The sequence below is a fragment of the Diceros bicornis genome, unplaced genomic scaffold, assembly GCF_020826845.1.
Source record: "Diceros bicornis minor isolate mBicDic1 unplaced genomic scaffold, mDicBic1.mat.cur scaffold_67_ctg1, whole genome shotgun sequence".
In the NCBI taxonomy this organism is placed as follows: domain Eukaryota; kingdom Metazoa; phylum Chordata; class Mammalia; order Perissodactyla; family Rhinocerotidae; genus Diceros; species Diceros bicornis.
The window spans coordinates 2,098,312-2,222,978 of NW_026691553.1; the positions used below are offsets into that span (position 1 = coordinate 2,098,312).

A 124,667-nucleotide genomic window follows, 5' to 3' on the forward strand; every position below is an offset into this window, starting at 1 on the left:
TATGTTCCAATTTCCTAGGACATGCGGATGGAGGAGTGTGGGAATCGAGTGTCTTACTGTCGCACACGTGTGTTTATTCTACATCATTTCCGGCACTTGGAGTAACTGACTTGTGTCCATCTCGAGTGTGAAGTGGGGTCTCCTGGGGTTCCACGTTGGTTTGTACTGATTCCCATTGGGGTTGAGCATTTCTCGTGAGGCATTTCATCTCCCGTCAGCGAGATTTCAGTCATGTCCTCCCCTCTAAGTCATTTGTGTGTTACTGATTTCTTATGTTTTCTTTCCATGGTCTGGACAGTCATCCTTTTTCATTTCTAGGTATTGCAAATATCTTCTCCCAGATCGTGGTTTAGTATATCTTTCTCTGTATTCTACACGTTGATGGACTCTTCTTACTTTTTATTTTTTGTGAGGAAGACCGGCTCTGAGCTAACATCTGTTGCAAATCCTCCTCCTTTTTTTTTTCCCCCAAAGCCCCAGTAGATAGTTGTGCATCATAGCTGCACAGCCTTCTAGTTTCTGTATGTGGGACGTGGCCTCAGCATGGCTGGAGAAGCGGTGTGTCGGTGCTCGCCTGGGATCTGAACCCGGGCCGCCAGCAGCGGAGCACGCGCACTTAACCACTAAGCCACGGGGCCGGCCCCTTCTTACTTTAATAGACTTGAATTTCTGAGTCTCTTCCTCTGTAGCTTACTCATATTTTTCCTATATAAGAAAACTCTCCCAACTCTCAAGTCATAAATGTGTCTGCTGGTAACTTCTCCTCAGTGTCCTACTTTCATCTCTCACAGTTAAATCTACAGTGTGTTAGTTATTGTACGTGAGGTTGATAAGGAAACAGATTCCTTATTCCCTTGTAGATAACCAGTTGTCACTGCCCCACATGTCAAAGTGTCTCCATCTCTCCCGCCGCCTGGCACCACCTGCTCTGGGGCAGATCCACTTGCCAACATCGGGGTCAGGGGAGGGCCTGGTTCAGGTGGTCCTGTGGTTTAAAAAGCTTTGATGTCTGTTAGGGAAAATCTCACCACCTTGTTCTATAGAAAATGTCAGATATTCTTAGAAATTTGTCTTCCATTTCAGGTTTTAGAAGTAGTTTTTCTTTTTTGTGTGTGTGAGGAAGATCAGCCCTGAGCTAACATCCACGCTAATCCTCCTCTTTTTGCTGAGGAAGACCGGCTCTGAGCTAACATCTATTGCCAATCCTCCTCCTTTTTTTTCCCCCCAAAGCCCCAGTAGATAGTTGCATGTCATAGTTGCACATCCTTCTAGTTGCTGTATGTGGGACGCGGCCTCAGCATGGCCGGAGAAGCGGTGCGTTGGTGTGCGCCCGGGATCCAAACCCAGGCCGCCAGTAGCGGAGCGCGCGCACTTAACCACTAAGCCATGGGGCCGGCTCTAGAAGTAGTTTTTCTTAAGTTCAAGCAAAAGAGAAATAAACCAACCCCAAACATACCTGGTTGTAGATTTAATGGAATTTTCTTACAACTCTTGACCTGTTTGGGAGAGTGGACATCATGGTCTCCTTTGTGAGGACATGCACCATCTCTACGTTTATTTCATTCTGCTATGGTGTCATTTAATGGCATTTTCAAATATTTCCAGTAAGTCATTTTATATCCTTCATTAGACATATTTTAGGACTTAAAGAAAATACTTCAATAGCAATAGCAATTAATTTTAAAGGGCTATTTTAAAAATTTATTTTTCAACTGATTGTTTCTAGTGATTTGAGAATACCTTGAGATTTATTTTTATGAGTTTGCATTCTGGAATCTTGCTAAAAATCTGATTCTGTGATTATCTTCATAGTCTTTTTGGCTGTGACATACAAAATCTCTTGAGCTATGAATAAACGCAAATGTTTTCTTTCTTTCTTTTTTTTTTTTTTTTGAGGAAGATCAGCCCTGAACTAACATCCATGCCAAACTTCCTCTTTTTGCTGAGGAAGACTGGCTCTGAGCTAACATCTATTACCAGTCCTCCTCCTTTTTTTTTCCCTTTTTCTCCCCAAAGCCCCAGTAGATAGTCGTATGTCATAGTTGCACATCCTTCTAGTTGCTGTATGTGGGACGCGGCCTCAGCATGGCCAGAGAAGCGGTGCGTCGGTGCGCGCCCGGGGTCCGAACCTAGGCCACCAGCAGCAGAATGCATGCACTTAACTGCTAAGCCATGGGGCCGGCCCCAAATGTTTTTTTCTGTTACAGTATTTTTTCCTGGTAAAACTACACCATTAGTTTCCTCTATTAATGATTTTAAAAACTCAAGGATGTACTACAGTTCAGCATTGGAGAGATTTATGTGTTTGTTATTATAAAGAGCTCAGGGTGAGAGGTGCATTTGGGTACTTGAAAAGACTCTGAAAAGAAGCAAGACTTGAAATTTGGTTGTTTGTTGATCCATTTAGAAGACCTCAGTGATCAAACAACTAAAAACTCAGAATAGAAGATAAATAGGAATTTCTTAGATTCATTGTCTCCAACAAAACAAAAATGACATTTGAAGGCATCCTTTCCTCCCATCCTGGTGTATGCAGCAGAGAGACGTGTTTTAGATAGGAACCAGCATTTCTCCTCAAATGCATCGGGCAGGTTTGTTTTTATATTCTCCTCTTCTACATGCCATTGAGAGCACTTATGACCACGCACATCGTGTCCCCACCGAGAGACAAGTGTAGACAGATATCTATTTACTAAGGAGGAACTTTCACCTTTGAGAAATAAAAAGTAACTCAAAGAGGATTATGTGTAAAGTTTTACTATCGGTACTTAAATTTTTCTGAAGCAATTTCTGTTTCAGGAATAAAGAGAAAGACGAGATGGAGACTTGACTTACTATGAGAAATCCATTAATATGGATCATGTGGTGGAATAATTGTTCACTCAATGTTTACTCAATTGGGATGAGAGTTTGTTTTGAGGAAGATCAGCCCTGAGCTAATCTGTTGCAGATCCTCTTTTTGCTGAGGAAGACTGGCCCTGGGCTAACATCCGTGCCCATCTTCCTCCACTTCATATGGGACGCCGCCACAGCATGGCTTGATAAGCAGTGCGTAGGACTGCGCCTGGGATCCGAACCTGCGAACCTCGGGCCGCTGAAGCGGAGCACACGAACTTAACCGCTATGCCACCAGCAGGCCCCTGGGATGAGAATTTGAAAAGGACTTCACACACCTTTAAAAATATCACGTCCACCAGAATGAGATCTTATAAATTAATACTGATTATTATTTCTCATATTTGCCTATTTTCAAAGCTGAGCGGGCTTCATAAAGTGCACTAAGGGTGACATGATCCCCTTTTATGAAGGCAGGTTTGTGAAAATAATTTAATGCAACCACATCTCTCCATGAACTGTCAGCTTACATTTTTTACCTAAGAAACATACCAAGAATTGTGTTTTATAGAAAGCCCCCTCCCTTCCAGAAAAGAGTCATGAAAGATATTAGACCCACTTTTTCTTTTTTTGAGGAAGATTGGCCCTGTGCTAACATCTGTTGCCAATCTTCCTCTTTTTTTCTTGTTCCTCCCCAAAGCCCCAGCACATAGTTGTATATCATAGTTGTAGAGTTGTAGCTCTTCTATTTGGGATGCCGCCTCAGCGTGGCTTGATGAGTGGTGAGTAGGTCCACGCCCAGGATCCGAACTGGTGCACCCTGGGCCGCCAAAGCAGAACACGAGAACTTAACCGCTACACCACCAGGCCGGCCCCTGGGCCCACTTTACTCTTTCAAGTACGCTCTTTCCTCAACTCTGGGTCTGAGCACAGTTCATCACCTTTAGAGCCAGTTGTCTTGAAGGCTTGTGAGATAATAGAAAATACGTATTGGTGTCTGCCCCCAGCTCCTGACAGGGCTCCTGGCACCCTTGGAATTTCCCGGGCGATAGGAGTGTCTTTTGCTCTAATGAGGTGACTCTGGGTGGGCTCCTGAATGGGGTCTGGTCACTGGAAAGACCAAGCAAGGATTAGAAGCTTAGAGTTTTCAGCCCTGCCCTCATTCTCCTGAGAGGGGAGAAGGAATGAAAATGAAGCTAATGATGGATCTTGCCGATGTGATGAGAGACTCCATAAAAATCCCAATAGTACAGGGTTCATAGAGAGCTTCCAGGTTGGTGAACAGATGGAGGTGTGGGGCGGGTGGTGAACCGGAGAGGGCATGGAAGCTCCGCCCCTTCCCGCATGCCTGGCTCTACTCATCTCTTCTACCTGGATGTTCATCTGTTTGCTTTATCACTTCCTTTAATAAACTGCTGAACACAAGTAATGTTTCCCTGAGTTCTGTGAGCCGCGCTAGCAAATTAATCAAACCCAGGGAGGGGTCGTTGGAACCTCTAATCTGTAGGTGGTTGGCCAGAAGCACAGGTGACGACTGCAGTGTGTGTGTGTTTGGAGGATGGGAGGCGGTTAGGGGCAGTCTTGTGGACCTGAGCCTTACCTGTGGGATCTGACGCTATTTCTGGGTACATGGTGTCAGAATTGAGTTAACATGTAGAACACCCAGCTGGTGTCACAGAGAATTGCTTGGTGTGGGGAAAACCTCCACACACTGGTGACCAGAAGTCTCAGAAGTGAAGAGTTCTCTGTGAAGGTACAGGAGACACACACAGGGAAGAAACTCACGGGGGAAGAGCTGGGTTGTTCCCAACACATGAGAAACTGTAGGTTTCCTTTACGAGTCTTCACCACATCAGCCCAGCCCATCCTCCAGGAGGATCTCCTTGCTGATCTATCTGCCAGCTTATGATTCTGTGCTTTTGAAAGTTATTTTTGGTTTTTTCTTGCTTGATGGGGTCATGTTAGGAGTTTCAACTGAGATGATGTTGCTCATGGAAGTCACAGGATTAGTGGGACAATTCTTCGGAAACTGTCCGTGGCAGATTCAGACAATACCTGGGTTGTGGCGGCTCCAAGATGAACCGCTGTGCTTCCTGGAACCTGGCTGACATGCTCTGTGTTACAGCTGCACGTGGAGGGTGTGTCTGGGGCTGTGTCTCTGTCCAGGAAATCTATTAACCAGGCTTTGGGATCACCATTTTGACCCCATATTGAAAGGAAACTGGACTGAATTCCCAGAAACTTCCCTCTCCTTTAGAAATAGAATGTAATGCTTCTAGTCCATCTCCTGGTCCTTGTTGGCACTTGTCACAGCCTTGACAGTTGATGGCCCCAGCAGATGGGGTGCCTGGGAGAGTGGGGAGAAGCAGACTAAATGTTATCCTGAAATGTCCTTTTCTTCCTGTCACTGTGTATAGAAATGAAATTGACTTTCAAATATTATACTTTTCATCACACTCTTCCTAAGCCAGTTATAAGTTTTAATAATATGTCTTTAGGGTTTGGGGATTTCTAAATACTAAATCTTTTCATCTACTAATCATGAAGTTTAGTTTTTTCCCTTTGTAAATCTTTTACCAACATCTTCTTGCCCGTGGCGGCACTGGCTTGGCCTTCACGTGATAGAATTGTACATATGCGCGTCCTCACCTCCTTGTTCCTGATCTCAGAAGGACAGTGTCCACATTTCGTGTTAAAGAGGAAGTTGGCTGTAGTTTTCTGTAGACACCATTTTTTTCTGATTATGCATGTTCCCTTCTAGTCTGTCAGTGTGTTGTCGTTAATGAACACTGACAGGAGACATGCGTGTCTTCAGGTGTGGACAGGAAGCCTATGGTTCCAGTGTCTTTTTTTCCATAAAGGCACAAATTATACCCATTGAAGAATCAATATTTCATCCATCTTGCCTTTTTGGAATAAAATGAAATTGATTTGATTCATTATGCTGTTTATGCGTTATGTGTTAGATTTGCTTTTAAAAAGCCCTTTACCTTCGTGTATATGAGTGTCATTGTGTGTGAATATTGTTTGAATTGTCCCATTCTGGTCTTGGTAATAATATTCTGTAATTTCTTTCTACAATTTGAAATCACCGATTTTTGACTATTTGGTATCTGATCTGTGAACTGTATAAGATTTCCATTTAGAGTGTGTGGATATTTGAATCTACAGATTTCGTTTCTTTAACGAGCACAGACATTCTCCGATGTTCTGGTCACTGCATCGTATCAGGTATGTTTCCTGACGTCAGTACATTTATCCCATTATATCTAATCTAAAATATTTTTTCCCACAAGTGGTTTGTAATAGCTCCTCAGTCTGCTTAATCTCTGAAAATCTGTAATTTTGTTCCTTTTCCACGCTTTGTTTGCCAGACTTCTATTGTTTTTGAATAAAATTGCCATTAGCTAAAGAAGGATGTATTTTTTTTTTGTTTTCTTTTTTTTGTTGTTGTTTGTGAGGAAGATCAGCCCTGTGCTAACATCTGCCAATCCTCGTTTTTTTTTGCTGAGGAAGACTGGCCCAGGGCTAACATCCGTGCCCATCTTCCTCCACTTTATATGGGACGCCACCACAGCATGGCTTGCCAAGCAGTGCGTCGGTGCGCGCCCGGGATCCAAACCGGCGAACCCCGGGCTGCTGCAGCGTGAGCACTTAACCGTTTGCACTACCGGGCCGGCCCCCAAGAAGGATGTATTTTTAACTTGTCTGGATCTATGTTTAAGACGCTTTGAAATAATATTTACATACCATAAAGTTTACTTGTTTAAAGTATAAAATTCAGTGGTTTTTAGTATATTTACAGAATTGTGCAACCATCCCGATGTTCTAATTTTAGGATATTTTTATCATCCCAGAAAGAAAACTGGTATCTGCTGACAGTCACTCCACTCTCTAGTCCACCCCCTCCCTGGGTTCTAGACAATTTATTAATCTACTTCTATGTCTGTAGATTGGCGTATTCTGTACAATTCATATACTTGAGATCCTGCTTCGTGTGGTCTTTTCTGAAGCTGGTTCCTGTTCTCAAAGTTCATTGATTTTGTGCCGTGGACCAGGATTTCATTCCTCTTATTGTCCAATCATACTCTGTTGTATGAATATTCCACATTTGGCTTATCCAGATCACTTGATGGACTTTTGTTTCCATGTTTCGTCTTTTATGAATTATGCTGCTGTTTTGATGTTTATTTCTGCTTTTCTTGGGTAGATGGATACCTAGGAGTGGAATTGCTGTTATATGGTAGCTCTGTGTTGATCATTGAGGACCCGCCAGACTGTCTTCCAAAGTGGCTGCACCATTTACATTCCCATCAGCAACGTGTGAGGGTTCCAGCTTCCTCACGTCCCGCCAGCACTTGTTTGTCCATCTTATAGCCATCCTCGAGGGTGTGAAGAGGGTCTGCTTGTAGTTTCGGTTTGCATTTCCCTGGTGGCTGATGTCTAGCATCTTTTCATGTGCTTATTGCCCAGTTGCATTTCTTTGGAGACATGTCTATTCACATTCCTTGCCCATTATTTAATTATTTTGTCTTTATAACATTGTCTGTCATTTTTTACTGCTGTCATCTGAGTTTTTTAAATATAGTGAGAATACGAGTCTCCTATCAGGTGTGGTTAGCAAACCCCGTTTGCTATCCCAGGTGAGGTACCTGACCTTCTCTGTAGCCGATGTAGTTGGGATTTTTTTTTTTTTAGATTTTAAGAACATATTTTTTATTTAAACAGTCTGATTTTTTTCATAATTGTTTGCACTTTACTTCATGGGTATGCTATCATTCCAGATTCTTCTAAAGATATTAATTAGGTGTGTTTTTCTCTCTGTTAAAGTCAAGTTTGGCTCCATTACCATGACATTCTTCAGCGACTCTTCTTTGTGGGGCCATATTCCTCAAATTTCTGGCACTTGGTTCTTTATTAGGCCCTGCAGTTTGAGAACTTCTTCAGGAACCAGGCTCTCCTCTTACCCATCAGGTGTGCCTGGCCCCAGGACCTGGCCCACGTCTGTGCCCACAGTGTCCCCCTCATCCTTGGAGGGGGTCGTGTTTGCCTTTGTCAGATGTGAGGGCATTAGACCAGGGTCTTCAATGTTTTCCCTCCAAGGAGAGATTGTTCAGCTCAGGCAGCACTGGAAATCTCAGTGTTCACAACATCCTGATGTTCTGCTTCCAGTTCTTGGAGCTGACAAGGACATAACTTTAGATCGAGCCAAGTGTCCATTTCCATGATATCTGAATGGTGATTCCCTTTTTCAATCTTTACCTCAGAATCTGCTCTATCTGAGGAAAAATAATTCTTATAATCATGCGTGTATAAGTCTATCAATTGTTGTGCTTGCACTTTGCTTCACATTTCCAAGCATTTACCATCACTGCATATACTGCATTTGATTTGCTTCTTTATTGTCATTTCCCACGAGAGTGTGAGCTCAGGAGTCCTAGGAATTGAGTCCAGGTCCCTGACTCTCATCCTCCCACACACACTGCTGAAGTTGGGACCTGGCTGAAATAGAGTATGTGGGCTGTTTCAGGACTCAGTGGTCTTTGAGGACGTGGCTGTGAACTTCACCCCGGAGGAGTGGGCTTTGCTGGATGCTGCTCAGAGGAAGCTCTACAGAGATGTGATGCTGGAGACCTGCAGGAACCTGGCCTCAGTGGGTGAGGACGGCTTCATGCCTTCACTCAGTCTTTTAGGGAACAAATATTTCTTACAGTTGACCTTTCTTATGATGACCAAAAATGGGAATATGTGGGAAAAAAGAGAGTCACTGTCGAAGCTTTTTGGAACCACTTAGAGTCAAATAGCTTTTCCATGAAAACAAGTTTCATTTATTAAATGGACTTTTTATTAGTCTTGATGAAAAGTCTGAGGGTCTCTAATTTTATAAGCGTGAGCATAGGCTCTTGTGTCACTTTGGGACAGTGAGAGCAGCTTTATGGTTTCCACCCTGTGACAGTTAGACTGTGGTTAACACACAGTTGACATGGTAACTTTGCTACGATTAACCCCACACTTATCCATCATCACTGGTCTTGAAGACAAAGTATGGGCCCATCTCATGGAATGTTTGTTCCCCTCCATCCTCCCTCATGGTGAGCTCTTCTCCTCGAGTAGTCACCAGCCGCACACACCATCCACGCCCCATGGCAGCTGGGGCTGTGGAGAAAGGCTTCCTCTAGGGCCTCTGTGCCTGAGAACACCAGGAGAGCAACCACCCTCAGAAGGAACAGGTTCTGGATGAGGAACTGATGTTTGGACATGTGCACTTAGAGATGTAACACAGTCACTGAGAGAGTGACGTGTGTCATTTACCTACTTCCCTGTTAAATTTTCATCCATCCTCTTGCCCTGGGGAAGACTGTCTCTATCTCCCCTTGTAAGGGGAGCATTTGAGGATGTGCCTTTGCCCAGTTCCTTCCTACTTTGCTTTTCTGATAGTATTTATTTCAACATCACTCTCCATGTCTTTTGAAGTATTTCTTAATGAAAAGGCTGCAATTTTGACTCATTTTCCCTGCTTTTACCAAGGTCCCAAATAGCTGAGGTCCTGAGAGTTTTTCTTTGTTTCCGTGTCCATTCTTCCTTATAAAATGTGTTTACATTTTGGAGCAGTGTGTGAAAAGAAATCCACATACGGTCTATTTTCTTTTTTTATGGCACCATTTCTTTCCCAAGAAATTAAATTATGCCACTGATTGTTGCAGATTGTTGCACTGAAGTTAAAAGAAGTGGATCATTTTCTCAGTGGGACTTTTTGGAGAATGAAATATCCAGTGAAGAGAAAATAGTAACATTCACAGGAAATGATTCCTGGTCTGTTTTTGGAGAAAGCTGGACATTTCATAACATTGGAGATCAGCACCAAACCCAGGAGAGATGTGTGAGGTGAGTGGCATTCCCACAGGAGGTATGGGATCTCAGCAGAGTGTTACCCTCACTTGAAATTTTTAAAAAAAGTAGAAATCTAGCTACACAATTGTGTCCTCAAAGAGTTTTCACAAAACAAGATTTTCATAAATGGGGTGTAGATATTGAGCATCTGAAACACAAGTCAATAATGATTCCTGATCAACAATGATCAGGAAACCTTGTATGTAATAAATTCTGAAAGCTATGGCTATATTTGTGCCCTCAGCCAGAGCACTTATCTTTTCCACTTTGTAACAATGCAGACAGTGCCGAAAACATACCTATTCATTGTAAATGGCCAGTACCTAGTCAGAATAATCATTGAGGACTGTCAATAAATCATTTATAAGGAAATCACTTATAATCATTAGTCCCTAACGGTGTGCTTCCTATTTTGAACAGAAGTCGTTTCGTGGAGGGTCTCTGTGAAAGGAATGAAGGTGATCACTGTGGAGAAATTCTGGACCAGATTACAAACCTTCCTGTGCATGACTGTTATCTGACTGGAGTTAAACCCAGTGAATGCACGAAGTGTGGAAAATCCTTCACGGATTGTTCTTTCCTTAGGAATCAGCAAAGATCTCACACTGGAGACAAACATTATCCATGTGAGGAATGTGGGCAGCCCTGCAGTTGTGTCTCGTGCCTGAGTACTCACATGGAAACATACTTTGTAGAGAAACCATATATATGTCAGGATACTGGGAGAGCATCTAAGAGAAATGTGAGGAGTCTGGGTCGTAAAAAGTCTTTTGAGTGTAAGAAATGTAGACAAGCTTTCACTTGCCCCTCATCCTTTCAGGAACATGTGAGACTTCACTCTAGACAGAAAATCCATGTATGTAAGGTATGTGGGAAATCCTTTATGTATGAGTCCTACCTTACACGGCACATGAGAACACACACTGGAGAGAAACCCTATGAATGTCAGGAGTGTGGGAAAGCCTTCAGTTATCCTGCATCCCTGCAAGGACACATGAGGATGCACACTGGAGAGAAACCTTACGTGTGTAAGGAATGTGGGAAAGCCTTCGGTTGTGCCAAATACTTTACTGTACACGTGAAAACACACATTGGAGTGAAACCCTATGAATGTACAGAGTGTGGGAAAGCCTACAGTTGTTCCTCATCCCTCCGAGAACATATGAGAATGCACAGTGAAGAGAAACCCTATGAATGTAAGGAGTGTGGGAAAGCCTTCAGGCATCCTCGATACTTTCAAAGACACGTGAGAATGCACAGCGGAGTGAAACGTTATGAGTGTAAGGAATGTGGGAAAGCCTACAGTTGTTCCTCATCCCTTCGAGAACATGCGAGAACACACACTGGGGAGAGACCCTTTGAGTGTCAGCACTGTGGGAAAGCCTTCACTCGTCACTCCTCCCTTCGGGGACATGTGAGAACGCACACTGGAGAGAGAGCATATGAATGTTCACACTGTGGGAAAGCCTTCCGTTGGCCCTCATCCTTACAGAAACATGTGAGAACACACAATGAAGAGAAACCCTATACGTGTCAGCAATGTGGAAAAGCCTTTTGGTATCCCGCCAACCTGCGAGCACACATGAGAACACACACTCGGGGGAAGCCCTATGAATGTCAGTTCTGTGGCAAGACCTTCAGGCATCCCGCAAATCTGCGAGTACATGTGACAACACACACTGGGGGAAAACCATGAATGTAAAGATTATGGGAGAGCTTTCATTCTCCCTTAAAACCTTGTAAATGCAAGCAAACACACTCGTATGAACGGAAATATTGGGAAACCTTCAGGTATATCACCTCACTCATTCTGTACTTGAAAACTCAGGGCAGGACAGAAATCTTTTAATTGTTATATATATGGTTTTCCCTTTGTAAGTGTGTCATCCTGTGTAGGGATCCCCATTGTATTAATTTCTAGTTCACGTTGCTGATATGAACACTGAATAATATCCTATGACCCCCTCATCTGTACTACATATATTTTGTTGTCTCAGATTTTAAATATGTGTACATTTACGTAAAACTTGTCTCATTTCCATTACAATGTCTTTGGGACCCAAGGGTGCTAAGTGGTTGTTTTTTTTTTTCATGTGCAACTTGATACAATTTTAGACAAAAGTATATGATCATGATATGAGACCTGTATTGCTGAAATGTATTTTCTGGTCCACTCCTGCACATACCAGAATTTTCTGGCTCCATATCTCCCTTCTTTTTCAGTCTTTATTATTGAAATGTGTATCTTCCACATTGTTTATTGCTAGTAGATACCACATCTGTGTTCCTCACAGAAGTTAGCAATTGTGGAAAGATCTTGAAAGAGGACAGTCCTTTCTGATTATGTTCATAATTTGACCTCTGCTCATTGTCCTTGATCTTGGAAATGGACATGATGCATTGAGTTCAGGAGAGCTGTGGCCTGAAGATGAGAGCTGATGTCCAGATGCTTCTACTGAATTGTGTTGTCAGCTTGGGTGAGAGGGGAAACCATGTATCCCGGAGTCCTTCTGTTTGTGGTTCTGAGGTAAAGTTCAGGAGCAGAGGAAGGTGCATGAGGTTTGGAAAGGAGAAGTGAGGAAGCCATGACTCTCAGATCTTCTGTCCTGTCAGGAGACAGGTGCATGGGAACCTGGTGGGCCTGCATCACAGCGCACTCTTCTGACTTCTGGCTCTGCCTGTCTGGAACAGCCCCCATCCAAAGTCCATGTTTGACGTGAGTTCCCTCTCAGGCAGCAGATTCCACAGACTCTCCCACGAGCTACCCCATTGTGGACCCTCTTTGGTTTTCAGGTTGACACAGTTCGGTGCATTTTCCTGCAGCTCTTTGGTGTCCCTCAGACCACTTCAGGCTGTCATGGTGATCTTCTCATCCTGGGCCTGCTTCATCTCCAAGTCTCCTAATGACTGGTCTCTAAATGATAAGACCAGTATGTTTAATTAGTTTCTAAATTTATATGTGATTACCCAGTGTTCAGTTCTTTCTTTATGTTATTCAAAATAATGTACGCTTTTTTTGTCAAATACAGTTCTCTAGATTGTTTCTTAGAAAGCACACATTACCTATTTTTTCAAATCTGTTGTATACTTACAAGTGTTATGTTTGATGTTTCATTAACTGATAGGATATGTTAAAATATTCCATTCTAGAGAATTAACTTATTCTTGTAATTGTGTCAGTTTTTCTGTATATGTTTTGGGGTAATAGTACCAACAACATATACCTTTTCACATTTTTCTTTCTGGTGTGTTTTTATTTAATTCTTATGCTGCTACCATGATTCTCATTAAAGTGCCTTATTCATTCCTAACAGTGAAAACCTAAATATTGCTTGTGTCACTGGTCTCCAGCCAGACCAGGGAGTCCTGGTCCTTCAGATCGACAGTGTGGGAGGCAGAACTGGACGTATATCTTCCCTAGTTGTCTGTGGACAAGTAGGACCAACAGTATTCCTGGTGAGGGGAGCACTTAGTCGTGGTGGGAATGAGTTAGGAGAACTCCAGTTTATAGACATAACTGCCTTGAGTAAACTACCAATTTCTGGAAATTCTGCTTCTGTTTGTTTTCCAAATAGCTCTTAGTGGTTTGATGGAAAATCAATACTGGAATGGAAATATCTTGTCCCTGTCTCCTTGTTAGCAGTAATTGTGCTGAGGAACTACAGGACTTTCTCCCTATGATGGGTGACCCATTGATGATGATCTTGCCCAGGGATGTTCTTTGTGTTATTTCCACTGGATGACACTCGTGATCCTGTTACTCTGCCCCCGTTGACAAAGGTCAGAGTCTCCCTCTGTGTCTGATGGCCTCCAGGGGTGCTTTTCTGGCCCTGGGCGTGGTGGACGTCTTGTTGTAGTTTGGGTGGACCTGGCTGGGGCTTCATGTCTCAAAGGATGTGTAAGGTGACTGGTCCCCCAGGGACTTGAGAGAGAAAATGGTCAGTAAAGATGTCTGTACAGCCTTTCCAGAGAGGATGCCTGTGCCTCAGTGATTGCAACCATTGTCAGAATGGACTTTCCTGTCTAGTGTCGTCTACTCAGTCAATATGACCAGTGTTTATGGGGACCCCAACATACTGATGAGGCTTGGTACAGCTGCACTGACCTGTACCCACATGCAAGGTGTGGACCACAACCACACTGCGGTTTCCCCACCAGTGGAAAGAGCCCATACTTGACATTTTCCATGGGTCTCTCGCTTTTCCTTATCAGAACCATGAGATTCCTGATTTGAAACATTTTCTACCAATAGTTATCCTTCTAGATACCCAGAGGGTGTTTTCCTTGTGAAGTTATGGTTCTGTTGTTTCAGTGCTCACAGAATGCTCACAGTGGGGATGCCCACTGAATGCTGTTTGGACGCTGTGACTCTGCACCTGTTCTGTGTGCTTCTAGGGGATGGCCAGTCATGTGGGGCCACAGAGGGGGTACAGGGAGGCTCAGGGGACACATTATACTCAAGTCCTAGAGAGACAGTCACTGCAGCCCAAGAAGGGGTGACACTAGGGGAACACCAAGGGAGCAGGCGTGACCAAGTAGGTGGGGAGCAGAGAGCATGGGGATCTGTGGGCGAGTGCCTGCAGGGCCTACATTAGTGTGGAGAGTAACTTTTGAGCCTAGAGTGCGTGCCTATGAAGGATGCTCAACATTTAGCACCAATGAGTATGGACTCTGAAAAGATAGGCTTGATTTGAATTATGGTCCTGGGTTGGTTCCTTCCTGTCTGTGGCATCTGGCAAATCAACTACATACATAGCATCAGTTAATTCATCCAAGGAGATAATAAAGTATCTACCTTATAGAGTTTGCTGAGGAGGAACTAGATTTTATATGCTTAGTCACTTTATGAAAAACATTTAAAACAGTGCCCTACACAGAGTAAGAAATATGTCGGTGTTCACAAAGTAAATAATGGCAAAGGCAGTCTCAGACACTGGGAAGCTGACCTAACACTGCTGTGAGTGGGTTGTGGCTTCCTCATGTCAGGAAAAACAATTTCACCATCTCTGTCATCAGACGAGGCAAATCCGTGACTGTGATGGTTCAAGACAAAAGAAAGAGCACATTATAGTCACGTGCAGAAAAAGGCGACAAATGGAACAGAAGCCAAAGCACGCAAATGAGCAAACCTTCCCCACTTCTTGTTTTAGCTGCACTCTGTTCGTTCTGCTTTCTACATAAGAACTCTTAAGATCTCCAACCATAAAATTGTGTTTACCTCCTGACAGCATTGAAACCAGAGTAAAGGAAGACTTACTGCAACACTCAAGTCAAGTCAAGTCTGAATGTTTGATATATTCTGTGTCCAATATGTCCTAATGTCCTGTGTGTTATCATATGTCCCTCTTACTGACACACCTACAGTTCTACAGAGCTGTGAGCATCCCCCCTGAGAGAACTGAGTGCTCTCAGTCAGTACACCCCACTTTCTTTGACTACTCGTGTGATCCTGGTGACATTTTCCAAGAGAGCATTGACAAAAATCATTATTTTACTCTTCTTAATGAATGATAAGTTATTTTAGCGCCAAAAGTTTTAAGTATATAGGAATAAATACTTACCTGAAAGAAAAAAATCTGTAAACTTATATCGTCCTGGTACTATTGACAAAGAATACTTAAGAAAATTGACTAAGAATTCTCTTAAGTTGAGAAAATTGCAAGTCTGATGTGACAACCTATAAATGCAAAGGGATATTTTTTTATTGATGTTTTAATAGTTTTTAACATTGTGAAATTTTGGGCTGTACATTTTTTTTGTCCATCACCATATATATGTCTCCCCTCACCCCTTGTGCCCACCCCCCACCCCCATTGCCCCTGGTAACCACAATACAGTTTTCTCTGTCCATGTGTTTGTTTATATTCCACATATGGGTGAGATCATACAGTGTTTGTTTTTCTGTCTTACTTCACTTAACATAATACTCTCCAGGCCCATCCATGTTGTTGCAAATGGGACGATTTTGTCTTTTATTATGGCTGAGTAGTATTCCATTGTGTATATATACCACATTTTCTTGATCCAATCGTCAGTCGGGGGACACTTAGGTTGCTTCCACTTCTTGGCTATAGTGAATAATGCTGCAATGAACATAGGGGTGCATAAGCCTCTTTGGATTGTTGATTTCAGGTTCGTTGGATAGATTCCCAGTAGTGGGATGGCTGCGTCATAGGGCATCTCTATTTTTAAGTCTTTGAGGAATCTCCATACCGTTTTCCATAGAGGCTGCACCAGTTTGCATTCCCACCAGCTGTGTATGAGGGTTCCTGTTTCTCCACATCCTCTCCAACATTTGTTGTTTTTTGTCTTGGTGATTATAGCCATTCTAATGGGCGTGACGTGATACCTTAGTGCTGTTTTGATTTGCATTTCCCTAATGATTAGTGATGTTGAACATCTTTTCATGTGCCTATTTGCCATCTGTATATCTTCTTTGGAGAAGTGTCTGTTCATTTCCTCTGCCCATTTTTTGATCAGGTTGTTTTTTTGTTGTTGAGATGTGTGAGTTCTTTATATATTATGGAGGTCAACCCCTTGTCAGATGTATGTTTTGCAAATATTCTCTCCCAGCTGGTGGGTTGTCTGTTCATCTTGATTCTGGTTTCATTTGTCTTGTAGAAGCTCTTTAATCTGATCAAGTCCCACTTGTTTATTTTTTCTTTAGTTTCCCTAGTCTGGGTAGGCATGTCATCCGAAAAGATTCCTTTATGACCCTTGTCAAATAGTGTGTTGCCTATATTTTCTTGTATGAGTTTTATAGTTTCAGTCTCACCTTGAGGTCTTTGATCCATTTTGAGTTAATTTTTGTGAATGGTGATAGCAGATGGTCCACTTTCATTCTTTTGCCTGTGGCTGTCCAGTTTTCCCAACACCATTTATTGAAGAGACTTTCCTTTCTCCATTGTATGGTCTTAGCTCCACAAAGGGATATTTTAACATAACCCCTCAGCCAATGAAAAGTAGAAAGTAACATTTGTTAATATACAACTGAGTTGAAAACACCGTTAATAGGACTTTTCCCGGGGAAACAGGTATAGAATCTTATGTTTGAGTAAACAAACGTTTTAGTCACACATAAATAATTGAACACGTGAAGGCTTACATTCCTCCCCTTTGACAAGAAACTCCCACAATCTGCCCGAGGTATGAGGGAGGTGCTTTCTTCTCCCGTGGAAGGACATAACAGTGCAGCCACTCAACAGTGCACAAAGTCCCCCGTATTTGGCCGCACTGTTGTATCCACTGTGGAATCAGGATCCCTGATCTTCTCAAATTATTAAGAGAATGGGTGTTAACTATAGAAATGAGATCTCATACAAATATGGTAAGATCCAGAGGAGACAGGAGTCACAGCATCAGAGAAGATCAGCCACCAGGACAGCCTCCATCAGGGGCCTGGAGGACACACTGGGGCTTGCTGCACACCCAGACCTGTGGGCTTCTGACCATAGAGTCTGATCCATGATGATCATGGAGCTCATGTGCGGAAGCCAGGACCTCTAAGAAAATGGACGGGAAAAGCTGATGTTTTGTTTGGGCACATACTTGATTGACTGGACCAGTGATCAGAAAAATAAGCTGCAAGCTGTTGCCCAACAAGCCCCTGTGCACTGGTCCATCTGTGTGGTGGCTCCAAACCCTGAGAGTAATGGCTGCTCCACTTGGACTTTCCCAGTGTCATGTGAGCTAAGCTATTGGTGAATTCTAACCTGGAATCATAAAGACAGGGATTCTGGGAAATATACCTTCCAGTCTAACCAACAATGAAATATCAGCATTCTTCAGAACCTCATCTACCCGTGGATGTCACTGACCTTTCAACTAACATGGGAAAATGTAGTACAGTGAGGGGACGAGAGGAATATGGATGTGAAGATTTCATATATATGTGGTTCCAGGGAATAGTAAACCAGAACAGTAAGATAAGTATTTCATATAACACTGGAAAGTAATACCTAAATTAATTATAAAATATATACAAGTACATATAGACACAATACTGGGTTCAATAGTCTCCCCCAAATTTCATGTCTACCTGGAACCTCAGAATATGACCTTATTGGGAATAATTTCCTTGTAGATGTAATTGTTATGGAACACAAACACAGGTTTGTTACCTGATGCAGAGGAAAGCCAATAACTGAAACATCAGGCTTATAGTAAGGAAACAGGTTTATTATTGAAAGGCAGCCAGACGAGGAGATGGGAGTTAAAACTCAAATCCACCTCCTCCAAGGGAAAAAGGGGATTTTATTTGGGGTTTTAGGAAAGGGAGGGGGAGTATGTGCTGGGGTTTTAAGTAGGGGAGGGAGAGCATGTGGCCTTGCTGACTGGCTTCTTCAGCCTGTGTCTGGTCTTGAAGATTGAATCTCTTTTCCTTGACCATCTGGACCTTTCTGGTTAGTTTTCATCCTTGGCCACATTTGGACTTGTGAGGCTGAATCTCCTTTCTTCTTGATGTCTGGACCTTGTCTTCCTGGGAAAACCAGCTCACTCATGTACTAAGGAGGGACAGAAAGGACGGGTTAGTTTTAAACAATAGTTGATTATGCTGAGTATGCACAGCTGCAGTTAGCAGAGCTTATCTCAAATTTTTTCTCCTGTAACTCATTTGTTCTCGGTTTCATAATCAAGATGAGGTCATGGTGAATTAGATTAGGTTCTAATCCAATGACGGCTATCCTTATATAAAGAGGGAAATTTGGACACAGAGGCCTGCAGAGAAGAGTGACATGTCCTCACTGTGTGAAGACAGAAGCAGAGATTGGCACAATCTGTCTACAATCAAGGAATGCAAAAGATTGTTGGCAACCACCAGAAGCTGTGAGAGTGGCTGGAACAGATGCCCCTTCAGAACCTCCAGGAGGAACCAACCCTGCTGACATCTTGATTTCAGAATGCCAGCCTCCTGAACCATCAGGGAATAACTTTCTGTGGCTTCAGCCACCCAGTTTGTGGTACATGTTATGACAGCTGGAGCAGACCAGTACAGGTCCTGAGGAGGGTGTGGGCCTTGGATATCAGGAGGGCAGGCAGAGGCCAGTGTGCCTGCAGCAGAGAGGGGAGCAGCAACAGCAGGAGGGGGGGGGCAGGTGGGCACATCGTGTCATGATGGCTGCTCTGCCATGGTAGACTGACCTGGCTGTGAGTGACTCAGAGCCTAAAAGTGACCTGATGAGGCAGCTTCACAAGATCCCTCTGTGCCTTGAAAACAGACACTAGGATGATGCTGTCCGTCAAGGTGGGGGTCAGATTGGGTTGGTAGCAGTGGCTATGATGTGACAGGTTGGAGTGTGGATATAATTTTAGGTTCGAGCCATGAGAATTTCTAGATGGCTTGAGGTGGGGTGAGAGGAAGAGTCAAGGTTTGGTCCATTATTTTGTACAGAAAAAACTGCAATGATGGAGTTGCCATCAACTGAGAAGGGGGTCGTCACACATGGAAAAGGACTTTGTTGGAGTGTGAGGAGTTCCATTTGGAGAAAGTTGAGATGGAGATGGGACGAGGACAAGCTAAAGCAGAAGGCAAACGTGTAGGAATCTTATTAGATTTTACTACAATTAAAAAAAAATTTTAAACAATGTTATTAGAAATAATGGTTTTAATAGCAAAAACGTGTAACAGCCAAAACAGCCAGCTTCTAGCAGTTGAAAGAATACACTTAAATGGTGTAGTCCTGCAGGGTAACAATAGAGGAAAAAAGGGAGTGAAGTGCAAAGCTATGGAAGACTAAACACTTTTGAACAAAAGATATTTGACATAAAATGGTACATACCATTTGATTCTATTTAAATGCACAATAAAACATGACATTGTGTACACAGGTGATGAAACTATAAAGAAACAAAGGGAAATTATCTTTTTAAAAGTTTGGCATGTCGGTGGCAGTAAGAAGGCAGAGTGGGGCCTCTGACTGGCCCTGAACCCAGGTGGGCTGTGGGTTGTTCTGGCAGCCTCTCTGTCTTGTCCTGGTTATGATAGCATAGATGTTTCTTCTGTAATATTTCTGTCAAATGTACATTTTATGCATCTTTCTGCAGGTATGTTTTACAATAAAATGTTATGATATCAACTAATGTAACTCACCACAATACCACATTGAAAAATTATCTCAAATTATCTCAATAGACAGAGAAAAAGCATTTTATACACTTCAACATTCGTCCAAGAAAAATATTTAGTAATTTAAGAATAAACGAGAACTTTCACAACCTTTTGAAGGGCATCTTAAAAAAAAAATGTTTATGAAAGAATGCATGTAGAAGTGTCAAATTTCACTTGTTCAAGAAAATTACACACAGAACAAGAATGTGCAGGGCCCCAGTCACCTTCAGCACAGACTAGGTATCCCAGTCAGTGTCATGAGGAACAGGGATACATATGATAAAGCAGGAGAAAAGTCACCTGTCTTGTGTCATAGCTGGAACAATTGTATATATAAGACTTCGAAAGCACAGAACGGGAACCATAGAGAAAAGACGATTAACTGGTTGTCTGGCTAAAAACTGAATATAAAAGTAAACATCACTGAGACGTGACATCAGCGTCATGTCAGAGTGAGCTCTTCCCTTACACTCTGTCCCCTAAGATACAACTAAAAGGACACTCAGAAGCCAACAGAGCACTTTCACACAACACAAGAGACGTCTGAAAAGACCCATGCAGTCATATGTCTGAAGATAGAGGTGCTGGAACCCACTGAGGCAGTGGAAAGAGGTAAGGGGATCTCCTCTCCCTCCCCAGCAGGGACCTAGGGTGTGGGACTGCACACAGCTCTGACAAGAGAGGGGGGAGGGGCAGCCCTCTGCAGGAATGCTTTCCCTCTCTGAGTTGCCTCCCAGCTGGTGGGAAGGCTCCACACAGAGGAGGCTAAGCAATCGTGGGGGTGTCTTCACCAAGCCAGCACCCCAGGAGGGCAGATAGGGTGGAGGGGGAGCACCCCCAGAATCATGGATGTGAAAGCACCCCTTCCCCCTGCCTGGTGCACCAGCTCGGCCGGGTGGCTAGAGCAAGGGACCCCCACCAGAGCGCTGGTGCATATGTGTGTAAAGCAGCAGTGGTGAGTGGGCAAACAGATGTGCCCTGTCAGCATAGCTTCCAAGGACAGGCACAGATGCCAGGGATTGTGGTGGGTTCAGAATACACAGCTCCTGTCTCCCTCCAGTGGCAGCAGGGGGAATGTGTGACCAGATACTACCACTATGTGAAGGCATAAATCCACCCCATCAAATAGTATGAAGAAGTATATTAATAATCCAGAAAGAAAATGACAAGCACCCAGAAATCAATCCTGAGGGCACAAAAATTTACACTCTAAATGACAGAAAATTCAACATAGTTATCATAAAAAACCTCAACGAATTACAAGAAAACTCACAGCTCAGTGAAACTAAGAATAAAATTAATGAACAGAGGGAATTCTTCACAAAAGAGATCAAAACTATAAAGAAAAACCAATCGGAAATGTTGGTGATGAAAAATACAATGAATGAGATAAAGAAAAATCTGGACTCCTTAAATAACAGAGCTGATATTATGGAAGACGGAATTAGCAATTTAGAGAACAGAAATATAGAAATGCTTTAGATGGAGGAGGAGAGTGAACTAAGACAAAAAAGAAATGAAAAAATTCTCCAAGAAATATCTTACTCAATGAGGAAATACATTAAGTATTCCAGAGGGAGAAGAGAGCAGAGAGCTTGTTCAAAGAAATAATAGCTGAGAACTTCCCAAGCTGAGAAGTGGGAAGGAGGTGGAATTACAAGTAAAAGAAGCTAACAGAACTCCTAATTACATCAATGTAAAAAGATCTCCAAGGCATATATTAGTAAAACAGGCAAAAGTCACTGACAAGGAAAAATATTAAGGGCAGCAGGACTGAAGAAAATAACCTACAGGGCCGGCCCCGTGGCTTAGCAATTAAGTGCGCGTGCTCTGCTACTGGCAGCCCAGGTTCGGATCCCGGGCGCGCACCAACGCACCACTTCTCCGGCCATGCTGAGGCCGCATCCCACATACAACAACTAGAAGGATGTGCAGCTATGACATACAACTATCTACTGGGGCTTTGGGGGAAAAATAAATAAATAAAATTATTAAAAAAAAATAAATAAATAACCTACAAAGGAAACCCTATCAGGCTTTCATCAGATTTCTCAGCAGAAGCCTTACAGGCTACGAGAATGGAATGATATATTAAAAATACTGAAAGACAAAAACTTTCAGCCAAGAATACTCTATCCAGAAAAAATATTCTTCAGATATGATGGAAAAATAAAAACTTTCCCAGATAAACAAAAGCTGAGGGAGTTCATTGCCACTTGACCCTTCCTACAAGAAATGATCAAAAAGGTCCTCAGATCTGAAAAAAAAAAAAAGAGTCTTTACAAACCCTTGAGCAAAGAGATAAACAAGCAGACAAAATCAGAAAATTGCAGCTATCAGAACAGATTAGCAAACAATTAGGGAGGGAAAACATCAAAAATAACTATAATCTCTTCATTTTAACCACAAACTCACATCACAAAATGGGATAAGTTGTTACAACAATAACTTAGGGAAGAGGAAAGGGAAACGAGGTGCTTCGACTAAGGAAATAAGAGGGTATCGAAAATGGACTATGTCACCTACGAGATTTTTTTATACAAACCTCATGGTAACCACTAAACAAAAAATCAAAACAGAGACACAAATGATAAAGAGAAAACTGAGAAAACCACCAAACTGAATTGGCAGTCTGAAATACATGGGACAAGAAACAAGGGAAATAGAGAACAATTGGGAAACAAGCGATAAAATGGCAGCATTAAGCCCTCATATATCAATAATCACTCTAAATGTAAATAGATTGAATTCTCCAATCAAAAGATGCAGAGTGGGGGCCAGCCCCATGGCCGACTTGTTAAACTTCTGTATGCTGTGCTTTGGCAGCCTCGGCTTGCACATTCATCAGCCATGCTGTGGAGGCATCCCACATACAAAATGGAGGAAGACTGGTACAGATGTTAGCTCAGGGCTAATCTTCCTCAAGCAAAAAAAAAAGAGGAAGATTGCCAACGGATGTTAGCTCAGGGCAAATCATCCTCCCCCACCACCCAAAAAAGATACAGAGTGGCTGGAGAGTTTAAAAAACAAGACCTAACAATATGCTGCCTACAGAAAACACAGCTCAGCTCTAAAGACAAACACAGGTTCAGAGTGAGGGTTGAAGACAATACTCCAAGCTAATGGCAAACAAAAGAAAGGTGTTGCCACACTAATATCAGACAAAGTGGACTTCAAGATTAAAAAAACAATGAGAGACAAAGAGGGGCAGTATATAATGATAAAAGGGACACTCCACCAAGAGGAGATAACATTTATATATGGACCCAACACAGGAGCACCAAAATACATTAAAGCAACTATTAACAGACCTAAAAGAAGACAGTAATAGTAACACAATAATAGTAGGGGTCCTTAACACCCAACTTACATCAACAGATAGATCATCCAGGCAGAAAGTTAAAAAGGAAATAGTGGAAATAAATGAAAAACTAAATAAGATGGACTTACTAGATATATATAGAACACTCCATCCAAAATTAGTACAGTACATTTTCTTCTCAAGTGCACATGGAACATTCCTCAAAGATAAACCATATGTTGGGAAACAAGGCAAGCCTCAATAAATTTAAGAAGATTGAAATCATATGAAGCAGATTTTCTGACCATAATGCTATGAAACTAGAAATCAACTACAAGAAAAAAGCTGAGAAAGTGACAAACATATGGAGACTAAACTACATGCTACTGAACAACCAATGGATCATTGAAGAAATTAAAGAAAAAATCAAAAAATATCTGGAGACAAATGAAAATGAAAATACACCATACCAACTCATATGGGATTCAGCAAAAGCAGTCCTGAGAGGGAAATTCATAGCAATACAGGCCAACCTTAACAAACAAGAAAAATCCCAAATAAGCAATCTTAAACTACACCTAACAGAACTAGAAAAATAGCAAAGACCAAAGTCAGCAGGAGGGAAATATAAAAATTAGAGCAGAAATAAATGAAATTGAAACCAAAAAAAAAAAAAAAAAAACCAGTAGAAAGGATCAATGAAACTAATCGTTGGTTGTTTGAGAAGATAAACAAAACCGACAAACCCTCACCTAGACTAAGAAAAAAAGAAAGAAGGCGCAAATAAGTAAAATTAGAAATTAAAGAGAAGAAATCACAATGGATAATACAGAAATACAAAGGATTATGAGATTACTATGAAAAACTATATGCCAACAAATGGGACAACCTAGAAGAAATGGGTAAATTCTTAGACTGATATAACCTCCCAAAACTGAATCAAGAAATAGAGAATCTGAATAGACCAATCACAAGTAAAGAGATTGAAACAGTAATCAAAAACTTCCCAGGGTCCAGCCCCGTGGCTTAGTGGTTAAGTGCGCGCACTCCGCTACTGGCGGCCCGGGTTCAGATCCAGGCACGCACCGACTCACCGTTTGTCCAGCCATGCTGAGGCAGCATCCCACATACAGCAACTAGCAGGATGTGCAACTATGACATACAACTATCTACTGGGGCTTTGGGGAGAAAAAGGGGGAAAAAAAGGAAGAGGATTGGCAATAGACGTTAGCTCAGGGCCAGGCTTTCTCAGCAAAAAGAGGAAGATTGGCATGGATGTTAGCTCAGGGCTGATCTTCCTCACAAAAAAAAAAAAAAAACTTCCCAAAAAACAAAAGTCCAGCATCAGATGGCTTCTCTGGAGAATTCTACCAAACATTCAGGGAAGATTTAATACCTATCCTTCTCAAACTATTCCAAAAAACTCAAGAAGACAAAACGCTTCCTAACTCATTTTATGAAGCCAACATCACCCTGATCGCAAAACCAGACAAGAACAATACAAGAAGGAAAATTACATGCGAATATCACTGATGAACATAGATGTAAAAATTCTCAACAAAATATTGGCAAACCAAATACAGAAATACATTCAAAGGCTCATATACCATGATCAAGTGGGATTTATGCCAGGGACGCAGGGATGGTTCAACATCCACAAATCAATGTGATACACCACATTAACAAAATGAATAAAAATCAGATGATCATCTCAATAGATGCAGAGAAAGCATTTGAAAAGATCTAACATCCTTTTATGATAAAAACTCTTAATAAAATGGGAATAGAAAGAAAGTATCTCTACATAATAAAGGCTATATATGACAAACCAACAGCCAATGTCATACTCAACAGGGAAAAAGTGAAAGCCATCCTTCCGAAAACTGAACAAGACAAAGGTGCCCACTCTCACCACTCTTATTCAACACAGTATTGGAGGTTTTGGCTAGAGCAATTAGGCAAGAAAAAGAAAATAAAAAGTATCCAAATTGGAAAAGAAGAAGTGAGACTCGGTGTTTGCATATGACATGATTCTATAAATAGAAAATCCTAAAGAATCCATCAAAAAACTGTTAGAAATAATCAACAACTACAGTAAAGTTGCAGACTGCAAAATCATCTTTCAAAAGTCAGTTGCATTCCTATACTCTAATAAACTATCAGAAAAAGAACTCAAGAATACAATCCCATTTACAATCACAACAGAATAAAATATCTAGGAATAAATTTAACCAAGAAAGTGAAAGACCTATACACTGAAAACTATAAGACATTATTGAAAGAAATCAAAGATGACAGAAAGAAATGGACAGATAATCCATGCATATGGATTGGAAGAATAAACATAGTTAAAATGTCCATATTACCTAAAGCAACCTACAGATTTAATGCAATCCCAATGACATTCTTCATGGCAATAAAAGAAAGATTCTAAATTTTACAGGGAACAAAACACTATGAATAGCAAAAACAATCCTGAGAAAAAAGAAGAAAGCCGGAGGCATCACAATCACTGACTTCAAAATATACTACAAAGCTATAGTAATCAAAACAGCATGGTTCTGGTACAAAAACAGATGCACAGATCAATGGAACAGAATTGAGAGCCCACAAATAAAACCACACATCTATGGACAGCTAATCTTCAACAAAGGAGCCAAGAACATACAATGGAGAAAGGAAAGTCACTTCAAGAAATGATGATGGAAAAACTGGACAGCCACATGCAAAAAAATGAAAGTAGACCATTATCTTACGCCATACACAAAACTTAACCCAAAATAGATTAAAGACTTGAAGATAGGACATGAAACCATGAAACTCCTAGAAGAAAATATAAGCAGTATACTCTGACATCGGTCTAAGAAGCATCTTTTTTAATATCATGTCTACTAAGGCATGGGAAACAAAAGAAAAAATAAACAAATGGGACTACATCAGACTAAAGAGCTTCTGCAAGGCAAAGGAAACCAGGAACAAAAGGAAAAGACAACCCACCAACTGGGAGAAAATATTTGTAAACCATATATCTGACAAGTGGTTAATCTCCAAAATATATAAAGAAATCATACAACACAACTAAAAACAAACAACCCAATCAAAAAATGGGCAGAGGATATGTATAGATATTTTTCCAAAGAAGATACACAAATGGCCAACAGGCACATGAAAAGATGTTCAACATCACTAATCATTAGGGAAATGGGAATCAAAATCAAAGAATACACTACCCCACATTATGTTAAGAGAAATAAGCCAGAGAAAGACAAAGGTGGCATCATTTACACATGGACAAAGAGAACAGATTAGTGGTTACCAGAGGGGGAGGGGGTTGGCGGTGGGTAAATGAGGTAAAGGGGCACATGTATATGGTGATGGATAAAAATTAGACTATTGGTGGTGAGCATGATGCAGTCTGGGTAATTACATATAAAAATGGAAAGCAATAAACCATACTACATTTATCATTTAGATGGCAGTCTGCTGTAACAGAAAACTTGCTCAAACTGCCAAACATATTTACACTGTTGATTTCAGTCATGGAAGTATCCAGAAACTAGAAATGCAGCGTCACTGAGGGCTCTCAACAACGCAACCAGGAAGTAAGTTTCCTCCATTTGTGGTTTGGTGTTAAACCTGTCACGTTGGGGGCAGGAAACAGGTCCACTATTAGAGAAAGATGCTCCCTAAAGAGTTCACGTGATTAGGAGAAGCCTTAGAGATGAAGGGGGCCCAGGATGAGACCACCGAGAGTGACAGCATGAAGTGGCCTGACAGACACCAAAGAGCTGTGGGAAAATGCATGGGACTGTGTGAACCTGAAAACCAGAGGGCCCAGGATGGGGGAGCCTGTGGGAAAGTCTGTGGAATCTGCTGCCTGAGAGGGAACTCACCTCAAACATGGGGTGTGGTTGGGGATGCTCCAGATGGGCAGAGCCTGAAGTCAGAAAAGTGCTGTGACAGGCCCACCAGGTTCCCATGTATCTCTGTCTCCTGACAGGGCAGAAGATCTGACAGTCACGGCTTCCTCACTTCTGCTTTCCAAACCTCATGCATCTTCCTCTGCTCATGACCTTTACCTTAGAACCACAAACAGAAGGACTCTGGGATACATGGTTTCCTCCCTTACCCAAGCTGGCAACACAATTCAGTAGAAGCATCTGGACACCAGCTCTCACCTTCAGGCCACAGCTCTCTCTTCTCAACTCAAGGCATCGTGTCCATTTCCAACCAAGATCAAGGACAATGAGCAGAGTCCAATTATGAACATAATCAGGTGGGCCTCTCCTCTCCCAAGATCTTTCCACAATCACTAATTTCTGTGAGGAACACAGATGTGGTATCCACTAACAACAACAAAATGTGGAAAATACATCTTTCAATGAGAAAGACTGAAAGGGAGGGTAGACACTGTGTTAAAACATTCCAGTATCTGCAGCAGTGGACCTTAAAAGCAAACGCAACAATACAGGTCTCATATCATGATCACATACTAGGAACATAAAGGAAAGAGAGAATCAAAAAACAGTTCATCTAACATTATATCAAGTTACACATAAAAACAGAAAAAACAAGCACTTATCACCCCTGGAGCCAAAAGACATTGTAACGGAAACGAGACAAATTTAATATAACTGTGCAATTACTTAAAATCCAAGATAAGGGGCCGGCCCCGTGGCTTGGCGGTTGAGTGCGCGCGCTCTGCTGCTGGCGGCCCGGGTTCAGATCCCGGGCGCGCACCAATGCACCGCTTCTCTGGCCATGCTGAGACCGCGTCCCACGTACAGCAACTAGAAGGCTGCGCAACTATGACATACAACTATCTACTGGGGCTTTGGGGGGGAAAAAAAATCCAAGCTAAGAGGGGCTGGCCCCAGGGCTTAGCGGTTAAGTAGCTACTCGCGGCCCGGGTCCGGATCCCAGGCGCACACTGATGCACTGCTTGTTCGGCCATACTGAGGTGGCGTCCCACATACAGCAACTAAGAAAGATGTGCAAGTATGACATACAACTATCTACTGGGGCTTTGGGGAGCAAAAGGGAAAAAGAGGAGGAGGATTGGCAATAGATGGTAGCTCAGGGCCAGTCTTCCTCAGCAAAAAAAAAAGGAGGATTGGCATGGATGTTAGCTCAGGGCTGATCTTCCTCACAAAAAAAAAAAAATCCAAGATAACAAAACATATATAACACAGATGAAGAGAACATAGACAGTTATTTATTATCTTAAGTGTTTATATCAACAACATGAACTAGAAATCAATACAATAGGGATCCGTATTAAGGATGAGGCATTTACAAAGGGAAAACCATATTTACAACAACTAAAAGATTTCTGTCCTGAGTTTTCATATACAAAATAAATGAAGTGGTACACCTGAAGGTTTTCCCACTATCTTTCCATTTATAACATTTCTCTCTAGTGTATTTGCTCACGTCTACTACAACAACTTTTTGAGGGAGAGTAAAGGCTTTCCCCCAGAATTTGTAATCAGCGTTTCTCTCCAGTGTGTGTTCTCATGTGTCCTCGCAGGTTTCTGGGACACCTGTGAGCTCTCCCACGTGACTGATGTTCATATGGTCTCCCCAGTGTGTGTTCTCACATGTACTTGAAGGTTTGAGGGAAACCTGAAGGCTTTCCCACACTGCTTACATTCATAGGGCTTCTCCCCACTGTGTATCCTCACATGTCCTCGAAGGGAGGAGTGACAGGTGAAGGTTTTCCCACACTGCTGACATTCATAGGGTCTCTCCCCAGTGTGCGTTCTCGCATGTTCTCGTAGGGATAAGGAATAATTGAAAGCCTTCCCACACTCCTTACATTCATAGGGTCTCTCCCCACTGTGTGTTCTCACATGATCTCGAAGGGCTGTGTGACGACTGAAGGCTTTCCCACATTGCTTACACGCATATGGTCTTTCCCCACTGTGGGTTCTCTCATGGACTTGAAGGAAGAAGTGATGACTAAAAGCTTTCCCACAGTGCTGGCACTCATAGGGTCTCTCCCCACTGTGCAGTCTCATGTGTACTTGCAGGGAGGCAGAAGAGCTGAAGGCTTTCCCACACTCCCCACATTCAAAGGGTTTCACTCCACTGTGTGTTCTCACATGCCTTTGAAAATGGTGAGGCCTCATGAAAGCTTTCCCACATTGCTGACACTCATAGAGTCTCTCCCCACCATGCGTTCTCACATGTCGTTGAAGGGAGGAGTGACAACCAAAGGCTTTCCCACAGTGCTGACATGCATAAGGTTTCTCTTTATTATGAGTTCTCACATGTTGTGTAAGATACGAGTAATACATAAAGGCTTTATCACATACATTACACGTGTGGGTTTTCTGTCCATGGTGACCTCTCACACGACCCTGAAGGGATGAGAAGCAAGCGAAAGCTCTTCCACGTTTCTTACACTCAAGAGATTTTTTACTACCCAGACTCTTCATGTTTCTCTTAGTTGCTCTCCCAGTATCCTGAGGTATTTTATAGGGTTTCTCTACAACGTCTGCTTCCACGTGAGGGCTCAGGCATGAGACACAACTGCATTGCTGCCAACATGCCTCACATGGATAAGGTTTGTGTCCAGTGTGAAATCTTTGCCAATTTTTACAGAGAGAACCATCCGTGAAGGCTTTTCCACACTTCATGCATTCATCAGGTTTAAATCCAGTTGGACACTTCTCATGCACAGGAAGATTTGTAGTCTGGTCCAGGGTTTCTACACAGTGATCACCTTCATTACTTTCACAGAGACTCTCCACCAAATGACTTCTGTTCAAAATAGGAAGCACACTATTAGGGACTGAGAATCATAAGTGACTTCTTTATTAAAGATTTTTTGATGGTCAGCAATGATTATTCTGACTACATATTTGCTATTTTCAAACAGTGGGTGTGTTTTCTTCACTTTCTTCCTTGATACAAAGTGGAACAAGCTTATTGCTCTGAGGGATCGAACAAAGCCATAACTTTCAGTGTTTATTAGATATGGGGTTTCCTGATCATTGTTTCCAGCTGAATTCTGTTTCAGATGCTTGATACATACATCACACTTACGAAAATCCCGTCCCATGAAAATTCTCTAAAGACACAATTGTTTAGCTAGATTTCTACTTTTTCTTTAATTTGAAGTCAGTCTAACACGCTGCTGAGACCCCTTCCTCCTGTGGGAATGCTACTCACCTCACTCGCCTCTCCTGGGTTTTGTGCTGACTTCCAATGTTATGAAACGTCCAGTTTTCTCCCAAAACAGACCAGGAATCATTTCTTGTGAATGTTACTCTTTTCTCTTCACTGGATATTTCATTCTCCAAAATATCACACTCAGGAACTGATCCACTGGTTTTACATTGAGTGCAACAATCTGCAACAACTGGTAGAATAATTTAATTTCTTCAGAAAGAAATGGTGGGATAAAGGGGAAAAAATAGGCCATATGTGATTTCTTTTCATAGACTGATCCAAAAATGTAAACAAATTTTATGAGAAAGAATGGACATGTGAGCAACGAAAAACTCTGAGGACCTTGGCTATCTGGGACGTTGGCAAGAGTAGAGGAAATGAGACAAAATAGCAGCCTGTTCACTAAGAAATACTTCAAAAGAGATGGAGAGTGATGTTGAGATAAATATCATCAGAAAAGCAAAGTATAAGGGAACTGGCCGAAGGCACATCCACAAATGCGCCCTTTATGAGAGGAGATACAGAATGTCTTCCCCAGGGGGCGAAGATGGATGAAAAGTCAACAGGGAAGCAGGTAAATGACACACATCACCCTCTCGAACAGGGACCATGTCATGTCTCTAATGGGCACATCCAAATATCATTCCCTCATACATAACCTATTCCTCCCAAGAGTGGTTGCTCTCCTGGTGTTCACAGGCACAGAGGCCCTAGAGGGAGACTTTCTCCACGGCCCCAGCTGCCATGGGAGATGGATGGTGTGTGCAGCTGCTGACTGCTCGAGGAGAAGAGCTCACCATGAGGCAGGATGGAGGGGAATAAACATTCCATGAGACAGGACCATACTTTGTCTTCAAGACCAGTGATGATGGATGTGTGGGATTAATTGTAGCAAAATTACCACATCAACTATGTGTTAACTACAGTGTAACTGTCACAGGGGTGAAAACCATAAAGCTCCCCCAAAGTGACAGTGGAGACTATATTCATGCTTATAAAATAAGGACACCTCAGACTTTTCATCAAGAGCAATAAAAAGTCCATTTAAAACATGAAATTTTGTTTTCATGGAGAAGCTATTTGACTCTAGATGGTTCCATGAAGAGACTGTGTCTCTCTTTTCTTCCACATAGTCCCATTCCTTGGCCATCATAAGAAAGGACAAGTGTAACAAATATTTGTTCTGTAAAAGACTAAGGGGGCCGGACCCGTGGCGTAGCGGTTAAGTGCGCACGCTCCGCTGCTGGCAGCCCGGGTTCAGATCCTGGGTGCGCACAGACGCACCGCTTGTCAGGCCATGCTGTGGCGGCGTCCCACATAAAGTAGAGGAAGATGGGCACAGATGCTACCCCAGGGCCAGTCTTCCTCAGCAAAAAGAAGAGGATTGGCATGGGTGTTAGCTCAGGGCTCATCTTCCTCACAAAAAAAAAAAAAAAAAGACTGAGTGAAGGCATGAAGCCGTCCTCACCCACTGAGGCCAGGGTCCTGCAGGTCTCCAGCATCACATCTCTGTAGAGCTTCCTCTGAGCACCATCCAGCAAAGCCCACTCCTCCGGGGTGAAGTTCACAGCCACATCTTCAAAGACCACCGAATCCTGAAACAGCCCACATACTCTATTTCAGCCAGGCCCCGTCTTCAGCAGTGTGTGTGGGAGAATGAGAGTCAGGGACCTGGACTCAATTCCTAGGACTCCTGAGCTCACACTCTCGTGGGAAATGACAATAAAGAAGCAAATCAAATGCAGTATGTTCAGTGATGGTAAAATGCTTGGAAAGCTGAAGCAAGTGTGACCACAACAACTGATATAGACTTATACGTGCATGATTACAAGAATTATTTTTCCTGAGCTACAGCAAATTCTGAGGTAAGGTAAAGACTGAAAAATGAAATCACCTTTCAGAGAACATAGCAACTGACAGTTGGATTGGTCAAAAGTTACATCCTTGCCATCTCCGAGAACTGGAACCAGAACATCAGGATGTTGTGAACACTGAGATTTCCAGTGCTGCCTGAGCTCAACAATCTCTGCTTGGTGGCAACAGTGTTGAGGGAGCTGGACTCATCTATACATTCCAGCAGAGGCAGAGGCATGACCCCCTCCCAGGATGAGGTGGACACTGTGGGCATAGATATGGGCTAGAGCCTGGGGCCAGGCACACCTGATGAGTAAGAAGAGAGCCTGGTACCTGAGGAATCTGTCAAGCTGCAGGGCCTCTCAAATAAAGAACCGAGTGCTTGGAATTCGAGGAAAATGACCCAAAGAAGAGTCAGTGAAGGATCTGAAGGCAATAGAGCCAAAGGTGCCTTTAATAGAGGAAAAAAGAAATCACATTAATATCTTTAGAACAATATGTAACACCACACACATGGAATAACAAGCAAACAATCATGAAATAAAAATCAGAGACTGTTTTAAAACAAATATTTTCAAAATCTAAAGAAAAATATCCCAACCTACATCAGCTACAAAGAAGGTCAGGCTACCTCACCTGGGGTAGCAACTGGGGTTTGCTAACCACATATTTCATAGGAGACTCTTATTCTCACTATATTTAAGAAACTCAGGGGGCCGGCCCCATGGCTTAGCAGTTAAGTGCGCGCGCTCCGCTGCTGGTGGCCCGGGTTCGGATCCCGGGCGCGCACCGACACACCACTTCTCCGGCCATGCTGAGGCCGTGTCCCACATACAGCAACTAGAAAGATGTGCAGCTACGACATACAACTATCTACGGGGGCTTTGGGGGAAAAATAAATAAATAAATAAAATCTTTAAAAAAAAAAAAGAAATCAGATGATAACAGTAACCAAAAACACACATATGAAGACAAATAATACAATTTAATTACGGGCAAAGAATATGAATAGACGTTTCTCCAAAGAAATACAAGCGGCCAATAAGCACATGAAAAGATGCTAGACATCAGCCACCAGGGAAATGCAAACCGAAACTACAAGCAGACCCTCTTCACACCCTCGAGGACGGCTATAAGATGGACAAACAAGTGCTGGCGGGACGTGAGGAAGCTGGAACCCTCACACGTTGCTGATGGGAAGGTAAATGGTGCAGCCACTTTGGAAGACAGTCTGGCGGGTCCTCAATGATGAACACAGAGCTACCATATAACAGCAATTCCACTCCTAGGTATCCATCTACCCAAGAGAAGCGGAAACATCAACACAAAAAGGAATACATAGACATTCACAGCAGCGGGATTCATAATAGATGAAGCCTGTAAACAACTCAAAAGAACATCAAGTGATCTGGATAAGCCAAATGTGGAATATTCATACAACAGAGTATGATTGGCAATAAGAGGAATGAAGTCCTGGTCCACAGCACAAAATCAGTGAATCTTGAGAACACAGACAGGCTTCAGAAGAGACCACACAGAGTAAGATATCATGTATATGAAATGTACAGAACAAGCCAATCTACACAGATAGAAAGAAGATTAATAAACTGCCCGGAACCCAGGGAGGGGGTGGCCTGGAAGGAGGACTGACTGCCAGTAGATACAAGTTTTCTTTTGGGGTGATAAAAATGTTCGAAAATTAGATTATGGGGATGCAGAATTCTGTAAATATACTAAATACCATTAAGCTTTACACCTTAAATAAACTTTATGGTATATAAATTATCTCAATTACTGCTGTTCAAAAATACATTCAGACAAGCTAAACATATACCCTTCTTCAACTAATGGCAATTTTATTCAAAAACAATAGAATTGGGGCACATAAAAGTGTGGAAAAGGAACAAAATTACAGATGTTTCAGAGATTAAGCGGACTGAAGAGACATTAAAAACCACTTGTCAGAGAAGATATTTTAGATTACACGTAATGGGATAAATGTACAGACATCAGTAAACATACCTGAGATGAAGCAGTGAACAGAACATCAGAGAACGTCTGTGCTCAATAAAGAAACCTAATCAGCAGATTCAAATATCCCCACACTCTAAATGTAAATCTCAACTGGCTCATAGACCAGATACCACATATTCAAAAATCAGTGACTCCAAATTGTAGAAAGAAATTGCAGAGTATTACCAAGACCAGAATGGGACAATTCTAACAATACACACACACAATGACATTCATATGTATAAAGATAAAAGCCTTTTTAAAAGAAAATCTAACACATAAATGTATAAACAGCATAATGAGTCAAAACCAAGTTCATTTTATTCCACACAGACAAGATGGATGAAATATTGATTCTTCAGTGAGGATAATTTGTCCCATTAGGGAAACAAGACACACAAACCATAGGCTTCCCCTCCACACCTGCTGAAGACACACCTGTCTCCTGTCAGTGTTCATTAATGACAACACACTGACAGACTAGAAGGGAACACACATAGTCAGAAAAAAATGGTGTCTGAAGAAAACTACAGCCAACTTCCCATTTAACATGAAATATGAACACTGTCCCTCTGAGATCAGGAACAAGGAGGTGAGGACGCACATATGTACAATTCTACGCACGTGAAGGCCGAGCCAGTGCAGCCACAGAAAACAAAGAATTGGTAAAGCATTTACAAAGGGAAAAAAGAAAATTTCATTATTAGCAGATAAGATTTAGTATTTAGAAATTCAAAAATCCTAAAGAGAGATTATGAAAACTTATAACTGGCTTAGCAAGTGTGTGGTGAAAAGTATAATATTTGAAAATCAATTTCATTTCTATACACAGTGACAGGAAAAAAAGGACATTCCAGGATACCATTTAGTCTGCTTCTCCCCAGGCTCCCAGGCACCCCACCTGCTGGGGCCAACAATCGTCAAGGCTGTGACAAGTACCAGCAAGGACCAGGAGATGGACTAGAAGCGTTACATTCTATTTCTAAAGGAGAAGGAAGTTTCTGGGAATTCAGTCCAGTTTCCTTTCAATATGGGGTGAAAATGGTGATCCCAAAGCCTGGTTAGTAGATTTCCTGGACAGAAACACAGCCCCAGACCCCACCTCCACGTGCAGCTGTAACACAGAGCATGTCAGCCAGGTTCCAGGAAGCACAGTGGTTCATCTTGGAGCCGCCACGACCTAGGTACTGTCTGAATCTGCCACGTCCCACTAATCCTGCGACTTCCATGAGCAATATCATCTGAGTTGAAACTCCTGACATGGCCCCATCAAGTAAGAGAAAAACAGCAAAGAATAACTTTCAGAAGCACAGATTCGTAAGCTGGCAGATAAAACAGATCAGCAAGGAGAGGATGGTGGGGCTGACGTGGTGAAGACTCGTAAAGGAAACCTACAGTTTCTCATCTTCTGTGTTGGGAACAACCCAGCTCTTCCCTCCTGTGAGTTTCTTCCCTGTGCGTGTCTCCTGTACCTTCACGGAGAACACTTCACTTCTGACACTTCTGGTCACCAGTGTGTGAAGGTTTTCCCCACACCAAGCAATTCTCTGTGACACCAGCTGGGTGTCCTCCATGTTAACTCAATTCTGACACAATCTACCCAGAGCTAGTGTCAGATCCCACAGGTAAGGGCTCAGTCCCACAAGACTGCTCCCAATGCCCCCAAACGCACACACACTTTGGGTGCCAACTGCATGCCCAGGCTGTCACCTGTGCTTCTGACCAACGGGCTACAGGTCAGACATTCCAATGATCCCCTCCTTGGGTTTGATTAATTTGCCAGAGTGGCTCACAGAACCCAGGGAAACATCGCTTATGTTCAGCAGTTTTGTTTTGTTTTGCTGAGGAAGATTAGCCCTGAGCTAACATCTGTGCCAATCCTCTTCTATTTTGTATGTGGGTTGCTGCCACAGCATGGCTGATGAGTGGTGCAGGTCCGCAGCTGGGATCTGAACCCTCAAACCTGGGCCACTGAAGCAGAGCGTGCTGAACTTAACCACTACACCACAGGCTGGCCCCTCAGCAGTTTATTAAAGGAAGTGATAAAGCAAACAAATGAACATCCAGATAGAAGAGATGAGTAGGGCCAGGTGTGTGGGAAGGGGTGGCGCTTCTTGCCCTCTCTGGGCACACCACCATCCCCATACCTCCACTTGTTCACCAACCTGGAAGCTCTCCACACCCCATACTATTGGGATTTTTATGGAGGCTTCATCACGTAGGCAAGATGGATCATTAACTCCATTTTCAGCCCTTCTTCCTTCTTAGGAGAATGCAGGGGGCAGGGCTGTAAACTCCAAGCTTCTGATCATCCCTTGGTCTTCGCGGTGACCAGACCTCATCCAGGAGCCCAACCAGAGTCACCTCATTAGAACAAAAGCCACTCCTATCACCCGGGAAATTCCAAGGGTGCCAGGAGCCCTGTCTCAGGAGCTGGGGGCAAACACCAGCACATACTTTCTATTATCTCACAAGCCTTCAACACAACCGGCTCTAAATGTGATGAACTGCGCTCTGACCTGGACACAAGGAAAGAGTGTCATTTAAAAAGTAAAGTGGGTGTAAAATCTTTCATGACTCCTTCCTGGTAGGGAGGGGACTTTCTATAAATCACAATTCTTGGTATGTTTCTTAGGTAAAAAATGTTGTAAGCTGACAGTTCATGGAGAGATGTGGTTGTAGCAAACTATGTTCACACACGTGCCCTCATAAAAGGGATCACGTCACCCTTAGTGCACTTTATGAAGCCCGCCGAGCTTTGAAAACACGCAAATACGAGGCATAATAATCAGTATTAATTTATAACATCTCACTCTGGTGGATGTGATATTTTTTTAAAAGCGTATGAAGTCCTTTTCAAACTTTCATACCAATGGAGCAAAATACTGAGTGAACGATTATTCCACCCATGATCCACATTAATGGACTTCTCATCTTAAATCAAGTCTCCATCTGGTCTTTCTCTTAATTGCTGAAGCAGACATTGCCTCAAGGAAGCTTAAATACTGGTACTGGAACTTTATGCATAAATCTCTTTGTACTTTTTTTTTTTCCCCAAAAGTAAACTGCTCCTCTATTGTAAATACCTGTTTATATTTTCTCTTGGTGAGGTCAAGATGTGCTTGGTCATAAGCACTTTCAAGGGCATGTGGGAGAGGAGAATATGAAAACAAATCTGCCTAATGACTTGAGAAGTGCTGGTTCCTATTTAACACACGTCTCTGCTGCATACACCAGGATGGGAGTAAAAGATGTCTTAACATGATTTTTATATTTTTGGAGACAATGCCTTTAATAAATTCCCATTAATCTTCTATTGCGTGTTTTCAGTTGTTTGATAACTGAGGCCTTCTAAATGGAGCAACATAAAACTACATTTCAAGTCTTATTTCATGTCAAGTATTCAAATGCATTTCTCACTCGGAGCTTTTTGTAATAATAGACATGGAAATCTAACGCAGAACTGTAGTACATGCGTGATTTTTTAAAATCATTAATACAAGAAACTAATGGTATAATTTTATCAGGAAAAGAATATTCTAACAAAAGAAAACATTTGCCTTTATTCATAGCTCAAGTGATTTTGTATGTCACATCCAAAAAGATTTCTATGAAGATAATCACACAGATTTTTAGTAAGATTCCAGAACACAAACTCACAAAAATAAATCTCAGCATATTCTGAATCACTCGAAACAAGCTTTGAAAAGTACATTTTTAAAATAGATTTTTTAAACATAGACTTTTAAAACGAACTGCTATTAGAACTAATTTTCTTTGTCCTAAAATATGTCTAATGAAGGATACAAAATGACTCAATGGAAAAACTCCAAAACGTCATTAAATGGGAACACAGTGGAATGAAATAAATGGAGAGATGGCGCATGTCCTCAGAAAGGAGACCGTGATATCCGCTCTCCCAACAGGTCAAGAGTTTTTAGAAAATTCCATTAAATCTACAACCAAGTTTGCTTTTGTTTTGTTTGAAGTTAAGAAACACTACTTCTAAAAACTGAAATGGAAGATAAATTTCTAAGAATAGCTGACATTTTCTATAGAACAAGGTGGTAACAAGGTGGTGGGATTTTCACCACCTTGTCAAAGCTTTTTTTTTTTTTTTGGTGAGAAAGATTAGCCCTGAAGTAACATTTGTTGCCAATTCTCCTCTTTTTGCTGAGGAAGATTGGCCCTGGGCTAAGATCCGTGCCCATCTTCCTCCACTTTATATGGGACGCCGCCACAGCATGGCTTGATAAGTGATGCGAAGGTCCACGCCCAGGATGTGGACCTGTGAGCCCTGGGCCGCTGAAGCGGAGTGCACGAACTTAACCGCCATGCCACTGGACTGGCCCAAGATCAAAGCTTTTTAAACCACAGTGATCAGGACAGGACCACTTGAACCAGGCCCCTTGTGATGTTGGTAAGTGGATCTGCCCCAGAGCAGGCAGTGCTGGGCAGCGGTAGAGACGGTGACACTTTGACACACGGGGCAGTGACGACTGGTTATCTACAGGGGACTAAGGGATCGTTTTCCTTATTAATCTCATGTACAATAACCAACTCACTATAGACTTAACTGTGAGAGACGAAAGTAGGACACTGAGAAGAAGCTACAGGCAACCACATTTATCACTTGAGAGTCGGGAGAGTTTTCTTATATAAGAAAAAAAGAGAAAGCTACAAAAGATGAGATTCAGAAATTCAAGTCTGTTAAAGTAAGAAGAGTCCATCAACGTGTAGAATACAGAGAGAGAAATAATACACCACTATCTGGGAGAAGATATTTGCAATACCTAGAAATGAAAAAGGATGACTGTCCAGACCATGGAAAGAAAACATAAGAAATCGGTAACACAAATGAATTAGAGGGGAGGACATGACTGAAATCTCTCTCACGAGAGACGAAATGTCACATGAGAAATGCCCCACAATTATTCTCCAACATGTAAAAAATTTATGACCCATTTAAGTTGGAGATAGAAACAAGAATGACCACAACAGCATTGACAATAAAAGGAAAAAATAAACTTGAGACAACCCAGAGCCCCCAAGGACTGGAATGGTGAGGTAACTGGGTGACCCGAGCTCAGACACCAGCACGTGTGACACAGACTGGGGCTGAGGAACCACAGAGAACCTTCCGTGTGACATCAACGCTGTCTTCCTGGTAACCTTCACTCACTGCACATTCCACAGAGGAGGATCACACAGAGCACCGCTGGGTGACGCAGAACAGACGTGAAGCTGCAGAGAGCAACACAGTGAACCAGGAGCGGGTCACCCCAGGGCAGCAGCTGGGAGACGCCACCAACCAACCAAGAAGATACAAACCTTACACCTTCACACAGTGGGGCAGCAGTCTGAGTGCTCGAGCGCCCTGGGGCCACCCGGCAGCAGGTCCGTCAGGAGACGGGAAGATGAGCCCAGAGTGAGCCCGCTCAGACCAGCACCCGCGCCACAGCCCACACGGCCACCCGAACGCACAAGGTGGAACCTGACCCTGAGCTGGGGGCCCGGCCCCCTGCTGAGAGGGAGCCAGGGTGGCCCCTCCCAGGGAAGGACTGAGGGGACCCTGAGACCCCAGGACTGAACTCCGCAGCTGCACACACCCTGCTCCCCCTCCTCAGTGTGGAAATGCCCCCCTCCAGGCCTCAATTCTCACCCCAAAAATTTCTCTCACCAGACTGTAAGTTCTGACCCATGATGAAAATAGTAAGAATAATAATAAGTTTTCACACTTTGAAGCATACAGGAAAGTAAATCTGCTTTAAATCTTATTCGGCCTAAAACTTGTTTTTCCCAGAGCAGCCTGACTTATGGTCCACTGAGCAGGCATTGCACATCTGCTTCAAACAATTCCCAAAGCAAAGAATGCACTCTTTACTGATACGGATCCATGTCTCCCTCTCTCTGACACCAATACTAGTATTTCTTTGAAGATAAGCTTTTCTTCCCAGAGAACCTAGGTCCAGTCAATCTGCTGTACATGTGCTAAACTATGGCAAAACATCTCCTTCTGACTTCGAGAAAAAAACTATTCCTCTCACGCTTGATGTGTGTTCTTTGTTCTGAAACAGCACATAACCTGCTGTAAACCATGCTTCCTGAGTGCTTTCTTCCCTGGTGGAGAGAACTCTGGCAGGGTGTTCTCAGCATTAACTCATCAATAAATATCAGTCTCTCTCTCTCATCTGTAGGTTGTTATTGATTATTTGACTCAACATCCAAATAAACTCTCACTTCCATAAACCCTTCCAGCAGCAGATGAACCCAAGGAGCTTCCCCAAGTCTGACCTTCACAGACTCACTCAGTTGGCACACACCACACTTCACTCCACCCACTCTATGGAGGATGCAAAACCGACCCTCAGGACACAGCCCCAGGGCAGCCCCACCCCGCCCCCAGCACCTCTGCAGGGGGGTCTCCCTGCCCCTGCTCTGTGGCTGCTCTCAGCACCAACAGCTCCTTCTGCGGTGGTTCTGGGGGTGGAGTCACCTGCAGGGGTGACACCCAGCAAGAGCCCTGCCCCTTCCTTCACCTCCCACGCAGGATTAGCTTTAGGGGTAGCTTGTCCCCAGCCCAGGAGATGCACCTGCTCCAAGACCCCTGGATCATTTAAATAATACACAGACCCATCCCAGTGTGTGGATGAGAACCCACAGAATCCCTCCTTCCCACTGTGTCAAGGATACAGCAGGGGAGGGGAATTCTAGGGCACTTTTATGGTTTAAATAACTGGTCACTGCTTATCCCTTCAGAAAACAGATACCAGTTCACTGCTGTCCTCATGAGAACAAATTGTAAATCAAGGAACCAGCATTGAACACGTCTCAGTTTCACAGGTCACATTTCACAGAATTTACACCAATCTCTGACGACCACCTATTCACAGGACATGGGACAGGATCACACAACGTCATAAACTCTGCAGCCTGCACGGCAGAGTCACTACGAGTTTTATGAACCTCCTTAACCCATGACGCCCCCCACCCGCATGAAGGAGTGGGACCCCGTGCACTTTCCCCGCAATTCTCCTGGGAGAGAGGACGTTCTCTGTACTGAGACACTCTCCGCAGCCGCATGTCTGGAATGCCCCGGAATAACACGAGTCAGCAGAACAGGGCAGAGACCTGAGACACCGACACCCCCACTACAGGGAAGAGACGAGGCAAAAAGAATCCAGTGACTTCACACCTGCTGAACCTGAGGCTGGACTAAGAGAAAGCTATTCGTGCTGGGCGGGACACAGAGGGGGCAGCTCACAGGTGTCAGGTGACAATGCGGAATCCTCCCTGAGCCCTGGGCTCCTGGAAACATCCAGGGAAGGTGGAAGGAACTCCCTCCCCAACCCGTTTGTGTTCTGGAAACCGGCAGGCTGCAAGAAACTCCCTTTCCCCATAGGACTTAGGTAAGACTCACACAGAGGCGCCCCTCTTCATCCAGGACAAGGCCAGACACAGACCCCCCCTTAAATTCTCATTCTGTGCCTCAGCAATGATTAGCCGAACTGCTCGTCCCCACTGACAAGCAGAACAAAAAGTTTGTTTGCTTCAGCCTCTCTCCCCCCGCAGACCCCTGAGCTGCGGCCGCCCTCAGCCTCGTCAGCACACAGCCCCTCCCAGGACAGGCTGGGCTCAGGGACCTGCCAGCCCAACATCACGCCTGCTTCTCCTGTTTTGTTTACTCTTCTCTATACAAGAGAAACTCTTTGCCCAACTCGGGAGACGCCTGCAGATCTTAGGGTCAGAGCGGCACCCCCTCCACCCCGACTGCAGAGCCCCCGCCCCCGGGGCACAGTCCCTTCTCCCCGCCCCCTGCAGGAATTCTGCTCTATGAAAGTCTCTCTCACTGAGTTCAGATTTTTTATTTGCCACAGCCTTGACCAAGTGTTCACAATCGCCCATTTCTCACCCAGATGTGTCTCAGCCCTCTCTCCTCCCCTGGGTCCCCAGCTCCCCCCACAATGGAACAAGCACTGAGATGCACACGAGCCCTGTGGACCTGAGCCCACGATGCGCTGACCACAGGGCCCCATCCTGTCAAACAGCCTTCCTGCTCCCCTCTGTCCCCAGTGGAGAAAAGCCTCTTTCTTTTAGGGTTGGACCTGGGGGCCCTCCCTGTCCCCGTCCCCCAGTCTCCGGAGCAGAGTCTCCTCCCCCAGTCCAGATGGGCCTCACCTGTCAGGTCCAGGGCAGGGCCCCGGCGCGGCCGCCCCACCGCCCCAGCCCTGACTGCCCGGCTGGGGTCGTCCCTCCTCCTTGGACCCCCGCCCGGCCAACTACTCAGGTGGGACCCATGACCCCCTACGCGGGGCCGGGACAGGACGCCAGGACCTGAGACCGGGAACCAGGCAAGGAAAGGGTTACTGAGGATCTGATTAATAACTAACATGGCCTGTCAAATGTCTGCCAGAAAGAGAAACTAAATCTTCTGTTCTTCAGAAGCTTATGTCCCCGTTCAGCAGATGTTGCCATCTTGGAGAGAAAGTTGCACACTTGCAGCAAAACTTCTGCAAAGGGCTCCAGCCCCTATGGCCCAATAGTTACCTTGACCTTGTTATGTAGGGGCCTTCTTACCCACTGCACATGCGCCCTGAGGGAGGGCAGTTGTTACACAGTTGTAACAAATCCACCTGTTACCCCCTGCACTCTTGTGTATAAAGTCTCCACTGGCACCGAGCAGGGGGGACACTGCTTTGGGGAAGTACCCCAGCTGGTCTCCATGCTTGTGGAGCAATAAACCTTTTCTTCACCTACCTGGGCCTTGGTCATGCTTTTCGGCTCTGCACCCACTGAGAGATGAACCCACTGAGTTTGGTTACAAATTTGGCAACCCAGATGTCATCTCCTCTGAAGCCTGGTATCCTTGTCACTCAGCCTCCAACAGGGGAAGCAATGGGCAGCCGCAGCTCACTCAGGCTAAGTCCCCTAGGCCGCTGGTGAGCGGATGAAGGGCGAAGCGTGAAGGGAGAGGTTCCTCTGGGCACCAGACTCGCCGGCCCTGCACTGCCCCTGCCTCAAACAGACTCAGAGCTGCACGGGACCGTTTTGTTCAGGAATTCTCCTGGAGCAGGGAGTGGTACCAGACCCGCGAGGCTGCTAAGAGTCTCTCTGAATTGGGTGAAGAACGGTGTTGGGTATAACCAGATTTCTGGTTCCCAGGTTTGGTTTCTGTTCCGGTTGAACCAGCTAAGCTCTGGGAGATTCCGAGACATCTCCCTCCTGCCTCAACAGACGCCTGATCAAGAAAAACCTCCGTGACCTCGGAAGAGCCCTCCACAGGTAGCTCTGAGCTCTGGGACGGGAGGCTCCGCTGTACATCCCTGACCCGTGTGTGTGTGTGTGTGTGTGTGTGATGGTGCTAGAGAGCTCTCATAGTGGTAGGAGAGTATTGTAATTCCATCTAGGTGAGAATTGTAGGATTTGTGTGCTTATTTAACCATTACTAACTACCCCTTAGGAACTAGAAACAGACCTGTGAGGCTGGCACGGGCAAGGCAGCGTCCACACGGAAGGAGAGCCCATGGGGCGCCTCCTCTGTCATCGGCAATTGTTTGTACTCCCACGACCAAGAAGAGAATGACGTTCTTTGGTAATACACCTTGGCCCCAATATAACTGGGGAAACCAGGAAAGGCGGCCAGAAAATGGGTTGCTGAAATATAATATCATCTTACAATTGGCCTGTGTATGTAGGAGGGAAGGGAAACGGGCAGAAGTTCACTACGTACAATGCTTTATGGCTTTATACCAAAAGGAGGGATTCTGCAATAATACAAATTGACCCAATTTAAGACCAAACCTGGGCTGTCCCTGTGGCTTGGCGGTAAAGTGTGCGCGCTCCGCTGCTGGCGGCCCGGGTTCGGAACTGGGAGCGCACCGACACACCGCTTCTCCGGCCATGCTGAGGCCACGTCCCACATACAGCAACTAAAAGGATGTGCAGCTATGACATACAACTATCTACTGGGGCTTTGGGGGAAAAATTTAAAAAATAATAATAATAATAATAAGACCAAACCTGGAGGCCGGCCCCGTGGCTTAGCGGCTAAGTGCGTGCCCTCTGCTGCTGGCAGCCCGGGTTCGGATCCCGGGCGCACACCAACGTACCATTTGTCCAGCCATGCTGAGGCCGCATCCCACATACAGCAACTAGAAGGATGTGCAACTATGACATACAACTATCTACTGGGGCTTTGGGGAGAAAAAGGGAAAAAAAAACAAAAAACACCATGGGCTGGCCCCGTGGCTTGGCGGTTAAGTGCGCGCGCTCTGCTGCTGGTGGCCCAGGTCTGGATCCCAGGCGCGCACCGACGCACCGCTTCTCTGGCCACGCTGAGGCCGCGTCCCACATACAGCAACTAGAAGGCTGTGCAACTATGACATACAACTATCTACTGGGGCTTTGGGGGAAAAAAATAAATAAATTAAAGAAAAAAAAACACCAAACCTTCTGCCCCAAAAGGGAATACTTTCCCGGTGCTAGAAAGCTCTCCAGATGATGAGGACCTGTTCTGTCCCACTAGGAGATGGGCCAGGGAAGCCATGCCACCTGCTCCCCTCACCCCGGATCCAATGGGACCCATATGGCAGCCCCCTCTTACCCTCCTAAGTCAGAGGTCTGTCCCTAAGAGGCCACACCCATTCACTGCTGATCCTAAACCTCTCCCCCACCCTTGCCCCACAGCAGTACCAGACACAGTACGTGCCACAATCCAGGGAAAAGTGGAACTTTTCCCTTATGCCAGGTCCCTGGTGGGGAGGGGAACCTCATAAACGTGCATGTGCCTTTCACCACCTCCGACCTTTCCAGCTGGAAGGCACATTCTCAGGGTCTGTGGCGGACCCTGGAGAGTTCCTTAATTTAATGAGGGTCTATTGTCCACTCATAACCCCACTGGGGCTGATGTACAGACTCTCCTGTCGGCCCTCCTGACCAGAGAAGAGGCAGCAGTTCTAGCCCGAAAAGAGGCAGATCAACAGCATGCCAGTCAGCCCGATCACCACATCTGGGGGCCGGCTGAGCAGCTGGTGCCCGCCACAGATCTGGACTGAGACCCCAAAAGAGCGGGGGACAAAGCAGCCTTACAGCACGACAGAAATATGCTCTCGTAGGGGATGCAGGCAGCAGGAAAACCTCGTGTAAACTGGAATAAACTAAGGGGAATTCAGCAAAGGCCAGATGAGAATCCATCAGCCTTTATGCAAAGACTGAGAGAATGCCTTCAAAACTATACCCCCTGGAGCCCTGATGGTGAAGGCAGCCAAATAGCGCTGGGAACCTATTTCACAGCTCAGAGCACCTCCCATCTGGAGGAAACTCCAGAAACTGGCCACTGGTCCTGAGACCAGCCCCTCCCAGTTGTTGGAGATCGCCTTCAAGGTTTTCAACAACCGAGATGTGGCAGGAGAGGAAAAGGCAGAGAAGAAGATGGAAAAGCAAGCCTCCCTGTTAGCAGTGGTGCTGTACTCTGTCCCGGTGACCCGGGAGGAAGGAAGAAGTCACCACAGGTGACTGCCCCCAGTTCCCAACATGGGACCAAAAGGGTGCCCCGAGGGCCCGGGGCCTAGTCAATTTGCCTACTGCAGGCAGGAGGGACACCGGAAGAGGGAACGCCCGCACCGCCCCCAGAGGAAGAAGGGGCCAGAGAAGTCCAACTCCTTCCAGCTAACCCTGACAGGAGAGGACGATACCGCATCCCGAGGCTGGCCGCCGTGCCTGTGGACGGTGGCAGCCACCTGCCTGTTAATAGGCAGAAAAACTCACCATGGGACAGTCTCTATGTGGACCCCACATCAGGTTTTGAGTGTTTGGGAAATGAGAGGACCCCACGGGCTCACGAGCGGCAGAATGTTGCAGTATCAGGTGACACTGCTGGACACCCCTCAGCTCCTTTTAAAGCCTTGCCAGGTCCTGAATCCGGCCGCCTTGCTTCCTGTATCACAGGAGCCTCTGGTGCGTGACCGCTCTGAGCTGCTGGGTCAGGTGTATTCAAGCAGGAGAGTGCTCCAGGGTGACCCTGGGCAGATGTAGAGAAGGCGTGGTTTGCGGATGGACGCAGCGCCGTGGTCGATGGTTAGCGCCGAGCAGGCTACGCCGTGGTCTCCCTCCACACCACCACGCCACGGCAGAAGCAAGGGCGCTCTCCCCGGGAACATCAGCACCAAAGACAGAACTCACCACCCTGACAAGAACGTCAGAATTAGGAACAGGGAAAATGGGGACTATCTGTACTGATTCCACATATGCCTGCTCTGTTACCCATGCTCACGGGGCCATTTGGAAGGAAAGAGGCCTATTGTCAGCTGAAAGTCAGGAAATTAAATATGGAAGGGAAATTCTCAGGCTGCTTTCAATGACCCAAAGGACGCTGAGGTTGTGCACGGCAAAGGACATCAGAAGGGGGACTCAGAAATGACCAAGGGAAATCATTTGCCTGATGTAACTGCCGAACGAGCAGCCTCCCAAAGAGGGCCTCATTCCCTGTTACTCTAATTCACCGCCAAGCACACCCCAGAAGAAACAGAGACAGCTAAGAGGGCTGGCTTCCAGAGGTCTCCTGCCTCAGGGGGCTGGATGATGGACAGCAAAGGAAAGGTCTGGTTGCCTAGAAACACAGGCTGGGGGATAATTAAGTTCGCTCACAGCTCCACTCACCATGGAAAGGAAACCTTGCACAACTGGCTCCTGGGCACAGTGAGAACCCCGGGTTTAGAGGAGATAATAGACAGGCTAACGGAGCAGTGTGTACACTGCCAAGAAAACAGTGCACACAGCAGGCCACCAATACTCTCTCCCTCTGGAGAGAGCTGTGCTGTCCAGGGGACTCCGCCGGGGAGGACGGGCAGGTGGACCTCACGGTTACGCCAACTGCCCCAGGAGGATTCAGGGGTCTCTGGGGTTTTGTGGACGCCTCTACTGGGTGGGTGGAAGCCTCTCCTTGTACACAGAAAAGGCAGCGGAAGTGATGAAGGAGATCCTCCCGAGGTCTGGACCGCCTATGTCAGTCCAAAGTGACAACGGCCCTGCCTTCATGTCAAAGATAGGTGCCAGGGGTTCTCAAACACTGGGAACACGATGGAAGCTGCATGCGGCCTGGAGACCTCAGTCTTCGGGGAAAACTGAAAGAACCAACCGCACCCTGAAGGTCACTCTGGCCAAACTCTGCCAAGAGGCAGAGGACAACCGGCTGACGCTCTCGCCATTGCCCTGACCCGCATCCGGGCTGCTCCTAGAGGAGAGCTTAAGCCGAGCCCTGCTGAGATGTTGTACAGAAGGGCCTTTCCGGGGGAGAGTGGGTCAATAAGGCACCCTGATGAAGAGGTCGGATCAGCTGTAAAGCACATCGTTAACGTGGGGCAGGTAACGTCTCCCCGTCATCAACATGTCAGTCTGAGTCCGCCTTCTCCTCCAGGAATAAAGCTTCGTCCCTGTGAGCCAGGGGGACGGGTAGACAGGAAATCCCGGACGTCTGGGTCCCCCGGACCAGCCTAAGCCCGTTTGGACAGGACCTTACTTGGTCTTACTAACCGCTCCCTCTTCTCTTCGACTGCAAGGCTGACCCCCAGGACCCAGCACGCTCGGGTTACAGAGGCTCAAGAGCTGGGAACTGTCACTGTTCCCACCCACTCCTACTCCTGCGAACCAGTACCAGACTTGACGCTCCTGCCCAGGGAGGGAGCCCAGGACCCAGGGATGAGTAACGCCTGAGTCTCCAGCTCATACCGTAGCATGCATCCTTGTCCACCTTTACCCACAAAGGGCTCTAACACAGACCCCCTTAATTCCCCGGGAGACTGGTGCAATAGTAAACCTTTCTAGAATCACAGTCAAAGGTAATGGATTATCCCAATGTGGATATACCATAGGCACCCTGAAACCAAAAGTGGTTGCCTGTCGCATACCTCATACCCTCGGAACCCAACATGAGCCTCTGTGAAGGGCCCCCAAAGGCTTTTAGTGGGCCCCCTTCTACTGCGGTAGAGTTGGGCTTCTCAGGTATAAGCCTGAAATGTGTGAGTCTCACTCCAGTAACAAATCTCCCTAGCCAGGAAGGGGCAACGCATCTGAACTGCTTTTCTATCAGTGACGCCTGTCACCACTGCTCTGCAGCAAAGCGCAACATTAACCCATCCCCCACATGCCCATCACTTTCAGTATTTCCCAATCCTCCAGCCCCAATGACACTCACTGCTGCCCTAAAACTGAAAGACATATAAAAAGCCTGAAGGAGAAGTTTCTAAACCAATGCAAGTTCTGGACAGGAACACAAAAGCAAAAGCCCCTCGGATACTGGGGGCTTACTTATCTGTCTCCTCGGGCAGCTGGAAGGGTACCCACAGGCCCCATAAAACACAACTTCACTCATGGGGGACCGTTATCTCCCAGCTGCACAGACAGTGCTCCCAGCCGGGGCATTCCATACTCAACTGGTTTAACAGCACCACACCCCGATGGGTCCGTGCACCCCCAGGTTACGTCTGCCTCCGCAGCTCCCTGTCACCCCCCTTCTGCTGTCTTCCTTTTCCCACTGCTTGCAATAGCCCACCTGTGCTCAGATAATGTACAAGACACGGAACAATGTACAATGGGAATGACAGGTCCCACAGGTATAACAACATACAACCACACCCAACATCATCCCAGGGAGAAGAGGGCTATTGCATAGATCCTGGCAGGAAATGGATTAACAGTAGGACTGGCCACACCCTAGGGAGAATGCATATACCATTAAGTGACTCTAAAGAACCTAACGAAATCTCTTGAAATATTGGCCAGTAATGCAGGAAAAGCACTCCGTAACATAAGAGAACCCTTCAAACTGTAACCAAACTCAACCAGCTTGTGTCTTGGTGAGTGCAGAGCTGAAAAGCACAACCAAGACTGAAGTGGGTGAAGAAAAAGGTTTACTGCTTGCACTAGCAATGGAGAACAGCGGGGATAGGTCCCAAAGCAGTGTTGTCATCAACCCCCTGCCCAGCCTAGTGCTGGTGGAGACTTTACACACAAGAGTGAGAGGAGAGGCTGGCCCAGTGGCATAGTGGTTAAGTTCACACATTCCGCTTTGGTGGCCCGGGGGTCACTGGTTCGGTACCTGGGCGTGGACCTACTCACTGCTCATCAAGTCATGCTGAGGGGGTGTCCCCCACAGAAGAACTAGAAGGACCTACAACTAGGATATACAACTATGTACCAGGGCTTTGCGGAGAAAAAACAAAAAGAGCAAGATTGGCAACAGATGTTAGCTCAGAGCATATCTTCCTCAAAAAAAGGAATGCAGAGGATATGTTACCACTGTGAAACAACTGGGCCTCATCAGGGCACACAAGCAGGCTATTACATAAGGAGTTCACGGTACCGTTACCTAAGAAAGTCAGCGTAACAGACCATTACATAACAGAGTCAATGCAACATCTGCAAAAACGGGGACATCAACCTCTGAAAAACAGCACATTTCATTTTCTCCTTGTCTGGAAAACATGTGACAGACTGTGTTAGTTATTGATCAGATTCTCAGTAACCCTTTCCTTGCCCGGTTCCTGCTCCCAGATTCACTAGCTAACGTGGTGCTGGATACACAAGGACCTTAGATTTTCTCCTGGCTGAGCAAGGAGGTGTATGCGCCATGATTAATACTTCCTACTGTACATGGGTGAGTACTCCACGGCGAGTTGAGGTGAATATTAAGAAAATCTTTCACCAAGCTACGTGGCTACACACCTTTAACCAGAAAGGGAGTACAGCTACTGAGGTATGGGACACTGTAAAAAGGGCCATCTCCTCTCTAACCTGGGGGTTCTCGCCTTTGATAGGCCCCCTTTTACTTCTGTTATTATTAATTTTTGGTCCGTGCATCTTGAATATACTAGTTAAGTTTGTTAGCTCTCTGTTGGAACAATTCAAGTTAAAATGATGCTTCTGGCGCGGTACCAACCATTGCAAAACTCCTCACATAGCCCTGAAACTTATCTTAGCCTGGCAGAACAAGAGTGCTACTCCTCTAACTCCCCTGATAACGACCTCCATCAGCAGGCAGCAGTTACAGAAGACTGAACGCCTCATCCTGAAGAATGAGGAAGAGAATATCTCACGGGGGGGGGGGGGGGGGGGGGGAGGTGACCAGAAAACCAGGCAAGGAAAGGGTTACTGAGAATCTGATCAATAACTAACACAGTCTGTCAAATGTTTTCCAGACAAGGGGGAAACTAAATGATGTTTTTCAGAAGTTGATGTTCCCGTTTTGCAGATGTTGCCACCTTGCAGAAGAAACTTCCACGCTTGCAGCAAAACCCCTGCAAACGGCTCCAGCCCCAAGCAACTAAAAGTTACCTTGAACTCCTTACGAAATGGCATTATGTAACGGCATGTTCCTTAACTCGTTATATACGGGCCTGCTTACCCGCTGCACGTGCGCCCTGACTGAGCACAGTCGTTACACACTTGTAACAAGTACACCTGTTACCCCCTGCACTCTCCTGTGTCAAGTCTGCACAGGCACTGAGCTGGGGGGACACTGCCCTGGGGGCTGTCCCCGGTGTTCACTGCTCCTGCCAGCAATAAACCTTCCCTTCACCCACTTCAGCCTTGGCTGTGCTTTTCAGCTCCACACTCAGCAAGAGACGAGCCCCCTGAGTTTGGTTACACTTGCCCAGCGGGGAAAAGCCCTTTTCCGGGGGTGGGCGCTGGAGGACCTGAGACCCGCCCGGCCCCCGGTCTCCGGAGCAGAGTCTCCTCCCCAGGCCGCACGGCCTCCCCCGTCAGGTCCAGGGCGGGGCCCCCGCGCGGCCCCCCACCGCCCCCGCCCTGACCGCCCGGGGGGGGGGGGCGTCCCTCCCCCTCGACCCCGCCCGGCCAAGAACCGGGGACCCGGGACCCCACGCGGGGCCGGGACGGGAGCCGGGACCCTCCCCGCCGCCGAGGGCGGGGACTCGGGGGAGGTGGGGGGCGAGGGGCGCGGGGAGACCCGGGCCCGCGGCCGCTTCCAGCCGGTTCGCACCAGCCCCTCCCGGTCCCGGCCCGGCCCGCGCACTCACCATCTCCGCCCGCTCCGAACCCTCCGGGCGTCCTCCCCGCGGCCCCGGCAGGTGAGAGCGACGGGGACGGGACACCTGGGGCCGCGCGGGGCAGGTGCGCGCGGGGACGCGGTCGGATGAGAGCGACCTCCACGGGGATGCCACCGCTCCCGCCCCCGGCTCTGATTGGACAGGACTCCGGGAACCTACGTCCTGATTGGTCGGTGCTCCTGGCACTCCCCTTCTGGTGATCCTGATTGGACAGTGCTCCGTGCCCGGGCGTGCCTCATTGGTTCCTGGGCACCGCCGCCCTGGTTTAAATTTAGCCAAGAACCCGCCCCCTGCATCTTGAGTGACAGGCGTCCAGACAGCCGTGGCTGACCCGCCCGCCTGGGACGTGGGCTCCGAGCAGAACCGGCCCAGGACGGGTAGATCCGGGGTCGGCTTGAACCTCGGCGGCCCCGCTTCCGTCCTCTTCCCGGCCCGGGAATGTCAGACTAAACTCCCCGCGGGGCCACAGTGGATGTGTGCCCTGTGTTTACTAACAAAGACCCGAGTGACGTCACCGCGTGCAGGGCAGGGTCGGCTCTGATTCCACAGGTGACCTTTGACACAGGAAGCCACGCCCTCCCCCCACTTCTGGGACTTGGGGTCAGCAACCCTGACCCCAGGACCTTTGCACCTGTGGGAATGGGACTCTGTGGCACCAGCTGCGCACAGGACTCATCTCAGCACAGCCACAGTGGAAGATGGTAGAATTCCCAGGTGTGCATTTTACTCCAGGAAATTTATGTCACATCAGATTTTTAGTCTCAGAGAATTTTGAAATGTAAAAGGCTATATTTCTTTTTATTTATTTCTTTTTTTATTTTTATGAGGAAGATCAGCCCTGAGCTAACATCCATGCTAATCCTCCTCTTTTTTTTTTGCTGAGGAAGACTGGCTCTGAGCTAACATCCATTGCCAATCCTCCTCCTTTTTTTCACCAAAGCCCCAGTAGATAGTTGTATGTTACAGTTGCACATCCTTCTAGTTGCTGTATGTGGGACGCGGCCTCAGCATGGCAGGAGAAGCGGTGCGTTGGTGCGCGCCCGGGATCCGAACCCGGGCCGCCAGTAGCGGAGCACGCGCACTTAACTGCTAAGCCACGGGGCCGGCCCATATACATGCATTCTTTCATAAACATTGCTTTGAAGATGCCTTTCAAAAGGTTGTGAAAGTTCTCATTTATTCCTAAGTGACTAAATATTTGTCATGGATGAATGTTGAAGTGTATAAAATGCTTTTTCTCCATCTATTGAGATACTTTGAGATGATTTTTTTCAATGTGGCATTGTGGTGAGTTATATTAAATGATATCATAACATTTTACTGTAAAATATATCTGCAGAAAGATGCATAAAACATACATTTGACAGAAACATTACAGAATAAACATCCATGACATCACAACCTGGACAAGACAGAGAAGCTGCCATCACAGCCGCAGCCCACTGGGGTTGAAGGCTGGTCAGAGGCCCCACCCTGCCCTCTCGCTGCCACCAACATCCCACACTTTTAAAAGATAATTTCCTTTTGTTTGTTGATAGTTTCATCATGTGTATGCAATAATTTTTTCTGTTTTATATTGCATGCAAATAGAATCAAACAGTATGTACCATTTTATAGCAACTATCTTTTGTTCAAAAGTGTTTAGAATCTCCATAGTTTAGCACTTCATTCATTTTCTTAATCTATTCTTACCCCTGTAGGACTACACTGTTTTTGTGTTGTGTTGTGTTGATTCAATTGCTAGAATCAATTTGGCGGTTCCACATTTTTGCTATTGGGACCAATGATTCTAATAACATTCTATTTAAAATTTTTAAAAATTCTACTAAAATCTAATAACATTCATCTATGTTTTCTTCTGCTTTAGTTTGTCCTAATCTCATCTCCATCTCAACATGCCTGGAGTTGAACCCTGTCCACAAAACCCTTCTCCCTGTTCGAGGACTGAGAGGAGGCACATTAAAAGAGATGGAGCAGCCATTTCAGGGGAACTGCCTTGCCGGTCTTTTTTTCTTTATCTTCCAAACGGGACAAAACCGGGAACATTCCAAGAAGTCAGGAAAGACAAGAATATCCTGTTTGTAGGGACTGATGAAATTGGACTTGGCTGATGACCCAATCGATAACCAATCAATGAAGCACGAACCTAGCCTCACTCATCCAGCACCAATGAACTCTTTATTACCACTCACCTCATCTTCCTCCCTTTGTTCCATACATCCTGTGCCCCTCTCCTGTAATGGGGACACTGTTTGGGTTTCTCCCAGTATCTGTGCTCCTGAAATTGTAATTCTCTGATCTCAAAATAAACGCCTCTCTCCCTTTCATTTTGACTCTTTATTCTTTGCTTAACACGACCTATATCTTAGTTGATGGCAACATAAATTTCCTTGCAGTAAACGCACACGTGAGAATTCTAACATCTCACACTGCGGCTGTGCTGACACGAGTCCTGCGCGCAGGCTGGGGCCGCGGGGTCCCATTTCCCACGGGGACAAAGGACCTGAGACCGCAGTGTTCTGACCCCAATCCCCAGAGTCAAAGGTCACATGTCAAAACCCAGCCAGACTCTGCCTTGCACGCGGCAACGTCACTGTTGAGTGTCTGTTCTTGAAGGGCACAGATCCACGGTGACTCCGCCCCAGGGCCAACCCCTGACCCTGGAGGTCACCAGGCCCCCCTGTCCCATCCTGTCCTGGCTCCAGACAAGGGGCGCTCCAGGGAAACTGAGTCAGGACTTCCCGGTCCAAGAGGAGGACGCAGGCAGGGCTGCCAAGCTGCGGGCAGACGCCAGGTCCATCGGCCGGGAGCGGCTTCTGCTCGGAGCCCACGACCGCAGCGGCCTGGTCCCAGTCCGGCGTGGAGGGGCTGAGGCCGAGAACCCGCACTTCCGCCCGGCCCAGCCACGTGACCACCGCCAACGCCAATCACGCACGCCCTAGGGGATTGTAACACTGTCCAATCAGGGACGACGGGGGAGGGACCTGGAGAAAAATCGGGAGCGCTGGGGCCGCCCGGGATCGCTCAATCAAGGGACAGAGGAGGGTCTGAACGACTCTGTAATCAGTACCCGGGGGCGGGCCGGAGCACTGTCCAATCAGAGTCTCCGGGTGGGGGCGTGGCTGGAATACTGTCCAATCAAGACTTTGAGGGCTGCAGCACCGTCCAATCAGAGCCGGGGGCGGGCGCGCTCGCATCCGTGTGGCCGTCGCTGTCGTCCGGCCGCGTCCACGCGCGCACCTGCCCCGCGCGGCCCCAGGTGTCCCATCCCCGTCGCTCTCACCTGCCGGGGCCGCGGGGAGGACGCCCGGAGAGTCCGGAGTGGGCGGAGATGGTGAGTGCGCGGGCCGGGCCTAGAACAGGCCGGAACCGGCTGGAAGCGGCCGCGGGCCCGGGTGTCCCCGCACCCCCGGGTCCCCTCCGAGTCCCCGCCCTCGGCCGCGGGGTGGGTCCCGGCTCCTTTCCCCGCCCCGCGTGGTGGCCCCGGGTCCCCGGAGTCCTTGGCCGAGCGGGGGTCCCAGGGGGACGGGACGACCCCTGGGGGCGGCCGCGGGGTGACGGTCCTGGTGGCCCTCACAGCTGCGTCCCAGCGCAGCACGGATCATCCTGCTTCCCTGCGGCCTCGGGTTTCAATAAACGTAAAGTAACGGACCCCTTTCCGTTTTTCTTCTACTGAGAATAGTAAGTTTTTCAGGCCTGCTCTTTGCCTCCTTATGCTGACTCGTGTTGTTCTGGGGCTCAGCGTGGGAACGTCCTCTCTTGCATGGTAGTCGTGGGGTAAAATGCAGAAAGTTCCACACAGCCCATCAGCATCCTAAGTGAGCATCGTGTAAGGACGGCCAGGCCGAGACCTAGAAGAAGCCTTCACAGCAGACACCCTACTTGAAATGACTCCTAAGACAGGTCTCCTCTCTCTGGGTGGATTATAAGTATATGCCTCCCTGTCAGTGGATTTTATTTTTGCATATTTTCTTTTGCATGCAAATGGCGTCAAACTGTATGTGTAATTGTATGTCAGTTTTCTTTTATGCAGATATATCAGTTTTCCATGGAATGGCAGTTCATTCACTTTTGTTGCTCTGTCGTGTCCCCTGATGGGACTGCACCATTTTCCTTTCTTGATTCTACTGCTAGTGACCACGTGGGTGGCTTCAGAGTTTTCTATTATGACAAACGCTTCTAAAATCATTATTGGATATCTCTTGCACTCATCTTCTCAAACTTTCCCATCCTGGACCCCTGTTCCTCACACCAAAAACATGTTCCATGTGTGTCCTTCTGTTTCGTGGTTGCCCTTTTAGGGTGAAATCAACCCCCTCCCCACCCTGACCCAAAATGGGTTTGGATGTTGTGGGAGGGGAAGAAACTTTACTCTTGTAGGTTCTTCTGGCTGGTCTAGGAAACAAATCAACGCAAGACAGATTAACAGGAGAAAAATCAAATTTAATTTCGTATGTACAGGAACCTCACATGCGTGAGAGAGTCAAAGACCCCATGTACATAAGAGGTTCAGAGACAGAAAGGTAAAATAAGGTATATATGCCATTTTGAGCTAAGGAATGGGATAGGGGCCTGGGGCTTCTGAGGGAAGGAGGGTGATTTGCAGGACAATGAGAAGAACAGATGTTCAGTAACTAGAGGTTTGCTCTGCCGTATACATGGGTCATAAAAACTAATTTCTGGTAGTAACTCTTATTATGGGCAGGGGCCTCAATTTAAATTCTTTAAGGGAGAGGTAAAAGTTTCTCTTGAGCCCGCAGGGTGTCGACTGCCTTCAGCTCAAAGTAATTCACATACCAAAGTGGCACATTTTAGGGAGGCCTGTTCGGAGCCTCTTCAATGTCAAGACTGATGTCACACGCACCAAGAGAATAAGAAAATAGTTGGCAATCTGGGGAGATCACGGCAGGTGTCAGCTCTTGCAAATGACCAGGGAGAGTGAGTGGGTGGGGTCTCTACAGTGGCCGGGGCTGGGACTGGGGCTTCATGAGGTTTCACCTTCCCAACCACCAGGTTACAGGACATGTGGCACTCGTGGGCCTCCTTATGGGTTTACCCGAAGTGGACCAGGCAGAGAAGAGGGGTGGGGATGTCAAAGCTGTTACCTGTCAGACCACAGGTGAAATAGAGTGAAGCCAGCCTCTATTATGATTGATCAGTGGCTGACATATGCCTCATCTCTTTTAATTTAGTATGAACTTGTCTGAGTGTGAATTTTAAAAGTCGGCTGCCCGAGTGACATATGTTAGTTAAGACGAGCGGGTGTTGGAATCCATTTATTCTGGGGCCTTGGAGACAGGCAGGAAAATATGTTGGGGGTTCTGGGGCTGTGTTCAAATATTTCACACTGGTATTGACTGTTTTAAGGGCTGTCTCATTGCTGAGTTATTAGTGCAGCCCTGCCAGGGTTGTCTGCCCATGTGCGACAAGATGCCCACTCCATGGTTGGCCAGTAAAGAGTCCACAGCCAAGCATCATCAGCTCCATGGCTGGCGCGAGAGTTGTTCTTTATGGAAAGCTCTAAACAGGAGACGTGCTGTGTGTGGTTAGAGTGTTGTGGACATTTCCTGATTGCCGTCTCTGTCACGGCTCCACAACATCCTCAGGTGGGAGACGCCAGAGGCCCAGGTTTGCCTCTGTTCTGTCAGGCCCGATTCATTTCAGGAAGGGGGCTCTGGAGGGCTGAGCATGTGGGGTGCAGCCTACACGGGCCCAGGCGTCAGGACAGCAGGTGCAGGAGGCCTGGGCTCAGGGCCTGGGAGAGCTTTGTTTCCTGTGGGGCCCAGGTTGTGGTGTGGGGAGGGCAGGTCCCTGCCCCGGATGCCCGTGGGCTATTTATGGTCATCAGTTCAGAGACTCTTGGAGGCATGAGCAGAGTTCCTGTGGAGGAAGAGGCTGGGGAGGGGGCACTGATGTGCTGCCTGTTGTTACTGCATTTGGGACACATTCTAGAAGCTTCTAGAAGCCCATTGAAAGTGGGCTGATGGGTGAGGTACAGCATATCGTCTCCAAAACCTGCATAGACCCCGTAAGTGTTAGCCCTTCTTTAAAGCAGCAGATGCTCCTGAGATGAGGTATGGTTCTTCCCTTGGCTGGTTAGTCAAATAATTACCAGGAATTTTAATTAACTGGTGGAGACTTGAGAGCCTTATGGATGCAAGGGCTCAACCCCAAATGGAAAGTTCTGTGACAGGCCCATGGCCCTGTACCCCCAGCCTTGCTCTTGCTAGGGCTGGAATGAAATCCCTGAACTCCCAAATCCTTCTCAGTCCCAAAGTCACCGTCCCTCCTCCACTTTAGAACATTCTTGATCATAAGTCCCCTATGCAACGTTTCCAAAAGCTGCAGTATCTTAATGGTTTCTTGTTATCCCACAGATGATATCCCACTGGGTTGGGGTCCATTTTTCTGCTGATACCTCCTCTCCAGGTGAATATACTAGTTTTCACATCCTTGCTCTGTGTTGGGCACACCTTCACCAACTCATTCTGCAGAATGAGTTGGATATTTTTAGACATTTGTTCTTCTTACTAGGTTTGGAAGGTAGTTTTTGTTAAGTCCTAAGAAGTCTCCTTTGGAGATATAATTAACTTTTATGAAGACTATAAGTCTCTTGGGAGATGTGACATTTTGGCAACATGGAATTATCCTAAGAACGTGTCATCTTTCCATTTATCTCATTCTTCTTTGATATTAACCAATAAAGTTGGAATTTCTCCACAGATCTTTTTATATCCTTCACTGGACTTATTATTTAACCTTGGATTTGGCCAGCCTATGTATTAGGTATTTAGAATTAATTTTCCAGCTTGCAGTTGCTATGAAGTAGAGACATAATGTGATTTTTTGTTTCTTTGTTTTGATCTTGAAATCTAGCTAAAAATTGTATTCTAGGATGACCTTTCTGTTCTGTTGGGGTGTTACATGCACAATACTTAGCGGTATGCATAAAGACAAGTTTTCTAGTATAATAGTTGTAAATTTGTTTTCTGGTGACACCGGATTTGCTATAATGTTGACTAGCGGGGACGTAATGGGCATTCTTGTTTTATACCTCATTTTTTTGAGTAAGACAATGATATTTGTGTTTTTTAAAAATAGCTTCATTGACATAATTGACATAGCATACAATTCACCCAAAGTGTACGTCTCAATGGTTTTTAGGATATTCACAGAAATGTGCACCCAACACCACACTCAATTTTAGGACATTTTCATTATGTAAAAAAGACTCTCCAAACCCTCTAGCTGTCACCCTCCCATTTCCCCACGGCCCCCTCCCCCAGCCCTGAGAAACCACTCCTATGCTTTGTCTCCAGAGACTTCCCAGTTCTGGACATCTCCTGTGAACGAGATCGTAAGATGAGAGGGCCGGCCCAGTGCCGCAGCAGTTAAGTGCGTGCGCTCTGCTGTGGCGGCCTGGGGTTCGCCGGTTCGGATCCCAGGCGCGCACCGACGGACCACTTGGCTAAGCCGTGCTGTGGTGGTGTCCCATATAAAGTAGAGGAAGATGGACATGGATGTTAGCCCAGGGCCGGTCTTTCTCGGCAAAAAGAGGAGGATTGGCAGATGTTAGCTCATGGCTGATCTTCCTCACAAAAAAAAAAAAAGAAAGAAAGATGTGGTCTTTTCTAACTGGCTTCTTTCACCTGGCCTGGTGTGTTCAGGGTTCACTCACATTGTAGCGTGTGTCAGTGCTTCATTCCTTTTTATGGCTGAGTCATCTCCAGTGTGTGGACAAACCACATTTTGTTTATCCATTAACTAGTTGATCAGCATTTGTGTTATTTCCACCTTTTGGCTGTTGTGAGTGGTGCTGCTATGAACATTTGTGGACAGATAATTCTCTGAATGTCTGTTCTCAAATCCCATCAGTATATACCTAGGAGTGGAATTGCTGGCCATATCCTAGCACTATGTTTAACGTTTTTTAAATAGGTGTTTTAGAAGAGCAGTTGGGTTCACCGCAAAGTTGAGAGGAAGGCACAGAGATTTCCCTTATACCCCCTGTCCCCACACATGCACAGCCTCCCCGCTGCCAGCATCCCACACTATGGCGGGACATTGATTACAGTCAATGAACCTCCAGTGACACATCGTTATCACCCAAAGTCCATAGTTGACATTGGGGCTCACTCTTGGTGTTGGGCCTTCTATGGGTTTGGACAAATGTATAATGACATGTGTCCACCATTACTATATCAGACAGAGTAGTGTCACTGCCCTAAAAATCCTCTGTGCTCCGCCTGTTCATCCCCCCTCTCCCCTAATCCTTGCACCACTGATCTGTTTACTCTCCTTGGTTTTGCCTTTCAAATGCTTTTTCTGCATCTGTTGATATGATGTGATTTTTATTGTTTGCCCTGTTGATGTGATGGATTACATTAACTGATTTTTGAATGTTGAGCCAGCCTTGCATACCTGGGATAAATCCCACTTGGTTGTGGTGTATAATTCTATTTATACATTGTTGGATTCGATTTGCCAATATTTTCTTGGGAATTTTTACATTTCTGTTCATGAGCGATATTGCTCTGTAGTTTTTTTTTTCCTCATAAAGTCTTTGTCTGGTTTTGGTATTAGGGTAATGCTGGCTTCATAGAATGAGTTAGGAAGTATTCTCTCTGCTTTATCTTCTGGAAGAGATCATAGAGGATTGGCATAATTTCTTCCTTAAATTGTTGGTAGAATTCACCAGTGAACCCATCTGGGCCTGGTGCTTTCTGTTTTGGAAGGTTATTAATTATTGATTCAACTTCTTTAGTAGACATAGGCCCTATCCAGATTTCCTTTTTCTTCTTGTGTGAGTTTTGGCAGACTGTGTCTCTCAAGGAATTGGTCCATTTCATCTAGGTTATCAAATTTGTTGGCATAGAGTTGTTCATTATCCTTTCAATGTCTATGGAATCTGTAATGATATCGCTAGTTTCATTTCTTAATTTTTTTTTTGTGAGGAAGATCAGCCCTGAGCTAACATCCATGCTAATCCTCCTCTTTTTTTTTTTTTTTTTGCTGAGGAAGACTGGCTCTGAGCTAACATCTATTGCCAATCCTCCTCCTTGTTGTCCCCCAAAGCCCCAGTAGATAGTTGTATGTCGTAGTTGCACATCCTTCTAGTTGCTGTATGTGGGACGCGGCCTCAGCATGGCCGGAGAAGCGGTGCGTCAGTGCGCGCCCGGGATCCGAACCCGGACCGCCAGTAGTGAAGCGCACGCACTTAACCGCTAAGCCACGGGGCTGGCCCTCATTTCTAATTCAATTTTAATTTATAGTAGTAATTTCTGTCTTCTCTTTCTCTCTCTTTTTTTTTTTTTTTAAGTTAGCCTGGCTAGAGGCTTATCAATTTTATTGATCTTTTCAAAGAACTAGCTTTTGGTTTAGTTGTTTTCTCTATTGATTTCCTGTTTTCAATTTTATTGATTTATGCTCAGGTTTTTACTATATTTTCTCTACTTGCTTTTGATTTAATTTCCTTTTTTTCTAGTTTTCTAAGGTGGAAGCTTAGATTCTTGATTTTTGATCTTGCTTCTGTTCTAATATGTGCATTCAGTCCTCTTTCCCTCTAAGCATGGCTTTCACTGCATCCTCCAATTTTGATAAATTGTATTTTAATTTAGTTCACAATATTTTTTATTTCTCTTGAGGTGTCTTCTTTGACCCCTGTGTTATTTGGGAGTTTGTTTAATCTCCACATATTTGGGAAATTTTCTAGTTGTCTTTTTAGTCCATCCAGCCACTCTGTGTCTTTTGCTCGGTGAATTCAACCCATTTACATTTAGAGTGATTGTTGATATATGAGGACTTAATACTCACATTTTATCCCTTGTTTTCCAATTGTTCTATGTTTCCATTATTTCTTTTCCTTTGTATTTCTACCATTTCAGTTTGTTGATTTTCTGTGATGATTTTCTCAGTTTTCTCCTTATTTATGATTTGTGACTCTGCTCTGATTTTTTGTTTTGTGGTTACCATGAGGTTTGTATAAAAGATCTAATAGATGAAAGTCCTTTTTCTCATAGATTCTTATCTCCATTAGCCTATGCAGGTTCCGTCCTTTTCCTCTTCCCCTTCTATGTTTTTTGTTGTCACAAATTATTGTTTCTTATGTTGTGAGTTTGTGACCAAATTGCTGTGGCTATAGTTATTTTTGATGCTTTCTTTTCCCTTATTCTTTATGTTATAATTAAGTGTTTAATAACCTATTCTGATAGAGAGCTACAATTTTATGATTCCGTCTATCTCCTTGCTCAAATCTTTGTAAACCTTTGCCTTTTTGTTTCAGGTAAGAGGGCTCCCTTCACCATTTCTTGTAAGGCAGGTCTAGTGACAATGAACCCCCACCCCCACCCCCCAGATTTTGTTTGTCTGGGAAAGCTTTTATTTGTTCATCATATGTGAAGGATAATATTGCTGAATAGAGTATTCTTGGCTGATAGTTTTTGTCTTTCAGTATTTTGAATATATCATTCCACTCTCTCCTAGCCTGTAGAGTTTCTGCTGAGAAACCCACTGAAAGCCTGATGGGGGTTCCTTTGTAGGTTATTTTCTTCTCTCTGGGTGCCGTTCATATTCTTTCTTTGTCATTGGCTTTTGGCAGTTTTATATTCTTTGGAGAAGTCTTTTTGCATTGAGGTAATTAGGAGTTCTATTAGCTTCACGTACTTGCGTGTCCGGTTCCTTCCCCAGGTTTGGAAAAGTCTCAACTATTATTTCTTTGAATAAGCTCTCTGCTCCTTTCTCCCTCTCTTCTCCTCCTGGGATACCTATTATTCTTATATTTTTCCTAATTGAGTCAGATATTTCTTGTAGAATTTTTTCATTTTTTAAAAATCTTGGTTCTCTCTCCTCCACCTGAATCATTTCTAGATTTCCACTTCGAGCTCAATAATTCTTTCTTCTGTATGATCCGCTCTGTTTTTAACGCTTTCTACTTTGTTTTTCATCTCATTGATAGGGTTCTTCATCTCCACTATTTCTGTTTGGGTTTTTTTTTTAGAGTTTCAATTGCTTTGGTGCAGTACTTCTTCTGTTTGCTAATTATGTTCCTAAGTTCATTGAACTGTGTTTCTGAGTTTTTTGGTAACTTATTTAGTTTGTTCATGACACCTATTTTGAATTTTCCATCAGTTAGATTGTAATCTGTGACTTCAGGTTTGATTTCTGGAGAGCTGTCATTCTCCTTCTGTTCTGCTGTGTTACTGTAGTTCTTCATGGTACTTGATGAATTGATCCTCTACTGGTGCATTTGTGGTAGTAACCACTTTCCTTATTTGGGTATGGCTTTGGTTACTTTGGTTCTGAGCTGCTTTTGGTTGTATTTAAGAGCCTGCACTTTCTACCCTACACTGCCTCACCTGTAGGCGTCGTGAGTTCCCTCCTTCTGCTGCTTGTGCCTCTCAGGTTGCTGCTGTCTTGCTGCTTTTGATGTCACTGCAATCTCAGGTGTTGCCACTGGGGTCACCCGGCTGTGATAGCTTCTGTTGCGTCTGGGGTTGCCTGGGTCTCATGTTCCCCCACTTGCTCTCCATGTGCTTGGGGGCTGCTGCCTCATGTACCACCTGCACTGCTGCTCCTGAGTTATCTGAGGGTGTTGGCAGCACTGCTGCCGGGGGCACTGGGTTCACAGGTGTTGCTGTTGCTGTCAGGGACGCGGGTTCTTGTATGCAGCCTCCCCTGCTCTAGGGCTGGTGTCAGGTGTGCCGCCAGTGGAGGCTGGGTCTCAGATTCTGCTGTGGTTCCTGAAGCCTCACTCAGGTTGCAGGTGCCACCTGCTACTGCTAGGGCAGGGGCAGGGGCTAAGCTGCAAGTGTTGTTGCTGGTCCTGCAGCCTCTGGTCAGTGGAATGTGCTGGTGTGCTTTCTGAGATCTCAGGTCAGGGCACCCCACCCCTGCCAGGGAAATTCATGTTTTGGATGTTGTCCCCACTGCTCGAAAGATTTGCACCACTGCCAGGGGAGGAGGAAGGGGGTGGGTTGCCAGCCCCACTGTGTCCTGAAGGCTCAGGATATATGCACCACCCACCACCACTGGGGGTGGGGGACAGGGGCCAAGCCATGAGTGCCGTGTTTGCCCTTGCAGCCTTTAGTCGATGGCGTGTGTGCCGGTGTGAGGATCCACATATGGGATCACCACTGCCAAGGGAGGGGGAAGGGGCTGATCCCCTAGTTCCACTGCCTCCCAGAGGTCTAGTCCACCCACCTTCAGATGTATAGATGCGTGGCTCACTCAGGTGTTCTGGTGTGTGCTGTGCAGGGAGTCAGTCACTGGATGGTCACTGGATGTCCTGCTGGTTGTAACTTAGAGGGGAGAGACAAAGGGAACAACTCACTCCACCATGATGCTGATGTCAGTCTTCCAGTTATCTTTATGTTACTGATTTCCAGTTTAATTCCATTGTGATCTGAGAGTATACATTTTATGACTTCTATTCTTTTAAATTCGTTAAGGTGCATGTTATGGCCCAGAATGTGGTCTATGTTGGTGAATGTGCCGTGTGCACTTGAGAAGAATGTGTATTCTGCTGTCGTTGGATGAAGTAGTCTGTAGATGGCAGTTATATCCAGTTGTTGGATGGTGCTGTTGAGTTTCCCTATGTTCTTGCTCAGTTTTTGCCTCCTGGGTCTGTCCATTTCTGATAGAGATGTGTTGAAGTCTCCAATTCCAATAGTGGATTCATCCATTTCTCCTCGCATTTCTGTCAGTTTTTGTCTCATATTTTGACTCTGTTGTTAGGTACGTACATGTTAAGAATTATTCTGTCTTCTTGGAGAATTGATCTCTTTATCATTGTATAATGCCCCTTTTATCCCTGAGGATTTTCCTTCTGAAATCTGCTCTGTGTGAAATTAACGTAACTACTGCAGCTTTCTTTTGATTATTATTAGCGTGGTATACCTTTTTCTATCCTTTTAATTTTAATTTATTTGCATCTTTATATTTAAAGGAGGTTTCTTATAGACAACATATAATTGGGTCTTGTTTTCCTGATCTACTCTGACAACCTTTGTCACAAGAGGATCTTATCTAAGGGGCACACAAGGGGAATTGGAGAAGGCTGTTGATCGGAAGGGCCTTTGAGGGAGTCATATCAGGAACTTAGATTTGCCTATGACTCTGGGAGCTGCTATTGAGGGTATGTGCTCCTGGAAGGAGCGTCAGTTCAAGAACCCCAGAGGCAGCTTTACCAAACAGAATGGATGCCGAGGCAGCAGTACCAGGGGGCAGCTTGGCTAAACTCCCAACAATCCATCCTATGATGCCTCGACATCAGGAATAGCAGTCACTTGAGTAGCGGATATGTTAACGGACCTAGATTGTTTCCTGAAGCCATTGTAAAGCACATTTAACCGAGGCTATAAGGATGAAACAGACTTGTTACTGTTTGAAATCTCTGTCTCAGCCATTGCCCCCAGGTGGATGCTAGAGCCGTGAGAACAAATCAGTGCCTCAGGGAGTGTGGGATGTGTTGGAATATTTTAGCGATATTCTGCTTGACCTGTGTGTCTTGAGACATCTTCTGGAGGTTGGCCTGTACTGTCGTGAGCTGCTAATGTACGTGCAGCAAGAGGTGCCCTGTAAAGAACAGTCTCCACCCAATGCAAATCTAACTCCAGTTGACTGTCCATCTCATGTGTGCTACTGAGTCACACTGTTGCTGCGTCAGGCACAGAGTGTCGTGTAGTGTTTGTGGTTGGTTAGGGTGGCTGATAATTGCTGGGTGGCTTTTAATATTTGATCTTGTTGGGCTAGGGCTTTAGCACCTGTTCTTGTCTGTGCTTGCCAGTCCACTGGTGATGGCCAGTCCCAAGAGGACAAGGATAAGAATGGCCCTTTGGTCTGTGAGTGGGACGTCTCTCATGGAAAAGTGCTGGGAGGCGGAAGGGTGGTGGGATGTTAAGTTGTAGTAATCAAGGGGGCATCACTATGGGTACATTTTGGACTGGGCAGGCTCAAGTGGACTTGCTCCTGGCGCCTTGAGTCAGGTCAACGGTAGAATCTGAATGACGTGTTATCATCCGTTTGAGGGCAGTGTGTATAGAGAGTGAGGTCCAGCCTTTGTGTTGGAGTATGGTTGGCAGCCTTTAGAAGGTGCTGCCAGTTAACCCAAGGGGGGTTAATTATTTTGATGTTTATCCACAGGTGCCCTGTTTGGTGTCCAGGTTAGGGCTTTGGTTTAGCCTAAATGAGACTCAAGGTATTTGAAGGGAATTAGTGCAAGGGGCTGATCACCAGGAAGAACTGCAGGGTAGAGAGTGATGGTAGACTAGAGGTCTGGCCTTGCATGGAGACAGATTCAACATCATTTTACTTGCAAGGCTTGGGCTGTTATTGGAGTTGTGTATGAATATATTTGTTGTGTCAGGTCTGGCCCACTTGGCTGTGGTGTGGGAGAGGATCATGTGTGCAACAGGGAGGGGCTTATGGATACGATGTAGAGAGGAGTGGAGGTGGGACTTCCAGATGTGGAGGAGGTGCTGGTGGTGGTGGGAACAAAAGAGAAGTCCTGGCAGTGGTCATAGGAACAATGAGAGAATAGAGTCTGGGTGCACTGGGTAGACAGCAGAAGCTGTAACCTAGTGCACTGAGCAGCCAACACAGAAGCAGGAGATCCCTGACCGAGGGGTCTAGGCAGGTCAGACTAGGGATGCTGTGAGGAAGTGCCCTGCAGTGACTAGTGTGGTTTTGGATCCATTGTCTGGCTTGCCATAAAGGTGAAGTGACATCTAGTGATGCCATGTAGTTGGCCGGGGACCTACTAAGCGTTTTGGTTGAGGCAAGGTTCACGAGGCAAGCAGTTCACTATTTCAGAATAGTCTCTGTAGGGTCCTCAGGGCCAATCAGCTGGAGGCATGGTTGTAACAGCCTTGAGGCTGCCAGTCAACACAGTCTTTTTCTTCCAGATGTGGAGGTGATCTGGGAGGGGAAAGTCGCAATGTCCAGTGAGGTTGGGGAGCGTCGTCTCCCTCGTATTTCTCTTGGGTTGCAGCATCTCTGTCCGAGGCCTAGTCATCTCCAACATTGAGCTCCTGGGCTGGGGCAGTGTCATCTAAAGTGTTGGTGTGCTTAGAGGTGGCCTTCCCAGGTGGACACCCATGAAGGGCAGGAGAGGCTGGCTGGTGTTAACTTCTCAGTATTTATGCTGCAGGCCTTGCTCAAGACTGAACTTGCAGGATGAAATTAGTACCTTTATCTGCATCTGAAATGTCTGGTGGGCCAAAGGGGATGAGCACACACCTGGTCAAGAAGGAGAGGACAGGCTGGGAAGCACTGTTGCTCGAGGAGCAGTCAGCAAGAGTCCAGGGAAGGTATCCATGATGGTGGTTGTGTACCTACTCGCTCCAGCAGAGGGCGGCAGTGTCCAATAAAATCCATTTCCCTTCCAGAATAAGGTCTGTGGCCCCAGGGCACATGTCCCTACTCGTAAGCCTTCCAGAGTTTTATTGGGAGCAAAGGAGGCAGTTATCTGCCACCATTTCTGCTAAGCCAAGGTAAGAGGGACTCCACGCCTGTGTACTCATTCAGTGAGTGCTGTCACTCCCTATGGCCTGATGTCATATGGGCCACTCAGCTGGTGGGTGTGATGTCTCTGGAGGGATAGTTGAGTCCAGGGCTGTGTGTGGTGCTCTGGGAGGTGGCTCATGTGCGGCATTGGAGCAGTTGCATGATTTGGATGAGGAGTCTGTAATGTTATTGTCACATGCCTCTGGTGTGTGATGGCGTGTGTGTGCAGTCATGAGTGACCACAATCGGCACGTGTGAGTTGGCCATCTCTTTCCAAGTGGAGGAACCCCACACAGGCTTTCCCTGAATCGTGAAGTTATACCTTTGCCATTGTCCAGTCCACAGTGCAGGCCCGTTGGCTGCTGCTCAGGAGTCCACAGAAATGTGTGCCCGTAGGAGCCTCCTTTTGATGGCCTGTGGTAGAACCAGGCACACTGCCACCAACTCTGCCAGTTGGGCCGTGCCAGGAGAGTCCTCCTCCACTAGGGGTGTGCCAAGAACAGGATGTGCCCCAGCCTTCCAGTGGGCTGCAGTGTATGCAATGGTGGTGAAGAACACCAGCACCCTTTCCATGTCAGACAGTGGTCCCAAGGGCCTCCCCAAACTGTTGGAGAGGCCAGCAGTGGGGCTGTCATGAGCTGCACCTCCATGTCAGAGGGCAGGGAGCTGACCACAGGGGAAGCCACATTTTCCTGTCATCTGGAAGGGCCCTTGATATCAGATTTAGCCCTTTCCTAGAAGTATTACTTTGATTTTGTGAGGCCTCAGTGGCTGTGCTGAGTCTCTGTTGGATTGAAGCCCTGACCCAGGGCAGGATGGGGTCCTGTGTGTGAAGCAGTATGGGTTGTGAGCCTGTTAATGCCTCTGTCTCTGAAAGGGCTCAGCAGGCTGCCAAAATTTGGGGCTCAAGTTGCATGTACCAGCTGCTGTTGGGACAGACGTTTGGTCCAGAACCCACGGGCAGCCAGCTAGAGCCGTGCTGAGTCCAGAGACTCCATGAGGCATAATCAGGCATCGCCAGTGACTCAACTCAGAAGTCTCAGCCCAGAGAGACTAAGGGCGGGGTGCTGTATGGCCTGCTGGGCCAGCTGTAGGCAGTTTCTTGAGGTTCTCCTCAACGATTGAAATAAAGAAGCCAATTTGTGCATAATGGCATAAATAGGCCTAAGTAGAATGGATAAGTGTGGAATGTGTTGTCTCCAAAAGGTGAAGAGACGTACTGTGTGCTGTGTCTGCCATAGTGTCAGGGGAGACCTGATTAGGAGGAATTGATGACTTATGGTGAGAGGGATTTCACGGCCCTCAGCTGATCGCACTAGGCCAAGAAACTTCACAGAAGTGGCCAATCCTTGGATTTTATGTGGGGCAAGGGCCCCTTGTCTCTGCTGTAAATGTTGTGACATCAAGTGTAACTCATCCTGGATGGGATCCTCAGAGGGCCCACATAGTAGAATGTCATCTATATAATGTGAACGGCAGCAATGGGCTAGTCGAGTGAATTTAGATCTTGGCCGCATAGGTTGTGTGTGATGGGAGGCTATTTAGATAACCATGGACAGCAGAGGAAAGGTGTTCTGGGCCTCCTGAAAAGTAAAAGCAAATTGAGGCTGAGTCTTCAGTCATTGGGATTGAGTGCAACACGTTGGCTAGATCTAGGACAGCAGGGTAGGGGCCCTGAGCCTTCTGGATGTCATCTCTCGTCTCCCTTATTTTTGGAATGGGACCCTTAATGGTGGGCCCTGTGCATTTAAGTTTCCATAGCCAATTGTTAATCTCAGTTCAGGGGTGGCTGGTTTCAGCAGTGACAGAGAGAGAGGGCTATTACAGGGCGAGATGGGGGGCCAGGGTCTCCGGTGTCAAGCCTGTCTCTCGCCACATACCGCTCCAGCCGACACCATGGTGTATTTCCTGTTTGCACTGGAGGAAACAGTGGTCACGTTCCCATTTGGCATTCCTTGTGGACAACTCCAAGTGCAACTCAGTCCATCCTGTTTGCGATGCCAGTTGTGATTTTGTTACATCAACATTGAAGTGGAGCCCTGGTTCAACAAGAGAGCACAAGGGAACTGAAATAGAAAAGTTACTCACAGGTCCTGGAGGGGGGACTTGGCCCACTCGAGGGCCCACGGAAGTGCAGAGCAGGTGCAGGCAGAGAGAGTGTCTCCTCCAGAGAAAGCACAGATTGTGTTCCATTCGGACACTCTCTGCCTTTGAGGGGGGTTGTGATCCATCACACTTCCTGTTGGTATCGACCGGGCTGATGCATGCTCGCCATTTTACTTCTCTTGTCTGTGAGTCTCGCGTCTGTCTGTCTTCCTGCACTCCTCCTCTACTACTTTGTTTTGCATTAACTGGATATTTTCTAGTAAAGCATTTCAGTTTGCTTAATGATTTTTTTTTTTAATCTTTTGAGTTTTTAAAAAGTTGATGGCAGGGCCGGCCCTGTGGCTTAGCGGTTAAGTGCGTGCACTCTGCTACTGGCGGCCCGGGTTCGGATCCCGGGCGCACACTGACGCACCGCTTGTCTGGCCATGCTGAGGCCGCGTCCCACATACAGCAACTAGAAGGATGTGCAACTATGACATACAACTATCTACTGGGGCTTTGGGGAGAAAAAGGGGGAAAAAAAGGAGGAGGATTGGCAATAGATGTTAGCCCAGGGCCAGTCTTCCTCAGCAAAAAGAGGAGGATTGGCATGGATGTTAGCTCAGGGCTGATCTTCCTCACACATAAATAAATAAATAAAAATAAAAAGTTGGTGGCAATAGCGTTACCACATCTGTCTAATCCAACCAGCTCCAGATTTACAGTCGCTTCCCTCCAGTCACATGCAGAAACGGTGCTCCTGTGTAGCTCTTTGCCCCCTTTCTGTGGCATTGTTGTTACGTATATCTCATCTGTCCATGTCACCAAGCCCACACCGCACGTGTTAGTTAACACTTTGCCACCTCTCGTCAGTCCCTTTCCTCTCCACGTCCTGCTCTGCTCCCACCTGCTCCTTTGGGCTGTTTTTGGAAAACAGATTACGAATATATGACATCTTGTGTGAGATACACCCAACAGTACATTATAAACACGGTATTTTACACACCCGCTTTTAAATCATTTAAGAAAATAAAGGAGACAAACACTCATTCATGTAATTACCTTTATCAGTGTACTTTGTTTTTTCATGTGGATTCAAATCACTGTCTGGGGACAATTCTTATTAGTTTGAAGAATTTGTTTAGTGTTTTTTATACGGTGCTTTTTCTGAGAAAAAATAGTTTTTCTTTATCTGGCAATGTGTTCATTTCACCTTTATTTTTGTAAAATAGCTTTCTGGATGTAGATCCTTTGTTGACAGTTTCTCTTCTTCTCTACACTCTGAAGACATTACCCCATTACCTTGACCTCCATGGGTCTGCTGAGAAGTCAGCTCTTGGTCTTCTCGTGGTTCCCTTTTAAGTGACAAGACTTTTCCTTGCTGCTTTCAAGGTTTTCTCCTCTCCACTATGATGTATCTGTTTGTCAATCTCTCTGCAGCTTTATTCTTTGGAGTCCATTGAGCTTCTGGATGTGTAGGGTGGTGGTTTTCAATAAATTTAGGATGATTTCAGCCATTCTTTCTTTGAGTGTTTGTCCTGCTGCTATCTCTCCTGTCTTTGTTGTGGTGCTGTCACACAGGTTTTCATGCACGAAACGGTGCCCGCATTTCTCTGAGGTTCTGTTCTTGTATCTTCATTCTCTCTGTCCTTCAGACTGCATAATCTACCAGGCTGTCCTCAGATTTGCTAATTCTTTATTCTGCCAGTTTCAGTCCACTGATAGCCCCTCTAGTGAATTACATTTTATCACAAGGAGTTGATGGTTCTCTTTGTCAGGGGTCTCCAAGACCATCTCAGGTTTGAGGATTCACTACAAGGGCTCACAGAAGCATTTATTTCACAGAAGGACTTATTTTGGAAAAGCGGTTATACGCAGTGATAGGATTTATTAAGGGAAAGGACACATTAAAATTAGCAAAGGAACAAAACACATAGGGCAGAATCCAGGAGAAACAGGCTGCAATATCAAAGTATCCCCTCTCAGTGGACAGAGTTTCATTTGTGACAACATGTGAGAAATCCTGCTAACCAGGGGATCTCACCCATGCCTGGGAGTGTGGGGTTTTTATTGAGGGTTAGCCACTTAGGCATGGGGGCCCATGTGAATGAATTAGCTACTCAGTGTGCAGCTCCTCAAGAAGTTGAGCTGATGTGGTATGCCCAGGGCCCCATGTGGACAAAGCAGGCATGTGTCCTAAATCACGTTGTTAGTGTAAACTCTGGCGTGGCCCAAGTCCCCAGCTCTCTGCTCTTATCAGGCAGTGTATTCCAAGGGCTTACAGACTTTATTCCAGGAGCTGGTCAAGGGCTAGTCCTGAAGGATGTGCAGGGTCTGGACAGCTGAGGCCTGCTGCACATTTTGCAGAGGAAGCGTTTATTTCATTTGCAGGGCATCTCTCTCCAGACCCTGCTGACAGAAAGGATTAAGACAAGAACAGTCACAGCAAATTGTAGAGTTAAGTTCAGAGCGTTAGTGCTGCTGCTAACTCTACTAGGAAGTGAGGGTGACCAGAATCAGAGCAGATATTGGGGGACCACAGACTCCTACTTGAACCTCCTGTGGATTGAGTTCAGTTCCCCAGGGCTCTCAGGCTCACTCATCCTCCCACACACATACAGATGTTTCTGGACTCAGTGGTCTTTGAGGACGTGGCTGTGGACTTCACCCAAGAGGAGTGGGCTCTGCTGGATTCTGCACAGAGGAACCTATACAGAGATGTGATGCTGGAGACCTTCCAGAACCTGGCCTCACTGGGTAAGGATGGCAGCATTATTTTGCTTATTTAGTGAACAAGCATTTCTCATCAGTGCTGTTCCAAGATTTGAAATGAGGAAAAAGATACAAAAGGTAAATAAGACAGACATGGTCACAGCCATCATGGACCTAGAATCTAATGATATTTCTATGACAATGGAAATCTGTATTAAACTGGCTTTTTTATTTTTTGGGTGGGGGTTTAAAATACTTGAAGCTCCTTTAGTGTTATTAGTGTGGGTTTTGCTTTGTGGGTCATTTTGATTCACAGAGAGCTTTCTTATTTGAAAACTTGTGATGGTCTTTAGGGAATTGCCTAGATTTTGGCCCATTATGTCTGTCATTGGTGAAGTCTCAAAAGTGCTAAAGTCTTCAAGGTCTTTCTTTGCTCACAAATGCCTTGTTCCTTAATAAATTTACTTACCTTTTTTTCTTTCAGATTATGAGACACAATTTAAAACCATTGGGTCAGTTTCTGAACAGAATATATATGAGGAAGAAATATCTGATAAACAGAAAAATTGGGAGGACCATAGTATTGAAGATCAGCACAAAAAACACGGGAGATATCTGAGGCGAGTTGCTCTCACAAGAGAAGGCAGTAATGTCTCAGGAGAGAATCTTAATATGCCATGAAATATAAAAAAGGAAAATTACAGGGCCAGCTCTGTGGCCTAGTGGTTAAGTTTGGTGTGCTCTGCTTTGGCAGCCCAGGTTTGGTTCCCAGGTGCAGACCTACACCACTTGGCAGTGGCCATGCTGTGGCAGTGACCCACATACAAAATAGAGGAAGATTGGCACCGATGTTACCTCAGGGCCAATCTTCCTCAAGCATAAAGAGGAAGATTGGCAACAGATGTTATCTCAGGGCCAATCTTCCTCAAGCATAAAGAGGAAGATTGGCAACAGATGTTATCTCAGGGCCAATCTTCCTCACCAAAAAAAAAAAGACAGAAAATTATACTTCTAGCTCCAAATTTGTTTATTCACAAGAATTTTAACAAAAAGATTTTTAAAATTTAATTAGACATTGAGTTTTGAAATATAATTCAGTTAGAAATAGAGAGAAACCTCTGTATAACAAATAGTGTATGAATAGTGAATATACCTGAGCTGTCTTCCAGAGCATTTAGTTAATTCTACTTTCAGACAATTCAGAGAAGGTAGAAAAACTTCCTGTGTACTGAAATGTGGTTAGATAGGGAGTTTTAAGACTTTATTAATCAGTAAAAACAAATCTTTAATAAACATACTGTTAATAAAATGCTTCTCACTTTTGACAGAAATCACGTGGTGGATAGATTCTGTGAACGTAATGAAGGAAATCAATGCAGAGAAACCTGCAGTCACATTCCCAGTCTTAATCTGTATAAGACTTGTTTTCCCAGAGTAAAACCGTATGAATGCACCAGGTGTGGACAAGCCGTCCTGCATCTTTCTTCCCTCAAGAGACATGTCAGGTCTTGCCATGGATGTAAACACTATCAGTGTCAGGAATGCAAGCAGAGCTACATTTGTCCCTCACACCTAAGGGTTCACCCTGGGGAGAACCCTTATGGATGTAAATTATGTGGGAAAACCTTTCCTTATTTCTATTCTCTCACTCAACACATCAGGAGTCACACTACAGAGAAAAACTATGGATGCGAGCAATGTGGGAAAGCCTTCAGTGAGTTCTCCAGTCTTACCAGACACTTGAGGACTCACAGTGGAGAGAAGCCATATAAGTGTAAGGAATGTGGGAAAGCCTTCATTTATCCCTCAATCTTTCAAAGACACATGATCACACACACTGGGGAGAAGCCATATGAATGTAAGTTATGTAGGAAAGCCTTTCACCATTCCTACTCCCTCCGGCAACATATAAAGATCCACACTTCAGAGAAAACCTATGAGTGCAGACAATGTAGGCAAACCTTCAGTCAGTTCTCCAGTTTTACTAGACACGTGCAAACTCACACTGGAGAAAAGCCATATAAATGTAAGGAATGTGAGAAAGTCTTCATTTATCCCTCAGTGTTTCAAAGACACATGATGATACACACTGGGGAGAAGCCCTATGAATGTAAAGTTTGTGGGAAAACTTTTCGTCATCCCTACTCCCTCACTCAACATATAAAGACGCACACAGCCAAGAAAAGCTATGAATGCAAGCAATGCAGCATAGCCTTCAATGCGTCCTCCAGTCTGACTAGACATGAGAAAACCCACACTGGAGAGCAGGCATATCAGTGTAAGGAATGTGGGAAAGCCTTTCCTTATCCCTCCACCTTTCGGAGGCACATGATAACACACACTAGAGAGAAGCCGTATGAATGTAAACAGTGTGGGAAAACCTTTAGTTATCCCCAGTCTTGCCAAAGACATGAAAAGACTCACACTGGAGAGAAACTCTATGAGTGTAAGGACTGTGGGAAAGCCTTCAGTTGGCCTGAAACCTTTCGAGTGCACGTGAGAATGCACACTGGCGAGAAACTCTATAACTGTGAAAACTGTGGGAAAACGTTCAGTTCTCCTAAGTCCTTTCAAGGTCATGTGAGGACTCACACAGGAGAGAAACCTTACACATGTACACAGTGTGGAAAGGCCTTCAGTTGGCCCTCAACCTTTCGAGAACACGTGAGAATTCACACTGAAGATAAACTGTATAAATGTGGAACATGTGGGAAAGCCTTCACTTCCTCCAGATCCTTTCAGGGTCACATGAGGACTCACACTGGAGAGAAACCATATGAATGTGCACAGTGTGGGAAAGTCTTCAGTTGGTCCTCATCCTTACAGAAACATGTGAGAATGCACACTGGAGAGAAACCCCATAAATGTGAACAGTGTGGAAAAGCCTTCAAGTGGCCCTCGTCCTTTCGAAACCACGTGAGAATGCACACTGGATAGCAACTCCACGAATGCATGAAATAGTCAAAGGTTTCAGTAAGTCATACTTTGTGTGGAGGAATACTATAACTGAAATTAATGTTGGAACACCTCATGCTGGTTATTGTGTACTGCTCCAGAAAATTCACACAAGGAGAGAAATATTATAGAAGTTATAGATGGGGTATTGTCTCTGTCAATACCTCATTTAAAGAATGGATCACTGAATAATGAATTTCTAGTTCTTTTTCAATAAATGTTTATGTGAGAAATACTCATAAGATCTTTCAGCTATAGTGAATAAATTTGAATAGTGTTTTTTTCTGATTTTTCAGTTAATATGTATTTTCTTTTTTCTTTTTTTTTTTTGTGAGGAAGATTGGCCTTGAGCTAACAACTGTGCCAGTCTTCCTCTGTTTTATATGTGGTACGCTGCCACAGCATGGCTTGATGAGCAATATTTAGGTCTGTGCCTGGGATCTGAATCCACAAACCCTGGGCCACCAAAGTGGAGCACATGAACTTAACCACTATGCCACAGGTCTGGCTGACTTTTCTTTTTGAAGTTTATTGGGCCCATACTGATTTCAAGTGTTCTTAGCATGACAATAATTTTAATTTATATGTATACTGCAGTGTTAAGAGTCAGATGATAAGCTTTTTTGATTGTAGTGTAAGTGCCTTACAATGAGCTTTTGGATGCCGAGGCCTCCATTTGAAAGAATACGTCTTAAATAAACACATTGCAAGCTCTCTGACACAGCTACTTCCAAAACAACTAGATAAGGGACTAGGCCACCTCCCACCGATGAAGTTCCCCTTTCCAAAGCGCTGGGTGACTAGATAACTGACCACCTGAGTGACCATGCTTTTTCCTTTCCTCACCCTAATCCCCACTTTTATGTTTTAAATTCACCAATGAAGAGTGAACCTGTGAAACCCGAGGCACCCTGCCCTCCTCCCCAATGAAGGCAGAGCTGCAGTTCCACACTTGCTCTCTGCTTCTGACCTCACTGTGTGGCCCTCACGCATGCTGTGCACTCTCCAGGGTTTGTAAGTAGTAAATTTTGTTCTTCTAAGTTCCCTGATGGCTTTTTTGCTGAGATGTGTCTTACAGTCATAATAATCACAAGAGCCAGCCCAGTCACAGCATTGGCTCCGGCCTGGGAAATATCTGGGGGGCTGCCACAAGTAGTAGAGGCTTAGGCAAGTGCCTTGGGTGTTTGTGGCTGATAGCATCACTGTCAATAAGCTGAGATCCACAGAACAGCCGTTTAAAGTTTGTAAGTATCAGGACAACGACCCTTTTTCCCTTGCCTTTGCCCTGACACACAGCTTACTAAGGTGGTTGTCCCCAGAAACACATTGGTCTTTTCCAGGCCACTCCAGGCATACCTCGTTTTTTTGTTTTTTTGTGTTTTTTTTGTGAGGAGGACCAGCCCTGAGCTAACATCCAATGCCAATCCCTCTCTTTTTTGCTGAGGAAGACTGGCCCTGGGCTAACATCCATGCCCATCTTCCTCCACTTTATATGGGATGCCGCCACAGCATGGCTTAACAAGCGATGCGTCGGTGCGTGCCCAGGATCCGAACCGGCAAACCCTGGGCCGCCACAGCGGAGCGTGTGCACTTAACTGCTTGTGCCACCAGGCCGGCCCCGTATACCTCATTTTATTGTGCTCCATTTTGTGCTTTGCAAATATTGCCTTTTCTACAAGACTCTCCACCAGCAAAAAGATTACAACTCACTGAAGCCTCAGATGATGGTTAGCAATAAAGTTTTTTGTTTTTTTTTTTTTGCTGAGGAAGATTAGTCCTGAGCTGACATCTGTTGTCAGTCTTCCTCATTTTATCTTAAAGATTAGCCCTGAGCTAACATCTGTGCCAATCTTCCTCTACTTTATATGTGGGTCACCCCCACAGTGTGGCTGATGAGTGGTGTAGGTCTGTGCCCGAGATCTGAACCTATAAATCTGGGCCACCTAAGCAGAATGCACTAAACTTAACCAGTATGTCTGGGGCCAGCCCAGCAATGAAGTTTTTTAAATTAAGATATGTGCAATTTTTTGGAGATAATGGTGTTGACACTTAATAAGCTACACTATAGTGTAAACATAACTTTATGTACTCTAGGAAACCAGAAAAGTTATGTGACTTGCTTTATTGTGATATTTGCTTTATTGTGGTCATCTGGAACCAAACCCACAATATCTGTGAGGTCTGCCTGTATGTAAACAATCAGGACAAATGGGGTGGGAGGTTATGAAAAGCATTTTGAAAATTTTTGAAAACTTAAGAGTTCATCCTGAACAATTCCTAAACATGAGTTGTTGTTCTGAGTAACTTGTATCAAAGTGTTTTTCTGTGGAAATACTTTCATTACTCTTCTGTACACCCCTTCTAGAAGAAAGGTCTGAATGAGAATAGCGGATGATTTTTTAAAAAGGTAATGTTATGATTGCTAAATGGGACACCACAAGTCTGACATTTGGGAGATGATGGGGGGCAGAGGGCCAGCCCCCATTGTTAATTTTGTATTTCAGAATCTTTCCTGCAAATTTCTCCCTCCTCCTGAAGGAAATCTGCTCCTGCCTTTCCAAACTTCTATGATTGCAGACTGACATGCCGAGTCTAGATCACACTAGAATTAGAAAAAGAATAAATTAAACCCAGGAGGAAATAAGAAAAATTAGAGCAGAGATAAACAGAATAGAAAATTGAAAAACAATAGAAAACATGAATAAAACCAAGATTTGGTTCTTTGAAAAGACCAACAAAATTGACAAACCTTTAGTTAGATGGATTAAGAAAAAAGACTCAAGAGGCCAGCCTGGTGGCGCAAGCGGTTAAGTGCACGCGCTCCGCTGTGGCGGCCCGGGGTTCGCTGGTTCGGATCCCGGGCGCGCACCGACGCACTAAAATCAGAAATGAAAGAGGAGACATTACTACCGATTCTATAGAAATAAAAAGGATAATGAGAGTATTATGAACCATAGTGTGCTAGCAATTTAGATAACCTAGATGAAATTGAAAAATTCCTAGAAACACAAAACTACCAAGACTAAATCATGAAAAAACAGACAATCTGAATAAACCTATACCTGGTATGGAGATGGACTCAGTAATAAAAACTGTCCCAACAAAGAAGAGCCCAGGACCTGCTGGCATCACTGGGGAAGTCTACCAAACATTTAAAGAACTACTACTGGGCCGGCCCTGTGGCTTAGCGGTTAAGTGCACGCACTCTGCTACTGGCGGCCTGGGTTTGGATCCCAGACGCACACCGACGCACCGCTTCTCCGGCCATGCTGAGGCCACGTCCCACGTACAGCAACTGGAAGGATGTGCAGGTATGACACACAACTATCTACTGGGGCTTTGGGGGAAAAATACATAAATAAAAATTATAAAGAACTACTGCTAATGTTTGTCAAACTTTTCCAAGAAATTGAAGAGGAAGGAACACTTCTTACCTCATTCTGTATGGTCAGCATTACCTTGAGAGCAAAGCCAGACAAAGGCCCTACAAACAGAGAAAACTACAGGCCAATATTCTGAAATGTGATGCAAAAATCCTCAACAAAATACTGGCAAACCGAATTTAGTGCTACAGTCATGCACCACATAATGACATTTTGGTAAATGATGGACCACGTATACAACAGTGGTTCCATAAAAGCATAATGGAGCTGAAAAATTCCTCTCACCTAGTGATGTCATAGCAGAACACGTTACTCCTGTGTTTTTGGTGATGCTGGTGTAAAAAAACCTACTACACTGCCCACTCATAAAAATATTGCACATAGGATTATGTACAGTATGGAATACTTGATAATGGCAATAAATGACTATGTTACTGGTTTGCATATTTACTATAATGTACTTTTTTTTTATTTTTAAGTGTACTCTTTCTACTTAAAAAAAAGTTTACTGTGAAGCAATATGCCGTATTATGCTGGCAGCAGCCTCAGACATCTCTTGTTTACCAGCTCTCTTGATTGCATCATTTTCTCTTGTGCCTGACTTAGTCTCCTGCTGTTTTGTTCGTCATGGCCCCTAAGCATACAAAATTCACTGCAAATGTTGCCAGTAAGAGGCCACATCAAGTGATTGACCTGGAAATGAAATTAAAAGTGATTAAGGACTATGAAGGTGGAAAATCAGTGATGGTTATTGCTCGCCAGTCAGGGCTGTCCCACTCATGATAGCTATGATCTTGAAGAACAACGTGACAGAAGCTGTTAAAGGATCTCCTTCATTGAAGGCAAAGAGGCTAACAAAACTTCAAGAAGGGCCTCAATGTGACACGGAGAAATGTCTAATGACCTGGATTGAAGACCAGACACAGAAGCATATCCCTCAGCACTGTGGTAACGGCCTTTAAAGCAAAAATTTGTGATGTTGAAAGAAAAGGCTGTACCTACCCATGATGTTAAATTTACTGCTTGCTCTTGGTGACTTAAACCATTCAAGAATCATTATTCATTACGTAATGTGGAAGTGAGTGGTAAGTCTGTGAGTGCTTATGTGAACACAGTTGAAGAATTTTTGGAAACTTAAAGCTGATTGTGGAGGAAAATTACTTGCCGGAGCAAATGTTCAATATGGATGAAACCTCCCTATCATGGAAATGTGTGCCCGAAAGGACTTTCATCCATAAGGAGGCCAAGTCAATGCCAGGCTTTAAGCTTTTAAGGACAGGATAACAGTCTTGCTTGGGGGCAATGTTGCAGGCTACAAATTGAAACCCTTTGTGATCTGGCACAGGGAGAACCCCAGGGCCTTCAAGCATATCAGTAAGCACACACTGCCAGTGCACTACAGGAGCAGTAAGAAGTCATGGATGACCCAGCTCCTCTTCCAAGATGCCCTCCTGAATTGCTATGCCAGAAAAATGGAAAAAGTACCGTTGGGAGAATAACAGACCTTTCAAGATTTTGCTTATTGTTGATAATGCTCTTGAACATTCTCCTTTTGTTGGTGATCTCCATCCCAATATCAAAGCCATGTTTCTCCCTCCAAACTCTTTGATTCAACCAGTGGATCAAGGAGTTATAGCAACTTAAGGCCTACTACCTGAGGAGGATCTTCACCCAGGCTATTACTGCTGCTGAGGAAGACACTGAGAAGACACTGATCCATTTCTAGAATGATTACAACATCAATGATTGCATGAAGAACCTTGCTTTTCTTTAGGGTGATGTCACCAGAGTGTATTAATGGTCTCTGGAAGAAGACACTGAAGAGTCACTCATCCATGATTTCAAAGGATTACTAAGGATGAGGGGGTTGCAAAAATCTACAAGGCTGTAGTTGAGACAGCAACAACTTTAACATGGGTGTGAATGAGGATGACATTGTGGAGCCCCTAGAGGTGATTCCTGAGGAATTAACTAATGAGTTGACAGAACTGGGACAGGAATGCATAGCTGATGAAGAGGCAAGAGAAAAGAAAACTGCAGGAGAAGAAGAAGAACCCCCGTGAAAATTCTCAGTGAAGGGTTTAGCAGAAGCTTTTGCAGACCTCAACAATCTTCTTTAAAAGTTTGAAAACATGGACCCCAACACCAAAAGGTTTTCCTTAATAGAGAGGAGTGTTCATGGTGCATTATCTGCTCACAAGTGAATCTATGAGGAAAAAAGAAAACAAACCACCATGGACATACTTCTGAAGAGTGACACCTCCTCCAAAAGAGCCTCAGGCAGGTCCTTCAGGAGGTGTTCCAGAAGAAGGCATTGTTATCATGGGAGATGACAGGTCCATGTGTGTTATTGCCCCTGAAGACCTTCCAGTGGGACATGATGTGGAGGTGGAAGGCAGCGATACTGATGATCCTGACCCTGTGTAGGCCTAGGGTAATGTGTGTGTCTGTGTCAGTTTTTAAAAAAAAGTTTAAAGGGTAAAGAAAAATAAAAATTTTTAAAAACAGAAAAAAAGCTTATACAATAAGGATACAAAGAAAGGAAATATTTTTGTGTAGCTGTACAATGTGTTCGTCTTTTAAGCTGTTATTACAAGAGTCAAAAAGTTTAAAAAATAAGTTTATAAAGTAAAAAAGTTACAGTAAGCTAAGGTTGATTTATTATTGAAAAAAGAAAAATATTTTTAAAATAAATTTAGTGTAGCCTAAGTGTACAGTGTTGATAAAGTCTGCAGTAGTGTACAGCAGTGTCCTAGGCCTTCACATTCACTCACCACTCGCTCACTGACTCACCCAGAGTAACTTTCAGTCCTGCAAGCTCCATTCTTGGTAAGTGCCCTATACAGCTGTACCATTTTTTAAATCTTTTATACCATATTTTTCCTGTACTTTTTCTGTTTAAATACACAAACACTTAGCATTGTGTTACAGTTGCCTACAGTATTCAGTACAGTAACATGCTGTACAGGTTTGTAGCCTAGGAGCAATAGGCTGTACCATACAGCCTCTAGGTGTGTAGTCGGCTGCACCACCTATGTTTCTGTGAGTACACTCTGTGATGTTTGCACACTGACAAAATCCCCTAACTACACATTTCTTAGAATGTATCCCCATCATTAAGTGATGCATGATTGTAGTTTCCCATTCCATCCTGGTTCTTTTAACTAGAAGAGAAAAATCCTGGTCCAGCCTGTTAACAAACATAGAGTTAAAGGCTACTCGAGTGGACTCAACATTTAAAGGAACACCAAGACAGTTTGGAGCTGGTTATAATAATCATGCATGGGCTCATTGAGCTTCCTGGCACATGCCTAAATTTTATTCCAATCAACAGGTTTTGGGAAAGCAGCCCTAGGAATTACCTGGTCAAGTTGCTTAGTGATATCCAGAGCCTGATTGTATGAAGAGTCAGCAGGGTAGGTTCGTGGTTGTGATTCTAGAGATCTTTCAGGATTTTCCCAATTAGCAGTTTTCATCTGATGCTGAGCCTGGCCTTTGCCAACAAGCATATGTGGTAATTGATATAAGACAGAGAAACCAGCTTGATAAGTTTTAATGATGACAGTAAATTCCTCAGCAAATCTGTGAGGCTCCTCAGTTACTTTGGGAAAGTCTTTGAGTATGGCTCATAGCTCACCTTTAGTCCAAGGAATGGAGGAAATCATAGATTTAGCATTTGAATCCTCAGAGTGTCTGACTTGAAAGGGGCAGGTTTTAGTAAATTTGGGAGAGGAGGAAACGGGGAGAGGTTTAGAGAAAAAGAAGTTTCTAGTGAGAGTATCAGAATGAGAAGTGGAAGGGAGAAAGGTGAAGTCAGCATAGGAGGAAAAGAGGAAGATGGCGCTGAGGGCGGGTCTTCAGCATAAGATGGCAGCTGTGCACCCAGCGATAATGAAGGTGGAAGAGACAGACAAGATGGCACCTGAGACAAAGGAGGGAGAGGGGAGGAAGAGGCCTCAGAAGATTTTTTATTTTCTTTCAATTGTTTGTGCACCTCAGTTAATTTGGAAATGGTGTTTTGTAAGAAGTGGATTTTAGAATTGTGAATATGTTTGCAAGCCTCAAGATATTGTTGACTGAAATAAAGAATTTTGATAAAAGTTAAGTGAACGAGTTTGTTCAAGAATCAAGATTGGGGCTGGCCCCGTGGCTTAGCGGTTAAGTGCGTGCGCTCCGCTACTGGCGGCCCGGGTTCGGATCCCGGGCACACACCGACGCACTGCTTCTCCAGCCATGCTGAGGCCGCGTCCCACATACAGCAACTAGAAGGATGTGCAGCTGTGACACACAACTATCTACTGGGGCTTTGGGGGGAAAATAAATAAATAAATCTTTAAAAAAAAAAAAGAATCAAGATTGAAGACTCGAGGCTGGGAAACAGTTCAACAGAGTTCTGAAGGAGCTGCTCCAAGGTCTACAGATCTGAGTACAGTTTATATACCTCTTTATAGGGCAGTGTACGTGCAGAAAGGGGCTTACTCATCAACGGTCATTTACGCCAGAGGGGTATCTGTTCATCCGTGACAGGGTACATCTGGTTTTTCTCTAGATTGTGTATTAAAGGTAAAATTAGAATCTCTTGGATATATATCCTGGAGAGTTGATGTTATCTGTGTGTGGCGACCCCTCAACCTAAAAATGCAGCCAGAGGATATGAGAGCCAGGTGGCCTTTATGTCTTCTTGTTGCCGATCTTTCCGACTGGCGTCTTCAGTCATGAGGTGAAGGGTTGCGAGGTCATTCTGGCTCAGGCTTAAGATGACCTGCAAGGCTGCTTGACAGGACAGCACAGATTCTGTGCTGACTCTAGGCCGATGCAGCTTGCCTGCTAGTTTTGCCTGCTAGACCAGGGAGAGGGGTCCCAATTATTTGTGCACACTACCAATTAAAGTAGGTATCCCTTTCACTTTCTCTTATTTTAGCGCCTTGCCTTTCTCATTTTGCTCTCGGAAAAACAAGTTTGGTGGGGATCAAAAATTCCCCGTAATGGCCATTGAAGTTCTAAATTATCTTTGGTTAAGTTGGTCCATTTAGTTAAAGATGTGCATGAAGAGGGACCATAGTTCTGAAACATAAAACTGGCTGGGGTCCCAGAAGAAGGACCCTTCTGAGGATTTGGATCCCATTACTCAGAATAAAAACAAAGGAGTACTCACCAGAGAGGAGAAAAGCCTTTAAACAGAAAGGACAGAGCCTTTATTTATTTTTTTGTGAGGAAGATCAGCCCTGAGCTAACATCCCTGCTAATCCTCCTCTTTTTGCTGAGGAAGACCGGCTCTGAGCTAACATCTATTGCCAATCCTCCTCCTTTTTTCTCCCCAAAGCCCCAGTAGATAGTTGTATGTCATAGCTGCACATCCTTCTAGTTGCTGTATGTGGGACGCGGCCTCAGCATGGCCAGAGAAGCGGTGTATCGGTGTGCGCCCAGGATCCGAACCCAGGACGCCAGTAGCGGAGCGCGTGCACTTAACCGCTAAGCCACGGGGCGGCCCAGACAGAGCCTTTAAATAGATCTCGAATAGTCAAAGAGCTCAACCAGGGAGAAGGAGCTCAGAATCTGAAAGGAGAGTTACCGAACTGAAATAGATGGAGACTCACAGAAGTGATGAGCACAAAGGGCTCTGTGTGGGTGCCTTGCTCGACTCCGAGGGTCGTGATCTCTCAGGGGTTGTCTCCCTCAGATCCCACTCTGACCACCACATAACATCAACCATAAAATAAAATAGCCAGTCATTTTATTTGCAAAATGAGTTTATTCAGGAATGGCAGAGGAATTGCAGTCCAGGGTTTAGGAGGAAATTGGGGAGGGCTGTTTTGAATGAAAGTTTATCGGAGGAAGGCAAGAGTTCCAGCTGGTGACAGCTTCTCATTGGCTGAGCTGCAGTGTTTCTCATTGGACAGGCTGTTGTTCCACGAGAAGGAAATCCTGCTCTTTGGTGAGGTCTGTAAAGAAGGTCCTTCCTGTGGAGAGTCTGCAAACCATGCTAAGTGATCGCATATGAGAGCTCCCCATTCTGGTCCTCCCAGCTCCGTTTTAAATGAGGTTTCATTCATTCATTCATTTATCTATTTAACTATTCATTCATCCATCCATCCATCCACCCATCCATCTCCATCAATGTCCGTTGGATTCACCCCATTTCTTACTAACCATCTAAAGATTCCCACCTGCTGGGCAAGTCCTGTGACTCTCCTCTTTGTGTCACCCCTGTCAATATTTGCTTTATTCACCTTATTCCTTAATAACCATTTAAATATTTCCACCCTGCTAAGACCAGTCTTTTAATTTTTTCCTCTGCCTCTCCCCATTCTCTTGTTAATTAACCTAATATATGTTTTTTAGCATCTGTAGGACCTATGAGGAGAAGCCGAGACAGTAAATTCGATAAGGCTTCCTGAACAGGTTTCTGGTTTTGTAGTGATAAGTCTACATATGGGGCCATGTGAAAGGGGCGTCTTTAACCACAGCATCTACTGTGATGTGAGTGAGGGGTATATTCCCAGTCATCAGGAAGGTAGTCCCATGTGGCTTGCACATAAGGCATATCAGCTGCTTCATCTGGGGTGTTCCACTTGGCATTCATAGGAGGAGATGGGTAGTCTCGTTTCTCATGGTAGACAGACCTTGGAATGGGTTTATCCAGTCCACCAGGCTGGCTGTGCCCTCAGGAAAAACCTCATGTGTGTCTGGATCATGTGTAGGCATCTGTGACTGTTTGATTGTGAGCTGTGGGTCTTGGATCACCCCAAACGCTCTCTTCCACTCGGCGGCTTCAAAACCAAACACACAGCCCCCATGTGAGTTACTCTCATAATCCATTTCAGTAAAGGTTCCTCAGGAAACTGATGATACCGATCCACAAAATGAAACAATTTCTTCATATTATACCCCCTGGACTCAATAGTTTCTTGATTTTGTCCTCTCCCCGCGATGATTACCTTCTTGGTGACCAGACGTCTTAGAGGTACTTTATGTTGTCCCGACATAATTTTTCCCTTGGGGCAGTGGTGAGGCCAGTGGCTGAAGCTCAGACTCGCTGAAATCTGAGTTTGGGCTAGCATCAAGGTCTAACCCAGTATTCTCTTGTACTTTTAGTTTAGCTAGTACAGATGACAATAACCAAGGGATTAGATATTTCCCCTTTTTCTTTTTTTTTTTTTTGTGAGGAAATCAGCCCTGTGCTAACATCTGCCAATCCTCCCTAACATCCATGCCCATCTTCCTCCAATTTACATGGGATGCCGCCACAGTATGGCTTGCCAAGCAGTGCGTCGGTGCGCGCCCGGCATCTGAACTGGCGAATCCCCGGCTGCTACAGCGGAGCGCGCACACTTAACCGCTTGCGCCACCGGGCTGGCCCCCTCCCCTTTTTCTTATTAGTTTGTATTTCCTTATGCATCCAGTGAACTCACTCCCCAGGAGCTGGTCCACCTCTAAATGCCACTGGGAACTTCCACTCTTTGTAACCAATTGCAGGACAGCTGCTGCTCCACACCCTGGGTGACCACGTGGCCACCAGGAATCAAAAGTTTTTCATCCCCAACCCTTTCATCCTTTTTCTTCCCAAACCACATGTTTCCATAAGCCAGGGCCCATCTAGCAAATCCCACTTCTCTGACACCAACTGTATAGGAAAGTCCTCAGTTATTCCTTCTTTTGTGTTAGGAACAACCCAGTTCTTCCCTCCTGTGATTTCTTCACTGTGCGTGTCTCCTGTACCTTCTCAGAGAACACTTCACTTCTGACACTTCTGGTCACCAGTGTGTGGAGGTTTTCCCCACACCAAGCAATTCTCTGTGACACCAGCTGGGTGTCCTACACACTAACTCAATTCTGACACCATGTACCCACAGATAGTGTCAGATCCCACAGGTAAGGGCTCAGTGCCCTCAAACCCCAAACACACACACACTTTGGGTGCCAGCTGCAAGCCCATGTTGTCACCTGTGCTTCTGACAAAGCAGCTATAGATCAGAGGTTCCAACAACCCCCTTCTTGGGTTTGATTATTTTACTAAAGTGGCTCACAGAACTCAGGGAAACACTTACCTATGTTTACCAGTTTATTAAAGGAAGTGGTAAAGGATACAGATGAACATCTGGATAGAAGAGATGAGTAGGGCCAGGTATGTGGGAATGGGTGTGGCACTTCATGCCCTCTCTGGGCACACCACCCTCCCCGCACCTCCACCTGTTCATCAACCCAGAAGCTCTCCGAACCCCATACTGTTGGGATCTTTATGGAGGCTTCATCACGTAGGCAAGATTGATCGTTAACTCCACTTTCAGCCCATCTTCCTTCTTAGGAGAATGGGAGGAGCAAGGCTGAAAATTCCAAGCTTCTAATCATAGCTTAGTCTTTCCAGAGACCAGACCTCATCCAGGAACCAGCCAGGAGCCCAGCCAGAGTCACCTCATTAGAGGAAAAGACACCCCTATCATCCAGGAAATTACAAGGGTGCCAGGAGCCCTGTCAGGAGCCAGGGGCAGAGGCCAACAGCTATTTTCTGTTGTCTCATGAGCCTTGAACACAGCCGGCTCTAAAGGTGATGAGTTGCACTTGGACTTGGAGATGAGGAATGAGCCTCCTTGAAAAGTAACTGGGTTCAAAATCTTTCATGCCTGTTTCCTGGTAGAGAGGAGACTTTTTATAAAACACAATTTGGGGGTATGTTTCTTAGGTTAAAATCATGTTATAAGCTGACTATTCATGAAGAGATGTGGCCATATTAAAATATTTTCACAAATGTGCCTTCATAAAAGGTGAACAAGTCACTCTTTAGTATACTTTATGAGGCCGAACGAGCTTTCAAGATGGACCAATATGGAAAGTAATAGATAATCACTGTTAAATTATAAGATCTTCTTCTGGTGGATGTGATAATTTTTTAAAGGTGTATGAAGTCCTTTTGAAACTCTCATCCCAGTGGAGCCAAATACTGAGCGAGCAATTATTCCATCACATGATCCATATGAATGGACTTCTCATCTTAAATCAAGTCTCCATCTCGTCTTTCTCTTAATTAGTGAAGCAGGAGTCACTTCAGAGAAGTTGAAATACCGGTATTGAAACTTTACACATAATCCTCTTTGTAGTTCCTTTTTATTTTTCAAAGATGAACTGCTTCTCCTTAGAAAATAGATATCTGTTTCACATTTTGGGGTGGCCAATTCTGATCCCCCACAACATAAAACTACATTTCAAGCCTTGATTCTTTTCAGAGAGTCTTTTCAGGTATCCAAACGCATCTCTCACCCTGAGCTCTTGGTAATAAGAGACATAGAAATCTAATGCTGAACTGTAGCACATACTTAATTTTTTAAAATCATAAATAGATGGAACTAATGTTATAGTTTCACCAGGAAAAAAAATATTGTAACAGAAGAAAACAAGATGGGCAAGACAGTTCCCCTGAAATGGCTGCTCTGGCTCTATCTTAATATGGCTCCTCTCGTGTCATCTTTCACAAAATGGAAGAAAGCAAAACACGTAGGTGAAATTGCTATTTTTTACACAAATGCCGACGAGATGTACAAGAAGCTAATGATGTTGGTAACTAGGGGAGCCTGGGGTAAGAGCGCATGCGTGCTGGAAGACACGCTCTGGGCAAGTTTCAGCTTTCTAAATTCCAAGTGAATTTTTGAATTGCAGCATTCATTATTAATTCACAGAAAGAAAAAAAATGTACCAACCATATTTATAAATAGTGTATAAATCAAAGGAATTTATTTTTAACCAACCATATTTTTAAATAGTGTATAAATCAAAGGAATTTATTTTTAATTGGAAGCCTCTTTCCTACCTAGGAACCCATCCCAAAATGTGTTCCCCTAAACACTAATTTTTAGGAAAATGAATAAAACTTTTATTCCAAATCATAGAAAATGTATTTTTATAATTATGCTTATAATTAAAATGGTCAATGATATTCGAGTTGATACTTTTATTGGATCTCAGTTTGGATGGTATTTTCTGGAATGAGCAGTCAGATGAAAGGCTCTAGGTGTTTTGACTTAATTCAATCAGTGTATTAAGAGTTTTCAGGTCCAATCCACATTTATTTAAGCTTTACGGCTTTTTCCCGACCCAGTTAAAATAGGAATTCAGTTGCCTTAAGGAATCACAGATTTTATATCTCAAAGTTCTCTAGAGACACTCAAAAACGGATCTGAACACACTTCCCGGCAGTAACGCAGAGGCGGGAATTCTAACGCCTCACACTCGGCTGTGCTGAGACGGGTCCTGCGCGCAGCGGGGCCGCGGGGTCCCACTTCCCACGGGGACAAAGGACCCAGAGCCGCGGGTGTGACCTCAAGCCCCAGAGGTGGCGGCGGGGACGGAGGCGGGGCCTCCCGGTGTCAAAGGTCACACGTCAAAACAGAGCCGGACCCTGCCTTGCACGCGGTGATGTTGCCGTCAAGGTTCTTTGCTCTAACAGGCCACAGGTCCACAGTGACCTCGACCCCGGGCCGACCCCTGACCCTAGAGGTCACCAGCCCGTCCTGTCCGGTCCCAGCTCCGGACAAGGGTGGCTCCGAGGGGAAACAGTCAGGATTTCCCGATGCAGGAGGACTGGGTGGGGGGCGGGAGAGGCCGGGTCCGCCCGACGATGGGCGGGTCTGGGAGCACTGTCCAATCAGGATCAATGGGAGGGGAACGCCGGGAGCACAGTCCAATCAGACCCGGGCGCGGGCCCTGCAGCACGGTGCAAGCGACCCCTCCTGCAGCACCGTCCAATCAGAGCCGGGGGCGGGCGCGCTCGCAGCCGCGTGGACGTCGCTCTCGTCCGGCCGCGGCCCCAGGTGTCCCGTCCCCGTCGCTCTCACCTGCCGGGACCGCGGGGCCGCGGGGAGGACGCCCGGAGAGTCCGGAGCGGGCGGAGATGGTGAGTGCGCGGGCCGGGCCGGTGCGAACCGGCCGGAACCGGCTGGAAGACGCCGCGGGCCCGGGTCTCCCCGCGAACTCCCGGGTCCCCTCCCCCCGAGTCCTCGGCCGCGGGGAGGGTCCCGGCTCCCGTCCCGGCCCCGCGTGGGGTCCCGGGTCCCCGGTTCTTGGCCGGGCGGGGTCGAGGGGGAGGGAGGCCCCCCCCCCGGGCGGTCAGGGCGGGGGCGGTGGGGGGCCGCGCGGGGGCCCCGCCCTGGACCTGACGGGGGAGGCCGTGCGGCCTGGGCAGGAGACTCTGCTCCGGAGACCGGGGGCCGGGCGGGTCTCAGGTCCTCCAGCGCCCACCCCCGGAAAAGGGCTTTTCCCCGGCGGGGCCGGAGGGGAGCGGGACATCGCGGTGCTGGTTCCCGCGGGGCGGGGAGTCGGGGGCTGGGGGAGGACAGAGGCTGAGAGAAGTCGGGTGAGAAACGGGCGGTTGTGAACACGCGGTCAGGCCTGTGGGAAATGAACAATCCGAGCTCAGTGAGAGACTTTCCTTGTGTCCACGCAGATCACCACTAACCATTCTGTAGATGAGAGGAGCAAGGTGAATTCTACTTGGGCAAGCTGAGGGTCATAACCAGCGGGAGCAGCCGGAACAGAAGCAGAAAGCGCTGCGGAGAAGCATGGTTTTCAGTACAGTTTTATACCTTCTTAGAACAAGGAACGTATCCCACGTTCCCAGGATACATATTCATCGAAGTTTCAGAGAGATGTTCAGCTGCAGATTAGCAGGTCAATGTGACCCTGAAGTCCAGGAAAGGAAACTAATCTTCAAGGTACTAGCGTCCTAGAAGAGGAAGCATGCACCCTTGTCCTCAAAGAGTGCGTGCTCTTGCTTTGAGATAACATTTCATGCATTCTTGACTGCAATGGTTAAAGCAGATGTACAATGTATGTTTGACAGGCCAAAAGTCAGGCTTTTCTTAGTTCAGTCCAGAATAGATACCCAATGTACCTCAATACGTGAAAATTTCTTCTCAATTTAAAACAATTCCTGCAGGGGGCGGGAGGGAGGGGACTGTGCCCCAGGCAAGGGGCTCTACAGTAGGGGGGACACTCTGACCATAAGATCTGCAGGCGTCTCCAGAGTTGGGCAGAGTGTCTCTGTGCAGAGAGGAGCTGACAAAACCGGGAGGCCCAGGTGTGGCCCAGAAGGCTTTTCTTTTCAGAAGGATTCCTTTCATGAAAGGGTCCTGGAACACTCCCATTTTACCCTTACAAAGCCAGGAACTAGGGAGCACAGATTTGTTCGAGACCTTAGGGCTGTCAGTGAAGCGGTCCAGGATATGTATCCTGCAGTGCCTGGTTCTTACACCCTGCTGGCTAATCTCCCTGCAGACAGCGTGTTTTATACGGTGCTGGGTTTACAAGATGCTTTCTTTTGCATCCCATTGGACCCCAAGTGCCAGGAGATTCTTGCCTTTGAATGGGAGGACCCAGACTCCCACCAGAAACAATGGTACTGCTGGACTGTCTGACCCCAGGGATTTAAAAACTCCCCTACAATCTTTGGGGAAATCCTGGGCTGAGATTTAAAGGAATTAAAATTAAAACAGAGCACTGTGTTACAGTATGTGGATGACATCCTGATAGCCCCTCCTACTAAGGAGATGCTAACCTTCTCAGCCAGTAAGGGATATGCAGTGTCTACAGGGAAGGCACAGATGTCTAAAGAGACTGCCAAGTATCAGGGTTTGTCATTTCAAAAGGGCAGCGCAGACTTTCTCAAGAGAGGAGAATGGTAATATATCAACGTGCACCACCAAGAACACGCAGGCAGCCACAAGGATTCCTGGGGATGGCTGGCTTTTGCCACATTTGGATCCCTACTTTTGGGGTAATTGCTAAGCCTCTCTATGACAAGTTACAGGGGCCAGAAATGGAGCCATTTGAATGGGATGAGGTGTGTGACCAAGCTTTCGATAATTTTAAGCACTTATTAATGGAAGTGCTTGCACTGGCCTTACCAGACCTAAGCAAACCATTTGACCTGTATGTTCATAAAAGATAGGGAATAACTCTAGGAGTATTAACCAAAGTGTTGGGACCCTTAGAGAGAATGGTAGCCTATTTCTCAAAGCAGCTAGACACTGTGGTGAAAGGATGGCCCCACCAGCTTGAGAGCTGTAGCTGCCACCTGCCTATTAATCAAGGAAGCAGAAAAATTGACTATGGGCCAACCCAGGATGGTGTGGACCCCCCATCAAGTCTCTAGCCTAGCAGAGACTAAATGACATCTATTGGTATCCCAGAATAGAATACTACAATATCAGGCTATGCTGCTCGATTCCCCTCAAATTTCCTTACAACCCTGTCATACCCTAAACCCAGCTACCCTGTTCCCTGATTCCAATGGGCCTATTACCCATGCTTGCCCAGAAGTGATTGATCGGGTTTACTCTAGCCGCAGAGATCTCGAGTGCACCACTGCCTAATGCAGAGGAAGTGTGGCTTGTGGGTGGGGGAGCTTTGTGTGTAACAGACAGAGAAGAGCAGGTTATGCGGTAGTGTCCCTGCATGCAACCACAGAAGCCAAGGGGCTGACACCAGGCTCCTCAGCTCTAAAGCAGCAATAATTGCATTAACGAGAGCTTTGAAACCGGGAGGAGGAAAAATACTAACGACATATAGACTCTAAGTGTGCTTTCTCTGTAATTCACACTTGCAGGGCCATTTGGAAAGAAAAGGAACTTGTTAACAGCAGCAGTAAAATATTAAATTTGGGCCAGAGATCCTTAGGCTGCTGAAAGTGGTACACGGCCCCAAGAAAGTGGCTGTGGTCCATTGTAAGGGGGGAATCAGAGGCCATAAAAGGAAATAACTTGGCAGATGCAGCTGCGAAAAAGGTGGCCATATCCGGAGACCTTCTCCAGGTGTCATTGACTCCCACTCTACCCTTCTATGAGTTTCCAGCACTGTATTCCCCTGATGAAGCAAGGGAAGCCAGCGCAAAGGGCTACCACAGGCCCCTAATAGTCAAGGGCTGGATGAGAAACTAATGAGGGAAGATATGGGTCCCCAAACAAACAGCTTGGGGGCTCCTTAAGAGTGCTGACTCTACCCATTATGGGAAAGAGACCCTGTATCTGTGGCTAACTAAGGTCTTAAGCACCCCAGATATGAAGGAACTTATTGACAAAATAACTGACCAATGTATTTATTGCCAGAAAAACAATATGCAGACTACATCTCCACTACACACACACACACACCTGGCTAGAGCAACACAAATATGGGGAATTTACCAGGGGCAGATTGGCAAGCTGACTTTACTGTTATGCCCACGGCCCCTGGGGGATACAAATACCTCTTGGTGTTTGTGGATACATTTACTGGCTGGATTGAAGCCTTTCCCTGTAGATCAGAAAGGGCATGACGTAACAAAGGTGTTGTTAAAAGAAATAATCCCCTACTTTTGGTTGCCCAGATCAATTCAGAGTGACAGTGGGCCAGCCTTTATATCAAAGATAACGTCTGAAGTAGCCCGAGTTTTAAAAATTAGGTGGAGTCTACATGCTGCCTGGAGACCACAGTTGTCTGGAAAAAGTGAGCGGGCCAATCAAACTCTGAAGAAAACTGGCTAAACTGTGCCAAGGGACACAGGACAAATGGCTAAAATTACTGCCAACAGCCCTCACTCGGATGAGGGCAGCTCCTAAAGGCCCCTTTGAGATGACCTATGGGAGGCTGTTCCCTAAAGACTCAGATTCGCTCACAAACCCAGACCCAGAGGTTTCCATGGCAATCAAGCACATAATCAATCTGAATCAATAAATATGGAAACGTCTGTCTTCCCTTGACTACAGAGGTCAAACTCCACCCTTATCAATGTGGAGATTGGGTCCATCTTAAAACTTGGAAAAGTGATTGCCACAAAATCAACTAAGTCCTATTTGGGTGGGGCCTCGTTTGGTGTTACTAACCACTCTCTTCTCCCTAAAATTAGAAGGAGTCACCCATTGGATCCACCATACATGGGTAAAGAAGGCACCTACGCCTGAACACCAAGAGAGATCTTTGAAGGCAGTTGCTGATGCTGAGTTGTCCTGTGAGCCACACTCTGATATGAAACTCTTATTCTGGAGATATCAGAAAGATAAGTAAATCCCGGTGACCTGCTAACTTACCCTGGCAGAAGTACTAGGGATACATTTGCTATATTTTTGGTAATAGGTCTAACCATCACCCTTACCTGTGCTCCCCCCAGGACACCTATAACCAAGTGCTTTGAATTCCTTAATCGAACGCATCCCTAACCCCAAATGATGGATCTCTATTTCAATGCTAGCAGGGCTGCACAAGAGAGTATAAACAGGTTACTGGAAATGGCCGCTCAGCTCAGAGAAATGAGCCAGCCAGGCAGCACAGAACACATCTGGAATGGACTCAAATAAGCCCTTTCCAGTCTAACATGGTTCCTCCCAGTCTTGGTCCCCTTGTTAATATCCTCCTTGTGCTCCTTGGACCCTACATTTTTCATTGGCTGGTACAATTTGTAACTAAGCGTATCGAAGCCACAAGACTGCAGATGGTCGTAACTCATGGAGAACAGCGTGGAGCCATACCTGGTGACCCACAGACTTACCTTAGACTAGCTGGGGAAAAGCTCTGCTCCTCTACCAGCCCCTATGACAATGCCCATGCTCAGCAGGAAGTCATTACAGAAGATGGACCTCCACCCCATGCCCCTCAAGAATGAGTAGCAGAATAAAACTAGAGGAGGGATTTTGTAGCCAGCCATGGACTCTGACCTATTTCTCTTGTCTTGCTGAGAAGTGCAAGTGTTGCTTTAATATCCTTGAGGTTGTTGGTTTCAGCTGTGTTCCAGGAAGATGTAAACACCAACCACCCTGAACTGGTCCAAAAGCCAACCACAAGAGTGACACCTGGGTAGCTGGTCAGAGAAGTGGACAAAAGTAACCTTGGCCTCATTATAATACTAAATCCACCATCCCAGGAGGAGCTGACACCTTATTAGCATAACATGCGATGTATCTGGAGGCATGTTGTCAAACTATGCCTGTGCAAGCTTATACACCTCTACATGTGATGAGGAAACGTCCCTTTTTTGAATATTCATTCTCTACCCCAAGTAAAAGGCAACCACCTCCCCTTTTCAGGGTCGGGGGTCACAGCTTTGTGAAATTATTCCCCACAGTCTCCATTTGCTGCATGCTGCAAATAAAATTTTGCTTTGTGTGCCAATGACTTCTCGTGAAGGCTTTGATTTCAACTCACCAAGGAGCGGACCCAGTTTGGTCTGGTAACAGTCCAGGTGGAGACTGTGTAGTCCCCTCACCCAGGGGTGTGAAGTAACTCACCCATCCTGGGGGGCCATCCCACTGCACATTCTAGTAGATGAGGCCTCTCCCAGGCTTGACGGGCTTGTGTTCTCACAGCCCAGCATGTGACCCCCAATGAGAGTCAGGGCCATGGCTGCGTTCCTCAACTTCCATACGTTTACAGTGTTGGCTGTCTCAGTGGGGGTCCCCAGTTTGGACATGGGGCAACTGGCCCTACTGGTTGATGATTCAAGTCTATTAAAGCCTGGGACAGTCCTTCAGCCCACCCAGCTGAGCTGGTTCCACCTGTTAGTAGTTTAATCTGCTGCTTGGATTTTCCACTTTTCCTTTGTATGAATGCTGCTGCCTGTGGGTTACAGGGGAGTGGGATCTCCATTCAGTGTCATGGTCTTCTGCCCAGTCTTGCACATCACATTGAGATGTGACCCCTGATCACTGTCTATTCAACCAGGGCATCTGCACATCTAGTCAGCCTCTCTAATCCCCTAATGGTGGCAGCCCAGTTTTCATGGTGCCAGGGGAAAGCTTGAGTTAGGCCAGACGCAGTGTCTACACAAACCAGGGCATAGTTAGCACCATCCCTTGAGGGGAGGAAGCCAATAGAACCGATGTGCCCATCCCTCACTGGTGGGAACTCTGGTGAATGGCCCCGGATGCCTCTGGCAGCTGCCTTGGTGTTTAGAACACACACGACAGGGCTGGCCCCGTGGCCTAGCGGTTGAGTGCACATGCTCCACTGCTGGCGGCCTGGGTTCAGATTCTGGGTGCGCACAGATGCACCGCTTCTCCGACCATGCTGGGGCAGCATCCCACATACAGCAGCTAGAAGGATGTGCAACTATGACATACAACTATCTACTGGGGCTTTGGGGGCGGGGGGGAAAGGAGGAAGATTGGCAACAGATGTTAGCTCAGAGCCGGTCTTCCTCAGCAAAAAAGAGGAGGATTAGCATGGATGTTGGCTCAGGGCCGATCTTCCTCACACACACACAAAAAAAAAAACACACAACAAGCTGTGGCTGCATTAACTGAGTCACTGTATTTCAAGGGCAATCTGGCATCTTTGGCAATAGCACCCCACCCGGCACAGTGGTGGCTGCTCTTCCTGTGACCCCAATCTGCTGTGTCTGCTGAAGGGGCAGCTGCCAGGGCTGTACCCAGGCTGGGGCACCGGCTTCCTGATTGCCAGGGGGTCAGTGCCTTAGGAGCCTGGATGTGGGAGACAGTGAGGATTGTCCCAGACTCTCACAGGTGAACCAAAATGTCCTCCAACATCCTGACCCCACAAGGGCCCACTCGTGATCATCCACCCTTGGCTTCCCATTGCCCATGCCACAGGGTTAAACCATTGAGAACAGCCCACTGTCAATGCAGAGGGTGGATGTCCAGGGCTTGTGCGTGATTTCCAACCAGACCACTCTGAATTCAGCCCACTGACTGCTGTGAGAGGCTCGATGTGCAGGAGCACTGTGGACTCTGCTGGGAGCTGTTCCTCTCTCCTCCTGTGCTGCCACCGGGCCCTGCCCTGTGTCCTCCAGAGTCACAGACCCATCATGTCCTGCTTGGGGGACGCACAGAGCTCTGATCTGGTTCATTAGTATCTTTCTCTTCCCAAAGGCAGCTTGCAGTTTCTCCCTATGATGGGTGGTATTAGATCAATGATGCTCCTGCCCAGGGATGTTCCCTCATGTTAATTCCACTGGATGACATTCATGGCTCTGTGGATCTGCCCCCATTGACACAGGTCAGTTCCTTCCTCTGTGTCAGATGGCCTCCAGGGATGCTTCTCTGTCCCTGGGCATAGTGGATGTCTTGTTTTATTTTGAGTGGACTTGGCTGGGGCTTCCTGTTTCAAAGGATGTGTAAGGTGACTGGTCCCCAGGGATTTGAGAGAGGAAATGGACAGTAAAGACGTCTGTACAGTCTTTCCAGAGAGGATGCCTGTGCCTCAGTGATTCCAGCCACTGTCAGATGGACTCTCCTGTCTAGTGTCATTCACTCAATGTAACCAGACTGTATGCACTCAGTCAATGTGACCAGTGTTTATGGGGACTCTGACACACTGACGAGGCTTGGTACAGCTGCACTGACCTGTACCCTCTTGGAAGGTGTGGACCACAACCACACTGTGCGGTTTTCTCACCGTGGAAAGAGCCCACACTTGATATTTTCCTTCGGACTCTTTTTCATATCGCAACCATGAGATTTCTGCATCAAACATTTTCTACAAATAGTTACCCTTCTAAATGCCCAGAGGTTGTTTTCGTTGTGACTTACAGTTCCATTGTTTCCTGTGCTCTCAGAATCTGACTCTGAAGTTGGAGGGATGCCCACTGAATACTTGCTTGGAGTCTATACTTGCTTGGAATCTGCACCTGTTCTGTGTGTCATGAGGGGATTGCCAGTCATGTGTGGCCAGAGAGGGGGCACAGGAAGGCTCAGGAAAACAGTTTATTATACCCAAATCCTAGAGAGAAAGTCACTACAGCCCAAGAAGTGGTGACACTGGGGGAGCACCATGGGATCAGGCGTGACTGACCAGGTCGGGAGCAGGGAACATGGGGACCCGTGGGCAAGTGCCTTCAGAGCCTACATTAGTGTGGAGAGTAACTGCTCTGAGCCAGAGAGCATGGCTATGAGGGATGCTCAACATTTGACACCAGATGATGTGTATGGACTCTGAGAAAGAAAGTCTTGATTTGAGCCAGGATCCTGGGTTATTTCTTTTCTAGCTTTGTGGCCTCTGGCAAATCACCTACATTCAAGTTAACTCATCCAAGGAGTTAATAAAAGCATCTACCTTACAGAGTTTGCTGAGGAGGAACTGAATTTATATGTGCTAATAGTCACTTTATGGAAAATATTTAAAAGAGTGCCCAATATGTAGTAAGAAATATGTCAGTGTTTATTACATAGTAAATGGGAATGACAAAGGCAGCCTCAGACACCTGGAAGCTGGCCTGACACTCACTACTGGGCTGTGGCTTCTTCACATTGAGCAGAAACAATTTAGCCCAGCTCTGCCATCAGATGAGGCAAATCAGTGACTCTGATGAATCAAGGCAAAAAGAAGAACACGTTATAACCATGTCCATAAAAAGGTTAAAACCTACGATCCTATTTGACCAAGTGTTTTAATCCATTTTGAAAATATTTTTTGACAAACTTCCCAAAATCATACTCTAAATGAAGTCTTTTTTGACCTGGAACATTCCAAAAGATTTTCTAAGTTAATTAGGCTTATTTGACATGTTATATTACATGAGAAGCACTGTCAAATAAGAAATAACATTAAGGAGTGATGTCAGCATCATGGCAGTGATGCTGACATGAGCTGTTCCCTTAGTCTCTTTCCCCCCAAGTTACAACCAAATGTACATTCATTCACCAACAGAGGATTCCCTACAAAGCACAGTAGGACATCTGAGAGATTCATACAGCCATACATCTGAAGGTGGGGGATTGTATCCCCAGGAAGCAGTGGAAGGTGAGGGATCTAGGTCGCGGCTCCTCACACAACAGCTGGTGCATGACTGTAAGCGGAGGCAGGGGAGCAGGGAGGCCTGCATGCGAACACTTAGAGTTGCAGTCTGGCCCACAGGAACACTCCACACTGAGTGGCATGGCTCAGCCACTGTGTAGGTGCCCCCACCAAGAGCAGCAGCCTAGGCAAACTGCCTGTGAGCACAGAGTGGGCCCACATGCATAAAATAAAGCACCCACCCCCTCCCATCTAGCACGCCAGCTCAGCCGGTCCCCAGCCAAGGCAGCAGTTCTGTACCAGAGCACCTGCACGTGTGCGTGTGACCCACCAAGTGGCTGCAGGCAGTGGGCAAATGCAACTGACTCCTATCAGCACAACTTCCAGCAGACACAGCAGGTTCAGAAAACATAGCTCCTGCCCCTCCCAGTGGTGGCAGGCGGAATCTGTGAGCTGAGACTACCACTATGTGCCAGCAAAGGATCACTTCATCAAACACTGTGAAGAACAACACTAACACTCCAGAGCAGAAGAAAAATGACAAGTCTCCAGAACCCAATCCTGAAGTCACAGAAATTTGCAATCTAAGTGACAGAGCATTCAAAATGGTTGTCAAAAGAAACTCAATGAGGGGGCCGGCCCGGTGGCACAAGCAGTTAGGTGTGCATGCTCCACTGCGGCAGCCCAGGGTTCGCCGGTTCGGATCCCAGGCGCGCACTGACGCACTGCTTGGCAAGCCGTGCTGTGGCGGCGTCCCATATAAAGTGGAGGAAGATGGGCACAGATGTTAGCCCAGGGCCAGCCTTCCTCAGCAAAAAAAGAGGAGGATTGGAAGATATTAGCACAGGACTGATCTCCTCACAAAAAAAAGAAAAAAGAAACTCAATGAGTTACAAGAAAACTCAGAAAGACAGTCCAGTGAACTCAGGAATAAAATTAATGAGCAGAAGGAATCCTTCAAAAAAGAGACTACTCTAAAAAAAAAAAAAACAAATTCTGGAGATGAACACAATGAGATAAAAAGCAATCTAGAAATCTTAAAAAAACAGAGATGACATTATGGAGGATAGAAGTAGTAATTTAGAGGAAGAAATATAGAAATGCTTCAGATGGAGGTGGAGAGAGAACTAAGACTTAAAAAAAAATGAAGAAATTCTTTGAGAAATATCTGACTCAATTAGGGAATGCAACATAAGGGTTATAAGTATTCCAGAGGGAGAAGAGAGGGAGAAAGGAGCAGAAAGCTTGTTTAAAGAAATAATAGCTGAGAACTTCCCAAAACAAGGAAGGAACTGGACTTATACGTATATGAAGCCAATAGAACTCCCAATTACATCACTGCAAAAAGACCTTCTCCAAGGCATATAATGGTAAAACTGACAAAAGTCAATGACAAAGAAAAAATATTAAGTGCAGCAAGGCAGAAGAAAACAACCTAGAAAGGAACCCCTATCAGGCCTTCAGTGGATTTCTCAGCAGAAACCCTAAGGCTAAGAGAGTGGAATGATATATTCAAAATGCTGAAAGACCAAAACTTTCAGCCAAGAATACTCTATGCAGGAAAGCATCCTTCAGATATGATGGAGTAATAAAAACTTTCCCAGATAAACAAAAGCCGAGGGAGTTCATTGCCACTAGACCTCCCTTGATCACAAGAAATGATCAAGGACACCCTCATGCTTGACACAAAAAGACAAAGGTTTACAAAGCCTTGAGCAAGGAGATAGGCAAACAAAATCAGAAAATTGCAGGTCTCTATCAGAACAGGTTAGCAAACAATTAGACATAAAAGATAAAAGGAAGGGGCCAGCCCTGTGGCTTAGCGGTTAACTGCTCGCGCTCCGCTGCTGGCGGCCCAGGTTCCGATCCCAGGCATGCACCAACACACTGCTTCTCTGGCCATGCTGAGGCCGCGTCCCACATACAGCAACTAGAAGGATGTGCAGCTATGACATACAACTATCTACTGGGGCTTTGGGGGAAAAAATAAGTAAATAAATAAAATTATTTTAAAAAAAGATAAAAGGAAGGAAAGCATCAAAAATAACTATAAACACTTCATTTTAATCACAAACTCACAATACAAAACAGAATAACTTGTTACAACAATAACTTGGTGAAAAGGAAAGGGAGGGAACATGCTTGGGCTAATGGGGATAAGAGGCCATCAGAAAATGGACTATCTCATCTACAAGATCTTTTATACAAACCTCATGGTAGCCACTAAACAAAAAATCAGAACAGAGACACACATCATACAGAGAAAACCACCAAACTGAAATGGCAGTCAGAAGTACAAGGGAAGAGAAACAACGGAAATATAGAACAACCAGAAAACAAGAGATGAAATGGCACTATTAAGCCCTCATATATCCATTATCACACTAAATGTAAATAGATTGAATTCTCCAGTCAAAAGACACAGAGTGGCGGGATGGATTAGAAAAGACCCAACAATATGCCACCTCCAGGACACACATCTCAGCTCTAAAGACAAACACAGGTTCAGGCTCAGAGTGAAGGGATGGAAGACAATACTCCAAGCAAATGAAAAGCAAAAGAAAGCAGGTGTTGCCATATTTATATCAGACAAAGTAGACTTCAAGATTAAAAAGGCAGTGAGAGACAAAGAAGGGCAATATATAATGGTAAAACAGACATTCCACCAAGAGGACACAACACTTATTAATATATATGCACCTAACACAGGAGCACCAAAGTATATAAAGCAACTATTAACAGACCTAAAGGGAGAAATTAACATCAACAGAATAATAGTAGGGGACCTCAATACTGCACTTACATCAATGGATAGATCATCTTGACAGAAAGCCAACAAGGAAATAGTGGACTTAAATGAAAAACTAGACCAAATGGACTTAACAGAGATATACAGAACATTCCATCCAAAAGCAGCAGAATACACATTCTTCTCAAGTGCACATGGAACATTCTCAAGGACAGACCATATGTTGGTAAACAAGGCAAGCCTCAATAAATTTAAGAAGATTGAAATCATATCAAGCATCTTTTCTGACCACAATGCTATGAAACTAGAAATCAACTACAAGAAAAAAGCTGGGAAAGTCACAAATATGTGGAGACTAAACAACATGCTACTGAACAACCATGGGATCAATGAAAATCTGGAAACAAATGAAAATGAAATGACATTATACCAACTCTTATGGGATTCAGCAAAAGTGGTTCTAAGAGGGAAATTCTTAGCAATACAGGCCCACTTCAATAAACAAGAACAATCTCAAATAAGTAATCTTAAACTACACCTAACAGAACTAGAAAAAGAAAAACAAAGCCCCAAGTCAGCAGAAGGAGGGAAATAATAAAAAGTAAACAGAAATAAATGAAATAGAGACAAAAAAAAAAAAAACAGTAGAAAGGATCAATGTAATTAACAGCTGGTTTTTTGAGAAGATAAACAAAATTGACAAACCCTTAGCCAGACTCGCTAAGACAGAGAAGGCTCAAATAAATAAAATTAGTAGTGAAAGAGGAAAAATTACAATGGATACCACAGAAATACAAAGGATTATAAGAGAATACTATGAAAAACCATATGCCAACAAATGGGACAATCTAGAAGAAATGGATAAATTCTTAGACTCATACAACCTCCCAAAACTGAATCAAGAAGAAGTAGAAAATCTGATACACCAGTCACAAGTAAAGAGATTGAAACAGTAGTCAAAAACCTCCCCAAAAAACAAAAGTCCAGGATCAGATGACTTCTCTGGAAAATTCTACCAAACATTCAATGGAGATTTAATACATATCCTTCTCAAACTATTCCAAAAAATTGAAGAAGATGTAACACTTCCTAATTCATTCTATAAGGCCAACATCACCCTGATACCAAAATTAGAAAAAGACAACACAAAGAAGGAAAACTAGAGGCCAATATGGCTGATGAACATAGATGCAAAAGAAACTCAACAATATATTGGCAAATCGAATACAGCAATACAGTAAAAGGATCATATACCATGATCAAGTGGGATTTATACCAGGGACGCAGGGATGGTTCAACATCTGCAAATCAATGTGATACACCACATTAACAAAATGAGGAATAAAAACCACATGATCATCTCAATAGATGCAGAGAAAGTATATGACAAGATCTGACATCCATTTATGATTTAAAAAACTCTCAGTAAAATGGGTATAGAAGGAAAGTACCTGAACATAATGAAGGCCATATATGACAAATCCATAGCCAACATCATACTCAATGGTAAAAAACTGAAAGCCATCCCTCTGAGAAGAGGAACAAGACAAGGGTGCCCACTCTCACCACTCTTATTCATCATAGTGTTGGAGATTTTGACCAGAGCAATTAGGCAAGAAAAAGAAATAAAAGGTATCCAAATTGGAAAGAAAGAAGTGAAATTCTCACTGTTTGCAGACGACATGATCCTATATATAGAAAACCCTAAAGAATCCACCAAAAAACGATTAGAAATAATCAACAACTACACCTACAACTACACCAACAACCACACATGTTGCAGGGTACAAAATCGACTTACAAAAATCAGTTCCATTTCTATGCCATAATGAACTAGCAGAAAGAGAACCTAAGAATACAATACCATTTACAATCACAATAAAAAGAATAAAATATCTAGGAATAAATTTAACCAAGGAGGTGAAAAACCTATACACTGAAAGCTCCTAAGACATTATTGAAAGAAATTAAAGATGACAGAAAGAAATGGAAAGATATTCTGTGCTCATGGATTGGAAGAATAAACATAATTAAAATGTCCATATTACATAAAGCAATCTACAGATTCAATGCAATCCCAATCAGAATCCCAAGGACATTCTTCACAGAAATAGAACAAAGAATACTAAAATTCATATGGAACAACAAAAGACCCCAAATAGCCAAAGCAATCCTGAGAGAAAGAACAAAGCTGGAGGCATCACAATCCCTGACTTCAAAACATACTACAAAGCTATAGTAATCAAAACAGTGTGGTACTGGCACAAAAACAGACACACAGATCAATGGAACAGAATTGAAAGCCAAGAGATAAAATCACATATCTATGGACAGCTAATCTTCAACAGAAGAGCCAAGAACATACAATGGACAAAAGAAAGTCTCTTCAATAAACAGTGCTGGGAAAACTGGACAGCCACATGCAAAAGAATGAAACTAGACCATTATCTTTCACCATACACAAAAATTAATTCAAAATTGATTAAAGACTTGAATGTAAGACATGAAACCATAAAACTCCTAGAAGAAAATACAGGCAGTACATTCTTTGACATCGGTCTTAGCAGCATCTTTTCTAATACCTTGTCTACTCAGGCAAGGGAAAGAACAGAAAAAAAAAAAAAGTGGGACTACAGCAGACTAAAGAGCTTCTTCAAGGCAAAGGAAAGCATAAATAAAATGAAAATACAACCCATCAACAGTGAGAATATATTTGCAAATCATATATCAGACAAGGGGTTAATTTCCAAAATATAGAAAGAACTCATACAACTCAACAACAAAAAAACAAACAACCTAATCAAAAAATGGGTAGAGGATATGAACAGACATTTTTCCAAAGAAGATATATAGATGGCCAACAGGCACATGAAAAGACATTCAACATCACTAATTATTAAGGAAATGCAAATTAAAAATGTAATGAGATATCACCTTAAACCTGTTAGAATGGCTATAATTACCAAAAAAAATAACAATAATAAATATTGTAGAGGATGTGGAGAAAAGGGAACCCTCATACACTGCTGGTGGGCATGCAAACTGGTGCAGCCACTATGGAAAACAGATGGAGATTTGTCAAAAAATTAAAAATAGAAATACCATAAGATCCAGTTATCCCACTCCTGGATATTTATCCAAAGAATTTAAAATCAACAATTCAAAGAGACTTATGCACCTCTGTTGGTTGCATCATTGCAGCATCATTCACAGTCGCCAACATGTGGAAGCAACCCAAGTGCCCATCAATTGATGAATGGATAAAGAAGATGTGGTATATATATTCAATAGAATACTACTCAGTCATAAAAAAAGACAAAATCGTCCCATTTGCAACAACATGGATGGACCTGGAGGGTATGATGTTAAGCGAAATAAGCCAGACACAAAGATAAATACTGCATGATTTCACTCATATGAGGAAGATAAACAAACACATGGACAGAGAGAACAGATTACTGGTTACCACAGGGGAAGGGGGTTGGGGGTTAGGTGAAAGGCATAAAGGGGCACGTATATATGGTGACAGATAAAAATTATACTATTGGTGGTGAGCACAATGCAGTCTATACAGAAACTGATAAATAATAATGTACACCAGAATTTTCACAATGTTATAAACCATTATGACCTCAATAAAATAATTGAAAAAAATAATAAAATAAATAAACATTAAGGTTTTTTTGTAATGTTTGCATAAGTATATAAATATTCTAGAATTATGTGAAATTCTTAAAAACCTGATGTGTCCTTGTATAACATTATCAGTCACAAATCTAGTTAATATCTTAAAATGTTGTATGTCACAGAAATAAACAAATTTCCTTGTCAATTGCATTATAATGCACCATTTTTAAGGCCTTTGTCACTGATAGTTACTCTGATGCTTTTGCAAAAATGCTTCATAGAAAGGAAAGTGATAAAACTAAACTGGGTCTCTCATCAGAGTCGAGGCTCACACTAGAACTGAGCCTGAGCAGCAGGAGAATGCCCGGGCTGACGTTCATGCAAAGGCAGCAACAACAGCATCTATGAAGATTGTGGGACATGTGGACGAAGTCCATTCTGCCTCTGCAAATAGCCCCTCGTTGCCAGACTTTTGCCATCCTGACGTCCTTGTAACGTGGCAGCCGTCTTCTCCTGAATCAGGGAAGTTAGGATGGGTGGACAATGGCTGTAAATCAAATGACAGCTGGGGCCATGGGAGATTCAAGACGGCCGCCTGGCTCTTCCTGGCTCCCTGGGAAACTGCATTTTTCAGTTTTTCATCCCTTCACCCACCATAGTGCATTAAAGAAAACTATTCCTGTCCCTAGAGGCCTCAGACATCCTCCCGCTGAACATTTCAGCCCCTGCAGCTGGATTCTATTGAACTGACACTGAATACGGGTTATCAACCTGTTCTTGTTATTGGATGTGTGTTCTCCAGATGGGGTGAAGCCTTCTCCTGCCTCAAGACTGATACCCTCACAGTGGCAAAGAAACTGTGAGAAAGTGTATTTCCCACGTGGGGTATAGTTTCCACAGTTTGCAGTGATCGAGGCACCCACTTCACTGGGTAAGTTACACAAACCTTAACGAAAACCTTGAAAACTTCTTGGATTTATCACTGTCCCTGTCACCCTCAATCATCAGGCAATGTTGATAAAACTAACAGAAAAACCGGAATCAAGCAGAACAAGTTTAAGTCCGTGGGACTGCGTGAGCTGGGGGGATGCTGTATGGTTTGTTTTTCACAGATTTAAAGAAATCTTTTCTCCTTGGTAAGACACATTTGTGAACAAATGTAAACCATTTACTTTCTCTTTCTGCATGATCTCTCCAAAATTCAGAAATTCTCATATAAATAATCAAGCCAAATTTTAATAGAAAGAAATTAGTTTTCCTCTGGCTATCGTTGGTAAAACAAAAAATGGGAGTAATTATAGAGACAAGAATTATGTTTGCACCTTTGTAGATATTAGATTCTAGACCTGTTACTGGTCCTCGAGGTTTTGTGATATTCCTGTAGGCTGGACTCCCTGGCCTAAGGTATTGCCCCTGGTCCTGCTGGCTGTTCGCATTGCCCCATTTGGAAAACATAAACTCACCCCACATGAGGTAATCACCAGCAGACCGGTGTCTATTGGAACACAACCTTCTGATCCCCTGTTGTCTTATATGACCAGCTCCTGTGAGTCTCTAATGTCTATACTGAAGGTTGTCATCAACAGGTTAAAGCAGCTCTCCCAGATTCCAATTTAAAGGATCCTGTTGGTCAGAGTCTAGAAGCTGGTGACTGGGTGTTCTGGAAGCATCGTCAGAGGAAGACAGCCCTCGAGCCCCGTGGAAAGGACCCTATGAAGTGCCCCTTACCACTGACTCTGCTGCAGAACTAGAAGGCACTGAACCTCGGAGACACATCTCACAGCTAAGGAAGCTGCACCTGACATCTGGTCCTGCACAGATGTTGAAGCCTCCAGTCACATTGCCCAGGATGAGAAGCAGCCGACCCTCTGACACTGACAGGCTTCCCAAGATTCAGGACCAGGCCAGTGTGTACACACACAACCCTCCATCCTCATAACTGCTCCTCTCATAACACACCTCCTCTGTCACACTGATCAATTCATTGACCCTCCTGATGATAATTCACTTTTGCTGAGGAAGACCCACTTAGTTAGCTGGTGGTCTCAGCAAATCACTCAACTTCCCTTATGATTGTTATTGGAGTTTTGCCATGTGTCCTTCTATCTAAACTGCTCACGCCAGTGCTCAGATCTGCTCCAGCCCTTCTGCAGACACCAAGGTTAGGGTCACTCAGCATACTGAAACGACGATAAGGCTTATTTACCTGGACATTCAGGGAACTGGACGAGATTCCCGGGTGAGGAAACTGAGAGTCGTTTCCTGACTGCCTCCTCGTTGCTCTGATTGTGAGCGAGGAAGGGTCCCTGCCTGCCGTGCACAGCCGCCAACACTCTGGCACCGGTGTGATGGAAACGAAGCAGCTTTATTTCGAGATCAACTGGCAAGGAGAAAGACTGGGCTCAAATCTGCCTCCCCCATCTAGGGTTTGGGATAAAATTTAAAGGATTAAGGAGGGCAGGCTGGACGCAGAAGCACTGGCAGGACAAATTTTGATTGGAAGGCCTTTGAACAAGACCATTTATGGCAAGGTATGGAAAGGCGCCTTAACACTGGATCTTCTTGGACCATGCACCCGTCGATCTTGAAAAGGTTCCAACTTTGAAGTTCTGGCCACGTCCTGGTCCTTTGGGGGTTTTTTGTGGGGTGGGGGGGGACTTTGGGTCTGAGTGTTACTGTAGGTCAAAATCCTCCCCTCCGGGCACGCCTCAGCTACATGACTTGCAGTTTTGGCTCGCTGCCCCTGCCAGACAACTTTGACATTCTGTTATTGATATGATAGGGCCAGTTTGAACCAGTCCTGTGGTTACAAAATGTGTTGTAACCCTATGACACTGACTCCTGGGAATAACCATCCGTTAAAAAGGGAACAAGAAATTTCTCCCTCATGTGCGTCATGACTTTCTGGGACAGGTCCTTCTCAGCAACATGGGACTAAACAAATCTATGCTGGATAAGCAATGCTTTCAGAAAAAACTCTCCATCAAAAGGGTTAAATGTGAAATATGAAACAAAACGGGGTCACTTGTGTCTAAGGACTTTAAACGGAGCCCAGATGCCATTAAGGAACGAGTGTTATGCACGTCCTCATCAGAACATAACACTTCTGACCTGAGTGAAGACAGAAATACTCCAAAAACTCTGCAGGAAACTTGCAGCACCTCACAGTGGTGGACTATTGCCTCCCTGAAGCTAATCATAATCTGTCGGATGAAGATTAGCCAAGATCAGCTTTCTGCTGCCAACCCAAATTAACATTCCTGGTAATGCAAACCTCTCTTTTGCCTTTAAAAGCCCCTTCCTCCCTATTTGCGTTGCTATCTCCATCTGTGTACCCTGAATTGCAATCCTTTGATCCCAAATTCAATAGCTCTCATTTGGAGTCTGTATTTTTAAGTTAACAGGACCGACTAAAACCCTGACCTGACATAAATTTCCTTGAAGTAAAATGCACACCTGAGAATTCTAACATCTCACACTGAATCCAAGGATGAAGGAGTTAAAATTTCCCTGGATTAGGGTGAAACCATGCCTGCACCCACAAGGCTGACGTGGGAAACAGCGGAAAGCAAAGTTTCTGAGCTTGTTTTGCAAAAGAGCAGGAAGACCGCTGATGAGGGCAGCTCGCTGACACCCCATCCCCACCCCCCAGCCACCAGAAGGAGCCCTGAGAAGTTAAAACGACCGATTGTCAACTTCAGACCTCACAGACTAAAAATCCACCGCATGCAACACACAGAACCACACCCGAAATTTGCACATGCAACCCATGAAAAGATATGAGACGCTCGCGTCTGCACAGAGGCTTAAAACTTCAGCCCCGGAGGCCACATGTTCCCCCTCCTCTACCTAAAGCCCCAAATAAAATCCTTTTCTTGCAGCTTTTCTGGGAGTGTGGGATTACAGCGTGAGCATTCTGCTTGCTCAGCGCTTTCAGGGCAATTCCTACGTTCCCCCACTGCGCGGGGGTGGGGGACCCACTTGAGCTTGGGTAACAGCACCCGTGGTCGTCCAGGGACGAGTCCTGCGCGCAGGGGGGCCGCGGGGTCCCCCTTCCCACGGGGACGAAGGCCCCCAGACCGCAGGTTTGACCTCAAGTCCCAGAGGAGGGGCGGGGTGTCCGTGTCAGAGGTCACAGGTCAAAACCGAGCCCGACCCAGGCTCGCAGGCGGTGACATCAGTGTTACGTGTCTTTGCTCTTAACAAAGGGTCACACATCCGCGGTGACTGCGCCCCTGGGCCGACCACGGGGGTCACCGCGCCCCCTGTGCCGTCCTGTGCCGTCTGCTGCCGAGGGGCGCTCCAGGGAAACTGAGTCAGGACTTCCCGTTCCAGGAGGAGGACGAGGAGGGGCCGCGGAGCTGCAGGCAGATGCAGCGTCTCCCCGGCGGGAGCGGGTTCAGCTCGGGGCGACGACTCGGGCGCGCGGTGCGAGTCCGGTGAGGAGACCGGGCAGGGAACGGCGGAGGCCGGGGACCCTCGTTTACGCCCCCCTCAGCCACGTGACCGCCGCCGCCGCCTCTCACTCCAGGACGGGAACACTGTCCAATCAGGGGCGAGGAGGGCGGGAGCGGAGAACAGTAGGGAGAGCAGGGACTCAATCAGGGGACAGAGGAGGGTCTTGGGCATGTGTCCAATCAGAGCCCGATTGTGGGCCGGACCAGGTCCAATCAAAGAGCGCGGGAGGATGACCGACTGAAGTACCGTCCAATCGAAACGTAGCATCCTGGAGCACCGTCCAATCAGAGCGGGGGGCGGGCGCGCTCGCACCCGCGTGGAGGTCGCCCCCCTCGCGCCGCCTCCCCACGCGCACCTGCCCCGCGCGGCCCCCGGTGTCGTGTCCCCGTTGCTCTCACCTGCCGGGGCCGCGGGGAGGACGCCCGGAGAGTCCGCAGCGGGCGGAGATGGTGAGTGCGCGGGCCGGGCCGGGACCGGGAGGGGCTGGTGCGAACCGGCTGGAAGCGGCCGAGGGCCCGGGTCTCCCCGCGCCCCGGCCACGCCCCCCCGAGTCCCCGCCCTCGGCGGCGGGGAGGGTCCCGGCTCCCGTCCCGGCCCCGCGTGGGGTCCCGGGTCCCCGGTTCTTGGCCGGGCGGGGTCGAGGGGGAGGGACGCCCCCCCCGGGCGGTCAGGGCGGGGGCGGTGGGGGCCGCGCGGGGGCCCCGCCCTGGACCTGACGGGGGAGGCCGTGCGGCCTGGGGAGGAGACTCTGCTCCGGAGACCGGGGGCCGGGCGGGTCTCAGGTCCTCCAGCGCCCACCCCCGGAAAAGGGCTTTTCCCCGGCGGGGCCGGAGGGGAGCGGGACATCGCGGTGCTGGTTCCCGCGGGGCGGGGAGTCGGGGGCTGAGGGAGGACAGAGGCTGAGAGAAGTCGGCTGAGAAACGGGCGGTTGTGAACACGCGGTCAGGCCTGTGGGAAATGAACAATCCGAGCTCAGAGAGAGAGACTTGCCCACAGGAGAAGTCCTGCAGGGGCGGGGGCTCTGCAGTGGGGGAGGGGGCTCTGGCCGTCAGATCTGCAGGCGTCTCCAGAGTCGGGCGGAGTGTCTCTGTGCAGAGAGGAGCAGACACGACCAGGAGAAGCAGGCGTGATGTTGGGCTGGCAGGTCCCTGAGCCCAGCCTGTCCTGGGAGGGGCTGTGTGCTGACCAGGCTGAGGGCGGCCGCAGCTCAGGGGTCTGGGGGGAGAGAGGCTGAGCCAGTGGGGCCAACACGCATTCGTTCTGCTTGTTATTTGTCCTGCTTGTCAGTGGACGAGCAGTTCAGCTAATCATTGACAAGACACAGAATGGAGATTTGAGGGGTCTGTGTCTGGCCTTGTCCTGGATAAACAAGGGGGGCTTGCATGTGAGTCTTAGTGGTGGGGGTGGGGGGCTTCCTTTCACCTTCCCTGGATGTTTCCAGGAGCCCAGGGCTCAGGGAGGATTCCGCATTGTCACCTGAGACCTGTGATCTGCCCCCTCTGTGTCCCTCCCTGCACGAATAGCTTTCTCTTAGTCCAGCCTCAGGTTCAGCAGGTGTGAAGTCACTGGATTCTTTTTACCTCGTCTCTTCCCCTTAGTGGGGGTGTCAGTGTCTCAGGTCTCTGCCCTGTTCTGCTGACTCGTGTTATTCCGGGGCATTCCAGAGGTGCCGCTGGGGAGAGTGTCTCAGTACAGAGAACGTCCTCTCTCCCAGGAGAATTGCGGGGAAAGTGCACACGGTCCCACTCCTTCAGGCAGGTGGGGGGCGTCATGGGTTAAGGAGGTTCATAAAAGTCATAGTGACTCTGCCATGCAGGCTGCAGAGTTTGTGACACTGTGTGATCCTGTCCTGTTAATAGGTGGTCGTCAAAGATTAGTGCAAATTCTGTGAAGTGTGACCTGTGAAACTGAGACTTGTTCAGTGCTGATTCCTTGATTTACAGTTTGTTATCATGAAGATAATAGTGAACTGGCATCTCTTTTCTGAAAGAGATAAGTATTTTGTAGTTATTTAAACCATAAAAGTGCCCTAGAATTCCCCTCCCCTGCTTTATGCTTGACATAGTGGGAAGGAGGGATTCTGTGGGTTCTCATCCACACACTGGGATGGGGTCTGTGTCTCATTTAAATGATCCAGGGGTCTTGGAGCAGGTGCATCTCCTGGGCTGGGGACAAGCTGCCCCTAATGCTGAGCCTGCGTGGGAGGTGAAGGAAGGGGCAGTGGGGTCTTGCTGGGTGTCACCCCTGCAGGTGACTCCACCCCCAGAACCACGGCAGAAGGAGCTGTTGGTGCTGAGAGCAGCCACAGAGCAGGGGCAGGGAGACCCCCCTGCAGAGGTGCTGGGGGCGGTGTGGGGCTGCCCTGGGGCTGTGTCCTGAGGGTGGGTTTTGCATCCTCCATAGAGTGGGTGGAGTGAAGTGTGGTGTGTGCCAACTGAGTGAGTCTGTGAAGGTCAGACTTGGGGAGGCTCCTTGGGTTCATCTGCTGCTGGAAGGGTTTATGGAGTGAGAGTTTATCCGGGTCAGAACGTGATCTCTGAGCGTCTCCTCCCTGGGGAGAATTGAGGCCTGGAGGGGGGCGTTTCCACACTGAGGAGGGGGAGCAGGGTGTGTGCAGCTGCGGAGTTCAGTCCTGGGGTCTCAGGGTCCCCTCAGTCCTTCCCTGGGAGGGGCCACCCTGGCTCCCTCTCAGCAGGGGGGCCGGGCCCCCAGCTCAGGGTCAGGTTCCACCCTGTGCGTTCGGGTGGCCGTGTGGGCTGTGGAGCGGGTGCTGGTCTGAGCGGGCTCACGCTGGGCTCATCTTCCCGTCTCCTGACGGACCTGCTGCCGGGTGGCCCCAGGGCGCTCGAGCACTCAGACTGCTGTCCCACTGTGTGAAGGTGTAAGGTTTGTGTGTTCTTGGTTGGTTGGTGGCGTCTCCCAGCTGCTGCCCTGGGGTGACCCGCTGCTGGTTCTCTGTGTTGCTCTCTGCCGCTTTAGGTCTGTCCTTCATCCCCCAGCGGTGCTCTGTGTGATCCTCCTCTGTGGAATGTGCAGTGAGTGAAGGTTACCAGGATACAGCGTCGATGTCACACAGAAGGTTCTCTGTGGTTCCTCAGCCCCAGTCTGTGTTACACGGGCTGGTGTCTGAGGCTCGGGTCACCCGGGTGCCTCCTCCCTTCCAGTCCTTGTGGGGCCTGGGTTGACTCACATTTATTTTTCCCTTTTGTCGGCAGTGCTGCTGTAGTCATTCTTATGTTTGTCTCCAGGTGCAAATGGGTCATAAATTTTTACACGTTGGAGAAAAATTCCAGAGTTGAAGATTACTGATAAGTTCCAGTTTCCTAGGACATGCAGATGGAGGAGTGTGGGAATCGAGTGTCTAACTTTCGCCCACGTGTGTTGATTCTATGTCGTTTCCAGCACTTGGAGTAACTGACTTGTGTCCTTCTCGACTGTGTGAAGCGGGGTCTCCTGGGGTTCCATGTTGGTTTGTACTGATTCCCATTGGGGTTGAGCATTTCTCATGTGGCAGTTTGAAACCAGTTGACATTGATGATTAAGTAGCTGGAAACTAGTGTGTTTTTTTTTGCAGTTATTAATTGTAGCTTCTAGTTATTCGCCTGTTCATTGTTAGTCATGCTGCTTAGGCAGTATGTTATTGGATTCCTGCTGGGTTCCTCACAGATAACATCTCCCTGACACTTGGGTCACCATGTTAATGGATGCTGGCTTTGTTTCTCAGGAACTGAGAGTCGACCTCTGTTTGGCTAAGGCTGGTCGAGACACCAAACCACAATTTGGGCCTTTGCACGTGTCTGATATGTGAACTCCTGATGTCAGGGAGCTAAAAATTCGACCCTCCAATCATGTTAAGGCCGCCATTTTGTGAACATGCGTCCTGTGAAGAGCCATGAAGCTTCACTCTGCTTGTGCAGATCATCATTACCTCACTTTTTTCACCTCCCATCACCTGTCCCCACACTTCAGACCACCTGCCCCCTACCCCATAAATATCAGTAATCCCCATTTTCGGGGAGGCCGATTTGAGACTTGTTCTCCCTTCTCCTCGCTTGGCTGCCTTGTGGATAAACCCTTTCTCTGCTGCAAACTCATCTTGGTGATTGGCTTTTCATGTAATGGGCAAAATGAACCTGGTTCATTAACAATTTCATTTTCCTTCAGATGGTTTTCAGCTATTGTCTCTCGTGTAATTTATTTGTGTTGACTGATTTATTGTGATTTCTTATATAGTCTGGACAGTCATCCTTTTTCATTTCTAGGTATTGCATGTATTTTCTCCCAGATTGTGGTTTATTATTTTTCTCTCTCTAATCTGCACTTGGATGGACTCTTCTTAATTTAATAGACTGGAATTTCTCAATCTCTTCCTTTGTAGCTTACTCTTTTTTTCTGCTATAGGAAAACTCTCCCAACTCTCAAGTCATAAACGTGTTTGCCAATAATGTCTCCTCAGTGTCCTGCTTTCGTCTCTCACAGTTAAATCTACAGTGAGTTGGTTATTGTACATGAGGTTGATAAGGAAAAGATCCCTTAGTCCCCTATAGATAACCAGTCATCACTGCCCCACGTGTTAAGTGTCACCATCTCTACCGCTGCCCGGCACTGCCTGCTCCGGGGCAGATCCACTTGCCAACATCAGGGTGGCTGGTTCAGGTGGTCTGGTTTTTCCATTGGTGTCTTTGTCCCTCTGGTAACACCATCCTGTCCTAATCACTGTAGTTTAAGAAGCTTTGATGTCTGTTATGAAAAATCTCACCACCTTGTTCTATAGGAAATATCAGATATTGTTAGAAATTTGTCTTCCATTTCAGTTTTTAGAAGTAGTTTTTCTTAAGTTCAAACAAAACAGAAACAAACCAAAAACCTGGTTGTAGAATTAATGGAATTTTCTTAAAACTCGTGACCTGTTTGGGAGAGCTGGCATCGTGGTCTCCTTTCTGAGGACATGCGCCATCTCTCCCTTTGCTTCCACTTTGGTGTCATTTACTAACGTTTATTTTATTTTATAATTTTATTTATTTATTTTTCCCCCAAAGGCCCAGCAGATAGTTGTATGTCATAGCTGCACATCCTTCTAGTTGCTGTATGTGGGATGTGGCCTCAGCATTGCTTGGAGAAGCGGCGCATCGGTGCATGCCCGGGATCCAAACCCGGGCTGCCAGCAGCGGAGCGCGCGCACTTAACCGCTAAGCCACGGGGCCAGCCCCTGTCATTTACTAATGTTTAAAATATTTTCATTAATTCATTTTGTAGCCTGTATTATACATATTTTAGGTCTTAAAGAAAATCAGTTGTAATAGCAATTAGTTTTAAAATTCTATGTTAACAAAGTCTGTTTTAAAAATTTACTGTTCAACTGTTTGTTTCCAGTGATTCAAAATACACTGAGATTTATTTTCATAAGTTTGAATTCTGGAAACTTAGTAAAAATCTGGTTCTATGATTATCTTCCTATAATTTGTAGGTGCGACATACCGGATCATTGCACTATGAATAAAGGGCAAGTTTGTCTTCTGTTACATTTTTTCCTGGGAAAATGACACCATTAGTTTTCTCTATTAATGATTTTCAAAATGTAGCATGTACTACGTTCACCATCGGAGAGTTTTCTGTGTCTATTATTACAAAGAGCTCAGGGTGAGAAATGCGTTTGCATGCTATTGGTTCACAATCTCAGGAGCTTCCCAGATGGAAACTGAAATTGGCTCCCTTCCTGGAGGACAGGGAGAGACCTAAGAAAGGCAGTTTTAATGAGCAAGGAAACTTAGGAGGTTTCTCTAACGCAGCCGAAAGATGAGTAATTTTCTGCTCCCAACCACCACATCTTAAAAGTTTATATAGAGACATTAACTGTGCTCATTCACATGCACTGTCCGGATGGTCTCAACACCACATCTCTCTCTCAAGGCTGTGTCCCTGGGGCAGCTTCTAGGAGCTGGGAAGGCAAGGGGAACACACATTCCAAGCACAGAGGACAGGTGGGGAGCCTCCAGTTGCCTGGGTTCCGCTCCAGGGTCAACCGTCGCGTCTTCTCGATGACCTCCGCCAACACATAACTTGAAAACACTCTCTGAAAAGAAACAAGACTTTAAATGTGGTTTTCTGTTAAATCATTTAGAAGACTTTAGTTATTAAACAACTAAAAACACAGAGGATTATAGGAATTTTTTTCTTTTTTTGTGCATATAAACTATTTTAATAAGAATTTCTTAAACTGATTGTCTCCAACAATAGAAAAATGACAAATTAAGGCATCTTTTACTCTCATCCTGGTGTATGAAGTAGAGAGACATGTTTCAAAAAGGAACCAGCACTCCTCAAATGCATTCGGCAGAATATTTTTTATATTCTTCTCTTCCACACGCCATTGAGAGCGCTTATGACCACGCACACCTTGTCCCCACCAAGAGACTGGTGTAAACAGATATCTATTTACTAAAGAGGAGCAGTTCACCTTTGAAAAACAAAAGAGAACTGCAGAGAGGATTTCATATAAACATCCAATACTGGTGTTTAATTTTCTATGAAGCAATTTCTTTTTGTTTTTTGTTTGTTTTTGCAAGATTGGCCCTGTGCCAATATCTGTTGCCAATCTTCCTCTTTTTCTTTTTCTTTTTTCTCCCCAATGCCCCAGTAGATATTTGTGTATCATAGTTGCAGAGTTGTTGCCCTTCTCGATGGGATGCTGCCTCAGCATGGCTTGATGAGCACTGAGTTGGTCTGCGCCGGGCGACCCCTGGGCTGCCAAAGTAGAGCGTGCAAACTTAACCGCTACGACACTGGGCCCACCCCTTTGAAGTAATCTCTGATTCAGGCATAAAGAAAAAGATGAGATGAAGACTTGATTTAAGATGAGAAGTCCATTAATAGGGATCACGTGGTGGAATAATTATTCAGTGTTTGCTCCATTGGAATGAAAGTTTGAAACAGACTTTATACACTTTTAAAATGTATCACATCCACTAGAATAAGATCTTATAAATTAACACAGACTGTTAACTATTCCTCATACTTGTCCATCTTCAAAGCTGAGTGGGCTTCATAAAGTGCACTAAGGGTGACACGATCCCCTTTTATGAAGGCACGTTTGTGAAAATAATTTAGTACAACCACATCTCTCCATGAACTGTCAGCTTTCAATGTTTTTTCCCTAAGAAACATACCAAGAACTGTGTTTTATTTTTTTTTTAATAATTTTATTTATTTATTTATTTTTTCCCCCAAAGCCCCAGTAGATAGTTGTACGTCATAGTTGCACATCCTTCTAGTTGCTTATGTGGGACGCGGCCTCAGCATGGCCGGAGAAGCGGTGTGTCGGTGCGCACCCGGGATCTAAACCCGGGCCGCCAGCAGCCGAGCGCACGCACTTAACTGCTAAGCCACCGGGCCGGCCAGAACTGTGTTTTATTAAAAAAAAACCCTCCATACCGGGAAAGAATCTCAAAGGATTTTGAACGCAATTTACTTTTTAAAGGACACTCTTTACTTGTCTCCAAGTCCAAGTGCAATTTATCACCTTTAGAGCCAGTTATGTTGAAGGCTTGTGAGATAATAGAAAATACGTATTGGTGTCTGCCCCCAGCTCCTGACAGGGCTCCTGGCACCCTTGGAAATTTCTGGATGATAGGAGTGTGTTTTGTTCTAATGAGGTGACTCTGGGTGGGCTGGAAAGATGAAGCCATGATGAGAAGCTTGGAATTTTTAGCCCTAGCCCCATTCTCTTAAGAGAGGAGAAGGGCTGCAAATGAAGTTAATGATCAGTCATGTCCACGTGATGAAGCTTCCATAAAAATCCTAGTACTATGGGGTCGCAAGAACTTCCAGGTTGGTGAACAGATGGAGGTGCAGGGAGCGTGGCAGCTGTTATATGCTAATTTTGTGTTCGTCATTTTGGGCAACTCCCATACTGTCTTCCAAAGTGGCTGCACCATTTACATTCCCATCAGCAATGTATGAGGGTTCCACCTTCCTCACATCCCACCAGCACTCATTCCATTTTTATAGTGGGTGTGAAGAGGGATCTGCTTATAGTTTTCATTTGCATTTCCCTGGTGGCTGATGTCTAGCATCTTTTCATGTACTTATTGGGCCACTTGTATTTCTTCTTTGGAGACATGTCTACTCACATTTCCTTTCCATTACTTAATTATATTATTTGTCTTTCTATTGTCTTTTATTTTTCATTGTCATATGAGTGTTAAAATACAGTAAGAATATGAGTCTCCTATCGGGTGTAGTTAGCAAGGCCCAGTTGCTACCCCAGGTGAGGGACCCTAACCTTCTCTGTAGCTGACATAGTTGGCATTTTTTTCTTTAGAATTTGGAAACATATATTTTGTTTAAAAAGTCTCTGATTTTTATTTCATAATTGTTTGCTTTTTCTTCCGTGTGTGTTGTCATCACATAGTGTTCTAAACTTATTACAGGTGTTTTTTTCTCTGTTAAAGTCATATTTGGCTCTATTGCTTTTAGATCCTTCAGCAACTCGTTTTGAAGGATCTAAAAGGCATAATTTTCCTTGAATTCTCAGCACTTGGTTCTTTATTTGAGAGGCCCTGCTGGCTTCACAGCTTCTTCAGGAACCAGGCTCTCCTCTTACCCAATAAGTGTGCTAGGCCCCGGGCCCTGGCCCCTGTCTGTACCCACAGTGTCTACCTCATCCTGGGAGGGGGTTGCACCTCTGCCTTTTTTGAAATGTAGGGAAGCATCCAAGCCCCTCAACGCTGTTGCCTCCAAGGAGAGATTGTTCAGCTCAAGCTGCTATGGAAATCGCAGTGTTCACATCTTGATGTACTGGTTCCAGTTCTTGGAGCTGACAAGGAGATAACTTTTGACTAATCCAACTATCAATTCCCATGTTCTCTGAAAGATTTCATTTTTCACTTTTTATCTTACAATCTGCTGTGTCTGAGGAAAAATGATTCTTATAATCACACATGTATTAGTCTATATCAGTTCTTGTCGCATTTGCTTCAACTTTCCCAGCACTTACCATCACTGAACATACTGCATTTGATTTGCTTTTTTATTGTCATTTCCCACGAGAGTGTGAGCTCAGGAGTCCTAGGAATTGAGTCCAGGTCCCTGACTCTCATCCTCCCACACACACTGCTGAAGTTGGGGCCTGGCTGAAATAGAGTATGTGGGCTGTTTCAGGACTCAGTGGTCTTTGAGGACGTGGCTGTGAACTTCACCCTGGAGGAGTGGGCTTTGCTGGATGCTGCTCAGAGGAAGCTCTACAGAGATGTGATGCTGGAGACCTGCAGGAACCTGGCCTCAGTGGGTGAGGACAGCTTCATGCCTTCACTCAGTCTTTTAGGGAACAAATATTTTTTACAATTGTTCTATGTTGTTATGGCCAAGGAATGGGAATATGTTGGGGAAAAGAGAGATACTGTCCAAGTCTTCATGGAACCTCCTAGAGTTGAACAGCTTTTCCATGAAAACAAACTTTCATGTATTAAATGGACTTTTATTACAAACAAAATTCTTCCTAATTTTATAAATGTGAGCCTCATCTCCAGTGTCACTTTGGGGCAGTAAGAGCAGCTTTTTGATTTCCACCCCTGGGACAGTTGCACTGTAGTTAACACATATTTGACATGGTAACTTTCCTGCAATTAAACCCACACTTATCCATCATCACTGGCTTGTATGGGCCCGTTCCAAGGAATGTTTGTTCTCCTCCATCGTCCCTCATGGTGAGCTTTCTCCATGAGCAGTCAGCAGCTGCACACACCATCCATTTCCCATGGCACCTGGTGCCATGGAGAATGGCTCCATGTAGGGCCTCTATGCCCTGCAAACACCAGGAGAGCAACTACCCTCGAGAGGAACATGATGAGGGAATGATGTTTGGACGTGTCCATTAAAGACATGACCCAGTCACTGTTGGAGAGGGTGATGTGTGTCATTTACCTGCTTCCCTGTTGACTTTTCATCCATTCTTGCTCCCTGGAGAAGACATTCTGTATCTCCTCTTATAAAGGGAGCATTTGGGGATGTGCCTTTTGCGCAGTTCCTTCCTACTTTGCTTTTCTGATAATATTTATCTCAACATTAGTATCCGTCTCTTTTGAAGTATTTTTTAGTGAACGGGCCACCATTTTGATTCATTTCCCTACTCTTGCCAAGATCCCAAATAGCTGAGGTCCTGAGTTTTTCTTTGCTCACATTGCCATTCTTCCTTATAAAATTTATTTACATTGTTGGCCAGGAAATGGGAATATGTTGGGGAAAAGAGAGATACTGTCCAAGTCTTACATTGTTGGATAAGTATATGAAAAGAAATCCACACATTGTCTATTTTTTTCTCTTTATCCCACCATTTCTTTCCCAAGAAATTAAATTATGCTACCAATTGTTGCAGATTGTTACACTCAAGGTAAAACCAGTGGATCAAGTCCTCGGCGGCATATTTTGATGAATAAAATATTCAGTAAAGAGAAAATACTAACATTCACAAGAAGTGGTTCCTGGTCTGTTTTTGGAGAAATCTGGGCATTTCATAGCATTGGAGATCAGCACCAAACCCAGGAGAGGCGTGTGAGGTGAGTGGCATTCCCACAGGAGGAAGAGGGTCTCTGCATTGTTAGACTGAAGTGAAATTAAGGTAGAAACCTAACTAAACAATTGTGTCCTTAGAGAATTTTCACAAGACAAGATTTTTCATAAGTGTGATGTATGTATCGAGCATCTGAAAGAGAATTCAGTTTGAAACAATGATCAGGAAACCACGTGAAATAAACACTGCAAGTTATGGCATATTTGACCCCTGAGCCTGAGCATTAAGGCTGTTTTACTTTGTAACAATGTAGAAAGTGAAGAAAACTCACCCACTCATTGAAAAGGGCAAATATGTAGTCAAAATTATCAACAACTGTCAATAAATGATTAAGATGTCAGTTATAATCACTAATCCCTCGTGGTGTGCTTCTTATTTTGGACAGAAGTCATTTGGTGGAGAGTCTCTGTGAAAGGAAGGAATGTGATCACTGTGGAGAAACCCTGGACCAGACTAAAAACCTTCCTGTGCATGAGTGTTATCAGACTGGAGTTAAACCTGATGAATGCACAAAGTGTGGAAAAGACTTCGTGGACTGTTCTTTCCTGAAAAATCAGCAAAGATCTCACACTAGACACAAACCTTGTCCATGTAAGGAATGTGGGCAGCCCTGCAGTTGTGTCTCGTGCCTGCACCTTCACGTGGAAACAGATAATGTAGAGAAACCCTATAAAATACGTCAGGGTACTGAGAGATCCTCTAAGAGAAACATGGTGAGTCTCCGTAGTAAAAAGTCTTTTGAGTGTAAGAAATGTGGAAAAGCATTCTCTTGTCCCTCATCCTTACAGGAACATGAGAGACGTCACCATGAACAGAAGATCCATGCGTGTAAATTATGTGGGAAAGCCTTCATATATTATTCCTACCTTACACGACATGTGAGAACACACTCTGGAGAGAAACCCTATGAATGTCAGGAGTGTGGGAAAGCCTTCAGTTACCCTGCATCCCTGCAAGGACACATGAGGACGCACACTGGAGACAAACCGTATGCGTGTAAGCAGTGTGGCAAAGCTTTCACTTATCCTGCATCCCTGCGAGGACACATGACAACACACACTAGAGAGAAGCCTTATGTATGTAAGGAATGTGGGAAAGCCTTTGGTTGTCGCAATAACTTGAGCAGACACATGAAATCGCACAATAGAGTGAAACCCTATGAATGTACAGAGTGTGGGAAAGGTTTCTGTTTTTACTCATCCCTTCAAATACATATGAGAACACACAGTGAAGAGAAACCCTATGAATGTAAGGAGTGTGGGAAAGCCTTCAGTTATTCTTTATCCCTCCAAGAACATGTGAGAACGCACACTGGGGAGAGACCCTTTGAATGTCAGCACTGTGGGAAAGCCTTCACTCGTCACTCCTCCCTTTGGGTACATGTGAGAACACACAGTGGGGAGAGACCCTTTGAATGTCAGCACTGTGGAAAAGCCTTCAGCTGTCAATCCTCCCTTCGAGGACATGTGAGGATACACAGTGGGGAGAGACCCTATGAATGTCAGCAGTGTGGGAAAGCCTTCAGATATTCTGCAAGCCTTCGAGTACATGTGAGAACACACACAGGAGAGACCCTATGAATGTCAGCAGTGGGAAAGCTCTCGAGCTGCCTCAACATTTCCAAAGGCATGTGAGAATGCACAGTGGTGTGAAACCCTATGAAAGTAAGAAATGTGGGAAAGCCTTCAATTGCTCCTCGTCACTTTGAATACATCTGAGAACTCACAGTGAAGAGAAACCGTATGAATGTAAGGAGCGTGACAGAGCCTTCAGGGATTCCGCATCCCTGCAAGTACCCTGGAGACAGAACAGTGGGGAGAGACCCTAAGAGTGCTAGCACTGTGGCAGTCTTCACTTGTCACTCCTCCAAGTCCATGAGAGAACGCACAGTGGGGAGAGACCCTATGAATGTCAGCACTGGGGGAAAGCCTTCAGTTGTCACTCCTCCCTTCAATGACATGTGAGAATGCACACTGGAGAGAAACCCTATGAATGTCATCAATGTTGGAAATCCTTCAGTTGTCACTCCTCCCTTCAAGTACCTGCAAGAAATCACAGTGGAGAGAGAACCTATGACTGTTAGCAATGTGGGAAAGCTTCCAGGCAGCCTCCAAATTTTCAATGTCATCTGAGAACCCACAGTGAGCAGAGACCACATTAATGTCAGTACTGTGAGAAAGCTTACTCCTGTGCTGCATTCCTGTGTGAACACACACTGGAGAGTAAAATCTACAACCAAGGACTGAGGGAAAGCTTCATTCTTCTTAACACCTTGTAAATGCAAGGAAGCACACTAGAGAGATAACTTATGATGGCAAGATTGTAGGAAAACCTCCAGGTTTAGCACCTCACTTATTTTCTTCATGAGAACTCAGGGCAGGACAAATCTTTTGTTATAAATGTGGTTTTGCCTTTGTGTCTCATCCTTAGTAGGGATCCCCATTGTATTGATTTCTAGCTCATGTTGCTGGTGTGAACACTGAAGAGAATAAATAGCCCTCTCTATCCCCATCACCTGTACTACGTAGATTTTGTTATATTGCACTTTAAATGTACGGTTGTATAATATTTCACTTATATCACATTTTTTGGATCCAGTAGTGATAAGGAGTCTTTGTTTTTTCATGTGCAATATGATATAATTTTAGGTGAACAGTTTTTTGATTCTTACTTTCCATTATGTTCCTAATATATGATCATGATCTGAGACTTATATTGTTGAAATTTCTTCTCGAGTCCACTGGTGGAGATACTAGAATTTTCTGACGCAATGTCTCCTCTGTATTCTTTGGCATTGAAAGATGTCAATTTTGCCTTTGTTTATTGCTAGTGGATACCACATCTGTATTTCTTACAGAAATTTGTAATCGTGGAAAGATCTTGGAAGAGGACAGTCCTATCTGATTATGTTCATAATTTGATCTGTAATTATTGTCCTTGATGTTGGCTGCAAGTGCACACAATGCATTGAGTTCAGAAGAGAAACCTGTGGCCTGAAGATGAGAGCTGGTGTCCAGATGCTTCTACTGAATTGTGCTGTCAGCTTGGGTGAGGGGGGGCACTGTGTATCCCATAGTCCTTCTGTTTGTGGTTCTCAGTTAAAGTTCACGAGAAGAGGAAGATGCATGAGGTTTGGAAAGGAGAAATGAAGAAGCCGTGACTCGCAGAGCTTCTGTCAGGGGACAGGGGTGCATGGAACCTGGTGGGCCTGCATTACGGCACACTTTTCTGACTTCTGGCTCTGCCCGTCTGGAATAGCCCCCATCCAGACCCCATGTTTGACATCAGTTCCCTCTCAAGCAGCAGATTCCACACACTCTCCCACAAGCTCCCCCATCGTGGACCCTCTTTGGTTTTCAGGTTCACACAGTTCCATGTATTTTCCTGCAGCTCTTTGGTGTCCCTCAGGCCACTTCCTCAGGCTGTCACACTCGGTGATCTTCTCATTCTGGGCCCCCTCCATCTCCAAGGCTTCTCCTAATCACATGAACTGTGTAGAGAGCATCTTGTTCTCTAGTAGTGGACCTGTTCCCTGCCCCTACCCTGACAGGTTTAACACTGAAGCCACGAATGGAGGAAACTTTCTTCCCTGGTTGTATTGTTGAGAGGCTGCACTGATCCTGTGTGTCTGGTTTCTGGATACTTCCGTGACTGAAATCAATTATGTGAACGTATTTGGCAGTTTGTGAGAGTTTTCTCTTCTGATTGCTCTCTGAATGATAAACCCTGTATATTTAATTACTTTCCGTTTTTATATGTGATTACCTAGTGTTTAGCTCTTTCATTTTCTTATTTCATTCAAAACAATGTACATTTTTTGTCAAAGTTGGTTCTCTGCATCGTTTCTTTGAAAGCTCATTATGTATGTTTTCAAATCCGTTCTATGCTTACAAGTGTTAGTATGTTTTATATTTTGTTAGCTGAGAGGATATGTTACACTGTTCCATTCGGGAGGATTAACTTATGTGTCAACTTTTCCGTATATATTTTGGGGTAATTGTACTAAATACGCCTTTTCATATTATTCTTTCTGCTGTGATTTTCTTAACTTACTTTGCTGCTACCAACTTTTTTTCATTAAAATGTCTTATTCACCCCTAATAGTGAAAACCTAAATATTGCTTGTGTCAGTGGTCTCCAGCCAGAGATCACCAGGAGTCCTGCTCCTGCAGATCAACAGTGTGGGAGGCAGAACTGGACGTATATCTTCCCTCGTTGTCTGTGGACAACCAGGACAAACAGCATTCCTGGTGAGGTGAGCCCTTAGTTGTGGTGGGAATGAGTTAGGAAATGGAGCTCCAGTTTAGAGACATAACTGCCTTGAGTAAACTCAACTAATTTCTGGAAATGCTGCTTCTAAATGCTTGTTCTCTGAATAGCTCTCAGTGGTTTTATGGGAAATTGATACTGGAATGGAAACAGCTTCTCCCTCTCTTCTTGGCAGTAATTGTGCTGAGTATCCACAGGACTTTCTCCCTATGACAGGTGGTAATAGATTGATGATGCTTCTGCCCAGGGATGTTCTCTGTGTTATTTCCACTGGATGACGCTCATGGTCCCGTTGCTCTGCCCCCGTTGACACAGGTCAGTTCCTCCCTCTGTGTCAGATGGCCTCCAGCAGTGCTTCTCTGGCCCTGGGCGTGGTGGACATCTTCCTGTAGTTTGGGTGGACCTGGTTGGAGCTTTGTGTCTCAGAGGATGTGTAAGGTGACTAGTCAAATGAAAGAGAATCCAAACCACACAAATGAGCAAACCTTCCGTGCTTCTAGCTAATATGACAGCTGCCTCTTTACCAACTGGTTTTAGCTGCATGCTGTTCTTTCTGCTTTCTAGACAAGAACTGTTAAGATCTCCAGCCATAAGATTGCGTTTACCTCCTGACAGCATCTAATCCGGAGTAAAGGAACACTTCACTGGAACACTCACTCGAGTCATCTAACACAAGTCTGAATGTTTGATATATTCTATGTCCAAATATGTCCTGATGTCCTGTGTGTCATCATATGTCCCTCTTACTGACACACCTACAGTCCTGCAGAGTTGTGAGCATCCCCAGTGCTCACAGTCAGTACCCCCCACTCTCTTTGACCACAGGTGTGATCCTGGTGGTCGTTGGCTAGAGAACATTGACACAATCATTATTTTATTATTGGATTTCATCAAAATTAAACTCTTCTTTGCATCAAATTGCACTATATAGAGAATGAAACGACACCCCACTGAATGGGAGAACGTATTTGTAAATCACATATGTGGTAAGGTTTCGTTATCCAGAATACATAAAGAACACATCTCCATAACAAAAAGGCAAACAACCCAATTAAAACATGAGTAAATGAGTGACATCAGCATTGTGGTGGAGTGAGTTGTTCCTTTAATCTCTCCCCCCTAAGATATGACAAAAAGGACATTCATTACCCAACAGGACATCTACACAACACATTAGACATCTGAGGGGTCCACGCAGCCATACGTCTGAAGGTGGGGGTGCTTGATCCCTGGAAAGAGGTGGAAGGAGGTAAGTGGGCTCCTCCCCCTCCCCAGTGGCAGCAATCTATGGCATGAGACCTCAAGTAGGGGCTGGCGTGTGACTCTGAGAGGAGAGAGGGAAAAGAGAGCCCTCTGTGGGAATGCTTTTTTTTTTTTTATGTTTATTGCAGTAATATTGGCTTATAACAT

The 124,667-nt window shown here is 45.5% G+C and overlaps 3 protein-coding genes, 1 long non-coding RNA gene and 1 pseudogene across 5 annotated transcripts in view; 3 read left to right on the forward strand and 2 right to left on the reverse strand.

Annotated features, from left to right (window-relative positions):
• The window catches only part of LOC131403352 (zinc finger protein 77-like), a 17,043-nt gene extending 4,086 nt beyond the window's left edge, over positions 1-12,957 (forward strand). The window contains exons 2-4 of the mRNA XM_058537620.1: positions 8,366-8,492; positions 9,540-9,720; positions 10,147-12,957. Coding sequence (XP_058393603.1) covers positions 8,366-8,492; positions 9,540-9,720; positions 10,147-11,422 — 1,584 coding nt within the window. The 3' untranslated portion in view covers positions 11,423-12,957. The remainder of the gene's footprint in view (positions 1-8,365; positions 8,493-9,539; positions 9,721-10,146) is intronic.
• Positions 12,958-17,889: 4,932 nt separating this feature from the next.
• LOC131403385 (uncharacterized) lies at positions 17,890-27,790 on the reverse strand. The gene is made up of 3 exons (XR_009219372.1): positions 27,314-27,790; positions 27,029-27,214; positions 17,890-18,230 (listed from the first exon to the last, which is right to left on the reverse strand). It is a non-coding gene; the product is annotated as an uncharacterized LOC131403385 (long non-coding RNA).
• Positions 27,791-28,330: 540 nt separating this feature from the next.
• Positions 28,331-51,337, reverse strand: LOC131403351 (zinc finger protein 77-like; annotated as a pseudogene).
• A 3,125-nt stretch (positions 51,338-54,462) lies between these two features.
• Positions 54,463-72,448, forward strand: LOC131403376 (zinc finger protein 555-like). The gene is made up of 3 exons (XM_058537654.1): positions 54,463-54,575; positions 71,449-71,584; positions 72,024-72,448. Exons 1-3 carry the CDS (start codon positions 54,573-54,575, stop codon positions 72,218-72,220), a joined length of 336 nt encoding a protein of 111 aa, XP_058393637.1. The 5' UTR covers positions 54,463-54,572; the 3' UTR covers positions 72,221-72,448.
• Positions 72,449-88,602: 16,154 nt separating this feature from the next.
• Positions 88,603-123,012, forward strand: LOC131403355 (zinc finger protein 77-like). 2 transcript variants are annotated; one of them, XM_058537624.1, is made up of 4 exons: positions 88,603-88,762; positions 117,581-117,707; positions 118,794-118,974; positions 119,374-123,012. In XM_058537624.1, exons 1-4 carry the CDS (start codon positions 88,760-88,762, stop codon positions 120,566-120,568), a joined length of 1,506 nt encoding a protein of 501 aa, XP_058393607.1. In that variant the 5' UTR covers positions 88,603-88,759; the 3' UTR covers positions 120,569-123,012. The 2 variants fall into 2 exon arrangements, with proteins under 2 accessions (XP_058393607.1, XP_058393608.1); XM_058537625.1 differs by lacking the exon at positions 88,603-88,762 and adding an exon at positions 108,682-108,870.
• The last annotated feature ends 1,655 nt before the right edge of the window (positions 123,013-124,667 follow it).

What these genes read in the sequence shown, in the direction of transcription:
- LOC131403376 (XM_058537654.1), top strand. An exon ending in CCAGAACCTGGCCTCACTGG is followed by an intron (nt 71,585 to 72,023) that starts GTAAGGATGGCA and finishes TTTTTCTTTCAG; the next exon opens with ATTATGAGACACAATTTAAA.
- LOC131403355 (XM_058537624.1), top strand. An exon ending in CAGGAACCTGGCCTCAGTGG is followed by an intron (nt 117,708 to 118,793) that starts GTGAGGACAGCT and finishes CAATTGTTGCAG; the next exon opens with ATTGTTACACTCAAGGTAAA. An exon ending in ACCCAGGAGAGGCGTGTGAG is followed by an intron (nt 118,975 to 119,373) that starts GTGAGTGGCATT and finishes TATTTTGGACAG; the next exon opens with AAGTCATTTGGTGGAGAGTC.